Source organism: Quercus robur, chromosome 12 (genome assembly GCF_932294415.1).
Source record: "Quercus robur chromosome 12, dhQueRobu3.1, whole genome shotgun sequence".
NCBI lineage: Eukaryota > Viridiplantae > Streptophyta > Magnoliopsida > Fagales > Fagaceae > Quercus > Quercus robur.
In genome coordinates, this window is record NC_065545.1 from 40,715,198 (window position 1) to 40,859,376 (window position 144,179).

Below are 144,179 nucleotides of genomic sequence, written 5' to 3' on the forward strand. Positions count from 1 at the left end.
ATTTCAACGGGGGTATTGGGTGCCGTGTTGCCTTGGCCTTGGAGGAGGCTTTGTTACTTCCAAATGATATGGATGAGCTGCGGAATATCAGGAAGAACGAGGTTTTCCTCAATGTCAAGAGATATTTGGGCATGGTATGATGCTAATCCCTTTTTTTTTTTTTTTTTTTTACTTATAATTATTATAAATATATATATATATATATATTTTTTATTTGTTATGTTACTGACCCTTTTATTTTAGGCTGTCCAAGCTACTTTCAGGCTTGAGGAGATAACCAACTCCTTCTAGAGCAATTGGACGATGAGAGAAAAAGGCGGGTAGCAGCTGTGCAGTCGCTTAACATTGCTGATCAAAGCAATGTTGACTTGAGGAAAAAGCTAGCTGATGAGGAACATGCTCGGAAGAGTGCTGACTTGGCCTTGGAGAGCGCTTAGAGGTTGGCCGAAGATCAGAGGTAGCGCCTTCGAGAGGCCAATGACCAGCTAGCTTCTTCCAAGGAGCAAATAGCAGCCCTTAAGAAGAAATTGGAAGAAGCCCAGAGGCTCAAGGATTAGGCTGAAAAATCCAAAGCTGAGGTTGAAAAGGTAAAGATAGAGGCCGAGAAGGCTAGGGAAGAGGCTAAACAACATGGCTACGACGTCGGCATAGCCGAGACCGAGGATACCTTTCGAGCAGAGGTCCTTGCTGTCTGTCGGACTTATTGTGCTCAGACTTGGGAGGAAGCACTCAACCGAGCCGGGGTTGAGGCTCCTCTGAGTTGAGAAAGCCAGAAAACATTTACTTCCCTCCAGCCATACGAACCTCGGATCTTGCTTCCATTTAAGGTGAGGCGGCCTTTATAGCTGCTGACCCGGCCGAGGAAGCTCAGCCTCAGGATCCTCTTCCTCCCAATCAGCAGGAGTAGTCAAAGGAGCCTGAAGCTTCAAAAGACACATCCTCGAACAAGGCCGCAGAGGTTCCAAAGGATGGGGCAGCTTCCCAAAGTTTCGAGCAAGCTTTAGCTTCAACTACCATACCTGCGGGAGAAGCCCCCAAGGAAAAAGAGAAAGTGATTCCTTGTGAAGCGGCTGACAAGGCCTCCAAGAACAAGCTCCAGATAAAATTAAGACTATAACTCTTTATTTTTATAGGGTAGTTGCAATTGGTGTAATGAAATTCCCTTTCTTTAAGACAGGTTTTAATGAGATGTACACTTTACTTTTGCCAAATTTATATGGGCTATTATTATTTTATCTTTTATTTATGCAATTTTCATTTTGACTGTTCTTTGTTCGTACATAATCATATGCTATAAAAGAGTGAAGTTGCTGACACGAGGGAAAACACACTTTTACATATTTTAACTGAGAATCTGAGTAGATTATGACTATTAAATTCACAGTACTATCAAGACATACTTTTAATCTATCAATTCTAATAAGTTTCCAACTCTGAGAAAATATCCAAACGTTTAAATAACAGGCAAGTCCAGGGTACCTTAAAATGCTTTAAGTTATGCTCATGGATTTTACCTTGGCTTATAAATTTGGTCATAACTCAGTCTGAGGAACCTGACACAACTTAATTTCTGTTTAATACTTCAATAGATGTCAAAGGGTATTAATTTCCACTAAATTTGTGGTCCAAGGAACCTGACATAACTTAGTTTGTTTAATACTTCAATAGATGTCAAAGGGTATTAATTTCCACTAAGTTTGTGGTCCGAAGAACCTGACATAACTTAGTTTCTATTTAATACTTTAATAGATGTCAAAGTGTATTAATTTCCACTAAGTTTGTGGTCCGAAGAACCTGACATAATTTAGTTTCTGTTTAATACTTCAATAAATGTCAAAGGATATTAATTTCCATTAAGTTTATGGTCCGAGGAACCTGACATAACTTAATTTATGTTTAATACTTCAATGGATGTCAAAGGGTATTAATTTCCACTAAATTTATGGTTCGAGGAACCTGACATAACTTAGTTTCTGTTTAATACTTCAATAGATGGGGAAACACATGACACATAATTGGAATAAATTAAAGAAAAATTAAATAGAACTATTTTTATTAATAATAATACCTCTTTAGATTGTTTACATTCCAAGGATGGAGTACAGTTTTTTCATCTAGTTCCTCCAAATAGTATGCACCTATTCCTGCTACCAAAGTTATTTGATACGTTCCTTCCCAATTGGGCCCTAATTTTCCCCAGGCTGGATTCTTGGTGGTTCCCAAAACTTTCCTCAGTACCAGATCTTCTACGGCCAACGGCCTCAGCTTTACATTGGTATCGTAACCTTGCTTGAGCTTATGCTAGTAGTAGACCAGTTGGACGATTGCATTCTCCTTTCGCTCTTTAATCAAGTCTAGACTTTTTTCCAGCAATCCATCATTACCGTCCGGGGTAAATGCATTTGTTCTCAACGTCGGGAAACCTGTTTCTAGAGGGATTACAGTCTCGGCCTCGTATGTTATTGAAAAGGGGGTTTCCCTGGTTGACCGGCGAGGCGTTGTTCGATACGTCCAAAGGACATGCGGTAATTCCTCCACCCATCTTTCCTTTGTATCATCCAATCTCTTTTTAAGTCCGCTCACTATAACCTTATTGACAGCTTCAACTTGCCCATTTCTTTGCGGATAGGCTGGAGTAGAATATTTATTCTTTATTCCAAGATCACAGCAGTACTTCCTGAAAGCTTTGTTATCAAATTGAAAGCCATTGTCTGAGATAAGGGTATAGGGAACACCGGATCGAGTAACGATGTTCTTCCAGATAAACCTCTTGACATCTACATCTCTGATATTAGCCAAAGGTTCAGCTTCGACCCATTTGATGAAATAGCCTGTGCCGACCAGCAGATACTTTTTATTTTCCAGTACCTTAGGGAAAGGACCTACAATATCCAAGCCCCATTGAGTAAACGGCCAAGGGCTGGAAAGAGGGTTAAGAACTCCTCCAGGCTGATGGATGTTTGGAGAGAATCTCTAACATTGATCACACTTTTTAACATACTCTTGTACCTCCTTTTGCATGCCCGGCCACCAGTACCCTTGAGTAATGGCTCAGTGAGATAAAGATCTTCCTCCTGTATGACTTCCACAAATTCCTTCATGTAGCTTTTCTAAGAGTAATTCTGATGACTCGGGATGTACACAAAGCAGATATGGACCAGAAAAAGAACGTTTATACAACTTCTTGTCCTCAGACAGCCAAAACCGAGGAGCTTTCCTTCGTACATTCTCAGCTTCTGCCTTCTCCTTGGGCAATATATCTTTTTCAAGGAATAATAGTATAGGATCCATCCAAGTCGGTCATACCTTGATTTGATGGACTTGGAGCAAGTCTTTCTCTATTGGGGTAGGGGTGCATAGGTCTTCAACAAGTATTACTCGGGGCAAATCTTGTGTCGAGGAAGTGGCAAGGGTAGCTAAGGAATCCGCATGGGTGTTTCCACCTCTGGGGATGTGTGATAAGTCGAAGAACTCAAACTTTATTTGCATACGCCTAACTTAACCCAAGTACTCTTGCATCCATGCGTCCCGGGCTTCCAATTCCCCTTTTACCTGGCCTACGACCAGTCTTGAATTTGAGAACATCTTTACTGCTTTTCCACCCATTTTCTGGACCATTGCCATTCCCATTAACAAAGCTTCATATTCCGCTTCGTTATTTGTAGCTGAGAACCCCAACCTCAATGATTTTTCAATGGTGATCTTCTTAGGAGATACTAGAACCAGCCTCACTCCTGGTCCCCACTGGTTTGCTGCCCCATTCACATATACTTTCCAGGATGAGGGATATTGTGTGGAGATTAGGCCAACCGATTTTTCATCCATACCATGTTGCTTTACATCTATCTTGTCAGGAAATTCCGCAAACTCGGCTACTAGGTTAGCGAGAACTTGGCATTTTACAGAGGTACGAGGCATATACTTGACGTCAAAAGCTTCTAGAATTGTGCCCCACTTGGCGATTCTCTCGGTATAATCCGCGCTCCGAAGTACTAATTTAAGCAGAAACCGAGTCAGGATAACCACGGTGTGTGCCTAGAAATAATGGGGGAGTTTTCGTGTAGCATGCACTACTGCCAAGATGGCCTTTTCCAGTGGTAAATACCGCACCTCAGCTTCGTGAAGTGACTTACTCACGTAGTAGACTGGTCATTGTATGCCATAATCTAGTCGTATCAAAACAAAACTTACCGCATGAGAGGTTACCGCCAAGTAGGCAAATAGAACCTCATCCATCTTAGGACTGGATATGATGGGCGACCGACATAGATATTCTTTAAGCTGTTGAAAGGCTACAACACACTCCTCAGTCCATTCAAATCCTTTTCACTTATGTAGTAAAAGGAAAAATGGTCTGCACCTATTTGCTGATCTGGATATAAATCAGTTCAAAGCAGCAGTCATCCCGGTCAGTTTCTGGAACTTCCTTGGGATTTCGAGGTGCTCCCAAGCTATTAATGGCCTTAATCTGATCCGAATTTACCTCAATTCCCCTGTGAGTCACCATGTAACCCAAAAACTTTCCCGAATTGACACCAAACGAACACTTGGATGCATTTAGGTGCAATTTATGCTTCCTCAGAACCTCAAAGACGTTTGTGAGGTCTTCCACATGCCCTGATGCTACCTTTCTCTTTACAACCATATCATCAATATAGACTTCATTGCTCCTGCCTAGTTGTGGTTCGAACATTTTAGTCATCATTTGTTGATAAGTAGACCCTGCATTTTTCAAACCGAAGGGCATCACTTTGTAGTGATAGTTTCCAGTGGGAGTAACGAAAGATGTCTTTTCCTGATCGTCCAATGCTAGTGGTATTTGGTGATATCCTTGGAAGGTGTCCAAAAAACTCATCCGAGGATGGCCTACTGTCACGTCCATTAGCTGAACTATCTGAGGCATAGGGAAAGAATCTTTGGGACAAGCCTTATTGAGGTCTGTGAAGTCCACACACACGCGCCATTTCCCAGTTTTCTTTTTCACCACCACCGTGTCAGCTAACCACTGAGGATAGAATACTTCCTTGATAGCCCTTGCCTGTTTGAGCTTTATTACCTCATTTCTGACAATTTCGGCTTGCTCTTTGGACGGACGTTGAGGTGGTTGTCTCTTCGGAGTGATAGAAGGGTTAACATTTAAATGATGACAAATAAAACTTGGGTCTATACCCGGGGCTTCATTCGCGCTCCACGCGAACACATCAACATTTCTTCTAAGGAATTCAACCAGTTGTTCCTTCTCCCGCGGAAGTAGTTGAGCCCTAACCTAAAAGAATTTCTCCTGATCATCGCCAATAACTACCTTCTCTAGATCTTCACATTTCACCTCGTCGGTTGGTCCATTGATGGGCAATGCCAGAGTTTCTGATTGCTATAAGCCATTATCAGCGGTGACCGAGATTTCAGTCTCAGGCCGATGTTGTATGGCCGCTACTAGACATTGTCTGGCTGTGGACTGACTTCCTAAAATTTCCAACACTTGGCCTCTAGATGGATATTTCACCTTTTGGTGAAGAGTGGAGGAGACGGCCCCTAGGGTATGAAGCCAGGGTCTGCTCATAATGGCCGTGTATGGAGAGAAAGCATCTACAACAATGAAGTCCACTTCTACCACATCTGGGCCGGTTTGCACGCGTAATCTGATCTGACCTTTCGGAACGACCATTTTACCTTCAAAACTCACCAAAGGAGAACTGTAGGCTGTCAAGTTTTCAGGTTTTAGATTTAGCCCTTTATATAGGTCGGGATACATTATCTCAGCTCCGCTGCCTTGGTTAATCATCACTCTTTTCACATCGTACCCACCAATTCTAAGTATGACCACTAAAGCATCATCATGGGCTGTATGGTTCCAAGTTTGTTCTCATCTGAAAAACTTAACACAAATGGAGTGCCCATCTTGATTCTCTTCGGCATTGAACTAAACTCCTTGGCTGGGTAACGAGATACCGACATTACTCTGGAGGGACAAGATCTGGTTCTCCCTGGGGCAACAAATATGACATTTATTGTGCTGAGAGGGAGTCTTGAAGAAGAATCTCCCTGAAATTCCGAACCCGTTTGGCTTCCTCGTCCGCTGGAATGATGCAAGAGTTGTTTTAATTTCCCTTCCCGGACCAGCTGATCTAAATGGTCTCACAAGTTTCTATAATCTTCGGCGGTATGCCAATGGTCCTGATGATATTGGCAATAAAGGTTTTGGTTGCGTCTCATAGGATCTCCTGCCATCTTGTTTGGCCATTTAAAGAATGACTCATTTTTAATCTTCTGCAGCACCTGCTGCACTAGCTCTCAAAACACAACATTAACCACCTGGGTGTTGGCAGATCCTGACTGCCCAACAAAATCTTTCCGAGGTTGGTTATTATTGTACCAGTCCAACCTGAAATCCCTCCTCTCCTGAAGGATCACTTTAGCCTTTCCTTTCCCCTGCAGTTGGTCTTCTTCTACCCTACTGTACTTGTCAATCCGATCCATTAGTTGACGTACACTAGTAACAGGCTTACCAGTTAGAGATTTTCTCAAATCATGCTCAGTTGGAAGGCCAGCCTTAAAAGTGCTAATGGCCACATCATCGTACTCTCCTTCTATTTCGTTAAACATCTCCCAGTATCTATCTGAGTAGGCCTTTAGAGTCTCTCCCTCCCGCATGGACATAGATAATAAGGATCCCAAAGGCCAAGAAACCCTGCTACAAGTGATAAAGCGAGCACCAAAGGCCCGAGTGAGTTTCTTAAAGAAGTCAATAGAGTTCGCCTTTAAACCATTGAACCACCTCATTGCCACTGGGCCTAAGCTAGATGGAAAGACCTTACACATTAAGGCCTCATCTTTGGAGTGAACGGCCATCCTTTGACTAAAATGGTTGACATGTTCCACTGGATCTGTTTGACCATTATAAATGGTGAACGTGGGTTGATGGAATCGCCGAGGAAGATTCACACTTTCTATGTTTCGTGTGAAGGGTGATTTAGAAACTTGACTCAGCGCCTTATTCATGGCATTGTTCCCCAGACCTTTGTGAGGCGGGCTCTTATATCTATGTCTATGGTGGTACTCCTCGTCGTAGGAGAAAGTCTCGCTGGGCGGAGTTCTGAATCTTCGTCTATAACTGCACCATTTGTCTCTTCAGATGATAGCTCAGAGCTGGGCGGCGAATGTCTTCGCCGAGCGTGATGCAATTCCCTCTTCAATTCATCGATTTCACATTGCATGTCTTTATCATCCTTTGCATAGGAAACACGGCTCTTCTCTCGAGATTGACTTTTACTGGTATGAGTTGTGTGCACACTTCCCTCACGACCTCCTCTCCGTTTGAGGTTCTTACACGGATTGCTATGCTGAAAACCCCTTGACTCTGCTTGGTGTAGATTAGCGTCTACCTGGTGTGGTCCTGTCGCTGCTTGGTGTGGACCTGCTTCTTCCATCTTGAACGTTGTACTCGAATCTCCTTTAGAATAGATCAAGCTCTCCCCACAGATGGCGCCAATTGTAAGGACTGAATTTGGATTGGACCTAGTGTAGGATTGGGTTTAAGCCCAACAAACCCAAACAATGAATTTATAGAGTATGAGTGAAAGAACTAGTTTTACTCCAAAAGATGGACAATAAAAGTTGCTGAATTAAGATTGTTGAACACAAGTAAATAAGAAAATCTGTCCTCGGCACGGCCTTAGGAGCTTATGTTATAATATCTAGTACTTGAACAAAGCTACAAGAGTTCATCGTATTCTTACAAAGATTTCTTGATTTTTTTCGATCCTTCTCTTTAGGCCACCTTCCCATGCTATATACTACAATTTTGGTGTCATCTCCATCATACATGTGTAGGTTAGATTCGAGAAACTCCTTTTTGTCCCATCCAACACCTCCTAGAACCATCAAATAGTAGCTGTAAGGCTGCTTGGCCACTATTCAAGTATCACCTTCACATTAATGCGGCCAGAAAGTTAGTTGGGAGACATTTAATGTGGAGGTAGCAGCTTTTGAAGATATTTGTTGCCTCCCTTTACTCACCCCTTGTCCAACGTCCAACTTTTAGTTGTGATGCAACTTTGAAGAAGGTCTAGGGTGATAGGACATTCTTACTGACCTCAAATATCCGTTTTCGAGATGAATTTTATCTTTGGATGTATTTCGGACTGTCACATACAATCTTTATTTCTTTTTCTTATACTATTCCCATCATAACCTTATTTAACCATCCTCGGACAGGTTGATATCCTCGGATTGGTCCATAGGCCCAATTCATACAGTTTTAATATTACCTTTATAGATAGTTGGCCCCCACAATTATTATTATTATTATTATCTATGTGATTTGTGATGTATGTGAATGTGTGTATGTATAGTATAAATATAATATAACTTCATATAATTTAATAATTAAGAAATACGAGAGTTTATTATACGTCTGTGTATTATTATCATATTATAATAACTTTTTGTTATAAAGTTAGTGATTCAAATTAGCGATTGTTTAAGTATTTGATTGGTTAAGTAGATACTTAGTGTATTATTAATTTATGTATAGATAAGTGTGGCCGTGTGGGTTAATAATTAATACAGTGTAAATGTGCTGAGTTTTGTCATTTAGTTTAATATATTTTTATAAAAACATTGGTAAATAGATAATGACAACTACATAAAAATAAAAATGTTATACAAATTTAATAAAGTAAAATTGTTAGACCTACCCACATTGACAATAGATAATGACAACAGATAAGGAATTATCATATAACGATTTTAAAATATAAAAATTCACAAAAAAAAAATTGTAAAATGTCATGTATTTGCGAGTGTGTGTGTTTTTTTGGGTTCATAACTTGATATGTTCAAAATTTATTTTAATCTAATTTTCTTAGTGACTCACTGAAAAAAAAATTCTTAGAGTCATCACTGTTTGCAGTGTTTTTGTGTGAATCCCTTCTTTTTTTTTTTTGAGAAAGATGTGAATCCCTTCTTGGTGTTGATAATTTGTTCGCTTAAATTTCATTCTCAATATTGCTTGTGATTATTTAATTAATTGGTGTTAAGGTACTATCGCATAAACTGCAATATTATTAATTTGACCTTAATGACATTAATCTACAGTCTACACTTCAATATATAAATATTATTTTTAATGAAATTGAAGATAATTTCAGTATCCTCCTAATAATTAGTGTTGCCCTAAAACTAATATCCATGATCCATCCAGACACGTGAAAAACACAGGGTGCGGGTGTAGTCTACCATCACGTTTTACATGTCAAGAAGAAAGTCTAGACTTTTTGTGCCAAAAGGCCCAAAACAAGCCATTATGCGATTGTAGACTACTAGACTTTCTTCTTGACATGTAAAACGTTTTTTTTTTTGGCACAAAAAGTACTGTAAAACGAGTGGAACAAACTTAAGGTCAGCAATGGAACTTTCAAGTTTGAAATGGTCCGATGACAGTGAGTCCCCTTGATGAATTTATATTGGTCAGTTGCCAATTGATTCAACAGTTTGTTTCCTTTCCATCGTTAGACTTTGTACGAGGAATATTCTGGAATATTTTTACATTAGACTGTCAGTTTCTCACGGAAACCTTTGTTAAATATGAATTTCATGTTGCTTTGGAAGAAAGGAGAGAAAGAGACATGAAAAAAGAAAAAAGAAAAAAAAATAAGAATCATGTGGGTTAAACTGGATTTCTTTGTGGTTGAGCTTAATATTTATAGCCAAATTTGTGTGGTGCCAAATCTCTGTTAGGTGCAATTGGTGTTGGAAGCAGCAGCACCACAAAACTTTTTTATTTCAAAATTGTTCGATATTGAAATGCAAAAAAAAAAAAAAAAAAAAAAAAAAAAGCTGATGGATATAAAGCCAAAATCCTCTTTTCCATTGTATCGTTACAATGTAAATATATAAATGTTCAGATATAAATATAGAAAAAACATACATCAGGAGCTAGCGTAAAAGACCAGATTTACGCCACCAATTGGTGAATGTTGCATCATATCTTTAATGAGAAAGGGAAAAGCTTGTGTCTTATGGCCAATTTCACTGAACACGTTAGGATATAGACACGTGTTCAAAATTGGATGCATTTCCACATCTCAATGTGTCCCGCACCATTGGACACAAGCCCAACCTAATAAGACACCAACATTGTATCACAATACTTTTTTTTTTGTTGAGAGTCACATTGTATCACAATACTTATTAATTCCTCACATGTAATTTTTGTTTTTAATTCCTCACATGCAATTTATGTTTTTGGTCCCACCGATGTGGCATACTTTTGTTTTGTTTTGTTTTGTTTTTTGTTTTTTGTTTTTGTTTTTTTGTTTTTTGTTTTTGTTTTTGTTTTTTTGTTTTTGTTTTGTTTTGTTTTTTTTTTTTTTTTTTTTTTGTTTTTTTTTTGTTTTTTGTTTTTTGTTTTTGTTTTTTGTTTTTTTTTTGTTTTTTTTTTTGTTTTTTTTTTTGTTTTGTTTTGTTTTTTTTTTTGTTTTTTTTTGTTTTTTTTGCTGAATAGCTTTTACTTTCGATTGAAATACAAGAAAACCAATGGATGGATATAAATATAAGAAGACCCTCGTCCACTTTCACTTCATATATTTTCTGTTTCTTTTGCACCCACAATGTCTATGCCACCTTCTTCCCCTCTAGTATTCTCAGTGAGACATTGCGAGCCAGAATTAATTGTGCCTGCAGCACCAACACCTTATGAGTTAAAGCAACTCTCAGATATAGATGACCAAGAAGGCCTTCGTTTTCAGCTTCCATTTATAATGTTTTACTCAAACAATAATCCATTGATGGTTCATAAAGACCCCATGAAAGTCATCAAAGCAGCTCTAGCTAAAGCACTGGTGTATTATTACCCTTTTGCAGGTAGGCTTAGAGAAGGACGTAACCGGAAACTTATGGTGGATTGCACCGGAGAAGGAATCTTGTTCGTTGAAGCTGATGCGGACATCACACTGGAGCAGCTTGGTGACACAATACAACCACCATGCCCATATATTGATGAGCTTCTACGTGATGTTCCTGGCTCTAATGATATACTTGGATGCCCTTTGCTACTCATTCAGGTATACATATGTTAAAGTCGTCGCTAAATTCCCTCCACTCCTAGTTATAAATCAATACCATAGATTCTGAATTTGAAGGTTAATTTTAATAGGAAAATACTAACGAATGCTTTTAGGGAATTTGTTAATAGTCCATTTTTAAGAAAATTTTAACATCACTTTTATAAGAAATGAAAAATGCTGTCAAAACATTAATTTTTTTTTTTTCTCTTATAAAAACTTTCCTTAATTGAATTGTTAATTAATACTCTTAGCATGACCTTAATAGTCTGCTAGTGAAACCATTAATTGTAGGGGCCTCAAACAAAGTAGTTAATAATGTACTCAATGCCATTTCAGTTTAGTTCGAGGAACTATATCTTTCGTTTCTAGTTAATACTAATGCGTTCCATTTTAGGTTTACCACAATTTACATATAATTTAAAATCTAAATATCTTGATTCTCAAAAAAAAAAAAATCTAAATATCTTATAAACCCAAATATTAACTTAACTTAACCTAATATATTAGCTTAAATAACATGTTTTATGACATTTGTTTTAATTTGTTAACAATTTTTAATTATTTGTTCCGACCGAAATTCCCCAAAATTCCTTGACATAGCCGTATATTTTATCATGTATGCTTCAAAGGGGCCAGTACTGGTATCAGTTTAATAGTTCATAGGGTACATAGTGTCAGTACAACCAATACCAATATGGTGTTGATTACTTTGCACCCAATTCGAACTAATTAATATTCCTTGAATATCATTAGTTAGTTCGTCTCCATTTCTCATAAAATCGATAGTGTTTTTTTTTTTTTTTTAAATTTTTTTTAAAGAATAAAAATTGATAGTTTATTTCACAGGTAACAATTTATTTCTTAAATTACATATTCTTAGGCATTGAATACACCACATATAATAATTAAGAATAAAGACTAGTGTGGACTCTATTTGGAGAACTTATTTATCATTTATACACTTTTTTTTGAGAAACAAATACACATACACATAAGGGAGAGGGAAATGGGTTCTAACACAAAAGCACACCACAACTCCACTCAAAAACCATGGTTTATTTATACACTTTTGAAATATTTTAAAACATATTTATTTTGAAAATTTTATAGACACAACTTTAATAACTTTTCAAATCTTATTATCTACTATATATTAAAAAAAACCCTCATTTTTTTATTTTCTTTATATTAGTTTAAATTAAGAAAAATAATTATGGAAATTATTAACTTTTTATTCCAATCCAAATGTCTGAATGGTGTTCTTTTAAAAAGTAAGATTTTTTAAGGTGAATAAATTCTTAGAGCTATAGAATTTGGCAATCTGAGCCAAGGCTTATGTCTTTTATTGTATTTTTTTTTGGTTCATACCTCTAAATGCTCTTCTATGCTTTCTCTTATCTAACTCACAGCTTTTAAAGATAAAATTAACTATTCGGGGATTGTGCCATGCACGAAAAAGTTTAATATAATATGATTTTTATTGTTAATTTTTTATATTTTAATATAAAATTTTATAATCATGTAAGTTATTTATAGAAATTTATTATGATTTTGTTTGTAAATATTTTTTTTTAACATTATGCATTTATATATTATGACTGTGTCATATATGGAATTATATTGTCTCTTATTTATAGAAAATATGATATACAAATTAAGATTCTAATAGAGGGTTTAAATATAAAATAAAGTTTAATTTTAAATTAAAAATAAATATTAGAATAATGATATATAAAATTGTGAGGTCTAAAAGCTTATGCGGCACAATATTATGATGAATTCAACCAAAGTCAAACATATGAGACATTTATTATGATTGTGTTTGTATATAAAACTATATATTATGGTATTATGCATTTATTATGACTGTGTTTGTTTATAAAATTATGGGTCCGTTTGGATTGAGCTTATTGTAGCAGAATAATTTTTAAATGTGTGAATAGTATCGTGGGATCCATTTTTAATATTTTTAATGCGTGAACAGTACATAAACAGTACGTGAACAGTGAACCCATGTGAGGTTACTGTTCACGTGCAGAAAAAAAAAAAAGAAAAAAAAAAGGCAAAACGTGGAACTAAAAACGCAAGAATAAGCACAATCCAAACGCTCACTATATAGTCTACAATTAAAAAAAAATGATATACCAAGATTCTAATGGAGATTTTAAATACAGAATATTTGAAATTTAAATTAAAAATAAATATTAAAATAATGATATGTAAAATTATAATGCCTAAAAGTTTATGTAGCATTATATTATGAATTCAATCAAAAGTCAAATGTCTTTGACTTTTTAACATATTTTACTCTCATTATAATTTTTTTTGTTGTTGTTGTAAACTTGTTATTGTTGCGAGTAGGATTTTATTTGGAAAAAAAAAACAACTTACCTTTGAATGAATCGGCATTTTTGTTTCTTACTTGTTAATTACTGATGTTAAACGTTAAAAGTTATGTAGTTCAATTTGCACTTATGTGAAGTTAAAAATATAACAAATTTTACCACACAAGTCTTACAAATGAAGGATCATCATGTTGTATATATAGGTATATACAAGGATAGGTTGTAATAATGATATTTGAGTTTGGAGAATATGGTTTCATAAAGTGAAAATTCCAAGTTCTGAAATTTTTTAAGTGAAAATTCAAAAATCAGTATTTTCGATAGGTCGAAACTTTGGCTCGATCGATCGAAAATGATAAGAAAATAATCCTAGAGTTTCTAGATGTCTCAATCGTTGTTCAACTGATCAAAAATAGCACTTTATCAATCGAAAGATCGTGAAACAAGATTTTCTAAAGAATTTTCTGGTGACTGTTCAGAAAGGTTGAAGAGGTTTCAAGCATTGTTAACGGATTTATGAAATATTTTGACTTTCCATACGTACCTTTCGATGAAACATAGCCTTATGGGTATAAATAAAGGCTTATGTTCACTTGAAAAAATAGTAAGTTAGAGAGAAATACAAGAAATCCTGTGGTTATTCTCCAGAATTGCTATCTGTAGAACCCAACATCTTAGTTGTATCCTGAGGACAAATTTGCGATAACCTTTTAGCATAATGTGAGAGGAAAATATTGTCTAAGGAAAATGATATAGTGCCTCCAAATTATCTATTTTGTTTGTCTTTTGTATTAATCTTGTTTTTTCATTATTACTTTGTTTAATATTCCCAACGCATAAATCATAAAAAAAATTCAAACATTCATTTAAGATGTTTTTTAAGTGGCACTAATCATTTTTTTTTTGTTGCATTTAATTTATATGTAAGGTTTTTGCGGTAAAATTTGTAATAGCTAACATTTATTTAATATGTTGTTTAGGGGTCACCTTTTATGGATTTATCCTCTTCTTGGTATCCTAAACTGTCATCTAACGAATTGCAGGTGACCCGTTTGACATGTGGAGGATTCATCTTTGCGGTAGGACTAAACCACACTATCAGTGATTCACTTGGGTTGGTGCAATTCCTCAACACTGTTGCAGAGATGGCAAGTGGTTCATGTATACCATCGAAACAACCTGTATGGCAAAGACATATCTTAAATGCACGAGACCCACCAAGATTTACTTGTATTCATCACGAGTACGAGATGGTGAATAACAACAAATGCACAACAATAATAGAGAACAACGACATGGTCCATTGGTCTTTCTTTTTTGGTCCAAAAGAGATGGGATCGATACGGAAGCATCTTCCTCCACACCTTCAAACATGCACTACCTTTGAGATACTCACTGCTTGTTTATGGAAATGTCGCACGATCGCCCTTGAGTTTGATCCAAATGATGTTGTTCGTTTATCATGCTGTGTCAATTGCGTGGTAAGCAAGGCATGCAATTGCAAGTGCCTAATGGTTATTATGGCAATGCATTTGCATTCCCAACTGTACTTTCCAAGGCTGAATTACTATGTAAAAATCCATTAGGATATGCACTAGACTTGGTCAAAAAGACAAAGGCAGAAATGAGTGAAGAGTACATAAAGTCAGTGGCAGATCTTATGGTGATTAAGGGACGTCCTCCATATATGACAGCTGGGAACTTTTTTGTTGCTGATACAACACAAGTTGGATTTTCAGGGATCGATTTCGGGTGGGGGAAGCCGGTTTATGGCGGCCCTAGCGGGGCCATACAATTTATTAGCTTCTATGCAAGGTTCAAAAACAACAAAGGAGAAAATGGGGTTGTAGTACCAATACGGTTGCCACTGCCTGCAATGGAAAGGTTTCAACTAGAGTTGTTGAAGATAACTCAGGAGCCAGTTGATCAATCCTATGGCATAATGCCAACAAAAATTACGTCCACACTATAAAGCAGTTGTGGGAGAAAGTCCAATGAATTATGTTAGGTTTTAAGTTGTCCTATGTTATAATAAAATGTAGTAAAAGTCGTAATTTAATCAAATTTGAGTTGTATTAATAGAGTGGTGTTAGGGTTGAATCTTCTCAATAAACTACGCAAGTTTGATAAGGTTTGTTAGTGTATAGCTTAAACTAGTTTATCCCATTGGCCTTAGCCCAGTATACTGTACTTGTAGTTTACTCTTATTACTTGTTCTACACACATACCTAACTTATATAAGGCTCTCTATTGTACATTATTATTTACACACATCAATATATAGACTATTCAGTCTTTCTATCACACTTTATATTGTTAGCATGGTATCAGAGCCATTCCTCTGACTTTCTGGTTCCTGTGAACATTTCCGGCGCTCTTCCGCTGCCTTCGCCTTCATCCAGTAGTCACTGTCAGAAGCGAGTCACGACCGTCACGCCCACAGTCCCTGCAACTCTCGGATCTCATCGTTCTGCTCATCCAACTGTCAAAGCAAAGGCATAGAGTGATAGAACAGCCAATCTCGAGCAAAACCCAACCAAGAACGGCTAGAAACCACCTCACACGCACCTCCACGCGCCGGCTGAAGTTTCTGCCTCATGAGCACACACTCAACACGCCGCCACGCGCTGTCCGTATCTTTCATGCGCAGGACACACGGCCTCCACACGCTCCCATGCGCTTGCTCCGTTTCACGTATTGCCACGTCAGCCCTAGGGTGACGTCACACTGCCACGTCAGCACACGTCAGCTGTTGACTTTGACCATACTGTTGACTGTTGATCGTTGATCGTTGACCGTTGACTTTGACCAAGTCAAAATTTTTCAACAGGACCCGTCTTGCTTAGTTTTCGTGTAGATTCTGATTTTGGGCTCCGTTTCTGCATTTGAGGTATCTAAATCTCACTTTTTGGTCATTTTATTCATTATGGCTCAACAAAATGAACGAGATATCATACGTCCTGTCACCATTATGTTGGATGGTCCTACTAGCTATCATGCATGGTCTCAGAATATGACTGTCTTTCTCAAGGGTCGTAAACTGTGGAGATATGTGACTGGTTCAATTCCTAAGCCAATACCAAACCTTAAGTCCAAAGCCACAGCTACTGAAGAGTCTTCCAAGACTGCTGTTGCAACAGATGATTATGAAGAATGCCTAGAGGAATGGGAGAGTATTCAAAGTAACATCTTGTCTTGGTTTATCAATACCTCTATTCCCTCCATTCATAATCTTCTTCCTCATCTTGAAACTGCTGAGGCTGCTTGGAAATTTTTGGCTGATCGTTATAATTGCACTAATGGTTCAAGCTTAGAGTTCCATATTGAATCAAAACTTTATCAACTGCACCAAGAGATAGGTCAATCTATTTCTGATTTTTATTCTTAGACTTCTACTATATGGGAACAACTCTCTGCTGCAGATCCTCCACTGGTGTATTTTAAGGACATTGAGCTCTTTGTCGAATATCGGGATCGTCGTAAATTTATGCACTTCGTGATGGGTTCACGTGAGGATTTTGAGCCTACTTGGGCTTCTCTGCTTAGCCGGTCTCCTACTCCTTCTCTTGATGTTGCAGTAAAGGAGCTCATTTATGAGGAGAATCGTCGGCCTACTTATCACATGTCATCAACTGATCATGTATTGGCTACACCCTCTCCACAGCCTCCCATTGTTGCATTCACTACTCCTCCATGAATAAACTCGGGGCGTCCCACCTCTCAGTCTTCCAAAGGTACTTACTGCAAGTTTTGCCGTGCCAAAGGCCATGACATCTCTGTTTGTCGCAAACTACAGAAATTTGTGCAAGAGCAGAATAAAACTTCTCTTCCTCAGGCAGATGCTGTATGTCCTTCAGATCCATCGGTTCCTACAGGTCCATTTTTGGCTTCCTCACTTACTACGGCTGATATTGAGGCAATTGTTCAACAGGTTTTATCCCGCACTTCCACTGCCCTTTCTGTCACCTCAGGTAAACAACCTTGGTTTTTTGATACTGCATGTTGTAACCATATGACTCCTGATGAATCCCAATTTTCTGATAAGGCACCCTTAGAACATCCAATCACCATTTACATTACTGATGGAACTCCTATGCCTGTTAGTCATAAAGAAACAATCTCTTCTCCTTGTTTATCCCTTAGTGACACTTTTTATATTCCAAAGTTATCCCTCAATTTGCTTTCTGTTGGTCAACTTTGTGAATTAGGCGTAGATCTTCTATTTACTAATCATGGTGTGGATGTGCAGGATCCCCGGACGGGTCAAGTGCTTGGGACAGGCCGTAAGGTTGGTCGCATGTTTGAGGTTCATGACTTGAAAATTCCTTCACAAGTTGTTTCTGCAGCTGCTACCACTGCCACCTCCTCAACTGATTTATGACATGCTCGTCTTGGTCATCCATCCTTATCTCGTCTTCAGTTGTTAGCTTCTCAAGGTCATTTAGGTTCAGTTTAGTTTCAAAAATTTGATTGTACTTCTTTTCATTTTGGTAAACAAACAAAATTGCCCTTTAATAAAAGTGACTCCTTTTCTTTTGTCCCTTTTGATCTTATACATTCTGATATTTGGGATCCTGCACCTGTTCCCACTGAGGGGGGATCTAGATATTTTGTCATATTTGTGGATGATTTTTCTCGATATACTTGGATTCATCTGCTTCACCATAGGTCTAAACTTGTGTCTATTTACCACATTTCATAAAATGATTGAAACATAGTTCAATCGCACCGTTAAAGTCTTTCAATAAGATAATACTCAAGAATATAATGATAAATCTTTTCTATCCTTTTTAGACAGTCATGGTATTCTTCCTCAGCGGTTTTGTCCTTACACCTCTTAACAAAATGGTCGTGTAGAACGAAAACATTGTCACATTCTTGATGTTGTTCACATCCTTCTCATTTCTACCTCTCTTCCTGAGCTCTTTTGGGGTGAGGTTGCACTCACCGTTGTGTACACCATTAATCGTATTCCTTCACCAACTACATACAACAAATCACCATTTGAGCTTCTTTATGGTCAAACTCCTGACTACTCCTCTCTTCGGGTTTTTGGTTGTGCTTGCTTTGTCTCTCTTCCTCCTTATGAATGAACAAAGCTCCAGCCTTGTACTCGTCTCTGTTATTTCCTTGGTTATGGTGTATCTCAAAAGGGGTTTCGTTGTTATGATCCCATTTCTCATCGTCTTCGTGTCTTTGGTCATGTTGAGTTTTGGGAACATTGTCCTTTCACGAGTCTTTAGCAGTTCCCTGCGTCCTCTTCCTCAGAGTCTCTCATTTTTACTGATCTTTTCCTCTCTCTCTATCCTGAACTTGTGGAGGATTCTTCAACATCGGCTACCTCTCTAGACGACTCATCTTCAGTTCTGTCCCCGGCATATGACCCGCCTGTCTTGGATCCTGTGGCACCACCCTCTCCTGAGTCTCCTGTTGGTCCTGAACTTTGTCGTTCCACTCGGGTAAGCATTCCTCCCCCTTATCTCACTGATTATCACTGCTCTTTTACTTTTGCCACCCTTTATAAACTTCACACCTATCATAAGGCCCATACTGACCCTCTTTGGCAGCAAGTTATGAACGAAGAACTAGATGCTCTTCATAAGAATCACACTTGGGATATGGTTGATTTGCCTCCTAGTCAATTTGTAGTAGGTTGTAGATGGGTTTACAAGATCAAGACTAAGGCTGATGGATCTGTTGAACGATACAAGGCTCGTCTAGTTGCCAAGGGCTTTACTCAGGAGTATGTTATTGACTATGAGGAAACATTTGCTCCTGTTGCTCCCTGTCAGATGTCTCATTGCTGTGGCTGCTGTTCGTCGTTGGCCTTTTTATCAAATGGATGTGAAGAATGCTTTCCTCAATGGAGGCCTCCATGAAGAAGTGTACATGCAACCACCCCCTGGCTATCCACACTTAGGCAGTCAAGTTTGTCGCTTTTGCCGTGCTCTTTATGGCCTCAAGCAGGCTCCTCGAGCTTGGTTTGAAAAGTTTAGCTCAGTTATTGCTTAGCAGGGTTTCACTTCGAGTCCTCATGACACTGCTCTCTTTGTCCGAAGATCCTTTGCTGGTATCACTCTTATTCTTCTTTATGTTAATGACATGATTATTACTGGAGATGATTCTGTAGGTATCCGCTCTCTTCAACACTTCCTTAGTCTGTTCCTTTGAGATGAAAGATCTGGGCACTCTCAGTTATTTTCTTGGGCTTGAGGTTACCTCATCCTCTGATGGATACTATCTTTCCCAGGCTAAATATGCTTCTGATCTTCTCTCCAAAGCCGGTATCACTGACAACAAGACTATTTCCACTCCTTTAGAATACAATGCAAAGCTCACACCCTTGGATGGTGAACCTATATTCAATGCTACTTGCTATCGTCAGTTGCTTGGCAGTTTGATCTATCTCATTGTTACTCGTCCGGATATTTCACATGCCGTGGGTATGGTTAGTAAGTTCATGGATGCCTCTCATTCTGTCCACTATGCTGCTGTTCTTCGGATTCTCTGATATGTCAAAGGCACACTTTATCATGGTCTGCATTGCTCTTCTCGATCTTCTCTCGAGCTTCATGCTTATTTAGATGCTAACTGGGCAGGTGATCCGACTGATCGATGCTCTATCACAGGTTTCTGTTTCCTGTTAGGTATTTCTCTTGTCTTGTGGCGTAGTAAGAAGCAGGATGTGGTTTCCCATTCCAGTACTAAGGCTGAGTATCGTGCCCTTGCTGACACCACTTGCGAGCTTGTCTGGCTTCGCTGGCTCTTAGCTGACATGGATGCTCCACAGCCCACTGCCACTCCTCTTTATTGTGACAATCGTAGTGCTATTTACATTGCTCATAATGATGTCTTCCATGAACGCACCAAGCACATTGAGATCGACTGCCACATCACTCACCAGCATCTCAAGAAAGGAAATCTCAAGTTGTTCTCCATCTCCTCTGCTAACCAGCTTGCTGATATCTTCACCAAGACTCACCCGCCTGGTCGTCTTCAAGTTCCATCAGCAGTGTAAATGGTGATTGCAAGGACATTGAATAATGGATTGAGATTTTGTCAAGGCATGATATATCTGGGTATAATGAAGGCTTTATGGTTGGCTGAAAATGGTATATTGTGGGTTGTGCCCAGAAGTATTGTGATTTTAGTCAATTAGATGGTATTCCTGTTGAAATCGGTTAGTGAATGTGTTGCTAAAAAGATTACGGCCTTCATCCTCTCCTAATTTCGATCCTTCAGTGAAAGCCTTGGGAACGAGGAGTTAGAAAGCGTTGAAGTTCAACGCTAGATTAATTGACTTTTCTAACAGAAAGTAGTAGTTTTAATGTCCGTTTACTAATATACGTGAAATAGCCACATGGCCGTTTTTTAGGGAGGGAACCTAACGCACAGTATATAAGGTACTGTATCTAAGTTTTGCCCATGTTTTTAATATGTATGCTAATTTTTATGCCAAGCAGATGTTATTTACTATTCAACCCATAAACTCATATTTTATATTATTTTAAAGTACAAAAATTTGAATTTAAACAGTTATTAGATGACATTATTATTGATCGTTGATCACTTTGTTACTTTTGATGGAAGACTTACACTTATCATCTCATCAAAGCTCAACTACTTTTTATGTATTAATTTAAGGTAGAGATACATGTATAAAAAGAGGAGGCCTTTTTATTTTTATTTTTAAAGATTAATATAGCTATATTAGGTTGAATCAAGCCAAGCCAAACATAGAGTGAAGTATAAACTTTTGGTGTGTGTTTTTTGACTATTGAATTATGAGCTCTTCTACAAATTCATGACAGCATTTTGAAAAATGCTATATTCACAACATTTTCATAACAAATTCTATGTGGCAGGTTGTTATTGGTGAGTTAGAAAAGTAATTTCAGTGGTATGATTAAATTAGAACCAATAACAACTAATTATTAATAATTTATTGTAAAAATATTGTGGACATAACACATTTCTATGCTTTTTGGTGCATACTATAAGTATGGAAATCCATACATACAATATATTTATGGTTTATATTTTGATTGGGTAAGGGGCTGCCTTATTAATTGGAGGTAGGACCTGGATTTTATGTATTTTTCGGTTCTTCCAAATCTCTTTTAAGTTTTATCGGTCCAGCTACATATTCTTACTAAACTTTTTTTTTTTTTTTTGTTAGGGAATTTCTTACCAACTTGTTAGTTCACAAATACGGTGTGTGCACTATAATTACAACATGAAGGGACGACTTTCTCATATTCCTCGAGTGACTTGTGAAGAATCACTTATTTAGTGGAGGTGATCGCTTTGGAAATTTCACTTTCAGTGCCCTTCTCTTGGTTTGGGCCTTTCTTTTCCATGAAGAGGCCTTCAATTTGTTTCCCTTTTCTTTTTTCAATAACTAGAAAGGGAAAAAAGGGGGAGATCATTAGTTCTATATTTATGGCCATGCATCAACCAAGATTAGCATATTCATTTTCATTATTATTATTATTATTATTATTTTAAAGCAAGACACTATAAAGTGTAGTCCAAATTCATGGAATTCAAAATTCCAGTTTCAACTTCCAAAGGCGGTTTTAAGGCTTTGGCTGATATATATATATATCTGTGTGTGTGTGGTGGGCAAAGAAAAGTTTCTGGTTGTGGAGTCCTTGTGTGAATGCATGAGAATGAATGCACTTGCATCATTTGACCATTTCGAAAATAATTATACATTTCATGCAAATAAACATAAAGGAACCACTGGAATATGCCAATGAGATCATATACAGAAATTAAAATTTCGCACTCTGGATATTGGACTTGAAAACCTTGACCTGTTTGGCTGTTTCCTTTTTCGTTCAATCATTTTCACTCTTTTGTTCCTTATTATTCACTTCTAAGCTTCCAATGCATATATAGCATATGTGTAAGGTTGAATTTAATCAACCATCTTGTTGGCTTTACTCCATGCCAAATTTGCTTGTATTTCAACATTTAGTAACCCTGTATTTAGGTGGGTTTTGTTGTAAGGGTAGTGAGTGAGATAGAGTGTTGATTGCTCAAGAGTGTGCAAGAAAACAGAGACTCGCGGCTTGATCTCACGGGTGACTTGCGGCTGCAAGCCGCCAGATGCAGCACACGTGCCAAGCATGCCAGAAGGTGAACAGTCATGCTAGCTGAAGCACTACAAGACAAAACAGGACAACTGGCCATACGGTTATCTCGCGACTGGATCTCGCGACTCAGTTAAGTCGCGAGACCAAGCCGTGAGTCACCCTTGTTTTGAAAAACCTGACGTTTCACATTCTCCTCTCACCCCAGTATAAATGCCCCTTATACCCACATATGAAAGAGAGCTTTCAGAGAGAATTTTGAGAGAGAAACCCTAGAGTAAAACAAGATTGATTCACCTACAATCTATACATTAGAGTCTCTTCAAATTCCTCAACTCTCTTCCTCTCCATTGTCAAACCCTTGAGAGGCATTTTACCAAAACCTTGTTCTCACCATATTCATTACTGTGAGAGGGCTGTTTGGTGTTCTGGGAAGCAGTTAGGAAGGAACCAATCTACATTGGTTGATGCTATGGTCAAGTAGCGAAATTCGGGAAGCTAGAAAAGAAAAAGGTTCGGCGCAACCTCGTTGGAGCAAGAAGCTTGGAGGGCTTAGGTGCACTGGGTAGATTAGGCTTGGAGGGTCTATTGCTGTCCATGTATCCCAACTACATTTTCTAGTGGATTGTTTACCGCTTGGAGGGCGGTGGAGAGGTTTTACGCCGAGGGCTTCGGTTTCCTCTTCGATAACACATCGCGTGTTGTCTTTGTGTTTGCATCTTCCTTTCCTTTTATCTTTGCCTTTTATTATCTGCTGTGGGTTGTGATTTTAATTTGGCTTAGATAGTTTTCCAATTCTATATTATAGCTTGTGTTCATTTTCCGCACACTAGTTGTTTGACATAAAGCTTGAATTGGTTAATTTGTAAATTAGGGATCTAAACGTTCAAGGGTGTTTTTACACTATTTGAACTTTCAATATGTCATCCTACCTTCTGGGAACTCAATCTGAATCCCATTGATACATTGGCCCTATATATTATCGGTGAACTGAATTGTATGTGCCAATATATTTCTTCTATATTGTTAACTTTGTTGACTACACATAATCATGGCTCAAACTTTTTATTGAAGTAGTTTCAATTTTGAATTTTTCTTGCTTAATCATCCAAGTAATTTCCTTCAAAAAAAAAATCTAAATAATGATGTGATACATGCATTGTTGAGTGTTTTGCAATTTCAGTTGTTGCTAGAAACTGGACAGAAGAGTTGGTATTCTCTTGTTCTAAAAGAGCAAACCTTTGCGGCTAATGTTCAGGAACAGTAGTCGCATTACAACCTGAAACGTGTGAAAACCAAAAAAAAAAAAAAAAAAGCCAGAAAAAACAACACAAAACATAGACGTGAGATTCATTGCCATCCAAACGGCCTCTATATGTATATGGGTGCAGTTTTGTATGGTTTTTTTCCAGTACGCAACTGATAGAAACCAATAGTAAGTGGATATATTGCCATCTCATGATGATGACTAAAGACTAATTTGAATTTTGGGTTTCAGTGGCAATTGTGGATATTGCCATCTCGTAAGGATGAGCATTTTCCACACCCAGGATTCCTTTGCTTCATATATAAAAAAGAAGCACGAGTTTGAAACCACATCTCCCCTTCCGATCTCTCTCTCTCCCGGCGTGGCGTTTGAAACCACATCTCTCCTTCTGATCTCTCTCTCTCTCGGCGTGGACAACACTCAGGTCCGACTTCTTCTTGCTTATATTTCTTTCTGGCTATCAGGACTGTAACGACTGAAATTTAAAGACTGAAATTTAATCTACTTAAAATACATACATCATATTCTCTCTCAAAAAAAATACATACATCATAAATATTAGGAAAAGTTAAAGGGATGTTCTTTTTTTAAGTGCCATGTGTAATGAGTTGAATGTTTCCTGAGTACTTTTGCTCAAGTAGTCTTTGATGTCTTCTATCTTTTAATAACAAAATAATACCAATTAGTCTTTAATGTTGTGTTTTCACCTGGGATGCACGGACACGGCGCCAGAGGAGCCGCACCCGCGTCCGATGTGGCAATGTGTGAGGGACGCCACTGACCGCGCGTCAGTGCTGCGTCGGGCCGCGTCCTGCCACTTGTTTTTTTTTTTTCCCCGACTCGCACCGACGCGGCTCAGACTTGGGCCGAATATCGGTGTGTTTCGGCCAAAAAAAGGAAATCGACCGGGAAGAAAAAAAAAAAAAAAAAAAAACTTAAAACCGAAAATACCGGTGGATTTGATACGCCGCTGTCGTCGTCTTCACCGGCTTAACCCCTTTCTTCTTCTTCTTTTTCTTTTTTGCTTCTTCGTCTTCTTCTTCCTTTTTTTTTCGCAGCGTTACTGTTCTATTCTGTTGCCGATTCAGGCCGAAATTCAAAGACTTCTCCGGGCTGTATCAGTCTGTAACTCACTGTTCTTCTTCTTCTTCTTTGCTTCTTCGCCTTCTTCTTCACTGGCCTTAACCCCTTTTTTCTTCTTCCTCTTCTTTAAGTTCTGTTCTGTTTCTTTTTTTCTTTTCTTTTTTGAAGAGTTTTGTTTTTTCTTTTCTTTTTTGAAGAGTTTTGTTTCTTTTGATAATGATAAGAACAACTTTAAAAGCTTAAAAGCTTTATTTTGTTCTTTGTGGCTCTCATGCCTCTCTGACCAAACACGTGAGAGCCACATCTGCTCCTTTTTCTTTTCTTTTTTTCTTTTTTAATAGGAAGCTACACCTATTTTAATGTAATAATATATTTGCTATTGCAATAAAAAATTTATTAGTAATAGGCTATTATTTCATGAATTTTATTACAATAGATATTAAAGAATTGAAAAAAATAATTTGGGTTCAAATTATTGCAACGGTATATTTATTGTAATAGTTAATTTTTTTTTTTTTTTTTTTTTTTACAATAGATTGTAAAATAATTGTGTTAGGTTCTAAAGTTTAGGACTTTATGTATTTTAGAACTCTAATTTGTAATGTTGGCAAACCATGATCAAAACAATGTGTTTAGAAGTGTTTAAAGCTAGCTCAAAGTTGTATGTCAATGTAAAGTTGGAATCGAGTGTAAAGCAGAAAGCAGTGTGGCTTTCGGCCTGGCTCGACCGATCGAAGCTTAGGCTCGACCGATCGAACGTCGGGCAGATTGCTTTTCTGCAGATTCGTCCAACTCAGCCCTATGTGTTTAAAATGTTTTTAGGGTTTCTTATTTGTCCTAAGTATAAAAGGCAAACCCTAGCCACGTTTTAGTGTTGCTCATATTGCGGTTTGTGTAAATCTCTTGTGAGATCTAGAGGAGCTTTCCTTTACACAAACTTAGGGTTTTCAAGGAAGAGATATTCTCTAAACCTTGATGATCAAAACAGTTGTTGCCATTAAAGCTTAAAGAATACACAAGCGGGGGTGCTTGTAACTGGTGGGAATCCAAAGAAAAAAGGAGTCTGTGGATTCAGAACTTGCACCTGGTCGTGTCAGTAAGTTCTACTGGTTGGTAGCATTAGAAAGTCGAGCGAGGGTGCTTGTAAGTCCTTTTGTATGAACTTCGATTCTTTCTGATAGTGGATTCAAGTTTACCTTGAGGATAGCTAGGTCAAATCCTCTCTAGGTTTTTACCGGTTTGGTTTCCTGGGTGATCATATCATTGTCTTATTTATTTTCTGCTGCTATGCATGATATGATATATTTGTGTTAACCTAGACTTGTTAATTTGACTAAGTAACAACTTGGCTAATTACCTAGGTTTAATCAATTGTTTAAGGGGTCTAAAAACAAACAAGTGGTATCAGAGCGGGTTGCTCTTTTGTTTTTTGATCCTTTGATCTTTGAGCTGATCCTTGACCCCTGTTGTCATGAAACACGGACACTCTCTAGTTATTTCTCCTCACTTCGCTGGGAATAATTATGCTTACTGGAAAGTAAGGATGAAAGCCTTCCTGAAATCCATTGATGAGAGGGTGTTGAATTCCGTTGAAGAAGCAGCTTCGTTCAATAGCAAGGCTATGAATGCGATTTTTAATGCTGTTTCTATGGAGGAATATAAGAGAATCTCGAATGTTGAGATCGCTCATACTGCTTGGAATATCCTCCAGACTGTGCATGAAGGCACGAAGGCTGTCAAAATAAATAAATTGTAGCAATTGACTTCTAAATTTGAAAGCATTAGGATGTTTGATGATGAATCTTTTGATGAATTGTACGCTAAACTGAATGATATTGTTAATTCTGCTTTTATCTTGGGTGAAATCTATGATCAACCTAAAATTGTTAGGAAGATTCTTAGATCTTTGACTGAAGACTTTAGACCCAAAGTGACTGCCATTACTGAAAGCAAGGATGTGGACTCCATCCTTGTTGATGAGCTTGTAGGATCTCTTCAATCCTATGAGTTGGATCTACCCAAAAATTCCAAATCCAAATCAATGGCTCTTAAGTCAGTTGATGATGTTGATGGTGGTGGATTTGATGATGAGCTCTCTGCTACAGAGATTGCTTATCTTGCCAAGAATTTTAGAAATTTTCTCAGGAATAACAATAGAAAGGCAAGAGGCACAAACACTACTGAACCTAGAAATTTTAGGAAGTATGATCCCACTAAGGTTAATAACAATGATAAATCTAGAGAGAGAGTAGGTCAAACTTCCAATAATCCTTTGGGCTCTCAATGTTTTGGATGTCAAGGGTATGGACACTTGAAATCTGAATGTCCAACCTATTTGAAGTCTATGGGTAAGGCTATGGCTGTAACCCTTAGTGATGGTGAAGTTTCTGATCATGATTCTGATTGTGATGAGGATGGAAACTTCATTGCTTTCACTGCTACTACTGTAGTTGATGAGAGCATATCTGTTGAAGAGAACCCTTCTGATGGGGAATTCTCTGAAGATGCAGATCTTCAAGAGGCCTATAACAAACTTTGCAAAGTCGCTGCAAAGGATGCTATGAATGTTGAACTTGGCCTAAAGAAAATTGAATCTCTTGAGCTTGAAAAGAAAAATTTGCTTGTTAAATTATTTGATGCTAATGACCTTTTGAACAATGTGAAAACTGAAAACATGCTTTTGCTTACATGCTTTTGCTTGATAAAGTTAAATCTTTAGAACTTGATTTATCTGTTGCTAGATCTGCTAGTTCTAAACTTGATCAAATGCTGAGTGTTCAAAAGTCATCTTCTAACAAAACTGGTTTAGGTTATGTTGATAGCATCTGTGTATCCACTCCCCATTCCACTAAGTTTGTTCCTTCATCTTCTTCTTCTAAACCTTCTGCGAGTGAGATAGTGAGTGAAACTGTCAAACCCCCTGTGAGTGAGGTTGCTAAACCATTAGAAGGTTCATCATCTAGAAAGATTAGGGTTGATCTGAAAGAATATAAGCCTAAGAAGCCTACTCTATCTAAGGACAAGACACATGATAAACCTGCATAGGTATGTCATTTTTGTGGAAAGACTGGACACATACGTCCAAATTGCTACAAGCTGCAAGCTGCAAAGAGAGCAAACAAACCAAAAGTACTTGTGCCTCAAGCACTTGATCCTATGGTACTTATTGGTGATTTGGTAAAGGCTTTAAACCTTTATTCTAATCCTGGAGTTGGAAATCATTCTCAAGTGAATAAGAACTCCAATGCTCGTGGTGCATCTAAAAAGTTTTGGATGCAAAAGACTCGTCCTAACTGAGTCTTCCTGACATGGTCCTTGTGCTTCATTGCTCTACCCTTTGTGACCATTGTTCTTTGGTTTTGTTCTTTTTTGTCTCTAGGACTTGCATAGCATAACATTCATGCATTTCATTCTAGGTGTTTTTATTTTTATTTTTTTTTAATAATAAAAAAAAAAGGGAAAAAGGAAGCACATTTTGTTTTTGCACTATTCTTCTTGGTTTTTGAGAACAAGGTTGGTCAATTTATTTTCACATAACATGTTGTTTGTACCTTGTTTAGCTTTGATGAGCTTATTTATTGCACTCTACTAGTTGAAGATTTGTAGTGCATGTTGTGTGGGAAAGATGTGTTTGGTTTTTGATTACTATGTCTTAATCTTGAAGTCACATGTTTTTAAATGTTGGACTTGAACTTTTAGAGAAAGGCATAAATAACCATCTCATCACTGTTCACTAGCCAATCATGAACACCTTAGTGCATATCATAAGATTTTGTGCTCGAGAAAGTGTAGCACATGCACAAAAAGAACATAAGGTGAAGCCTCGGTAAAAGTGCTTAATTCTTGAAATCTAATTGGTGTGTACTATTAGGCTTGATGCCAAACTCACATAAACTTAAAATTGGAATGTATATTATGAGGCATAAATACAAGAAAATTACATGATTGCAAGCTTATGATCTAGGAGATGTGGGAGTTATATCATGTAACTCTTTAGGTGATAGTATCTTTTAAATTCCTTGTGATGAATTTTGTAGACTTTGTGATTGATTGCTATTCACATATCACCTCACATGTATCTCATGTCTTTGCTAGTCGCACACACTACACGAGTTACTCGCTGCTAAACATTGTACATGTTATTGTGTGTGTTTATGGTCTAACCAACCAAGTTTTTGCAATCACTTTGAATTATGTGTAAACTAAATTTGTGGCTTGAAAATTTGTGAAGAATGCAAAATTTTGTTTTTGGGAATATTGGGCTTAAAATTCTTGTTTGGAAAATCATATCATCTCATACTCATGCATTTTTGGTCTTAAATTTTAATGCTTTGAGTCAAATCTTTTTGTTTTTCAAAAATTGTGTTTTTCCAGAAAAATTTGGTGAGCCTCTACCTGATTCGATCGGTCCATCCTGTTTTTCGACCGATCGAAATTTTAAAAATTTTAATTTTTTTTTAGAGAGGGAGCCTCTGTCTGTTTCGACCGGTCGAGGCTGATTTTCGACCGATCGAAACTCGTGTTTCTGGTTTTTAAAAAAGGCAGAATAGGACTTTTTCAAAGTCACTATTCAAACTTTTTCAAAGTTCCTCTCTCTCTCCGCGTTGGCACTTGGCTCCACCATCAATTTTTGTCGTTTTCCTTCAAGATTCTTGCTGGGTTTTTGTCTTTAGAAGCCGGTAAGACCCTTTTGCCCATCTTTTTCAAGTTTATTTCTTGATTTCATGCATTTTTCATGCATTCTCATTTCTATTTTCGGCACTTTCAAAATTATTGGGGTTTTTGATGATTCAAGCCAATTCTTGTGTAATTGATCAATGGGTTTTTGTGCCATGATGTTATATTGATGTTCCCTATGATTTAATTTGATCAATTTGGTGGTTTTTGAAAAATTGAAAATTCTAGGGTTTTGAATTTGATCCGAATTGGGGATTTTGTCAAATTAGGCTTAAATTGATGAAATTGGCTTCTCCAATTGATGTAATTGGTCATTATTATTGTTATTCTATCATGTGCAATGATCAATTCGTCAATTTTTTTAAAAAAATTGATCAAGTGGTTTCTAATTTTTGGGGTTTTTGTGTTAAAAAAACCTTTATGTCAAGCCGATTTTGTAATTTGAACCTTTTTGACTTGATTCACTGCATTAGCACATGCATCATGACATTTAAACTTGTTCATGCATCATATAGATTTTGATTTTTTTTTTGTTTTTGTGCTAACTTGCAGTCTGCTCTTGGTTTTTGTTTTGTGGTTTTGTTCTTTCGCTCTGTGTTTTGATCCTTATCTTAGCACCATGCCTAGGAAAACTAGAGCTAATAGGACCACTTCCACTTCCTCTGAGTCTCCACCTAGAGTAGAGCTGTTTAAAAATGATAAGTGTAGAGAAGCCTTTGACACCTTGATCTGTAGGCGTAAAATCTGGTCTGAGCGAGCTGTTGTGTTAGATGCGCTTGATCCGGCCATTAGGGCTAATTTTGAGTCTAGGGGTTGGTTGCCTCTCGTACAGATAGATCATCCACCTCCCACCGCCCTGATTAGAGAGTTCTATTCAAATCTCTCTTGCCACATCTATGATTCCAACACCCTTGTTAGGAGTTGGATACGAGGTGTAGAGTTCACCATTACCCCTCGGGTGGTGGCTGATGCTCTAGGGGTGCCGGTAGTTCGGGATGCTGTCTATTGCTATGATGAGTCACCTTCTTTAGATGTAGTCATGTCTTACATCATTGGGTCATCTATCCAGTGGGGTTTTGATCCTCGGATCACATCCGCTGAGCTAACCGAGACTGCCTATCTCCTCTTTAGGATTGCGTGTCATTTTGTGTGGCCTATCTCTCACTTCCACACCATCCCTTTAAAGCGATGTGTGTTTTTGTACGCCTTAGCTTCTGGAGCGTCTATCAGTTTTCCTCACTTGTTCCTTCGTTCTTTGAACGAGGTTCATAGGAGTTCTGCCGTAGGGCATGCGCTGATTCATTCTATTTTCATTCATAGGATTCTGCTCTATTTGGGTTTAGATGGTTTTCCGTCAAGTGAGCCTGTTCATGTGATAGCTCCTATAGGTGCCACCTTTCTTCGTCAGAGGGCTGCTTAGTTGAGGGTTCATCCTTCTCGTCCTAGAGGTGCGTCGTCTAGTAGTGTTCCCCCTCCTCCCTCTTCTATAGGTACAAATGCTGCTGAGCCTTCAGGTACTGCTGCTGATGCTGATGCTGCTGTTCCTCCACCGACTGCTACAGATGATTCAGACATTTGTCGCACGTTGGATCATCTCTTGACCGTTCAGGCAGCTCAAGGACAGATTTTGGTGGACGTGCTTGATGAGATCCGTGCCTTGCGTGCGGAATTGGCGCAGTTTAGACCACCACCCTTTTGATGATGGATATCTTGTGTGCCCTTTGGCATTCCGTCACAAAAAGGGGGAGTACTTGTAGGTTTTTGTTCTTAGGGGGAGACATTTTGTTTTTGGTTGGAGCTTGTGGAGTTTTTAGATTGTATCTAGGTGCTTCATTGTGTACTTAACTTTTTTAGCTCTTTCCTTATTTTTGATGGATATTCATGTTAGAGGGAGTTTTATGTTTTTGTTAGTACTTTATTTGTTTCTTGTTTCAAACTGCTTATTGATTTATATTTATGAGTTATTCATTGATATATGTCTTTATTTGTGTGTTGTTTGAAATCAAGAAGTTATTTTGTTTACTTGTATTATTTCCACACATGCGGTTATGCATTTTGTTTAGTGTTTCAGGAAATATACAGGTTGATTCAATTGAGTTGCTGTCTACACTTGCAACTGATGGATAGTAGTTAGGATTGAATTTTTGTTTATGAGCATTATTTTGTAAAGGGCTTTTCATTTGTAAACTTTGAGCTTATATGTTGTGTTTTGTCATGGATTGCCAAAGGGGGAGTTTGTTAGGTTCTAAAGTTTAGGACTTTATGTATTTTAGAACTCTAATTTGTAATGTTGGCAAACCATGATCAAAACAATGTGTTTAGAAGTGTTTAAAGCTAGCTCAAAGTTGTATGTCAATGTAAAGTTGGAATCGAGTGTAAAGCAGAAAGCAGTGTGGCTTTCGGCCTGGCTCGATCGATCGAAGCTTAGGCTCGACCGATCGAACGTCGGGCAGATTGCTTTTCTGCAGATTCGTCCAACTCAGCCCTATGTGTTTAAAACGTTTTTAGGGTTTCTTATTTGTCCTAAGTATAAAAGGCAAACCCTAGCCACGTTTTAGTGTGGCTCATATTGCGGTTTGTGTAAATCTCTTGTGAGATCTAGAGGAGTTTTCCTTTACACAAACTTAGGGTTTTCAAGGAAGAGACATTCTCTAAACCTTGATGATCAAAACAGTTGCTGCCATTAAAGCTTAAAGAATACACAAGCAGGGGTGCTTGTAGCTAGTGGGAATCCAAAGAAAGAAGGAGTCCGTGGATTCGGAGCTTGCACGTGGTCGTGTCAGTAAGTTCTACTGGTTGGTAGCATTAGGAAGTCGAGCGGGGGTGCTTGTAAGTCCTTTTGTATGAACTTCGATTCTTTCTGATAGTGGATTCAAGTTTACCTTGAGGATAGCTAGGTCAAATCCTCCCTAGGTTTTTACCGGTTTGGTTTCCTGGGTGATCATATCATTGTCTTATTTATTTTCCGCTGCTATGCATGATATGATATATTTGTGTTAACCTAGACTTGTTAATTTGACTAAGTAACAACTTGGCTAATTATCTAGGTTTAATCAATTGTTTAAGGGGTCTAAAAACAAACAAATTGGAATTAGATCATTATAATAATATATTCATTGCAACTTCATGTTTGTCATTGCAATAAATTCTAAAATAATTGATATTTTAGTTATTGCAATGTTAAATTTGTTGCAATAAGCCATCTCTTTGAAATTTCTATTATAATATATCGCAAAATATATAATTGGTATCAAGTTATTACAATGGTTTCTTCAATTTAAGTTATTAAAAAAATTGATTTCTTCAATTTAAGTTATTGCAAAAAAAATTTCTAAATTCAATTTAATATTAAAATCTCTATTGCAACTGAAAATTATAAATTATTCCAACTAATTATTATTAATGTCATAATTTACTATTTTTAAGTTACTATTACAACGAATTTTAATTTTTAGATGTGATATATTTGTCTGTGCAACTTCGTGGATGGAGATCAATTAGTAAGTCTCCAGACATGTAAGCACGTGTACCACCGAAGGTGTATTGCCCGCACCTTGGCTCGAGCCCCTACAAGCCCCATTTGTCGAGGTGTCCTTTCAGATGGAGACGATTGAGTGTGACATCCAGATGATGGGACGAGGATGCTCAGTTTTAGTTTTTTTCTTTGGGTGTGTTACAGTTTTCTATGTAAACTCACTATTATGAATATGCTCATATATATAGTAGCATAAGTTAACTATGTATATGGGTGCAATTTTGTATGGTTTTTCACAGTACGCAACTGATAGAAACCAAAAGTAAGTGGATAAATTGCCATCTCGTGAGGATGACTAAAGACTAATTTGAATTTTGGGTTTCAGTGGCAATTGTGGATATTACAATCTCGTGAGGATGAGCATTTTCCACACCCAGGATTCCTCTGCTTCGTGTATAAAAAAGAAGCACGAGTTTGAAACCACATCTCTCCTTCCGATCTCTCTCTCTCTCGGTGTGGACAACACACAGGTTCGACTTCTTCTTGCTTATATTTCTTTCTGGCTATCAGGGCTGTAACGACTAAAATTTAAAGACTGAAATTTAATCTACTTAAAATACATACATCATATTCTCTCTCAAAAAAAATACATACATCATAAATATTAGGAAAAGTTAAAGGGATGTTCTTTTTTAAAGTGCCATGTGTAATGAGTTGAATGTTTCCTAAGTACTTTTGCTCAAGTAGTTTTTGATGTCTTCTATCTTTTAATAACAAAATAATACCAAGTAGTCTTTAATGTTGTGTTTTCACTTGGGATGCACGGACACGGCGCCAGAGGAGCCGCACCCACGTCTGACGCGGCGATGTGCGAGAGACGCCACTAACCGCGCGTTAGTGCCGCTTTGGTCCGCGTCCTGCCACGTGTTTTTTTTTTTTCCCTGACTCACGTCGACGTGGCTTATACTTGGGCCGAATCAGATCGTATCGGCCGAATATCGGTGTGTTTCGGCCAGAAAAACGAAATCGGACAAGAAGAAAAAAAAAAAAACTTAAAACCAAAAATACCGGTGGATTTGATACGCCGCTGTCGTCGTCTTCACCGGCTTAACCCCTTTCTTCTTCTTCTTTTATTTTTTTGCTTCTTCGTCTTCTTCCTTTTTTTTCGCAGCGTTGCCGTTCTGTTCTGTTGCCGATTCAGGCCGAAATTCAAAGACATCTCCGGGCCGTATCGGTCTGTAACTCACTGTTCTTCTTCTTCTTCACCGGCCTTAACCCCTTTCTTCTTCTTCTTCTTCATTGAGTTCTGTTCTGTTTCTTTTTTTTCTTTTCTTTTTTGAAGAGTTCTGTTTCTTTTGATAATGATAAGAACAACTTTAAAAGCTTAAAAGCTTTATTTTGTTCTTTGTGGCTCCATTGCCTCTCTGACCAAACACGTGAGAGCCACATCTACTCCTTTTTCTTTTCTTTTTTTATTTTTTAATAGGAAGCTACACCTATTTTAATGTAATAATATATTTGCTATTGCAATAAAAAATTTATTAGTAATAGGCTATTATTTCATGAATTTTATTACAATAGATATTAAAGAATTGAAAAAAATAATCTGGGTTCAAATTATTGCAACGGTATATTTATTGTAATAGTTAATTTTTTTTTTTTTTTTTACAATAGATTGTAAAATAATTGGAATTAGATCATTGTACTAATATATTCATTGCAACTTCATGTTTGTCTTTGCAATAAATTGTAAAATAATTGATATTTTAGTTATTGCAATGTTAAATTTGTTGCAATAACCCATCTCTTTGAAATTTCTATTAGAATATATCGCAAAATATATAATTGGTATCAAGTTATTACAATGGTTTTTTCAATTTAAGTTATTAAAAAAAATGATTTCTTCAATTTAATTTATATATTGCAAAAAATATTTCTAAATTCAATTTAGTATTATTGTAATAATATATTCATTGCAACTTCATGTTTGTCATTGCAATAAATTGTAAAATAATTGATATTTTAGTTATTGCAATATATAATTGGTATCAAGTTATTACAATGGTTTCTTCAATTTAAGTTATTAAAAAAAATTGATTTCTTCAATTTAATTTATTGCAAAAAAAATTTCTAAATTCAATTTAGTATTAAAATAATAATATATTCATTGCAACTTCATGTTTGTCATTGCAATAAATTCTAAAATAATTGATATTTTAGTTATTGCAATGTTAAATTTGTTGCAATAACCGATCTCTTTGAAATTTCTATTAGAATATATCGCAAAATTTATAATTGGTATCAAGTTATTACAATGGTTTTTTCAATTTAAATTATTTAAAAAAAATGATTTCTTCAATTTAATTTATTGCAAAAAAAATTTCTAAATTCAATTTAGTATTAAAATCTCTATTGCAACATAAAATTACAAATTATTACAACTAATTATTATTAATGTAATAATTTACTATTTTTAAGTTACTATTGCAACGACTTTTAATTTTTAGATGTGATATATTTGTCTGCGCAACTTCGTGGATGGAGATCAATTAGCAAGTCTCCAACCATGTAAGCATGTGTACCACCGAAGGTGTATTGCCTGCGCCTTGGCTCGACCCCCTACATGCCCAATTTGTCGAGGTGTCCTCTCAGATGGAGGCGATTGAGTGTGACATCGAGATGATGGGACGAGGATGCCCAGTTTTGGTTTTTTTGTTTTTTTTTGGTGTGTTACAGTTTTCTATGTACACTCACTATTATGACTATGCTCCTTTTTCTTTTCTTTTTTTCTTTTTTAATAGGAAGCCACACCTATTTTAATGTAATAATATATTTGCTATTGCAATAAAAAATTTATTAGTAATAGGCTATTGTTTCATGAATTTTGTTACAACAGATATTAAAAAATTGAAAAAAATAGTTTGGGTTCAAATTATTGCAACGGTATATTTATTGTAACAGTTAATTTTTTTTTTTTTTTTTACAGTACTTTGAAAAATAATTGGAATTAGATCATTTTAATAATATATTCATTGCAACTTATTGTTTTTTAATTCAATAAATTATAAAATAATTGATATTTTAGTTATTGCAATGTTAAATTTGTTGCAATAACCCATCTCTTTGAAATTTCTATTAGAATATATCGCAAAATATATAATTGGTATCAAGTTATTAGAATGGATTCTTCAACTTAAGTTATTAAAAAAATTTTATTTCTTCAATTTAATTTATTGCAAAAAAAATTTCTAAATTCAATTTAGTATTAAAATCTCAATTGCAACTGAAAATTATAAATTATTACAACAAATTATTATTAATGTAATAATTTAGTATTTTTAATTTACTATTGCAACGACTTTTAATTTTTAGATGTGACATATTTGTCTGTGCAACTTCGTGGATGGAGATCAATTAACAAATCTCCAACCATGTAAGCACGTGTACAACCGAAGGTGTGTTGCCCGAACCTTGGCTCGAGCCCCTACATGCCCAATTTGTCGAGGTTTCCTCTCGGATGAAGATGATTGAGTGTGACATCCAGATGATGGGACGAGGATGCACAGTTTTGGTTTTTTTGTTTTTTTTTGGTGTGTTACAGTTTTCTATGTACACTCACTATTATGACTATGCTCCTTTTTCTTTTCTTTTTTTCTTTTTTAATAGGAAGCCACACCTATTTTAATGTAATAATATATTTGCTATTGCAATAAAAAATTTATTAGTAATAGGCTATTGTTTAATGAATTTTTATACAATAGATATTAAAGAATTGAAAAAAATACTTTGTGGTCAAATTATTGCAACAGTATATTTATTGTAATAGTTATTATTTATTTTTTTAAAACTTTTTTTTACAGAAAATTGTAAAATAATTGGAATTAGATCATTGTAATAATATATTCATTGCAACTTCATGTTTGTCATTGCAATTAATTGTAAAATAATTGATATTTTAGTTATTGCAATGTTAAATTTGTTGCAATAACCCATTTCTTTGAAATTTCTATTGGAATATATCGCAAAATACATAATTGGTATCAAGTTATTACAATGTTTTCTTCAATTTAAGTTATTAAAAAAATTGATTTCTTCAATTTAATTTATTGCAAAAAAAATTTCTAAATTCAATTTAGTATTAAAATCTCTATTTCAACTGAAAATTATAAATTATTACAACTAATTATTATTAATGTAATAATTTACTATTTTTAAGTTACTATTGAAACGACTTTTAATTTTTAGATGTGATATATTTGTTTGTGCAAATTTGTGGATGGAGATCAATTAGCAAGTCTCTAACCATGTAAGCACGTGTACCACCGAAGGCGTGTTGCTCGCACCTTGGCTCGAGCCCCTACATGCCCAATTTGTCAAGGTGTCCTCTCAGATGGAGACGATTGAGTGTGACATCCAGATGATGGGACGAAGATGTTCAGTTTTTGTTTTTCTTTTTTTTTGGTGTGTTACAGTTTTCTATGTAGACTCACTATTATGACTATGCTCCTTTTTTTTTTTTTTTTTTTTCTTTTTTAATTGTAAGCTACACCTACTTTAATGTAGTAATATATTTGCTATTACAATATAAAAATTTATTAGCAATAGGCCATTAATTCATAAATTTTGTTACAATAGATATTAAAGAATTGAAAAAAATAGTTTGGGTTCAAATTATTGCAACGGTATATTTATTGTAACAGTTAATTTTTTTTTTTTTACAATAGTTTGTAAAATAATTGGAATTAGATCATTTTAATAATATATTCATTGCAACTTCATATTTTTTAATGCAATAAATTTTAAAATAATTGATATTTTAGTTATTGCAATGTTAAATTTGTTGCAATAACCCATCTCTTTGAAATTTCTATTAGAATATATCGCAAAATATATAATTGGTATGAAGTTATTACAAAGGTTTTTTCAATTTATGTTATTAAAAAAAAATGATTTCTTCAATTTAATTTATTGCAAAAAAATTTCTAAATTCAATTTAGTATTAAAATCTCTATTGCAATAGAAAATTATAAATTATTACAACTAATTTTTATTAATGTAATAATTTACTATTTTTAAGTTACTATTGCAAGGACTTTTAATTTTTAGATGAGATATATTTGTCTGCGCAACTTCGTGGATGGAGATCAATTAGCAAGTCTCCAACCATGTAAGCATGTGTACCACCGAAGGTGTGTTGCCCGCACCTTGGCTCGAGCCCCTACATGCCCAATTTGTCGAGGTGTCCTCTCAGATGGAGGCAATTGAGTGTGACATCCAGATGATGGGACGAGGATATTCAGTTTTAGTTTTTTTTTTTTTTGGGTGTGTTACAGTTCTCTACGTAGACTTACTATTATGACTATGCTCCTTTTTCTTTTCTTTTTTTCTTTTTTAATAGGAAGCTACACATATTTTAATGTAATAATATATTTGCTATTGTAATAAAAAATTTCTTCGTAATAGGCAATTATTTCATGAATTTTATTACAATATATATTAAAGAATTGAAAAAAATAATTTGGGTTCAAATTATTGCAATGGTATATTTATTTGTAATAGTTAATTTTTTTTTTTTTTTTACAATAGGTTGTAAAATAATTGGAATTAGATCATTGTAATAATATATTCATTGCAACTTCATGTTTGTCATTGCAATAAATTGTACAATAATTGATATTTTAGTTATTGCAATGTTAAATTTGTTGCAATAACCCATCTCTTTGAAATTTCTATTATAATTTATCGCAAAATATATAATTGGTATCAAGTTATTATAATGGTTTCTTCAATTTAAGTTATTAAAAAAAATTGATTTCTTCAATTTAATTTATTGCAAAAAAAATTTCAAAATTCAATTTAGTATTAAAATAATAATAAATTCATTGCAACTTCATGTTTGTCATTGCAATAAATTGTAAAATAATTGATATTTTAGTTATTGCAATGTTAAATTTGTTGCAATAACCGATCTCTTTGAAATTTCTATTAGAATATATCGCAAAATATATAATTGGTATCAAGTTATTACAATGGTTTCTTCAATTTATGTATTCAAAAAAAATTGATTTCTTCAATTTAATTTATTGCACAAAAATTTCTAAATTCAATTTAGTATTAAAATCTCTATTGCAACTGAAAATTATAAATTATTACAACTAATTATTGTTACTGTAATAATTTACTATTTTTAAGTTACTATTGCAACGACTTTTAATTTTTAGAAGTGATATATTTGTCTTTGCAACTTCATGGATGGAGATCAATTAGCAAGTCTCCAACCATGTAAGCACGTGTAACATCGACGGTGCATTGTCCGCGCCTTGGTTCGAGCCTGTACATACCGCATTTGTCGGGGTGTCCTTTCAGATAGAGACGATTGAGTGTGACATCCAGATGATGGGAAGAGGATGCTCAGTTTTAGTTTTTTTTTTTTGGTGTGTTACAGTTTTCTATGCAGACTCACAATTATGACTATGCTCCTTTTTCTTTTCTTTTTTTTTTCTTTTTTAGTAGGAAGCTACACCTATTTTAATGTAATAATATATTTGCTATTGCAATAAAAAATTTATTAGTAATAGGCTATTATTTCAAGAATTTTATTACAATAGATATTAAAGAAGTGAAAAAAATAATTTTTTGTTCAAATTATTGCAATGGTATATTTATTGTAATAGTTAATTTTTTTTTTTTACAATAGATTGTAAAATAATTGGAATTAGATCATTTTAATTATATATTCATTGCAACTTCATGTTTGTTAATGCAATAAATTGTAAAATAACTGATATTTTAGTTATTGCAATGCTAAATTTGTTGCAATAACCCATTTCTTTGAAATTTCTATTGGAATATCTCGCAAAATACATAATTGGTATCAAGTTATTACAATGGTTTCTTCAATTTATGTTATTAAAAAAATTGATTTCTTCAATTCAATTTATTGTAAAAAAAATTTCTAAATTCAATTTAGTATTAAAATTTCTATTGCAACTGAAAATTATAAATTATTACAACTAATTGTTATTAATGTAATAATTTACTATTTTTAAGTTACTATTGCAACGACGTTTAATTTTTAGATGTGATATATTTGTTTGTGCAATTTCGTGGATGGAGATCAATTAGGAAGTCTCTAACCATGTAAGCACGTGTAACACCGAAGGTGCATTGTCCGCGTCTTGGCTCGAGACCCTACATGCTCCATTTGCCTAGGTGTCCATTCAGATGGAAACGATTGAGTGTGACATCCAGATGATGGGACGAGGACGCTCAGTTTTAGGTTTTTTTTTTTTTTTTGGTGTGTCAAAGTTTTCTATGTAGACTCACTATTATGACTATGCTCCTTTTTCTTCTCTTTTTTTTTTTCTTTTTTAATAGGAAGCTACACCTATTTTAATGTAATAATATATTTGCCATTGCAATAAAAAATTTCTTAGTAATAGGCTATTATTTCATGAATTTTATTACAATAGATATTAAAGAAGTGAAAAAAATAATTTGGGTTCAAATTATTGCAATGGTATATTTATTGTAATAGTTAATTTTTTTTTTTTTTTTTTTTTTTTTTTTTTTTACAATAGATTGCAAAATAATTGGAATTAGATCATTGTAATAATATATTCATTGCAACTTCATGTTTGTCATTGCAATAAATTGTAAAATAATTGTTATTTTAGTTATTGCAATGTTAAATTTGTTGGAATAACCCATCTCTTTGAAATTTCTATTAGAATTTATCGCAAAATATATAATTGGTATCAAGTTATTACAATGGTTTCTTCAATTTAAGTTATTAAAAAAAATTGATTTCTTCAATTTAATTTATTGCAAAAAAATTTTCTAAATTCAATTTAGTATTAAAATCTCTATTTCAACTGAAAATTATAAATTATTACAACTAATTATTATTAATGTAATAATTTACTATTTTTAAGTTACTATTGAAACGACTTTTAATTTTTAGATGTGATATATTTGTCTGTGCAACTTTGTGGATGGAGATCAATTAGCAAGTCTCTAACCATGTAAGGACGTGTACCACCGAGGGTGTGTTGCCCGCACCTTGGCTCGAGCCCCTACATGCCCAATTTGTCGAGGTGTCCTCTCAGATGGAGGCGATTGAGTGTGACATCGAGATGATGGGACGAGGATGTTTAGTTTTTGTTTTATTTTATTTTTTGGTGTGTTACAATTTTCTATGTAGACTCACTATTATGACTATGCTCCTTTTTTTTTTTTCTTTTTTTCTTTTTTAATTGTAAGATACACCTACTTTAATGTCGTAATATATTTGCTATTACAATAAAAAATTTATTAGCAATAGGCTATTAATTCATGAATTTTGTTACAACAGATATTAAAAAATTGAAAAAAATAGTTTGGGTTCAAATTATTGCAACGGTATATTTATTGTAACAGTTAATTTTTTTTTTTTTTTACAGTATTTTGAAAAATAATTGGAATTAGATCATTTTAATAATATATTCATTGCAACTTAATGTTTTTTAATTCAATAAATTATAAAATAATTGATATTTTAGTTATTGCAATGTTAAATTTGTTGCAATAACCCATCTCTTTGAAATTTCTATTAGAATATATCGCAAAATATATAATTGGTATCAAGTTATTAGAATGGATTCTTCAACTTAAGTTATTAAAAAAAAATTATTTCTTCAATTTAATTTATTGCAAAAAAAATTTCTAAATTCAATTTAGTATTAAAATCTCAATTGCAACTGAAAATTATAAATTATTACAACAAATTATTATTAATGTAATAATTTAGTATTTTTAATTTACTATTGCAACGACTTTTAATTTTTAGATGTGACATATTTGTCTGTGCAACTTCGTGGATGGAGATCAATTAGCAAATCTCCAACCATGTAAGCACGTGTACAACCGAAGGTGTGTTGCCCGAACCTTGGCTCGAGCCCCTACATGCCCAATTTGTCGAGGTTTCCTCTCGGATGAAGATGATTGAGTGTGACATCCAGATGATGGGACGAGGATGCCCAGTTTTGGTTTTTTTGTTTTTTTTTGGTGTGTTACAGTTTTCTATGTACACTCACTATTATGACTATGCTCCTTTTTCTTTTCTTTTTTTCTTTTTTAATAGGAAGCCACACCTATTTTAATGTAATAATATATTTGCTATTGCAATAAAAAATTTATTAGTAATAGGCTATTGTTTAATGAATTTTTATACAATAGATATTAAAGAATTGAAAAAAATACTTTGTGGTCAAATTATTGCAACAGTATATTTATTGTAATAGTTATTATTTATTTTTTTTAATTTTTTTTTTACAGAAAATTGTAAAATAATTGGAATTAGATCATTGTAATAATATATTCATTGCAACTTCATGTTTGTCATTGCAATTAATTGTAAAATAATTGATATTTTAGTTATTGCAATGTTAAATTTGTTGCAATAACCCATTTCTTTGAAATTTCTATTGGAATATATCGCAAAATACATAATTGGTATCAAGTTATTACAATGGTTTCTTCAATTTATGTTATTAAAAAAATTGATTTCTTCAATTCAATTTATTGGAAAAAAAATTCTAAATTTAATTTAGTATTAAAATCTCTATTGCAACTAAAAATTATAAATTATTACAACTAATTGTTATTAATGTAATAATTCACTATTTTTAAGTTACTATTGCAACGACTTTTAATTGTTAGATGTGATATATTTGTCTGTGCAACTTCGTGGATGGAGATCAATTAGGAAGTCTCTAACCATGTAAGCATGTGTAACACCGAAGGTGCATTGTCCGTGCCTTGGCTCGAGACCCTACATGCCCCATTTGTCGAGGTGTCCATTCAGATGGAGATGATTGAGTGTGACATCCAGATGATGGGACGAGGATGCTCAGTTTTAGTTTTTTTTTTTTTTTGGTGTGTTAAAGTTTTCTATGTAGACTCACTATTATGACTATGCTCCTTTTTCTTTTCTTTTTTTTTTCTTTTTTAATAGGACGCTACACCTATTTTAATGTAATAATATATTTGCTATTGCAATAAAAAATTTCTTAGTAATAGGCTATTATTTCATGAATTTTATTACAATAGATATTAAAGAAGTGAAAAAAATAATTTGGGTTCAAATTATTGCAATGGTATATTTATTGTAATAGTTAAATTTTTTTTTTTTTTTTTTTACAATAGACTGCAAAATAATTGGAATTAGATTATTGTAATAATATATTCATTGCAACTTCATGTTTGTCATTGCAATAAATTGTAAAATAATTGTTATTTTAGTTATTGCAATGTTAAATTTGTTGGAATAACCCATCTCTTTGAAATTTCTATTAGAATTTATCGCAAAATATATAATTGGTATCAAGTTATTACAATGGTTTCTTCAATTTAAGTTAATAAAAAAAATTGATTTCTTCAATTTAATTTATTGCAAAAAAAATTTCTAAATTCAATTTAGTATTAAAATCTCTATTTCAACTGAAAATTATAAATAATTACAACTAATTATTATTAATGTAAGAATTTACTATTTTTAAGTTACTATTGAAACGACTTTTAATTTTTAGATGTGATATATTTGTCTGTGTAACTTTGTGGATGGAGATCAATTAGCAAGTCTCTAACCATGTAAGCACGTGTACCACCGAAGGTGTGTGGCCTGCACCTTGGCTCGAGCCCCTACATGCCCAATTTGTCGAGGTGTCCTCCCAGATGGAGGCGATTGAGTGTGACGTCGAGATGATGGGACGAGGATGTTTAGTTTTTGTTTTATTTTTATTTTTTGGTGTGTTACAGTTTTCTATGTAGACTCACTATTATGACTATGCTCCTTTTTTTTTTTTTTTTCTTTTTTAATTGTAAGCTACACCTACTTTAATGTAGTAATATATTTGCTATTACAATAAAAAATTTATTAGCAATAGGCTATTCATTCATGAATTTTGTTACAGCAGATATTAAAAAATTGAAAAAAATAGTTTGGGTTCAAATTATTGCAACGGTATATTTATTGTAACAGTTAATTTTTTTATTTTATTTTTTTACAATACTTTGTAAAATAATTGGAATTAGATCATTTTAATAATTTAGTATTTTTGTCGAGGTTTCCTCTCAGATGGAGGCGATTGAGTGTGACATCTAGATGATGGGACGAGGATGTTCAGTTTTAGTTTTTTTTTTTTTTTTTTTTTGGTGTGTTACAGTTTTCTATGTAGACTCACTATTATGACTATGCTCCTTTTTTTTTTTTTTTTTTCTTTTTTAATAGGAAGCTACACCTACTTTAATGTAGTAATATATTTGCAATTGCAATAAAAAATTTATTAGTAATAGGCTATTATTTCATGAATTTTGTTACAATAGATATTAAGAATTGAAAAAAATAATTTGGGTTCAAATTATTGCAACGGTATATTTATTTTAACAGTTAAATTTTTTTTTTTTTTTTTACAATAGTTTGTAAAATAATTGGAATTAGATCATTTTAATAATATATTCGTTGCAACTTCATGTTTTTTAATGCAATAAATTGTAAAATAATTGATATTTTAGTTATTGCAATGTTAAATTTGTTGCAATAAGCCATCTCTTTGAACTTTCTATTATAATATATCGCAAAATATATAATTGGTATCAAGTTATTACAATGGTTTCTTCAATTTAAGTTATTAAAAAAAATTGATTACTTCAATTTAAGTTATTGCAAAAAAAATTTCTAAATTCAATTTAGTATTAAAATCTCTATTTCAACTGAAAATTATAAATTATTACAACTAATTATTATTAATGTAATAATTTACTATTTTTAAGATACTATTGCAACGACTTTTAATTTTTAGATGTGATATATTTGTCTGTGCAACTTCATGGATGGTGATCAATTAGCAAGTCGCTAACCATGTAAGCACGTGTAACACCGAAGGTGCATTGTCCGCGCCTTGGTTCGAGCCCCTACATGCCCCATTTGTCGAGGTGTCCTTTCAGATGGAGACGATTGAGTGCGACATCGAAGAATTTAGTTAAAATTGCTTATATAAAACTTGTTTCATTAGAAACTAGACATTACCTTTTCCTTCATACAATATAAAATGAATTTTGGGTTAGTAGGCTTTTTAAATTTTATTGTTCTTTTTTCATACCATTTGATCAAGGAGTACCATATCAAGATCAAGAACAGAGCAAGCAATTGGAGCAGAAGAAACACGGATCAACATGTATAGCAGAAGTTCAAGAAGTCGTATCTGAAGCTCTTGTCGTTTAGTAGCTGTATTAGTTTTCATTAGTAAAATACGACTTGTAGTTTAGTTTTTACTTTCTTTTATTTGTAATCACACGTGAGTAGGTTAGTTACTTACACGTGAGAGAAGTTGTTAGGATCTGTTAGCTCAGTGCTCTGTTTCTCGTTCTTAGCTGGACTTGCGTTCTTAGCTGGACTTGGTGATGTATATAAAGTCACAAAGTAAATTAATCAAAGTAATTAGTTTTTCCCAATTCATTCTTTTCTCATATGGTATCAGAGCTCCTAGAAAGCTTGAAATTCTAGGGTTTTACAGATTTGGGAATTTCTCTTTCATCGTCCACCATTGTTGCTCTTCTCAAGCTTTTCTCAAGCTTTCTTAAAATCTTCTCAAGCCTTTTCTTTGCTTTAATGGCTGCCACAACAGCTAATACTTCTACCACTGAATCTTCATCTTCTTCACAAGACTCATATAATCTCAATGATCCCCTGTTCTTACATCCAGGAGAAAATCCAGGGGCTGTTCTCACTTCTCAGCCTCTGGTTGGAGAAGAAAACTATTCTACTTGGGCAAGATCAGTGAGAAAGTCTTTGATTGGTAAAAATAAGCTTGGTTTTATAGATGGTTCTATAACCATTTCTTCTCCACTCGTGAATTCACCAACTGCTGTTCAAGCATGGATTCGTGCTGATAATATCGTTGGTACTTGGATCATCAACTCAGTATCACCAAAACTTCAGGGCAGTATCATTTATAGAGATACTGCTTTTGAAATTTGGACTGAGCTTCGAGACACATTCAGTCAAGGAAATGGAACCAAGGTTTTCAACATCCAGAAGCAAATTGCTGAGTTCCATCAAGGAGAACAATCACTCACTGATTATTTCACTCAGCTTAAGGTCTTGTGGGATCAGCTCCAGAATCTTAGTCCATTTCCTCAGTGCACCTGTGGCAAATGCGTGTGCAATGTTAATCAGAGATTGAAGGATCTTCAAATCAAAGAAGCAACAATGAAGTTCCTCATGGGAGTCAATGATGTGTTTTCTCAAGTCAGAACACAAATTTTACTCATGGATCCACTGCCTTCTGTTAATAAGGCTCATTCTTTGTTTATCCAAGAGGAAATGCAAAGATCAGTTACTAACTCTGTTAGAGTTGAATCTACGGTTTTGGCTGCCAAGAGTTCAAGCACAAATCCAAAAGGAAAAGAAAGGCCATTGTGCACTCACTGTGGAAAGTTGGGACACACTGTGGAAAAATGTTATAAACTCCATGGTTTTCCACCTGGCTACAAATTCAAGAACAGAAATATGATGGCTCATCAAGTTTCAGCTGTTGCAAATCAATTCCAGGGCCATAATCAGTTCCAGGGCCATCACTTAGCTTCTAATACTAATCATAATCCTATTACAAATCAGTTTCAAGGGCATTGCTTGGCTCCAACTACTGAATATAATCAATTTGTCACTGCTCAAGCACCTGCATTCACTCCTGATCAGTATCAACAGCTTCTGTCATTGATTGGAGCTCACCAAACTTCAACAATTCAAGAGCCTCACAAAGTTAATGCTGTTTCATTGCCATCCAATACAGTTGCAGGTATTGTTCCTTGTTCACCACATTCAGTCTTTTCTGCTAAGGTTGTGAATAGAAAGGCTTTTGGTGTTGAAACTTGGGTTATAGATACTGGTGCTACAGATCACATAGTTTGTTCAATGCATTTATTGACTTCTTTTACTGTAATTTCACATTCTGTGGTTGAATTACCCAATGGGGAGGCTGCACTTGTGACTCATGTTGGTACAATTAAGCTTTCCTCTCATATCACCCTAACAAATGTCCTTTGTGTGCCTTCATTTTCTTTTAACTTGATATCTGTTAGTGCTTTGACTCAATGTCAACCCTTTTGTCTTGTATTTCTGTCCAACTATTGTTTTATACAGGCCCTTACCTGTTGGAACACGATTGGAATAGGCAGAATGCATGATGGACTCTATCTGTTACAAGCATCTAGCCTTTCTCAAGCTTCCAAGTCTCTTGATGATTTTCTTCTCAAGAATAAGTCTAGTTCTTTCACTGCTTTTTCCTCTTCTGTTTCTCATGCCAATTTGTATTCTCTATGGCATTCTAGGCTAGGACATCCATCTGACATGAAAGTTCATGCTTTAGGTCATCTTTTCCTTTCTTGCAAAATTGTTGTACCAAAAACTGCATTGCATGCCCTTTGGCAAAGCAAAAGAGACTACCCTTTCCTTTTGAAAATAAAAGAGCTATTCATTCATTTGATCTTGTTCACATGGATGTTTGGGGCCCATTTTCCATTCCTACTACTGCTGGCCATAAATACTTTCTTACCATTGTAGATGATACATCAAGAGCCACTTGGGTTTTCCTCATGAAAGCTAAATCTGAAGTTAGGCCTTTGATTGTTTCATTCTACAAAATGATCCATACTCAATTTCAAACCCCTATTAAGTCCATTAGAACTGATAATGCTTTAGAGTTTAACATGTTTGATTTTTACAACTCTAATGGCATTATTCATCAACAAAGCTGTGTCTACACTCCACAACAGAATTCAGTTGTGGAGAGGAAACATCAGCACATTCTTGCAACTGCTAGGGCCCTGCAAATTCAGTCCAACATTCCTCTTGTTTTCTGGGGAGACTGCATCCTCACAGCTGTCTATTTGATCAATAGACTTCCTACTCCTTTTCTGCAAAATAAGTCTCCTTATGAGGTGCTTTTCAATCAAATCCCTTCTTACTCTCACCTCAGGACCTTTGGCTGTCTTTGCTTTGCTACTAATGTCAATCCACATAAACACAAGTTCACCCCTAGAGCTAGGAAGTCAGTTTTCTTAGGATACCCGTTCAACATCAAGGGTTACAAGCTGCTTGATCTTCAATCTCACTCTATTTTCATCTCTAAGGATGTCATCTTTCATGAAAAGGTGTTTCCTTTTACTTCACACACTCCTCTTCCTTCATCTGCCTTAATTCCTTTGCCTAGTATTCCTTCCATCCCTCATGCCTTGCTTGATCCTATATCACCTCTCAGTGTTGATTCCTTTGTTCAGATTCATCATGATCTTGACTCAGATGATCAAGTACTTCCTGATGTTTTTGATCCTGTTGCTACTGATGTTCTTGATCATGCTGTTTCTGTTACTCCAGCTGTGCTTACTGATGCTCCTAGAAGGTCTACTAGGGTGCCTAAACCTCCATCTTACCTTAAGGCTTATCATTGCAACCAAATTTCATCAACCATCATCTTAAATCAGTCCCAGTCAGGCACTTCCCATCCTCTTTCTTTCTATCTTTCTTATGCCAATTTATCTCCTACCTACAAGTCCTTTTGTTGCTCAATTTGTACCAACACAGAGCCTAAGTATTTTTCACAAGCTGCAACTGATCCTAAGTGGCAAGATGCCATGGATGCTGAGATTGCTGCCTTAGAAGCCAATAATACTTGGACTATCACTCCTTTGCCTCATGATAAACATCCTATTGGCTGCAAATGGGTTTATAGGATTAAGTATAAGGCTGATGGGGCTATTGAAAGATACAAAGCAAGGTTGGTTGCAAAGGGGTTTACTCAAAAGGAGGGCTTAGATTACCTTAAAACCTTCAGCCCTGTTGCCAAGATGGTTTCTGTGAAGTGTATACTTGCAGTGGCTGCTGTGAAAGGCTGGTTCCTTAGCCAACTTGATGTAAATAATGCCTTTCTTCATGGTGACTTGCATGAAGAAGTCTACATGGCTCTTCCACCTGGTTTTCACAGCAAGGGGGAGCATGGAGAACAGCTTGTATGCAGATTAAACAAGTCACTTTATGGACTTAAACAGGCCTCCAGACAATGGTTTTCTAAGTTCTCAAACACATTGATTCAACTTGGGTTTACTCAATCTAAGGCTGACTACTCACTCTTCACTAGGCAACAAGGAGATTCATTCATTGCTTTGTTAGTATATGTTGATGACATTCTCATAGCAAGCAATGATAAGGGGCAGGTTGATCAATTTAAGGTGATGTTGAATCAGAAATTCCAGCTAAAGGATTTAGGTGCTTTGAGATATTTTCTTGGTTTGGAAGTAGCTAGGACAAAAAAAGGCATTTCCCTATGTCAAAGGAAGTATGCTCTTGAGATTCTGGAGGATGCAGGGCTTCTTGGGTGCAAACTTGTAAAAGTTCCTATGGATCAAAGTTTGAAGCTCAGCAAACATGATGGTTTATTACTTGATGATCCAGGGCAATATAGAAGATTGGTGGGAAGGTTGCTGTACCTAAGCATCACTAGACCTGACCTCACCTTTGCAGTCCACAAATTAAGCCAATTTATGGCTAAACCAAGAAAACCACACCTTGAGGCAGCACTTAAAGTTTTGCAGTACTTGAAGAATGAACCAGGTAAAGGCATTTTCTTCTCAGCAAATTCTGAGTTGCATGTAAAAGGTTTTACAGATTCTGACTGGGCTTCATGTCCAGATACCAGAAGATCTGTTACTGGATATTGTATATTCATTGGAGACTCATTGGTTTCTTGGAAATCAAAGAAACAATCCACTGTTTCCAGATCATCAGCAGAGGCAGAATATCGGGCTATGGCTGTTTCAACTTGTGAGATAGTTTGGATTCTTTATTTGCTAAAGGATCTTCAGGTTAATCACAGCAGAGAAGCTTTGTTGTTCTATGACAGCCAGGCAGCACTCCATATAGGTTCCAATCCTGTTTTCCATGAACGAACGAAACACATAAAAATTGACTGCCATGTTGTAAGGAATAAAGTGTTGGAGAAAGTTATCAAACTTATCCATGTTAGAACTCAATCCCAATTAGCAGATTTGCTCACTAAGGCTTTAAGCCATAAACAGTTTTCAGAGCTTTTATCCAAGATGGGACTCATCAACATTTATCAACCTACAGTCCATCTTGAGGGGGAGTATCAAGATCAAGAACAGAGCAAGCAATTGGAGTAGAAGAAACACGGATCAACATGTATAGCAGAAGTTCAAGAAGTCATATCTGAAGCTCTTGTCGTTTAGTAGCTGTATTAGTTTTCATTAGTAAAATACGACTTGTAGTTTAGTTTTTACTTTCTTTTATTTGTAATCACACGTGAGTAGGTTAGTTACTTACACGTGAGAGAAGTTTTTAGGATCTGTTAGCTCAGTGCTCTGTTTCTTGTTCTTAGCTGGACTTGGTGATGTATATAAAGTCACAAAGTAAATTAATCAAAGTAATTATTTTTTCCCAATTCATTCTTTTCTCATATACCAATCGGCACTCTAATTTTGAGAGGAAGTGCCAATTGGGCCAGTAAGTGTCAATCGACACTTCCTTTGTCTGGCGCAACCTTACTTCTGTTTGAGTTAATTTGACATTGTTTCAAGTTCCTAAGATTTTGTTTACCATATTTCGTTTTTTGTCTTGTTCTTTGGCCAACTCATAAAATATTGTTCACTTTTTTAGGGTTTGCACACCGTCTGTTTGATATAAAGCTTGCAAAGTATTTTCATTAATAGAAAAAAAAACCTTATGATTTTTGGTGATTTAAGGCTATTGTTAAGTTGGGTTTTATAAGGTGACTAAGAGAGATCTTTGACAGAGCTGGTGAGTTGGTGTACAGAATTAGATGAATTTAATTTTGATAGTGTATAAATTTAAAAACTTATAGTATTGCAGATCTGGCCGGATAACCATCTGCCAGGAGTTCAAGGTGTTCTTTAGTATACTATTTTCCCTCTGTTTATTTGATTCCCCTTGTTGAAGAAAGGAGAGAGAGAGAGACAAAGAGACACAGAGGGGACGGTTAAAATTGGTAATGCAAGTCCAAGATATTTCAGCTTTCTATTTGACATGCTACGGATATTGTGTAATAGTTACATAATAGATTATCTTCTGGGATTTCAAATCCTCTAATATCCTTCTAGAAGAGCAATGGAATGCAAATCTATCAGATTTTGCATTGGCGAGGTTGTGCCCTTCAGAAGGATTAACCTATGTCTCAACAGCAGTGTGATCATACAAACTTAATTGACTACATACCAACTTTGAAAATAAACATAACATCTTTTAAAGAGAAAACTCATATAGGAGTAGGACCTGAATTCTGCCAACAGATTTTTCCAATTCAATGTAATATTAAATTAGGACTTTTTTGGGTTGTTCTACCTACTTGTGAGCCTATCGTTTTCTGATAATATGCATAGCTATGTTAATTTAGTATGAGTATTTCTTTAGTTGATTTCTCAATTTTCATGTAACTGTCACATTAAGTATGATTATTTTCTATACATTGCAGCTCATATTGTAGAAGATTATATATAAACCGATGACACAATAACCAAAATGTGTTTTTTTTATTAAGAAGAAGAAATTTTAATTTTGTCCATTTGAAGTTAAAATTATCATGGGAAGACCGTAGTTTTCCTTTCTGATGTAGTTTGTTGGCAACCACAAAAGCTTGAGCATAACAGTAGCAAATGTTGTCAAATGAAGGGATGTATACTTTGTGCTCACTAAATTTGTTGGCCTATGAAGTCCCCATTTTGTATATCTGACATATTTTTCTTTTCTTGTTATATCACTTCACAAAGGAGAGAATACGGTCAATATGCTCTTCAAAATCATGGGTTATGTTAACTAAATTAGGATTGAGACCGGATATGGTATTGCACCGAATGCAATGCTTTTCAATGATTGAGATAAAAAAGTTCTTAAAAAAATTAAATTAAAAAAAAAAAAAAAAACCTTTCAATTTCAATTATTAGATGAAAAAAAGTTAAAAAGGTAAAAAAGTTCAAAAGTTCAAAAAATTTGCTAGGGAATTAGAGGTATTGCACCTAAATCTCAACCCAATAAATTGTATTTACTTTCAATATTTTTTCTTTGCCTAACATTGAGTTATTTAAAGCTTTTGGAAAATTATACCATACTCCTGGAGTACAATAATGTCTAACATAAATAATGAGTCCCATCTAAATTTTTAATTAGTGAAACCAATTATTATGTGAAAGAATTGATTATAACATTATTGAAATAAAAAAAGTTTATATGCAATCCCCTTAAAAAAAAAAAGGTGTTTTGTTAAGAGAGGGGCTAGTGGTTAAGGGTGATATTGGTTAAGTGGTTAAATGAGTTTAATTGGTCAAGAAGCGTCATCTTTATAAACTGAAGTAATGCTATCTATATACAAAATATATATATATATATATATATATATATATATTTATATAATATTGACAACATATTTCACATCAATTAAATTGGCAAAGTTTTTACTAGTGCTCACTATATGAGAGCCTCTACCAACCCATTTTGTACGTCAGGAAAAAACATCTACAATGACATTGACTTGTTTTGACACAAAAAGTGTGATGTAAAGTGTAAACGACTGGAGCAAAATTAAGCTTAGCAATAAAACTTTCAACTTTCAAGTGGTGGCCAGTTACCAAACACCAATTGGTTCGATATTTTCGACATTAGACGTACTGTCAGTTTCTCAAGAAAACCTTTGTCAAACAGACAGTGATTGATCACTTAAATCTTACATAGAATTTCATACATGAATTTCAAGTTGCTTTGAAAGATATTATTTTTAAACTCTAGACCAAATTTCAAAAGACAAACTACCTTGGAAAACTGAAAAGGGTAACAAAGGAGACAGTTAGTAAAGGCGGGATACTTAAAAGAGTTTTTTGTGGACCTAAGAAACCAGGAGGCCGGGCAGGGTACACGACCTTGGGGGAACCCTCTTCCACCCCCTTTAGGAGTGATAGAGGTCATCCATGCAGTTTCAATGGATACCCTAGCGACTAGGAGGAGAGGGGTACTTACAGTGATCCCGGTGGAGAGCTGTCCGGATGAATAACCCTCCGAGAAGAAGTTGAAACTTACTCAGGAGCCCATTGCCTTTACTGATGACGACCTGGAAGGAACAATCTAGCTACACGACGATACTTTGGTGATCACAGTACAAATAAATGGTTTTATAGTGAAGAGGGTATTGATAGACCAAGGAAGTGGTGCTGAAGTGATGTATCCCGACCTATTCAGGGGGCTTGGCTTGAAGAATGAGGATCTCTCTAAGTACGACATGCCCCTAGAGGGGTTTGATGGTCAGATGGTGATCTTGGAAGGGCAAATTTTGCTCCCCGTAAATATGGAAGGCAAGTAATGGTGACCTTCATAGTGGTCAATTCATTTTCTCTGTATATGACGATTCTTGGAGGGCCATGGATTCATGCGATAGGGGCAATTCCCTCCACCCTACATGTTAAGGTCAAATTTCACACCGAGCACTGTATTGTTATAGTAAGGGGAAACTAGCAAGTGGCCAGGTAATGCTTGGTGGCCGTTGTTAACCGAGAGATTAAACAAAAGGAACCTGCCAAGGAGGTTCACTTATAACAATTACAGGAACCCCAAGAGGGAATAGGGGCTAATTGTGCCGAGGACTTGAAAAGAGTAAGGATACTGCTGGACGAGGATAGGAGATTTCAGATAGAAGTAGGTATGAAGGATGAAGATAGGGTGGAGATGTTGTTATTACTTATACAGAATGTGGATGTATTTGTTTAAATCCCATACAAAGTGCACGGGGTAAACCCCGAGTTAGTTTACAAGCTTAACGTAAATCCATTATTCCCTCCCAAGAAGCAAAAGCCAAGGAGGTCGGCTAAGGAACACATCGAAGCAGTCAAGCAAGAAGTCAAGAGGTTGAAAGAGACATGGGCAATAAAGGAGGTTTTCTTTCCAGAATAGCTTGCGAATATTGTGGTGGTAAAAAAGAAAAAAGGTAAATGGAGGGTTTGTGTAGATTTTACTGATTTGAACTGAGCATGTCCAAAAGACCCTTTCCCTATGCTGAAGATCAATCAACTGGTAGATGCTATGTACGGGCACTCGAGGATGAGTCTTCTAGACGCTTTCCAGGGTTCTCATCAAATTGCCCTAGCTACTGAGGATCAGGAAAAGACAGCGTTTGTTTCTCCTGATACCAATTACCATTATGTCGTGATGTCGTTTGGTCTAAAAAATGTTGGAGCCACTTATCAATGGATGATATAGAGGATGTTCAGGGATATGATTGGGCGTACGGTGGAGGTATATATGATATGATGGTTAAAAGCAAACAGAAGAAGGGGCACAGTGATGATCTTAAAGAAGTGTTTGGAATGCTCTAACGGCATAAGCTGCGCCTCAATGCTGACAAGTGTGCTTTTCGAATGGGGGTTGGCAAGTTCTTTGGGTATATGATCTCTTATCGAGGAATAGAGGTCAATCCCGATCAAATTAAAGCCGTAGAACGCCTCAAGCCGCCGAGTAATCCAAAGGAAGTCTAGGTGCTAACCGGCATGCTAGCCACCCTAAACCAGTTCATTTCCAAGTTTACAGACCAATGCCGTCCATTTTACCAGCTTCTGAAAAAATGAAAGGGATTCCAGTGGAATGAAGAATGTGAAAAGGCTTTTCAAGATTTAAAAGAATATTTGGTACAGGCACCTATGTTGTCAGCCTCAGAGCCCGGTGAGGATTTATTCATGTATCTTTCGGTATCTGAGCATATCGTGAATGTCGTGCTGTTGAGGGATCAAGGTATGCAGCAGCCCATATATTATGTTAGCAAAATTTTGGTCGATGCCGAGACGAGGTATTTGCCCCTAGAGAAGTTAGTGTTAGCATTAGTACATGCTACAAGGAAGCTGCCCCATTATTTTTAAGCTCATACCGTCTATGTATTAACCGAGTATCCCTTGCAGTCATTATTGAAGAGGTTTGATTTCACAGGCAGGATAGCCAAGTGGAGAATTTGGCTGGGCTTTTTTGACGTTAGGTATAAACCTAGGAGTTCGGTGAAGGGTCAGGTTCTCACTGATTTTGCTGCAAAGTTTTCCCTGATGAGGGAGATGGAGATAGTTTGTCATGTAGAGGTTCACCCATGAAAGGTATTTGTGGACGGTGCGTCTAGCGCACTGGGGGCGAGGGCTGGAATTATCATCATTACCCCCGAAGGGATAAGGCTGGAACATTTTTTTAGGTTGGGTTTTAGGGCTTCCAACAACGAAGCTGAGTATGAAGCCTTACTTGCCAGATTGAGAGCTGTTTTGGATCTAGGTGCTCGAGAAGTAGAGGTTTACTAGGATTCTTGATTGGTGGTTAATCAGGTGCAGGGCAATTTTGAAGCTAGGGATCCCCAGATGATAGAGTACTTGCGGTTGGTAAGGCAAATTATGAACTAGTTTTTGAAGGCAAAGATGGTTCAAGTGGCCAGGGGGCAGAACCGGTGTGCTGACTCTCTGGCCACTTTGGAGTCATCACTGATCGAAGAGGTGCCCCAGTTAATCAAAGTGGAGTTGGTGGCGCAACCGAGTATTGAGGCAGGGGTAGGTGTTTCAATAGTGGAAATATCCGAGCCGTGTTGGATAGATCTGATCATTGACTTTCTGGCCAAGGATCAAGTGCCAGACAATGAAAAAGAAGCAGGCAGGGTACACCGGGTGGCTACTCGGTACTAGCTATCGGCAGAACGTAAGCTGTACTGAAGGTCTTTCGGGGGGTTGTACCTTCAATGCTTGCCTCTCAGCAAGGTTGATGAGCTCGTAATCGAACTCCACGAGGGGGTGTGTGGCAATCATGTTAGGGGACGTTCATTGGTTCACCGAGCAATGACCCAAGGGTTTTGGTGGCCACAAATGCATAAGGATGCCGCCAAATATGTACGGAAGTGCGAGTAGTGTCAAAAGCATGCCCCATTGACCCATCAGCTAGCAGGAGGTCTGAATCCTATCAGTAGCCCATGGCCTTTTATGCAGTGGGGGCTACAGGAAACCACAGATTTGTACTAGTAGTTATGGACTACTTCACTAAGTGGGGTGAAGGTTGAGGCATTGGCTAATATCCAGGATGTAGATGTCAAGAAGTTTGTGTGGAGAAACATAGTAACAAGATTTGGAGTACTAGAGTCCTTGGTATTTGATAACGAGTTGCAATTTGATAGTAAAACCTTCCACAAGTTCTGTAATGATCTCAGTATCAAGAATAGGTATTCCACCCCGATGTATCTGCAGAGTAACGGTCAAGCTGAGGCCACTAACAAAGCAATTGTAAACGGGTTAAAGAAAAGATTGGAGGGTACTAAGGGTAGGTGGGCTGAGGAACTGCCCAAAGTTTTGTAGGCATACTAGACGACTCCCAAAAGGTCAACGGGAGAAACTTTGTTTTCTCTAACGTACGAAACGGAAGCAGTCAAACCAGCTAAGGTAAATTTGTACAATGCTCGAGTTTCAGGATTTACCCCCACCAAGAATGATGAGTTAATGGTGAAGCAGCTGGACTTGTTAGAGGAATACCGAAAATCAGCAACCATACTAGCAGAATATCAATAAAAACTTGTCCGGCAGTATAATAGGGATGTGAAGAGGAGGGAGTTTAGCGCTGGAGACTTGGTACTACAGAAAGTAGTAGGAAATACACGAGACGTCAATGCGGGAAAGTTAGCCCTGACCTGGGAAGGGCCATATAGAATTACCGCCATTGCTGGGGCAGGAGCATACTATCTGGAAGACTTAGATGAAAGACCCCTTCTCCGACCATGGAATGTTCACAATTTGAAAATTTTTTACCACTAACCGTTGGTGTGTAGAAACTTAGGGTGAGTATAATGTAATAGGTGAACAATGTTATGTAATATGTAAACTATGTTTATGCATGTAGGTGTATTCATACTTTTGGCTTCATCATTATTAACTTGTTGACTAGTGAAGGACAGAAACTTGTACTTGGTTCGATCCTATTCACCGAACAAGTGGAAACTTGACATTTATTTTCTCTAAGGACAGAAGTTTGTGCTCGGTTTGATCCCAATCACTAAATAGGTGGAAACCTTACGTAAATTTTTGTTAAGTACAAAAACCTGTGCTCGGTTCAAATCTAATTACCAAGTAGGCAAAAACCTAATGTTTATTCTTTTTAAGGACAGAAACCCATTTTTGGTCCAATCCCGGTCACTGAACGGGTAAAGGCTTAGGTTCTATCTTTTCTAAGGACAGAAATGAAAGAGTAATCCTTATCACTAATCAAAGGTAAACTTTAATTTGTTACCCGGCCATTACAAATGAAAGAGTAAGGTATGGCAGAAATAATTTGACAACAACGCAATAATTATTTATAAATGTGGTTAAAATAGATGTCTTGTCACCATTTCAAGGTGAATAATTAAACGAGATAAAATAAACGCAAATTAAAGTTGAACCAATGTTATGTCACCACATCCCGGTGACCATAAGCAAAACCAAACAAAGGAAAAATAAATGACAGAAAAAAACAAAGAGGTATGACAAGGTAAACATCTTCTTCATACTTGGGCAGTAGGGTCAGCAGACTGAGACAGGGTGGCATCCTCGGCAGGCTATGCTAGTGTTTCTTCGGTAGGCTGAGCGGCGGGGAATGGTTGAGCTTGAATATCCTCAACAAGCTGGGCACTGTACAGCGCAACGTTAAGATTACTGGTGACTTTGAGATCAACCAACTCCACATGAGTGTCAATCTTGCACACCAGCTCCTTCATGCTGGGGGTATCCTCTTCGTCGGCATCGGAGGGATTCTAAATGAGGGAAAGAGGCTCCGAGAAGGGGATTTACTCAGGATTCCTTAGTGGGGAATCGTTAGGCACTCTCATGGCTTGCAAAGCAGCCATCCATCCTTCCCTAAACCTATGCCGCCGGGCTTGATAGACAATGGGTTGCATGGAGTTCTCAACGTCCACAAAGCCCTCGTTATACCACTTCTCCTCACAAGCTTCAAGGGCTGCCTTAAGGTTGGCAATCTCATCAGCCTGTGCCAAATTTAAGCTCTCTGCCTCAGCCAATTTAAGTTCCGTTCCCCCTAGCTTCACGTCCATCTCCGTCAGCCTTTTTTTTGCCAATATCCGAGCCTTCTTGGACGCCTGAGCCTCCTTCTCGGTGGCCTTGGCAGCCTTGCCCTTATCCTTTGCGATGGCGACAGCAACATCTTTCAAAGCCTTTTCCCGCTCAGTGTCCTCAGCAGCCTCCTTCAGCTAGTCCTCTATTACATGAACCAATTGTGTGGCCTGGTAGTACAATGACAATGAACATGAGAAAGAAAAGAAATGCAAGTACATTCATGCAAGAGAGATGGAGATGCATTACCGCTGTTGTGTGCCACTGTAGGCAGCTAGAAACTCATTAGTGTTGCTAGAGAAAAAATGCACATCTTCGGGAAGTGCAAGACCATGCGCCAAGCTTCAAGCAACGCGTCCACCTTCACCTTGGGCCTAGGTCCTGACACTGGCCATCACGGGAAGGGGCTCATTCCCGAGCCTGAAGATAGTTTGCCAGCCAGCTTCTGGGCGGGAAGAGGACGCCACATTGAACCCGGCTTACATGGCTGAGCAGGCACTGCCAGCAAGTTCCTTGATGACTATGCCTCCTGATGTACGGGGTGGTGGGGTTTTCAAAGGAGCATCCGAGGCTCTCGACGACTGGTCGGCTGTGTGTTGCCTTTTTCGGGTTCTGGTAGAAGTATGAGGGGGGAATCTGACCCCTACCTTGGGTTTGTTGTTGTTGCACTACTGGACAGGCGCCGAGCAAAAAACGATCGACGATCATTGATCGTTTGACCACCATCTTGTCTTTGCCTTGGTTGGTGTCTACTTTGGAAGAGCTTACTGACTTAGCTGCTGCTTGCTCGGTTGGGTGAACTTAGGCTTAGGGCTGTTCAACAGGTCTATGGACAATACAATTATGGGAAACAGAATTTACTGAATTGTCCCTCACCGGTACTAGTGATTCCACTCTAACTATCCAGGGACCAAAATCCCGAGCTTTACCTACAGTAAGATTGGGAGGAAGAAAATTGGGATGTCATACGTCAATATACAACAGTAAGGGGTTGTCCACCAACAGGGCTTGTCCGAAGGGCTGCCAAGTTAAGTAGACTAGATTACAACTGAGTATGAGATGAAATGCTTGGAGCTGCCCATCTAAATTCACAAATATCTCTTATCGAAGTACAAAATTTAGATCTCTTACGTGCACGACTCTGATGTCCGACTTAAACCTTTTACCATCTGCATCAAAATAAGACGAAAATAGGTTAACACCTGTCTTAACTAAAATAAGGATGAACGAAACACCAAAATTAAAACAGTTAAATATGTAGGGTACCGACCAACATCACACGATGAAATTGGGCAAATGAGCTCCCCAGCGAGCCAGTTGCCGCTCACCCAGACATATTCTCTCGATGAGTTTCTGTTAGAGTCGAGAAGGTATGATATGAGCCGTACCCGTACATCCCTAACCTTTAGGTAGTAGTCAGACTTAATGTTACTGCATAAACTATACATAAAGTTTATGTTGTGGTGATCTAATTGTAACTCGTATATTTGATTTAAGCGGCTAACGCAACTCACTACTCAGTAAAAATTAAGGGGAAGTTGGTCAGGACACAAACCGTAGCACCTAAGGGTACTATGTATAAGGGGGTCCACAAGAAATCTAACTCCCCCTTCCAAAATGGCCATTAGAGGGAAAAACACTACATGAGGGCATCGTTGAAGAGCGATGTCACCCTCATGGCAGTAAGCTACATATAAATCCCCAGGGATATTGTAAACTGCCCTAAAATTAGGCAGAGTCGCTTCAAAGTCAAGAAGGTGTGAGTAACCCATTCCTAATACTAGAGTGAGGAAAAGAAATTGAAGAAAAAGAGAGGGAGTGAGGAAACTTATTGGGGGCTCTAGGAAGTGGTGCTCTTGGTTGGAGAATCTATGCATGGAAGGAGTATGCTCAGCAGAGAGAAAGTTGAAGGAGTGAGGAAGCGAAGAGTAGTTTGAAAAGGCAGGAGGAACTATTCATAGGGTGAAAGCATTTAATGGAAAAGGAAGTAGGAAAACCTTTTTAAATTCATTTTTGTAACTCCCACACGCATGGCCTCAGTTCACCGACCGTCAGGTCATGATTACGGATAGACTTGACAGCCTGACGTAATGCTTCTTTTGAGAGGCATTAATGACTGTCTTGATCATTTAATGGCTGATGATTAGACTTCCCGAGGAGTCTATAGCGCCTTTTGAATCATCCTTGATTCACTCCCAGTAACCAGACACGAATCAAGGGGGGCTATTGTACGAGGTATGGCCTCAGGCCCATTGGGCCTTGGCCCGAGCGTTCTCAAGGACCAAAGCTGAGCCCAAACCTCATAATAAGTCCAGATTGTTTTGGGTATACGATAAACAAGCCCGTGTCCGGCCCATTATGACTTGCTCATAAATGCCTTTGCTCAGAACGGTCCACGGCCCCGGCAATTTAGTATTGCCTTGGGGAGTATCGCTGCCATGCGATCTTTTGGAGGCGGAACTTAATTCCAATGCCACTACCACTGCTTCCAGTGGGGCATATTCCTTGTCAGGAATAATCCTTGGACCCCACACGCATAAGTGAGACCTGAATGTAATCATGAAACCCCCACCCACCTCAAGCTATAAATAGAGGAAGTGAGTGTAGAAAGGGGGTTGACAATTCTGAAGAGAAAATAGGGAGAGAGAGAGAGAGAGAGAGAACTAGTAACACCAAGGGGCAGAGTAACATAGAGAGGGAAGTAAGGGTGTTCGCAAGAGCTAAGGGGTGTCGTAGGGTCACTTGGCGAGGAACTACCCTTAGTAGGAAACACTAAGCCCTCTTTACAAGTAAGTTGTGAGCCCAACTCTAAACCCGGTCCACCAAGTAGAAGTTGGGTACGCACATATGTAAATATAATGGTCACAAAACCAAGGTACAGGAGGCTAATGTAATAAAAGAAGAAAATATATAAAGTCCTCACTACATCCCTCAAAAACTATGAACACTCCCCCTATCAAAAATGTCCTATACTAACTCTCCCCCTAAGTACAAGACTACTCTCAAAACCAAAACTACTTCCCCATTTTGTCACAAATTTCAACAAATCATATTTTTTAAATGGTAGAATCTATAGTTCCATATAGCAACACAATAATAATCCAATGCTAGAATATATATATATATATATATATATATAATTCTTTATATAAACACAATTATAATAAATTTCAGATAATAATTATCAAATTTCATATTTATATAAAAAAATAAAAGTGAAAAAAATCATATTATTCTAAACTTTCTCTTACATTGCTTGGGTTGTCGACTAATTTTAAGTATAGATTTGAGTACCATATATGTCAATTTATCATGACAGATTGGACAAAATTATCCTGTGATTTATTCTTCAAGACAAAAGGTATTTCCATGTAAATTTGGAGTTAGGGGTGACGTTATAGGTACTCTAGGGGGTTCAAATGAGCTTGTTGAACACTTTAATTTACCGCTACAAATATTTTTGTACACTTTGATCATATATCAGCCTAGCCCAAAACCAAACAACAACGCAAATCTCTCTCTCTAGGAGTAAAGAGTGAATGTTTGTGAGTTGTGAGCGTCTCTTTCTTTATTATAAATTTATAATATATATGTTTGTGCATGTGTTTCATATATGTGTTATTATTATTATTATTATTATTATTTATGTGAATTGTGATGTGTCATGTGTGAGTGTGTTGTTTTGGGTTCATAACTTGATATATTCAAAAAAAAAAATTTATTAATTTTTTTTAATCTAGTTTTCTTAATGACTCACTCGAAAAAAAAAAATTTCTTGGAATCGCCACTATTTGCAGTATTTTTGTGTGAATCCCTTCTTGGTGTTGATAATTTGTTCGCATAAATTTCATTCTCAATATTGCTTGTGATTATTTAATTAATTGGTGTTAATAAGGTATTATGGCATAAACTTTACATAGTGATGTATCAACATTTAAACATAAAGTTTAAAAAATCATAAATATTCTGGATATTTTTTACACTTCAATATTATTAATTTGACCTTAATGACATTAATCTACAGTCTACAGACTCTACACCAATATATAATTATTATTTTTAATGAAATTGAGGATAATATTCAGTATTCTCCTAATAATTAGTGTTGCCCTAAAACTAATATCCATGATCCATCCAGACACGTGAAAAGTGTGGGTGTAGTATATGCTTTCCAGGAAGGAGCTATACCATCACGTTTTCAATGTCAAGAAAAACGTCTAGTAGTCTACAATCGCATAATGGCTTGTTTTGGGCCTTTTGGCACAAAAAGTACTGAAAACGAGTGGGGCAAAATTAAGGTCAGCAATAGCACTTTCAAGTTTGAAGTAGTCCACCACCAGCTAGTGTGGCGTAGTGGTTTTCCCCTTCTTGATGGCTGTGCTAGGTTTGGGTTCGAGTCCTTATACCTCACAGGTGTGGGGTTTGGACTTTGGTTTCTAAAAAAAAAATAGAGCACAAGGGTGGAGTCCAAGTCGCGGGCACCATTATATGCTGGTGGTACCCACAGGCGATGTATTTGTGGGGTGTGGTCGGCTGTGATAACACACATGAGCCACCCTTTTCTATTCCTAAAAAAAAAAATAAAAAAAAATAAAAAAAGTTTGAAGTGGTCCGATGATAGTGAATCCCCTTGGTGAATTTAATTATACTAGCATGTAACTCCATGCAAACACATAAATACGTTTTAAATTAAACAAATTTTTTATTATAAAAATATAAATAATTAGTCAAATTAATTTTTTTAAATCATGTAACTCATGCATTCATGCATACATATAGATACATTTAAAATTAAACACAATTTTTATCATAAAATTATAGATAATTAGTCAAATTATTTTTTAAAGTAAACTTAATTAGTCACATACTAAAATTCTTACCTAAATTTAATACTACTTATGATCATTTTTCTAATTTTTAATAAGATAGAACATATGGTGATTTTTGTTATATGGTGATTTTTATTTTTATTTATTTATTTGAGAAACATGTGGTGATTTCTATTGAGTATATGAGATCTTTTTTTTTTTATTTATTTATAGTTCATTAATATTAGATTCTTAGAATTTTGCACTCATTAAGTCACTTGACACAAAAATTAAAAAACTTAAGTAGACACATGGCACAAGCTTAAGTGGATAATTATGATGTAGTTCCCACATAAATTTAGATTAATAACGCACAATTGGATTTTAATTTCAAAATCTAATTCAATTTTCTCTAAACTTTACATATATATATATAGATGACTTATAAATTTTTTTTTTGAAGAGACATTCTGCCATATATATCATTAAGTGAAAGTGGAATCCACATACAAAGCCTCAACTGCTGGTGGAGGGGGGTCCACATAAAAATATTTGAACTTTTTTTAGTTATATGATTGTGTTTTATATGGTTTATTATATTAGACTCTTCGTTTTCTACACTAAATTAACTAATTAATTTAGCACAAAAATTTGAAAATTTAGATTATATGGGACACGTGGCACAAAAAATTAACTCTAATTGAAATTCAATTTTAACACTAAATTAACTCATTTGGTACAGAATTCTAAAATTTAGATTAGATGAGACATATGACGCAAAATTAGACTTTAATTGATTTCCAATTTGAAATTTAATTGAATTTTCTCTCCCCTTTATCTATATTATTATATATATAGATTGGTCGGTTGCCAATTGATTCAACAGTTTCCTTTACAACGTTAGACTTTGTACGAGGAATATTTTGGATATTTTTGCCTGTCAGTTTCTCACGAAAACATTTGTTAAACATGAATTTCATGTTGCTTTGGAAGAAAGGAGAGAAAGAGACATAGAAAAAAAAAAAGCATGTGGGTTAAACTGGATTTCTTTGTGGTTGAGCTTAATATTTATAGCCAAATTTGTGTGGCGCCAAATCTTTCTACTAGTATTTGACGTGTGAAAGAAGTTGCTGCACGTATTATCTATCCTATATCCTAAACAAAAATAAAAATCTCTGTTAGGTGCAATTGGTGTTGGAAGCAGCAGCACCACAAAACTTTTTTATTTCAAAATTGTTCGATATTGAAATGCCAAAAAAAAAAAAAAAAAAACCGATGGATATAAAGGAAAATTCCTCTTTTCCATTGTACGGATCTGAGTGTTTCCAATTTTTTTTTAAAGATAGATATATATAAAATTTTAAATTATTATGTATACATTTTTTTTTTTCAGGTCAAATTATGGATCAAAATTTAATTTTATTAGTATAAAAAAATTTCTAAGTGTTCCCAAAATATTTTTTTAAAGGTAAATAAATATAAAATTTTAAATTATTATATATAAAATTTGATTTTTTTCCAAGTTAGCAGGTGGTCCTGCGACCACCCTAGCCATAAGGTGGCCGTCCAAGCTCAATACTTATTGCTTGTTTGGATTGCACTTATTCACGTTGCGTTTTTCTCCTTCACGTTTTCTCCTTTTTTTTTTCTTTTTTTTTTTAATTACCTGAGGTTGGTTTCACATGGGGGACAAACCTGCCAGTGGGTCCCGTGCACAGTACACGGGACCCATTAGCACTTGGACGGCCACATATTAGTCTGAAATGGCACTGTTTGTGGGTCCCGTGCACTGTTCACGGGACCCACAAACATCTTTTTTTTATCCAAATTTTAATTAAAAATAGGTTCCACGGTACTATTCACACATTTAAAAATTATTTTGCTACAGTGTTTTCAGTTTTCAGTTTTCAGTTTCAGCAAAAATAAATTGTATCCAAACAGACCCTTATTCCTCACATGTAATTTATGTTTTTTGGTCCCAACCATGTGGCATACTTTTGTTTGACGTAAGAGCTTTTGCTTTCACTGTTTTTTTTTTCTCTGCTGAATAGCTTTTACTTTCGATTGTAATACAAGAAAACAAATGGATGGATATAAATATAAGATGACCCTCGTCCACTTTCACTTCATATATTTTCTGTTTCTTTTACTTGTTCCTTTTGCACCCACAAAAAATGTCTATGCCACCTTCTTCCCCTCTAGTATTCTCAGTGAGGCATTGCGAGCCGGAGTTAATTGTGCCTGCAGAACCAACACCTTATGAGTTAAAGCAACTATCAGACATAGATGACCAAGAAGGCCTTCGTTTTCAGATTCCATTTATAATGTTTTACTCAAACAGTAATCCATTGATGGTTCATAAAGACCCCATGAAAGTCATCAAAGCAGCTCTAGCTAAAGCACTAGTGTATTATTACCCTTTTGCAGGTAGGCTTAGGGAAGGACGTAACCGGAAACTTATGGTGGATTGCACCGGAGAAGGAATCTTGTTCGTTGAAGCTGATGCGGACATCACACTGGAGCAGCTTGGTGACACAATACAACCACCATGCCCATATATTGATGAGCTTCTTCGAGATGTTCCTGGCTCTAATGGTATAATTGGATGCCCTTTGCTACTCATTCAGGTATACATATGTTAAAGTCGTCGCTAAATTCCCCCCACTCCAAGTTATAAATTAATAACATAGATTCTGAATTCGAAGGTTAATTTTAATATAGTGGGCTGGTGAAATCATTGTTAGAGCCTAAATCAAAGTTGTTAATACCGTACTCAATGTCATTTTAGTTTAATCCGAAGAACTACCCTGTTTGGTTTACATCTCACCCATATCTCATAATTCATATCTCAATTTTTATAACTCACAATTCATAAACTCATTCTCATAACTCTTAATTCCTGAACTCAACTCCAATTTTTGTTTGACACTTGATATTTCCTTTGTTTTTGGTTTGTAAAAAGTAAAGTATAACTCAGTTGGTGGGGTCCTTGGTATAGTACCCTTCTCTTGAGCAATGAATACCATCCGACTTGATGAGACAATTCATTACATATGGGTTCCATTTTGTATGTGTTATTACTAATGTTATGAATACCGTTTTAGAATTATCCGCTAATATATATATATATATATAATTACAATTATTTTGACATTAACTAATAAACTCAATAGAGAGATTTTTGAAAAGAAATCTTAATCAACTTATCCAAGTAGTTAGATGGTTTTTAAAAAATAGTTAGATGGTTTTAAAAAAATAAATAAATAAATTAGAATAATTGGGTTTTTTTTTTTGTAAATAAACATGGATGTTGGGCATTGTAAAATATGAAGCTTCCAAGAAATTACCAACCCCACGTGATTGTCTTTTCACAATGACTTCCTATTTCTACTTTTTATACCATTTCATCTTTTTTTTACTTATTACTTGGATTATGTGGTCAACTCAATAAAGCAAATAAAACACTACCCCTTACTTTGCTAAAAGTCTGAAACGCCATCTCAAGTTCACTTCTCAAAGATTTTCTCAGCTGGGTTCTAGTGGAGTTTTTGCAAAGACATGGGTTCTAACTTCTAAGAGGAAGCATACAACCATACATAAATGATAAATCTCATTACCGTGAGCTTTTCTTGATTTTTTTTCTCTTTCTTATCTTCTTTTTCCTTTTGTTTTTTTCTCTTGATTTTTTTCTTCTCATCTTCTCATCCTTCCTTTTATTTTTCCCCCTCACCGTGGCTCATAAGATTTTTCCTTGTATTCTTTCAATTTTTTTCACATGAAACTCATTTCGGCCGAATCCATAATTTCGGCCAGTATTTCCCGAAATCACCCGAAACGGTCAGAACACCTCGGAATGACCCGAAATTTGTTCCAAGGTGGAACAAGGGGGTATACCATTCTGTTTTACTTGCTGGAATGGTATTTTCCAACCATTCCAACTGGAACGGAATGGAACAGAATTAATAACAATGATTATTACTATTTTGCCTCTTAACTCAATTTTTTAAAATCTGAAAACTCATAAAACTTGATTAAATATCTCATCACTCATTCTCACTTTTTTGAGTATTGAGAGATGAGAATTGAGATTAAAAATCAAGGTAAACAAGAAAATCACTGGTGGAGCTCACAAATTTTGAGTAATAAGTGATGAAAATTGAAAATTAAGTGATGAAAATGGCTAAATTAAACACCCCTTAAATCTTTCATTTCTAGTTAATACTCCATTTTATTTTTGGGGCACTAATAATATTTTTGTTAATTTTAAATTATTTGTAGGGTTTTTGTAGTAAAATTTGTAATAGCTAACATTTATTTAATATGTTGTTTAAGGGGCACCTTTTCTGGATTTGTCCTCTTCTTGGTATCCTAAACTTTCATATAACGACTTGCAGGTGACCCGTTTGACATGCGGAGGATTCATCTTTGCGGTACGACTAAACCACACTATCAGTGATTCACTTGGATTGGTGCAATTCCTCAACACTGTTGCAGAGATTGCAAGGGGTTCATGTGTACCATCGAAACAACCGGTATGGCAAAGACATATCTTAAATGCACGAGACCCACCAAGAATTACTTGTATACATCACGAGTACGAGATGGTGAATAACAACAAAAGCACAACAATAATAGAGAACAGCAACATGGTCCATTGCTCTTTCTTTTTTGGTCCAAAAGAGATGAGATCGATACGGAAGCATCTTCCGCCACAACTTCAGACATGCTCTACCTTTGAGACACTCTCTGCTTTTTTATGGAAATGCCGCACGATCGCGCTTGAGTTTGATCCAAATGATGTTGTTCGTTTATCATGCTTTATCAATTTGCGTGGTAAGCAACGCATGAAATTGCAAGTGCCTAATGGATATTATGGGAATGCATTTGCATTCCCGACTGTACTTTCCAAGGCTGAATTACTATGTAAAAATCCATTAGGATATGCACTAGAGTTGGTCAAAAAGACAAAGGCAGAAATGAGCGAAGAGTACATAAGGTCAGTGGCGGATCTTATGGTGATCAAAGGACGTCCTCCTTATATAACAGCTGGGAACTTTCTTGTTGCTGATACAACACAAGTTGGGTTTTCAGGGATCGATTTTGGGTGGGGGAAGCCAGTTTATGGGGGTCCTAGCGGGGCCATACCATTTGTTAGCTTCTATGCAAGGTTCAAAAACAACAAAGGTGAAGATGGGGTTGTAGTACCAATACGGTTGCCTCTCCCTGCAATGGAAAGGTTTCAACTAGAGTTGTTGAAGATAACTCAGGAGCCAGTTGATCAATCCTATGGCATAATGCCAACAAAAATTACGTCCATGCTCTAAAGTGACATGAGTATTGTTAGGTTTTAAATTGTTTAGCTAAATTCCGATATCAAAATAAAATGTTTTAAAGGTTGTAATTGTTGGGAAAATGGTTTTTCCCAAGTGTTTGGTGGCTATTTTTAAGCCAAATTAAATGTGAGACTCTCGTGTCCTTTAAGGTGGATCTAAAACAGGATGTGTTCTCCTTCGTATGACAGAGCAGAACATAACCTTTTACTTTAATATTTTTATATTAGAATATAGCTATAATACTTTTTAACAAAATAAAAATATTTAAAAATATTTTTATAATTGTTCCTGTTGGCATGAAATAATCAATTAAGTTGGGAAATGATTAAAAATATAATTAGAAATTAGGAAATTTGGGTTGGATATTTAGAAAAGAAGATGAAAAAATATAAAGAATTAAATAGAAAACTGCACACATATGAGCTTTAAGAAGCATTTTGACATAAGATCTGTTGCAGCTTTAATAAGCTTTTACTCTTTTTTTTTTTTTTCATAAGTAGAAAAAATGAAATATACTAATTAATTAAGAACGTTCTCTATATTTAATATAGCTATTCTCATTAAATTCTCTATATTTTATTTACCCTTTCCCATTAGGCCAAATGTGCTGGCATGTTCTGGAGATGATGCATTAATTAAATCTTTTTTTTAAAGATAATTATAATACGTTGTTAACCTACCGTTCAAACCCTTTTCTCCCAATCCCCTAGGCACTTTGTATATGGAGAGGTGTCAATTCAGCTACAAAACCTTTGGCGATGCATTAATTAAATCCTTTGAGATTACCTCCAAAAGCTAAAAATATTTCTATCACAAACACATAACTATAAATAATAAAGAGTGAAATTATGAACTTAATGCTAAATTAATCGATTTGAAGTTAATGTCTGACATATTAATTAGGAGTATTTCAAATCTTTTCTTTTGTTGAAATCGTATATTGTCCAAATTTTGTAATTTCATATATTTTGTGTGATGTGCTATCTACCGGATAGATCCTACACATGTTGTAGTTAGAAATTCATATACATCGAAATTGTCTGTGCAAGATGGTTATAATGGAAGCGACCATGCATGGGATTGATTTGAATTTGGTTTTTGTAACAAATTGATTTCCTTAATTCGAATAGTTATTGCCCTTTTCTAATCCCAAATCTGTCAGGAGAAAGATTTGAGTTAGCCACATTTAAGAAATTTTAATAAATCATAGAGTGACCACTTTTGGGAGGAAAATTTCATAATAACTAGTGTAGATAGATTAATCTAGCTATACTAAAAAATTTCAAGTTAATTGGATAAAGATAGGTCAAAAAAAAAAAAAAAAAAAAAAGATGGCATACTGTTAATTTAATCTGAAATAATGGAAAACCTAAAACCTTGTGAAATTTGTTATAAGCTTTTGTTGATTGGAATTGATTTAATGTAAGAATTTTTTATATGTATATTACTTATTTGAAAGAATTTTTTATATGTATATTACTTATTTGAATTTTATTATGGCCATATCCTATTCTATAGTACCTAAAAGGATGTTTGCCTTGTTTTATTTTATGGTATTCCCATATTTTATGAATGATTTATATACATATATATATATATAATATTCAAATGATTTGCTTGTTTATTAAGTACACACAGTTGGGAGTTGTATTTGAATTTGACCCAAGCTATAGGAACAGCCGTAGGTTATTCCATTTATACTACATTTGTCTTGAAGTAAAATATTTTTTGTAAAATATTTTCTTATTTTTAGGTGTTTGTTTACATGTAAAATGCGGTCAAATTTATAAAATATTTTCTCTTGACCGTAAAATTATTTGTAAAAAGCTGTAGAACATTTTACCTTTAAAAACTAATTAGTAAAACATTTTATAAAAATACACAGTGGCCCTCCCCCAATCTAGTGATTAGGCCACTTGTCTGGCGGCCAGCGTTAGTGGTTCGATCGTCGGAGCCACCCGTCCAGTCGATCTGGCAATCGAAATCACTAGTTTGACGACCAATACTAGCGGTTTGGTCTCAAACACTGGCTACTTTGGTGGTTGAGCCTCTAATTTTGGTAGTTTGTACTTGAAAAATTTTACACATCACACCAAATAGTTAAAAATATTTTATTGAAGATATTTTCTTTTGAAATAAATAGTGTTAGAATCAATTTAGATTAGAGAATCTAGAGGAGACATGTGGCCATTTAAGTGCCCATGTTTCCTCTAGTGAACCAAAGCATTGATGTAAGCTAAGTCCTTATACAATTGATTTGTTCCCAAGATTAAGGCCCTGTTTGGTAGAGTTGTTAATCAACACATTTTCAGTTTTTAAATAACATTACATGTATTTCCACACCTTTTTTCATCCACACATATTTCAAAAAAATACAAACAATATTACTCAAACTTCTCTACCAAACGTCCCTAAATATATTTGAACCATTCTTTTCCAAACTTGACACCACTTGCAGTGGGTTCCAACTGGCATATGGCAAAACTTGAAATATATGGGGATTTGCCCAGCCGTGCTTGGTGAAACACGTGGGCCTTATTTGTTGGATGGGCTTTGCCTTACTTTCCCCCTTAGGCTTTTATCTGTGATGTGCCTCATTTGGGCCTACACACGTTAGAAAAGAATAATAATGGATTTAAGTGTTAATAGATTTCTACCATTTCAGTCCAAAAAAGTGTTCATAGATATAATTTTGAAGATAATGGCCATGGGTTCTTTGATAATATTTATAGGGATAGATTCCATCGACAATTAATTTTTCATGGGCTTAAATCATAGACTTTAATAAATAATTTGCTACAGGTTTGAACCATAGGCTTCAATAATGGGCTTGAATCCATTTGGTAAATAATTTGCCACGGGCTTTTAACTATGCATAGTGTGACATGATCATTGAGTAATGGGTTTTATAATATTGTGTCATGATCTTTGACTCATGGTTTTTATAATAATGAATTAATGATGTGCCATGATCTTTGAGTCATGAGCTTTGTAATAATAGTGAAAACAAAATAAGGTGAGGTATGAGAATTTGGGTTTTTGCATGGATGGGTTTTTCTTGTGGACCAATTTTATAATGGAATCATATAGCTAGAGCTAGAGTTACGAAATCTCAAATAAAACAAAATAGTAACAGTAATAAACAACTACCATAGAGCTAGAGCTAGAGTTACATGATATCAAATCTAAGATGTTAACGGTATAGTAGACAAGTAAGTTGATGCCAAGTGTCTCTATAATTAAATGGGCTTCAATTTGTGCTAAGTGTCATCCCTTCTCATTTGTAAAATTTTGAATATATATAGTGTAGGAGCAAGAAATTAACCCATAGCTTAATCACTCGCTTAAAATCACAATTAATTTATACTATGGATTCAAATCAATCCACAATGGGAAATTTGAAGAATTAGATAACTCTCTCTCTCTCTCTCTCTTATAAAAATATGTCAAAAGTTTGGTTCACTTAATTTTCTTCTCCAGCATGTGCCTTAGTAGGTGTTGTCCTGATGTAATTGGGCAACCTTTTGTCCCATTAGGCTCTTTTTTTTTTAAGGTTATGATGAATAAAGACTTTTGAGGCTTCTAGTCTTATTATGATAAGTTATTTGTTGCATTAAATGCAATTATGTTAAGTGGTATCTTCTTGATTTATCAAGAAGATACGAAGAGAGAGACCTCGAATACTTCTCGAATACCTTGAAAAGGGTCTTCGATAGCTTGGGGCACGGGTTGAAGTGGGTGATATAGTCCATGGGCTTTTACCTCAGGCAACTCTAGTGGTTCGTTCATGATTGGACTAATAAGAGTCATGAGCCTTGTTAGATCAAATTCCAAGGTTAAGGGTCTTATGGTTGTTCATGATGACCTCTTGTTTTAACTTTGGTTCATGCTTCAAGGTATGCGCGTCAGTAGCAAGGCCCCGTATCTCGAAATGGTATTTTCTAGGCCCATTCCGATCTAAGGCCCAATGCTTACTTGGGTTTTAAGTGCTACTTTCCTACATATAGTACTTCCAATTTATTTAAAAATATTTTAAGTCCATCTAAAATTACTTAATCTAAAACCACTTCTAGCTCATTCTATTTAGGTTTTATTTGAAAATTATTTCCAATCTATTTAAAACCTATATTTTCTTAGTAAAAGTTATTATTAATTCAAGAATATTATGTTTTAGAATTTAATTTTTTGTATCTTATTTTAAAAATGCACGCATGAAATAAATTTATTCATCACAATAACCAAAATTAAGTTAAGAAGTAAAATAATTTTTTTTTTCTAAAATAAAATACACAGGTATGAACAATTTGCATTACTAAAGAATATTCTTACAATGCATTTTTAAGAGTTAACAACATATATAGTGACTATATTTAGTGTCCGTTTGGGAACAACTTATTTAGCTGAAAGTGTAGAAAAAAAGTTAAAAAAAAATAAGTTTAATAATACAGTGGGATTCATGAATAATATCAAAAAGTGTAATAAGACCCATGAATAGTAGCAAAAATAAGCTAAAATCAACAATAAGCTACAACTTTAAGCACTTCCCAAACGCACACTTAGTTTATGTAGGAATTATAAAATGAATCTAATTGCATATTTAGCTCATGTAGGAATTAAGTGAGGTCCAGTGGGATTGGGACATGTGACATGTGGAAAAATTGCCCCTTAACAGAAAATAATGACGTAATTCTCTCAATGCACCCAATAATTTCATGTTATTTGCTTAGAGAATTTGTCTTTCTATTCATTTTCATTTATTTTTTCTTTTATATCATGTCAATTGAGTTTATCTTGAATTATGCATTATTACTATATTTTATTTTGACATCGTTACTATTTAACAAAAACATCATGTAGCCACCCTCAAATCAAGGAGAGAGAAACTTAAGATAGCATTATGAGATCATCCTCTTGCAATACATAAAAACTACACATATAAAATTGATATGTATATAATATGAGAGAGTTTCAACCTATGTCATCTACTTTTGAAGATAGTTTTTTATCTTTAGACCAAGACATCAATCGGTTTTTGGTATAGACAGAGATTGAACCTCAAATCTCTTATTTAAACTAACTGGAAGTCTTATAACACTGCTTCATAAAATATTGTTCCCAAACCTAGAGCTGTAGAGACCAAGTTTCAAAATACAAACAACTACCTTGGAAAAGGGCAACAAAGGAGAGCCACAAAAAGTTGTTCTACCTTTCTATTCCCTTCCAATTTAGAAACCCAAAAACAAGGAAGTAGTGCCATACTCGATTATAGAGATGCCCCCTATATAACGAGATGAAAACAAATGGGTGATAGTGGGTAGGGCTTGTATTTTTGCACTTTTCTGAGCTTTCTTGTGTAGCAAATGAAATGAGACAAGCAATAGAAGGTGGCAAAGGCAGTGCAAAAGGTGCGAATTTCAAAAGGGGACAAAATGGAAACAGCCGCTCCTACAATCTTGATTCCCCTAACGCATAACAGCTGCAAGCAATGATGAGTACCGAGCGTCAAGAAGCGACAATTGACAGCCCCCCCCCCCACTCTCTACCGGCGCTTTTCTTGGAACGAGGCAGAGGCATAACACACACTCTTCCTCGTGTGATTTATGTAACGTCCTTCTTCTTTCAAATTTTTTAAATAAAAGGTAATGATCTTTTTTGATGAACATAAAAGGTAATGATCTTTTACATTATTCTTACTTTCCAGAATATACAATATTATAGATTTTTACAATAAACTCTATTTTGTGTAAATTCCAATGCATTACAACTTAAATAATAATAAGCTTTGCTCAATATTTTATTCTCATCGAAGCATACTCTTATTCTTATGTTTTTAAGATAAAAATACAAACATAAAAAGAGAAAAAATTATTGTGTACTAGTATACTTCTTCCCTTATATATAACAATGAACTCCATAATAGGTGGGATCTACTCCTTTGTAAGAATGATGAAATATGCTTCTAAAGTACATAATAATAATCACAACAAAAAGGGCTTGTCCTTCTTTTTAATTAAGATTGATACAGCTACAATAGGTTGAACAAAGCCGAGCATAGCATAGGATGAAGGATGAACTTCGGGTCTGTGCTTTGACTTTTGAATTATGAGCTCTTCTGAAAATGCGAAGCCATGCTAAGACACAACACTTAATTAATTAATTCTTATAAAAAAAGTAATTAATTATATTAATTAAATATAAATAATTTTTAAAAATTGGGTCCCTACGGTAGATTTTACAACCCAAAAATTTTGTGTTTATTTTAGGTTTTAAAAATAAGTAACAACCATAAATAAAAATTTATATATATATATATATATATAAAAATTAAATAAAAAAAAAGCACATCTAAAATTCATTTAAATGTAACAATAGATAGTCATGAAGTACAATGATACTCAGAAAATTCATTAGCAATTTACAAGATGGCATATCATGTTTCGGGTGTATATATCTAACTTTCTCATAATATGTGAGACCCACACTCTGTTTAGGGTCTCACATGTTGTGAGAGGCAGGGTGTATACACCCAAAACATAATATCCTTTTGCATAGTCTAAATTGAATGCACTAAGATAGATTGATTGAAGCCTAATTGTCTGGAAACCAGATAAGGCATTAAGGGGTATAAACTTCGACCCCTGATTGTACTAGCCAATCATAATTAAATATAAATTGAAGAATGCTAGCTCACATAGGCCTGAGTGATTTCATATGGTAGTGGAAGAGAGATTTATAAATTCCTTTGAGCAGAACTTTATCTCAGCAATAGGCCTAAGGCTTCAACCGGCCTTATTCTTTTGTGGTTAGAAAACTCTTCCAAAAACTTCTTGAAGGTGGAAATTTGACCTCTAACAAATCAAAGTGTTCATTTATAGCTTGCCATTCCACTCCTCATGGGAAGGAGCTTATTTAGGAAGGTAAGCATAAATCCAAAGCTGGATGAACCATGTTGATGGTCATTTTCACTGAGAAATTCACAAGCCTAGTGCAAGTAAGCCTAACTCTCTTTGGACTCGTTATACAAAATCCAAGCCTAAGTGAATCTTTAATGTATTGGTGGCAACTCGTTATTGTACTTAGAACCTATTACAGGCAATGGGACAAGCTATAAGCAAGGTTTTTAGACTCGGACTGTTCATTGAACCGTAAAAGGGAGAGGTTCAAGGTTTTTGAAGTCGAACCGAGGTCGAACCGGGGTCGAACCGTGATGACGTCATAATTAATTTAATAATTAATTAAAGCCTAAATATGGATATTAAATTTATAAAACTAGCAAAATTGACAATATATCTATATATGTGAGGGAAATTTAATGATTTTCAAGTATATATTTAATAATTAAATAAGAAAGTTAATAAAATAAAATAATAACCATGAAAACATTAAAATTTATGATTAATTTTTGAAGTAAAATTGAATATCTTTGAAGGATTTTAGTTATAGTTTTTTTTTTTTTTAAATTCCTTGTAAGAGATTGATAATTTAATTAAGTAGAATAAAATTGTGTTAAGTTGTTTTTATAAAAAAATAAAAAAAAATAAATAAATAAAGCTAAGGGGTTCACGGTTCTTGCCATGGTTCTTATGGTCCAACCCTGGTTTTAGGGGTCCATGGAATTAACAAAAAATCTGATTCTTTATGCTTAAAAAATAGATTTTCATCCCAGTTCCTGGTTTTCACAGTCCAACCTCCCAGTCTAATCCGGGTCTGAAAACCTTGACTATAAGTTGATGGGATAAGCTTCAAAGAGCTTTAGTCTGAAATGAAGCTTAAGGTCCCTCACTAACTACCAACAAGGGGTAGCATAGGCTAAAGAACAAGTGAGTGTGTGATTGGACCACATTAGGAGAGTCCTTCTTAGATTTAGTGTATGGACACATAGTAGGTTGCATGGCTCATTTTCTTTTTGGAGAGTATGCCTTGATCGAGTGGACCATTAAGGCAAAGGGTTTGGGAGCTGTCACTTGGTTTAGGTATAAAAACCAACTTAGGCCCCTTGCAGAGGCCTATGCACCAAACTTTGGGTCTGAAGTTAAGGTACAAGATGGGAAGATGTTAGACACCCTAAGCCTACTTGGTCCATAGACCAACCTCCACTCATTTTGTTACACAACCTAGTTCTATCAAGGAATCCTCTAATGGGATATCCTAAACATGCACACACCATATTCATTGTACTCATCACATAACATGTTAGTCACCATCTCTTTTAAACATTCATCACAAACCCATCATACACTTGTCATCTCATTCATCATGCTCATCATGTTTTTCACATAATGCATGATTATGTCACCAAAACGCTTTGGATTTGAGCGATAAGTGTCAAAGTTTTATCTTTTGATTTTATGAGGAAGCTCATGTCATAGTTCAGCCTTGGCTCTCCAATGAGAGAGAGATGATTTTTTAGGGGTAAATGTTAATTTTTTTTATTAAAAAAATTACTATTTTTTTAATCTAATATATTTGTAAATGATGTGATGTGACATGTTTTAATTGGACAAGTTGTAAATATTGGAGCCTTATTTTGCATTTAACAGCCACCTCAATGACCTCATTACTTGGAAGGAATTAAATTCAAATGCTATGTAACATTAGGGTTATGGATCCAAATTAAAAAAATTTAAGGGGAAAATTAAAATTACCTCAAACTTTAAGAGTGTAGATTTCAATTTAGTGAATTAAGTGACTGTGGAGGTAAATTATGAAGACTAATCCCAAATAGCTTAAATTTTATTTTTTATATATTAAAATGCATTAAATTTGAAGGCACAAGATCTACAAATGTTTACTTATGTAGTAATGTAGCAGAGGAAACTCACACAAGCCTATATTAGTCAGACCTAAAGTTGATTAAGATGATATTTTTAAAGTAAGCCTAACTATGTTGTCTCAACCCAAAAAAATTGAGGCCCAAACCTACTACTCCACATTCACAAGTTAGCTTGTAATAAATGTGGGGAGGGGGAATTTGAACTCAAGTTTTCACCATTGTAAATTTCTTTAAGACCTTTTCCCCTCTTTCCCTGTGTGTGTGTTAAAAATGCTTTATATTTTCAAAAGAAAAAACAGTAGGTTAATCCCACATTGGGAAATGAGTATGAGTTAAAGAGATTTAAAGTCTGTGCTGTGTATCCAAGAATTAGGTCATTTTGGATATACACCACTGTAAGTTTATTTCCTTTTCCCCTTTCCCCGTGTGTGTGTGTTAAAAATACTTAGTGTTCTAAAAAAAAAAAAAAGTTATTTCCATAAAAAAGAACTGGAAAATAATATTGAGTTGTAATGTTTTTTTTTAATGGAAAAATTATTGGAATGGATTATACTTAGAGGTGAGCTCATTGAGTCATTGCATAATAGGAAAATGTTAAATCTATTATAATTTTAGTAAAATTTTTTTAAAAAAATAGATGCAACAATGAATGTCATTGGTATCAATTCATCTCCCTCCTCCAATTATCTAATTATAAAATAAAAAGTAATACATATTAAATAAAAGTCTTAATTACTATTTAGTGGTTAATAGCATTTTTTTAGAGAGTTTCAACCTATGACGTTCGCTTTTAATGATAAATCTTTATTATCAGATCAAGCCATTAATTGGTTTTTTGTATAAATAAAAATTAAATCTCAAGTCTCTTATTCAATCATTAAAATTTTTTTAAATTAAACTAACCGGAACCAACTAGTGGTTAATTACATATCAATAATAAAGTCGGTAAAATTTGTAATATAAATAATACATCGTTATGAAGATTGCTAGAATTACAAGTTACTTTTCTATTAGTAAAAATATTATAAAATAATTTATAACTTAGCATTGCTCCATAGCATTATCTATACACAGAACTAATGATTATTTTCTACGAGATTTTAACAAAAAAAGTAATCGGCTTGGTGCTACCCAACATTTTAGTGGGCCCCCAAAAACCCGCTTAAGACAGACGTCCAAGCACCAACTACAGAAAAGCAGTTTCTCAAAAAAAAAAAAAAAAAAAAAACTACAGAAAAGCATTGTATCACATCTGGACCGTCCCATATAAACAGTAACAATGTAGGACCGACATATCAAACGGTTAAGATTGAGTTGAAGCGCGTCCCGTTAATTCAGAGGAGCCTCCAAAGCACTTCACATCCTCTCTCTCTCTCTCTCAGATAATAAATTCTCCTTCTTCAGCAATTGATAAACGAATAACATTAGTGCCACCAAATTTTTCATAACTTTATTATAATTTTACAATATGACAAGTTGAGAGTGATGAAAATAAAATAATCGGTCCATGTAAGTTTATGATTTTATCAAGTAAAGTTGTGACAAAATTATGATAACGTTGAAAAAAACTTTTGTGGTACCTAGACTTACTCTTAATAAATACACCCTTTAATTTCTCTATAGCACACTCTTCTTTCTTGTCTCACCAACCCCATTGTGCTATCTCATCTTCCTCTTCAATAGCCTTCACCACACTTCATTCCATTAACACCCAAAACACATTCTCTCTCTCTCTCTCTCAAACCTCAGCTTCTTCACTCTCTCTGTACTATGTTGTACAACATGCAAATCCTAGTTTAATTATGGGGGAAATGTTTATTCTGATTGAGAATGCTCCAATTGAAGCTGAAGTAGAATGCTTTGCCTTTGCCTTTGCCTTTGCCTAGCTCCTCCTGACCATTGTGCTTCCCTTCACTAAGGTCTGTCTGTTTATCTTATCTGTCTCCATTTTTCATATTCTTTGATTAATATGTTATGTGGGTCTTTTCATTTTTCTCATTTCTCATATGCTTTTCGATAAACCATATTGATATGTATATTGGGTCTTTCTGCTTTCTCATTTCTCTGTTTCTCTATTGCTCCTTTTGGTTGACTGGCTTGTGGTAGCTACTGGCTACTACTGTTCGGTTTCTGTTTTGATTTTTGAACTCTGAAGTGTTTTTTTCTTTTTAAATTTCAAAAGCCAAAACCAATGCTTTTTTTCCCCTGCTTTTAAAAATGCTAATTTGCTGAAAGTATGGCATTTGGGGAGACCAGAAATGCTCCTTTTCAATTTCTTTTCAGATCCCTATTCATTTTCCATCAATCTTGTTTGTTTTGGTTAAAAATTTATTGTGTAGGATGGTGTTGAAATACAAAAAATTTCAGTAAAAAGAGTGATTGAGTGAGCTTTTTTTTGAACTATAAAATTGACTTTTTTTTCTTTCCCCTTAAAAACTAAAACTTTACCTGCAACTTTTTTGTACGCAACAGTTTGAAATTACAGACATTAAAAAGATTATCAGGCTGACAAATGGTAAAGCACTTTTTCGAATTTCTCAAGATTTGACTGTCAGTCCAAAAAGCTTACACAATCGCTCTTTATAACTGAAAATTTTTGTTCAACATCATTCAAGTAACTCTTTATTCCTAATTCAATAACAATAATTCCAGCCTTTATTCTAAAAAAAAAAAAATTCAATAACAATAAATAAAATTGCCTTTTTTTTTAATACAAGTTTTGACTTGGAATCCACGGCTGGGTTGGATAACGGGGAGGGCCGGGTCGGGTTCGGGCATAAAAAGAATCCATCCTGAATCCGATCCGTTGTCATTCTTAATGTAGATATCATGAGCCTTAATATTTTGCACTACTTTTTTTATAATATGACTTGCTTTAATTTGTGCACAATAAAAATAAAATAATATTCAATGATAAATCTACATGAAAACAATGTTGGTTCGATGATAATACACCATAAAAGTAATTACAAAAAAAAATGGTGATTATTTTTTTTTTTTGAGGTTTTAACATTTAGCATTGCTCTTCCTAATTACTTCCTTTTGTTTTACAATGATTTCAACCAAAACAAATTGAGGTTCTTTTTATTTTTAATGTGTTTTTGGCTGCTTAATAAGGATTAGTGCTGGGACCCACCATTGATTATCTCGAGTTAGCAGATTTAATTTTAATTTTTGAAGGGATATTAGAGCTTGGACTCACAACTAAGCTAATTACACAGACCAGACCAGTCAGCGGGTGCCACGTCATCCAAAGTACAAAGTTAGCAGGAAGTCACCAATTACCACGAGTTTGGTCATATACCCCTGGTTGACTTCTGCTGACGTGGCTTTCTTTCACGTTAATCTGTGACTTCTGCTTAAGTTTGTGATGGAGCTGGGACCTTATTGTAAATCTAGTTTGAACCAAAAAGACAAAAAAATGAAGCAATTATCAATTATTTATTTTTTTTTTTTGAAAAGAGCAATTATCAATTGTTGTCAAAAAAAAAAAAAAATTATCAATTATTATTCCTTAAATTTGTTTTTTTTTTGTATTTTTTATTTTTGGTTAACTTATATTATGTGTGAACTGTGAGTCTGTGAACCAGAATGCATAGTTTACCTCAGGACCACCACTAGTGACTCTACTTATTTGGCTTATTAAAATAAGTTTGTGTAGTGTAGAGAATATTATTTATTTTATCAGAAAAAAAAAGGGTTCAAATTATAATGTTGATGGAACATCTCTCATTATGTTGATAAATATATATATAAATATTTTATTTAAGCGAGATTAACATTAACATAATTAAAGTATATAATGTTGCTTGATTGATGTAATTGTAGGGCTGTGGAGCAGTGGGATTGTCTGCTAAATCATATACTAAAGTTTGGTGTTATTTTTATTTATTTATATATTTCCATTCCAAAAGAAAGAGACAGAAAGATTTGAATAGAACTAAAGATTTATGATGATGATGAGAAGAAGGCTCGCTTGCTGCACTCGTGACAGAGATATAAGCCTCGACTTTGACGAGCAAGAAAGTAAGGCACTCATACCATTTTTATTTTTAATTTAAAATTAATATTTTTATTGTTAATTTTATTAATATTAATGCCTATTAATATAACTTAATTTTCCATGATTGATGCTGATTTGTTTCAGTCATGTGGGGCATTGATAGATGACATACTAAAAAGAAAATTTTCAAATCTTTGCCGTCCCCCAAGATTTTTAGACTTTTTTAAGGTCTAATACATACCTACCACATGGGATGAAAAATTGAAAATTGAAAAAGAAGTAATAGATTATTATAGGAGTATAGGGCTTGGACTTGGTCGTATAGGTAACATGATTTTGACCCAAAAAATTAGTTTTTTTTTTTTTTTTTTTTATCAATTTTTATAAATTCGTTTGTGATAATTTGGAAAAAGAATGAAACTAAACTGTACTGAGAAAGTCTAGAAATTAAAAAAAAAAAAAAAAAAAAAATTAACACTTGCTTATATGACAGATTGTTAATAATAGATTAAAAAATTATATTAATAATGAGTTTAGATAAAAATCAGTAAAAATTAATGTGAAAAAAGTCATCAATCTTTTTTGGTTAAAAAAAAAAGCATAGTTGGATTGAGCTACATTCTTTGTTGGGTGATTGTTGAATGGAAGTGCTGGGGGGTTTGATTTGATGGGACGATGGGCGGTTGTGGGGTCTATAATGTGAAGAAATTGGGATATGTGATAGAAAGCCCACCAGTCCTCTATTTAATTTCTCTGTCAGACATTGATGGTGGTGTACCAATAAAATTTTTAAAAAATTTTTATTCTTGAATTTCTTTCCCATTTGGAGTAAAAGATCAAAATTTTTATGAGCTAGGCTTAGATCGAATGTTTCACGTATTTGGATGTATTTAGATTCAATACAATATGAATATATTTTCAAAATTTGTTTTATGTTCACGTTGTGTCAGATCCAATATAATAAAACATTGGACCCCAACTTTGTTGAATTTTCAAACCTTGTTGAGCTATCTAAATATTGATTTTAATATGATTTGATATAAGTTGGTTATAACAATTATGTGGACAAAATGCCAACAGATACCCCCCAACACACACATATATGTATATAACTTTGAAATCCATTTAAAAAAAAAAATTTATATTGGATGAATTATACTTTTCATCCTTAAAATTTAGAGAAAGTTCGATTTTGATCCTTCAAATTTAAAAAGTTTGAATTTGATATTTAATAGATTTTGGTCTTTTAAATTTAAAAATTTTGAATTTAATATCTAATATTTTTAAAACAAACAAATTTGTCATTATTTTTGGGGTTGGTTCAATTTTGGTTGCTTAAATATGAGGTTAGTTTTGATTTTGGTCCTCTAGATATACTTGGTTTGATTTGATCCTTAAAAATATTGGATGTTTTAGCATCTTGTTATTCTTGTCTCTCATCCAAATAGGAAAATAGATGTAGATCAGTATTCAGTAGATGTAGTGCCCAAGTTATTTCATTTTTGAAATTTTAAGTATCAAAATAGAGTATCAAAAATTTTATTTTTTATTTTTATAAAGTGATGGAGATTTTCAATTTCTTAAAAGATAGATCCGCAGAAGTTGCACGGCTCTCACTATTTATTTTGATTGACAATTGTGGACCCTTTAATAATAATATGGTACTACTACTAGGCTAGCATTTATATATTTAATCTACTAGATGAGACAATGATGTAACTTGGTGTGGTCTCAAAAGTCATTGCCTTGATGGCTTGTTTATTCTCTTTTGTATCGGCTTGAACTGTAGAGATTTCTCTCCTATGGTCCAATTCCTTTCCATTTTGTGCTCTTCTTTTATGTGTGTATTATAAGTACAACTGTGCTACCACTTTCTTAACAAACCCTCCAAAATCAAGTCCTTTTCTGATGGTTTCTGGGAAAGTCCCCTCTAGCTGTGGTCCAATCTTTTATGGCCAGGAAGCTTCTGTTTTCAAATTCACAACTCCTTTTTTCCAGGTTGTCATGTGCTTTTACAAAATCTGAAATTTTGTTGATTTTTGAAGACTTCCTTACCACATTTTGGGGCCTATTCTAAAATTTTGTTGCGAGTTTGGTGACTTTGGTCCTTAGATGATGACAATAATTGATAGTGCCTTTTGAGACTTTTTGTTGTGGACTGAAAGAATGGAAAACTAGTCGATCAATAAGTCCAATGACACAACAAATTTCGCATTTTTTTACATGTGATAGATCGTGATTGGTGTGCAATACAAGTGACATCAATGGTCGTCCCAAATGAAAGTGATGGATAAATACAATTTGCTTCCTCAACAAGTTATGAAAAAAATTACAAAATTTGTTAGGTAATTTAGCATTGTTGCCCATTCTGAAATTACTGTTGAACTAGCTGCTGTTCTTTGTTTGGTGTAAATTTGAACTATGTGTTCTTACATGTATGAAACTTTCATATATATTTATTTGGACGGACTCTCATTTGAAATGACATGAGAGTCGAGAGGGGACTATAACACCTAAAAATTTAAATTGGGGCACATGATCCCAACAGATCTGGGACAGTGAGTCAGAAAAAGATAGAAAACAAAAAAAAATTGACTAATGGCACTTAAAAACTTTCATGTGCTCTGATCTATCTCTTGTCCCATAGGGACACATTTGAATGATAACCTGCCTAACTTTCAAGTGTGAACCTCGTGGGGACTATGTCAGCAATATTTGACTCAAATGGTTTCTAGACAGTTTTTAATACACTAATTATATATTTTATCATTTTCCTAGTCAAAACTTGAATTTGTTAACAATTTGTTTTCCCAAACATTTAGATGTGCCTTCGGATAATGGGGGCATAAACGTGAAAACTAGGGGCAGTATAGATGTTACTTCTTGCAAAGGCTTACGACCTGATTAAACCATCGTTTGCCATGATCTCTGAGTGATAGACACATTTTTAGCCAAAACAATAAGGAAGCGGCACAATGAGAAAATCTAATCAATTTTAGAGTAGTTAAACATTACAAGAATGTAAATATTTTGGAATTGAAATTATGTACTGCCTTACTAGGTGTATTATATATATATATATATGAAAGGATACCCTTTTGGGTTTTTATTTATTATTTAATTTTTTATTATTATTACTAATTCAGTCATTCTGTCAAGGGATACCCCAATGGTTCTAGCAAAAAAAAAAGAAAGAACTTTGGAATCTCAACAGAATCATACTAATGGATCAAGAAAAGGTGTCTAGAAGAATTGAAATTTTTGATCCTGATTTGATTCTTTTAAAAGGACAGGGGACCACAGGGAGGGGGGGATGAACCTCTTAGATGCTCATGTTAATTAATATTCTCAAACTCATACGTGTGATCAAAGATAAATTATATAACTCTTTCAGAATTGACTTATCTAAGTCTAAGTAAATATGTAACCTTTTAGATGCTCACGTTAATTTGGTTTCAAGATTCCTACAAATGAAAATTATCTAGCTTTCAGAATTTCCTTATCTAATTGTTTCTTCTGTGCATCTGCTAAGAGTGTAATCAGTACATTTTTATTCAGTGTTAATTAATCCTTCAGATCAGAGTGTTAAGATTGGTATGCATGTTAATAGTTTATATATGATTATGCCTGCAGTAAACAGAGGATCTCAACAATGTTGTTTAGCTTGGAAATGAACATTTAAGTGTATTTATTGGCATTTATAATTTTTTTTAGTATGCCACCTCTACTAGACCCCATTAAGGTGGGAGATTTATGCATAGGGTACAAACTTGTTAGATGGATGAGCACCATATGAATGTTTATACTAGAGAACAGACAAGCATTTTTTATATTCAGTTCTGAGTGTGTCAACCTTGTTAATTTCAATTTGTTCCTGATTTTTGGGTGATTAATGATTGGTATCTTTCAGGAATAATGACATATAATGGCCTTGAGAGTTGCATTATCAACAATCAATCTTATGAAAATGAAAGCAGAACAAGCAGAGGGGATGGATGTCCAACTGACTCTTTGGACGATGATGACTCAAGCTGTTCTTCTAGCAAAGATGCTTTTGGATCATTTTCTTCAAAATGGTTGACAATGAAGAGGGATGAACATGGTTTGGATGAATGGGAGCTCTCAGAAAGCCCCCAACATTTTTATGTCAAAGACAAACCTACTTATCCCCTTCAATTTTCAGATGTGGAGGTAATGAAAGAAAAATTTGCAAAGCTGTTATTGGGTGAAGATATTACTGGAGGATGCAAGGGCCTTGGCACTGCTTTAGCATTGTCTAATGCCATCACAAACCTAGCAGGTATGAAATATACCATTTTCTTATCAGAAAGAATTAATATGATTTGCGTTTTGCCTTGTTATATATTTCTTTGCACTTGCATTTAGTATTTAATCACAAATGTGGCAAACTTATACTGTATTACAATCTTTTCTGTATCATATGGGGATGCCAAGCTCATGGGATTAGAACTCTAAATATACCAGGGAACTGATATTGGAATTAACTGCATATAATCTTTCATCATTTGAAAACATAATGTTCTCATATGTTTTGCAAGAGAAAGTACCAATGAGCAGAGACAATATGTGAATTTTCACTAAATATTGCAAGAATCAAAGAGCCTTTGAATCAGAAACGAAATTTTGTGAAATGAAATTATAAACTCTTTCGCAGTCAAACTCAAGACTTTTCAATAAAGCTAAAATTTTTGGCCTTCTAATATTTTGTATGTGTTATGTGTTTTTAGCCTATATTGCTGGATAGTTTTCTTTTGATTATTAATTTGGGGACCACAGCCTGTTCCTTAGAAAGTTTCTTCTGTTTTCTTAGTGTGACCCTTGAGAACAATTACTACTGTTTTACACTATTTAAAAATATAAAATTGGATTTTCAGCGACAGTTTTTGGAGAGTTGTGGAAGTTGGAACCGCTTACTGAAGAAAGGAAAAGCAAATGGCGAAGAGAAATGGACTGGTTACTTTCCCCCACCAACTATATGGTTGAGTTGGTTCCTGCTAAGCAAAATGGTGCCAATGGCCGGACCTTGGAGGTACTTTTGATTTCAGTCGGATCTAGATGAACAAAGCAGTATTAATATTGATCTATAGTGTAATTTGGATTTGATTTGATCTGTTCAGATAATGACACCAAAAGCCCGTGCTGACATCCACATGAATCTTCCAGCCCTTCAAAAGTTGGACTCTATGCTTATTGTAGGTGATCTCTTTATTCCCTTCAAAATTTTGGAGAACTTTTTATCCGTTATTTTGGCTCATATTAACCTTATTGATTTTTCATCTGACAGGAGATGCTGGATTCAATGGTGAATACTGAGTTTTGGTATGCAGAAGGAGGTAGCCGAGCAGAAGGAAGGAACAACAGTGCACGTCAAAGCAAGAGATGGTGGCTTCCCTCACCTCAAGTACCAACAAAAGGTCTCTCTGACAGTGAAAGGAAGAAGCTGCTTCATCAGGGTAGAGTGGTACATCAAGTATTCAAGGCTGCTAAATCCATCAATGAAAATATTCTGCTTGAAATGCCTGTGCCAAGCGTTATCAAGGACGCTCTTCCCAAGGTAATTTAGTTCTCTCTCAACTAAAGCATTCTCAACTGCATCCTCTCTGATTTTTTAAGGGGGAACTTTCTCTATGTTCAAGTCCAATCCAGATACATATTTTGCAATTTTTCAAGTCCAATCCAGATACATATTTTGCAATTTTTTCTTTCTTGAAGTGCCTCTCACCAGAGGCCAGTTTTGCTTTCTAAAAGTTACAAGTTTGGAGCTTGAACAATTTGCTAAGTTGTGGCCAATAGTAAAAAATTAAAGTGTAAATTGCAAATTACACCCCTAAAATTTTGGGGGATGTGGTTTTTATACCATGTCGTTTCAGAATTTAGATTTTACCCCATAAAATTTGGGGGTGTAAAATCCAAACACCCTCAAACTTTAGGGAATAAAATCCAAACACCCTCAAAATTTATGGAGTAAAATCCAAATTCTAAAACGTTAGGATGTAAAATCCAAATACCCCCAAACTTTAGGAGGTAAATTCCAAATTCTAAAATTTCAGGGCATAAAATCCAAACACTCCCAAACTTTAGGGTGTAATTTGCAATTTACCCAAAAGAAAAAAGGGACAAGTTTCCAAGTTATGCAAATTTGCTTCCATAATGAACTGAAACTTAGTGAAGATTTTGTCTAGAAGCAGACTAGCCTTAAGTTTGATCCATGCCAAAAGGGATTCATACCAAAGTTGAAGAAGGCAAAAAACTTATTTTTTAGTTTCAGCCAAGTAACTTTGACACATGAAGATGAAGTGGGACTAAGTCTGCATGGTGGTCATTTGAAAACTGTCCAGATATTCTAATGATCATTACTGTTTTGTAAACTTACAGATGAATTTTCAATATTATCAATCTTCATTGCATTGTTATAACTTATTGCTACATTTGTTTTTATGTACTCAAAGTCTGGGAAAGCAAGCCTTGGTGAGGAACTCTGCAAAGTCTTGTCTGCAGAATCAAGCTCAGCTGAGGAGATGCTCAATTCCCTCAATTTGAAATCTGAACACAGTGCTCTTGAGTCCATTAACAAGTTGGAAGCTGCTGTATTTGCATGGAAAGAGAAAATTACAGAACAAGCTAGTGGCAAATCTCCAGTTCGAACATCATGGTCCTTCATAAAGGATTCAATGTCTGAGATGGACAAGATGGAGTTGTTGTTGGACAGAGCAGAAGCCCTTCTACATCAGCTTAAGACCAGATATCCAAACCTTCCTCATACATTTCTTGATGTTACAAAAATTCAATATGGCAAGGTGAGTTATTGAGTACTCATTTGTGGACAATCTCTACACTACTAGGTTCTTGCATACCAGAATTATTTCACTGCTATGAGTCCATTGTTTATATTTATTGGTAGTCTTTATAATGGCAATCAAATTTGTGCTAGCTTCCACTGCAGTTGTCTATTTCATTTTACTTTCTTTTGCTAATTCCCCCGCCTCCCCTCCCCATCCCCCCTAGAAGATTATTTTGACATGATTAAACTGTCTTACCAAAAATGACTTATATAAATATGTTTTGGGTCTTTGTCCTTCTTGTAGGATATTGGGCATTCAATTCTGGAAGCGTATTCCCGTGTTCTTGGAAACTTGGCCTATAGAATACTATGTAGGATGCAAGATATTTTGCAGGAAGATGCTTTGAGCAATCCAAATTCACCTGTGGATACGCATTATTTCCCCAGTATAAATCTCTGTGAAACTTCAGCTGTTGGTCTACATGTAAAGCTCTCACTGACTGATGAGATGAACAAGTTATCTGTACATTGCCACTCCAATTCAAGTGGTACTTCTGATTTGGAATTTTCATATAGTGATGCCAAAACAAGTTCTGTGGCTGCAACACCTAGTCGGAGTAGCGTCTGGTGCATCAGCAGAGAGGCTTGTATGAGTGTCTCCCCAAAAAATTCTCCTTGATAAAAAAAGTACGGTTTTCAATATCTCTTTCTGTAAATGAGATTACTATAAGTTTGATGAGATGAAATTTTCTTTGGCCCCCAAAGAATGTATTGCCAGGAATATTTAGCAAAGTATATATATTGTGTATGGTTATGACTAACCAGGAACCACAATTCTTCGATTGAGCAACACTATTGTCTATTGCAAATATTTTTATATTAACACATTTGCTAGCAAAATCCAAACTGATCTAACTCATTTTGACATGCTTAAGTTGCAACATATATCGGTCAGCTGCATCAAGGCCTTGAACTCTGCCGCAAATCAATCCATGGCATTGCAAAGGGCCTGGAGCTACAAATAGGAGGATAGAAACTAATTTCACTGTGGCAAAATGGTATACGGACAAAGCAATTAAATATTGGGAACTAAGTAACGAGCCCCATTTGTTCAAAGGACCAAAAATAATAGGAACGGTATTGTTGCCATTGAGCCAAGTAAACTGGGCTTGCTTGGTCGTAAAGGGTGTTAGAAATGCTACAAATACAACATTTTTCAAAACATTTTTCACTGTTGCTGAAATGATTGACTGCCAATGGTGGCAAAAAAGAGATGAATCCATGTAGAAAGTTGAATCCACAACTCGACTACTCCACCAAATATATGATTTCTAATTGTTGTGAAAAAGGTTGTGTTTGTGGCATTTATGTATATAAAACAGGGCTGCATGGTTATAATAGTTTTTCTATTACCATACAACTTTTGTCACTGCTTGAAGACAAAGGGCGACTGTGATAAACTTGTGCTCATAAACTTTCTCATATTATAAAGGGTGCTCATGTGGCCAGCCATAAGTGAGAAATCCTAAGCAAGAGAAGCCGCAAAGGCAACGCAAAGGTGCGAAGTTCAAAAATCTTCATTCCCTAACGGCTAACAGCTGCAAGCAATGATGAGTACTAGCGTGAAGAAGCGATAATAGTCAATAGAAGAAGAATAGACAGCCCCCTTGGCCCATGAAAAGTGGAATGAGGCAGAACAAATACTTCCTTTTGTGATGTATTTAACATTTTTCTTCCTTCAAAGTTCAAATAAAAAATGACCAATGATCTTGCTATCCTGATTACAATATCAACATGTTTTAACAATTATAATACTGAAAAATTTAAATCCCAAATAACACTACTTTTAGGTAACGTATGAGTGAAGTCCCACATTAAATCATAAATAGATGAATGAGTGATTGATATAATATGATTGAGCTAATACCCATTAAGTTTAGGCCTTTTGAGTTAAGTGTGTCTCTATATGTTATATTATTTTTTTCATCCAAGCATACTCTTATTTTTATGTTAGTTTTAGCAAGTACAACTTTGCTTGTATTCATTTAATATTAAAATACAGCTATGAAAAGAGTAGCTTTTATTTTTTTTCTTCCTTTTTTTTTTTTTTTTTGAAAAAAATTGGCCAACCATAAGATGAACTTTTGGATTGTGAGAATACAAACAAAAGAGACCAGTTAATTTACAATTAAGAATATTCTTAACCCTTATCAAAAAAAAGAAAAAAAAGAATATTCTTAACCATCTGGTTTTTTTTTTTTTATGATTTAACTATATTTGTAAATTAGAGAATAAACATTATACCTTTCAGCTGCACAGATCAAGTGCTCATTCTTTATGAATACATAAAAGAGAAAAACCAAGCAAGGCACATTTCCATGCCTGTACGTTTGTGTTATATACATAAAAGAGACTGATTAATTTACAATTAAGAATATTCTTAACTATTTGGTTTCTCTATGATTTAACTATACTTTTAAATTAGGGAATGGACATTATACCTTTCAGCTGCACAAATCAAGAGCTCATTCTTTATGAATTCATAAAAGTGAAAAACCAAGCAAGTCACATTTCCATGACTAAGATTTAAAGCATTCTTCAGGATTTTCATTGGCTTCTTGCTTGAATATTGGAAATCAGACCAAGTATTGGTTCTAGCTTCTAGGGGAATATTAAATGAGCTCTTTTTTTTTACTTAAATCAAGTTTCTTCCATAGCACATGACCACTTGAGATACACCAGAAATCAAATCCATAACATTGAAGATCATGTTTTATGGAAAAAACTTGATTTTAAGTAAACTAAAGTCTAGTTCATTTAATATTACCCTAGAAGCTAGAACCAATACTTGGTCTGATGTCCAATATTCAAGCAAGAAGCCACACTCGAGAAACACTAGAAATCAAACCATAACATTGAGAAGCATGAATATCTTGAAAAGGATATCATAGTCCATGTTGTTCTAGCTTTGAGCACTTGAGCGTTTGTTCCTCATTTGTTCAAAACAAATTTTCACTTCATCACAAAGAAATAGAAGCATAATAAGCATATTTGGTTTCTTTATGATTTAACTATACTTGAAAATTAGGAAATGAACATTATACCTTTCTGTAAGGTTGAATTTATTCAACCATCTAATTGGCTTTATTCCGTGCCAAATTTGCTTGTAATTCAGCATTTAGTAACCCTGTATTTAGGTGGGATTGTTGTAAGGGTAGTGAGTGAGATAGTGTGAAGATTGCTCAAGAGTGTGCAAGAAAACAGAGTGTCACGGCTGGGACTCGCGGCTTCAACCCGCCAGAAGATGCACACGTGCCAAGCATGCTGGAAGATGAACAGTCATGCTAGCTGGAGCACTACAGGACAAAACAGGACAACTGGCCATACGGTTAACTCGCGACTGGAACTCACGACTTAGTCAAGTCGCGAGGTCAAGCCGCGAGCCACCCCTGTTTTGGAAAAACCTGACGTTTCGCATTCCACTCCACTTCAGTATAAATACCCTTTTAACCCACGATTGAAAGAGAGCTTCCAGAGAGAATTTTGAGAGAGAAACCCTAAAGAAAAACCAGATTGTTTCACCCACAATCTCTACCTTAGAGTCTCATCAAATTCCCTCACTCTCTTCCTCTCCATTGTCAAATCCTTGAGAGGCCTTTATACCAAACCTGGTTCTCACCATTATCATCTCTGTGAGACAGACGTTTGGAGTTCTGGGAAGCAGTTAGGAAGGAGCCAATATTCATTGGTTGATGCTACGGTGTAGTAGCGGAATCCGGAAAGCTAGAAAAGAAAAAGGTTCGGCACAACCTCGTTGGAGCAAGAAGCTTGGAGGGCTTAGGTGCATTGGGTAGATTAGGCTTGGAGGGTCTATTGCTGTCCTTGTATCCCAACTGTATTTTCTAGTGGATTGATTACCGCTTGGAGGGCGGCGGAGAGGTTTTTCGCCGAGATCTTCGGTTTCCTCTTCGATAACATATCTGGTGTTATCGCTGTGTTTGCATCTTCCTTCCTCTCTATCTCTGCCTTTACATTATCTGCTGTGGTTTATTTTGTTGTGGCTTAGATAGTTGTTTAATCAATTCCATGTTATAGCATATGTTAAGTTTCCGCACACTAGTTGTTTAACATATTGCGTGTGTTGATTAATTTGGTTTTTGGGGGTCTAAACGTTCAAAAGTGTTTTTGTACACGTTTTTGAACTTTCAATTGGTATCAGAGCAGGTACACATCTGTTTGGTTTCATTACCATTGTGTGATCCTTGACTCCCTTTCTTTTTGAGATGGATAGGTCTCAATCCCTTAATGCACCTCCATATTTTGATGGAAGTAATTATGCATTTTGGAAGGTTCGTATGAGAGCCTTTTTATGCTCTATTGATGAATCCGTGTGGGATGCTGTTGAGATGGGTTGGACCAAACCTGAAGCAGCCAAATCCACATGGGATAAGGCAGCACTTACTGCATCTAATGCTAACAGTAAAGCACTAAATGCTATTTTCTGTGGTGTGTCTCCAGATGAATTTCACAGGATTTCTCACATTACTATTGCTAAAGATGCATGGGAGATTCTGGAAACAACGTATGAAGGCACGAAGAAGGTGAAAGATACCAAGTTACAAATGCTGACCACTCGGTTTGAGGAGCTCAAGATGAGTGAGGATGAGTCTTTCGACTCGTTCTATGGGAAGTTAAATGAAGTGGTTGTCAGTAAGTTTAACTTGGGGGAGAAGATGGAGGACTCCAAGGTTGTAAGGAAGATCCTTCGATCATTGCCGGAAAGCTTCCGTGCTAAAGTGACGGCCATTGAAGAGAGCAAGGATCTTGACGACATCAAGGTACAGGAGCTGGTTGGTTCTCTACAGACCTATGAGATGTCGCTGCCAAATCAACGGAAGGGCAAATCCCTTGCTCTAAAGACCACTAATGAGAAGGTGGAAGATCAAGGCACATCGGGAGAAGATATGGTGGACAAGGATGTAGCCTATCTTGTTAAAAATTTCAAGAAGTTTTTGAAATTCAAAAACAATGGGAAATTTGATGATAAGAGAAATTTCCAAAATTCTGGAAGGGAGAAGAGGGATTTCAAAAGGAAAGATGGAAAAGAATCCCAATCCACACAAGGTGTTACTTGTTTTGAATGCAACGGGTATGGACACTTCAAGAAGGAATGTCCTAATTATTTGAAATCAAAAGGCAAGGTGTATGCCACGACCTTGAGTGATTCAGACTCATCCGACTCAGAATCTGAAGAGAGCTGTGATGGAGAAGGGAACTATTCAGCTTTCATGACTATTGCTCATGTTGAGTCTTCGGATGAATTGAATTTGCTTGTTCAAGACCTTGGAGAACATAGTGAGGATGACTCACTAGGAATTGTTGAAGAATCGGAAGCTGAAGAAGAAGAAAGCACAGCTACTCTTCAAGAAAATTACAACTCACTTTTGGAGAAATCTGGTGAATACACAAGGGTGGCCAAGGCTGCTGTGAGAAAGATGAAGAAGGCTGAGGAGGACTACAAAAGTCTCCTAATCCAGTATAGGGAGGCCAAATGCGAGATTGAAACTTTGAATGTTGAGCTCTCCGAAGCTTACACTAAAGTTAGATTTCTTGAAAGTGAGGTTGTTCAAGCAAATGCAAAAATAGAGAGGGTCACCACCAAGAAGCTTGACGATGTTATATCTTCTCAAAAGAGCTTCTCAGACAAATCCGGACTAGGATATAGCGGAGGAAGTAGTTCAACTGGAAATGTCACCAAAGAAGTGAAGTTTGTCAAAGCCAAAGATCCAGTTGCAGCTGACCCTATTGATGTGAAGCTCGAGGTGGAGGAGAAGAAGAATGTGGTGGACCAACGGATGCTGAATCATCGTAATCAGTATGTGGGGAGGTCTGAGTCTCGTGCCAAGTCACGTCCTCGACCACAAAGAGGTCCTAGAGGAATGTATGTGTGCCATTATTGTGGACTTCAAGGGCACACTCGACCGAATTGCCAAAAGCTGAGAGCAAAGAACAGTGCTACTCCTCAAAGGTCAGGAGGACCAAGAATTGATAGGAGAACTTGGGCAGGGAATCAACCTAGAGAGCAAAATGGAGATTCCGGAATGATGGACGTGATGAAGATGATTGGTGCATTCACCAACTGCTTGGAAAGCTTCTCACGAAGGTTTGAAAGCCCTAACTCCCGTACCCAATCCTCTAAGGAAATCACCCCAAACGCAAGTGACGTGTGGGTGAAAAGGGGTACTCATGCATAAGCATTACAACATGTCCATGCATTAATACTTCCTATGCTTTGTGACTATGTTTGTTTGGTATGCTGGTTGGTTTTGATTTCGTTTGTTTGTTTGTCTTCTTGTGAATATCTCTTAATTGTGTTTTATCAATCTTTTTGTTTCTTGAGTCAAAAATCCAAAAATTACATAAAAAATTTGAAAATCAAAAAGCTTGATTGACTTTGTTGAGTTTTGTCTTAAAACTCGTTTTGCCTTGTACCTTTGTGCTAATGGCTTTGTGCATTTTCGAGCATTGCTTGTTTTTCATGCACTCATATCACTATGGGAAAAATCTTGAAATCTATGTGATTGTTGTAAATAGATCTTCAAACTTGTCATGAATGATTAGTGAATGGTTATGTTGATCTTGAAACATGCATAGACTTGTGTCTATATCTCTTCCCATTTTTTATTTTTTTTGCTAAAAAGAGCTCACCAAATGTAAATCTCCAAATGAAAAGAGATATTGAGCTGCAAAAGTCTGTCGCACATTCTAGTATTTGACTAGGAAAAAGGGTAAGCGACCTTATATCAAAAGTGAAATTTCTTTCAAAAAGGCCAAAGGCCTGTTCTTCAAAGAAAAGTGTTGTCTATCCCTCTCACAATGAGAGATGATTGCCTCAAAAGATCAAATGTTATGGCTGAAAGTGGAGTCAAATGAAAGGCTCCAAGTTATGTTATCAAGTTGTGTGGGAAGTCATATATTCATATTTCTATAATTGAGATTGGTCACATGATCTAGTGCTAATTGTGTATGCCTTGGTTGAATTGATCATTGAAGCTTTACATTAGACAAAGGACTATCTCATTGTTGATATCCACACACAACACACAAGTTTATGTTCGATAAATGTCATATTCATTTGTGTGATTGTACTTGATAAAATGTGTTTTCACATGCTCAATCTTTGTTAATTCAAGCACAAAAAGATTTTTGAGTGTTTTAGGTGTTTTTGGAAAGTGTTTTGCTGGAAAAATCTGAAAATTTCAAAAATACAGTTTTGCCCTGTTTTGGCGGCTCAGTCGCGGGTATGTCAAGTCGCGAGCCTCAGCCGCATCTTCGCTGGTCAGTTTTGGCGACTTGTTCGCGAGTGGAAGGTCCAGTCGCGAGATTCACTCAGAGATTTTCGCGGCTTAGCTCGCGACTCACTCGCGGGTAGACCTTCCAGTCGCGAAAAACACTTAGAAAAATTTTTTCAAAATTTTCCTCTTGAGTGTTTTGGCGGCTTGAGCTGGCGACTGTGTGGCGACTTGAACCAGTCGCGAAAATCGCGTGTTTTGCAGAAACAGGAGCAGTTTTTAAACCTCTTTCAGTTTTCCCTCGAACTTTTGTAACTGTTCATCGTCTCTTAAAACTGCTATTTTCTCCCAAAACTCGTCGTGAATCCATTTTTCAAACCCTTTTGGTGCTTCGTTTCTTCTCCAAATCATCAAGAAAAGGTATGGGTTTTGCTTTCTCAAATCTCAGTTTTTTTTCTGCATATTTCTGTTACTGTTTGGACTGGTATTGTGTTCGTTATTCGTATCTCTATGTTTAATGGGTATGGAGTATCCTGTTTTGATATTGTTCTCACCTGTTTTCATGCTGAGCAGTCAATGTGTTTTTCATTGTTCTGATTTTTTGCTGACTATTGAATCTGAGAATCTTTTCTGAAATGGGTTTGGTGTTTATGTGACTTACTCATTACGCTTGCCTGAATATTGATGTGTGGATGTTTGGTTTCTTCATGATTGAAATATTTTCCCCATGCTCATGTCTCTGATGGAGTGTTTTATGTTATCTGTTCAAAATGATTCAAATGATGTTTCCTATTGCATATCATGGTCATGGTAACATGTCTCATTGACAGTTGTGATGTATTTCTTCTTCTTGGTGCACTTTTACCAAGTTTGATGCACGGATTAGTTTGTGTTTCTGTGTATTGTTGGAAGGTTTGGTTGGGTCTGTATTTTTTCAGTCTGGGTTTCTACATTGAAATATTGGTCTTACTGAATCTTGTTGACAATCTTTTGTGGGGTATTGTTGCTTGGTTCTTTCCTGTTGGTCTGTTCTCTTGCAGATGTCTCGTCGATCTTCCAGGGGTAAAGACATTGTTGCTGACGAATCAGCATCCCCAGTTGCTAAAAGAACTCGTCTATCATCTCAAGCATCTCAAGATCCCAATGAGGATAGATTCAGAGTTCCCCTGAACTCACACGCCTACTCAAATGTGTTTGACAAGTCAACAACTATAGTGGAGCGGGTAGTAGAGTTCAACACCTTAGGGACTACATTCATCCCTCGAATCTTTGAGAAACGAGACTGGGCAAACTTGTTCGGAAACTTTGATGATCCAATGGATGAGCTGGTCAAAGAATGCTTCTCCAATGCATCTGATCTTGGACCTGTCCTCGTTTTCTGGGTCAGAGGAACAGAGTTTAGTGTTACCCCAGACTCCATCGCAGATCTTCTCAGCATCACCAGACCTCAGAATGTGAATTTAACTCCCTATGATGAACGAAATCCAGAGGTTGGGGAAATTCTACAAATCCTAGGACACGATCATGAGGTGTCTAGTGCAGGAACTTCCATCAGCACCGCAAAGTTTGCACCTGAGTTGACCACACTGAAATTGATCATGTTCACCAATCTCTACCCACTGTCCAACACTACATTCATCAATCTTGGGAGAGCTATATTTCTGTGTGATCTCATTACCGGAGCCCCCATTGATATCTGTGCTCACATCTACTACAACTTGAGGAAGACCGCATGTCGATCTACAGCTCGAGGAATCATTCCATTTTGCAGTCTCGTCATGAAACTCATCCTTAGTGCTGGCATTACTCCTCCTGCAGATGGTAAAATGTTGACTCGTCAACGTCCCATTTCTTTGTTCACTCTTCAAGCGAGCAGAAGTCACTCCTCCAAATCACCAAGAAGTGCTCACATCTCTCCGGTTCCTTCATTTGCTCCTGACTCAGAGACACCTGCACATACCACATCTGCATCTCGTGATATTCCTGAAGCTTCACCGGCTGGTATTCCGCAAGCACAAACTGCTTCTCATACTGACAGAGTTGGCAGTGTTCTTGAGCATATTCAGAAACGCGTTGATGAGCTTGTGGCACTTCTCTACTCCACAAACAACCATGTCCAAATGCGCCTCGAGACTATGGAGAATCAGCTAGATGAGATTCAACGAAAGTTGGACGAGAGTCTTTAGCTATTCGTGACAAAAAGGGGGAGAGCATTCAGTAAGGGGGAGAAAAGTTCAAAGGGAAGTGTGCATAGTGATAGGGGGAGTACACACACACACATACTTTTGTTTTGTTTTTCGTCTTATCTTCTAAACTTATGGTTCTTTTGGTTTTGATACACTGTGTTTTGGTGTATAACTGTTTCTAACTCTCTTCATATACTCTTGGATAAACTTTTATATATGTTTGATGATGTTATTCAGGTATTTGTTGGTTTGTACCCATATGCTTATGTAAGCTTTCAGGGTTTATGTTTTATGCATAGTTTATAGGCCTTGTGGTATGTACCATGCTTAAGTGCAGCCTTTATGCTATGTTGAAATCAGTACTTTAATCTAAATGTTCTGCATTGTGATTGTTGTACTGTCACTCTTGTGCCCTTGTAGGATTGTTCCTAGATGCATATGCCTTGTGTGCTATGCATTGGTTGAGTGTTGTGCATACAAGTGTCTTGCCTTGTGCTTGTTAACTTGTATGTCCTTGTGTTCATTCCAAGTGTGAATGAGCACTGTGATCACTACTTTGTGGTGTTCACTTGGTTGATCAAGCCATGGTTTGTTCATTAACTCCATCTTATGCTTGATCTCTTTTTGCCTGTTTCATATGCATTTAGAATTTTCTGCTTACAATGATCATGGTGTATTGTTGTGTTTCAGGAGTTTATGTTCATATGATTCAAGTGCTTCACAGCTTCCAGAATTAGGTGTGAGTGAGTTTTGATCAACTGTTCCCAACTCACATGTTAAGTCTAGAGTCTGTTTTAGGGTTTTGTCACGGAATAGCCAAAGGGGGAGATTGTAAGGTTGAATTTATTCAACCATCTAATTGGCTTTATTCCGTGCCAAATTTGCTTGTAATTCAGCATTTAGTAACCCTGTATTTAGGTGGGATTGTTGTAAGGGTAGTGAGTGAGATAGTGTGAAGATTGCTCAAGAGTGTGCAAGAAAACAGAGTGTCGCGGCTGGGACTCGCGGCTGGACTCGCGGCTTCAACCCGCCAGAAGATGCACACGTGCCAAGCATGCTGGAAGATGAACAGTCATGCTAGCTGGAGCACTACAGGACAAAACAGGACAACTGGCCATACGGTTAACTCGCGACTTAGTCAAGTCGCGAGGTCAAGCCGCGAGCCACCCCTGTTTTGGAAAAACCTGACGTTTCGCATTCCACTCCACTTCAGTATAAATACCCTTTTAACCCACGATTGAAAGAGAGCTTCCAGAGAGAATTTTGAGAGAGAAACCCTAAAGAAAAACCAGATTGTTTCACCCACAATCTCTACCTTAGAGTCTCATCAAATTCCCTCACTCTCTTCCTCTCCATTGTCAAATCCTTGAGAGGCCTTTATACCAAACCTGGTTCTCACCATTATCATCTCTGTGAGACAGACGTTTGGAGTTCTGGGAAGCAGTTAGGAATGAGTCAATATTCATTGGTTGATGCTACGGTGTAGTAGCGGAATCCGGAAAGCTAGAAAAGAAAAAGGTTCGGCGCAACCTCGTTGGAGCAAGAAGCTTGGAGGGCTTAGGTGCATTGGGTAGATTAGGCTTGGAGGGTCTATTGCTGTCCTTGTATCCCAACTGTATTTTCTAGTGGATTGATTACCGCTTGGAGGGCGGCGGAGAGGTTTTTCGCCGAGGTCTTCGGTTTCCTCTTCGATAACATATCTGGTGTTATCGCTGTGTTTGCATCTTCCTTCCTCTCTATCTCTGCCTTTACATTATCTGCTGTGGTTTATTTTGTTGTGGCTTAGATAGTTGTTTAATCAATTCCATGTTATAGCATATGTTAAGTTTCCGCACACTAGTTGTTTAACATATTGCGTGTGTTGATTAATTTGGTTTTTGGGGGTCTAAACGTTCAAAAGTGTTTTTGTACACGTTTTTGAACTTTCACTTTCAACTGCACAGATCAAGTGCTCATTTTTTATGAATATATAGAAGTGAAAAATCAAGCAAGTCTGATGCAGGAGACGCAAGAAGATTATTATTTAGTATTATTTATGTTTGCAAGCCAATTGTATTTTTATGTTTTAGGTCCTATTAGTTTATTGGGCTTTTAGTATTTTAATTTAGAAGTAAGGTTATTTTTGTAATAAGGCAATTAGGGTTTCCTACCCAATTAGAATTAGGGTTTAGCAATCTTTTATTAGTAACCTATTGTACTCCTTGAGAGGTAGTTGATATTTTGATGAATAAAAACAATGGCCATTTAGTCTTTTTTTAGTCTAGTGCTGACTCCAGGTCTACCTTAAGTGCTGACTCCTAGTGGTTTCCTTGCTTGGTGTTGACTCTAAGTAAGGCCTAGGTGCTGACTCCTAACTCCTAAGTCATATATATTTTTTTTTCCGTTGTTTCAATTTTGTTCTGGTTGTCCTGCGTCAATTTTGGTATCAGAGCAAACATCGATCTATTTGAAGCATCGTCGTAGTCAATCCAGATCCTGAAAACTATCAGAAAAAAAAAAAAAAAAAAAAAAAAAAAACTCTATTCATCGTATTTTTTTTTCTGCCACCAAAAGGTTACCCAACAAACCCCACGACCAGACCTAGTCAGGTTCTTTCGAGAAGTTTCTTTGCACACCACCACCCATTGGAAAGCCAATGCTACCATCCCTCGTCTGTCAGATCGCACCACAATGAGCCCCACCACCATCCTCTTCTTGATATTGCGCCACCATGACCCTCAATTGCCCAACACCACGCCTCCGCAATCCCCCCATAAACTAGCGATTCCATCTCAAAGGTAACAACCTTTTATTTAATTTATATTAAAAAAAAAAAAAAAAAAAAAAAAAAAAAAAAAAAAAACCAAAACCTTATTTTCTGTTCAAACTCTTCCCGATCATTTTTAATTTGCAACCCCAATGTTTTCCCACTAGGAACAACTTGAACCGACCCATCTGAAATAAAGAACTCAAATTGAAACCCATTAAACTACCTGACCCAGCCTAAACAACAAACTCATTGTACACTGTCACACAAGCCATATCGCCACCAGTAACATAAACAAACCCTTGCTTGACCCATTTGTTAACCAGCCCAAAGCCCACATTTTACAACACCAGTTTTCTTTTAAAAAAAAAAATACAAGACCCAGCCCACAAAATCCAAACTTGTCAACCAGTCCAGTCCCTACAAATATCCATCTAGAGAACATCATAGCAACCCAGGTTCTTGTTCCAACTGCCAACTATTTGTTGAAGCACTATTTTAGAGAATCATGGTAATATTAGAAGCACCTTATTTTGATGGTTGTAATACTTATTCACGAGATTTTGTCTACTAGATGAATGGGATGGAGCAATTCTTTGAGCAAGAAAATTTTGTAGATAACAAAAAGGTTAGGTATGCCAAGTTGAAGTTAAGAGAAGCACAAAGGTTTTGGGAGAATCTTGAATATTTTTGCTATATGAGGTATGAACCTACCATTAATGTGTGGGAAGATATAAAAAAAAAAAGGTTTTGTGATGAGTATTTGTCACCATACTATCGAGCTAAGTATCTACCCCAATCTTAGTGTGGTACTTTTCAAGTTGAAGCAAATACGATGAATCCTCATCCTCATCCCATTTCATGTCCTCAGCGCACTTTTGAACAATCTATCAAGGAATTATCTACCAAGGAATTAAAGGAATTATCTCTAAAGATCATGAAAGATGTTCAAGACAGGATTGCTCAGATGAAGCAAAAGAAGACTCAAACCAATTCAATTGGGAAACCAAGGATACTTGATCACAATGAACTTATTGCTAACCCAATAGAAGACAACATTGATGATGATATCTTGGTCATGGAGAATCCTACAGCAACACCAAAGCCTAATGTTGACACAATCGTACATGCCTCGACAAGTGTTGCTTTAACATGCATGCAAGGAAATAAATCTATTGAAGAGCAACAAGATGAAGAGATGGTGCCTAAAGAGAGTATTATGTTAGAGGGTGCACATGATGTGATATTGGAAGCAAATGAATCTGCTTTTGATCAGCCTTCCATGGTGCATGAAGACAAACAATTTGCTAAAGTGGAGAAAGTGGATAACATAGTGCTTCCAATGATTCAAGATAAGATTATGTTGATTCCACACATTGATTTTGTTATTCCAGAAGAGTTTGGCATGGTGGAATTTAAGGTTTTTCTTTTCTCTATGCTCCCTAAGGTGATTCCAAACTTGAAGCAAGTGTTACTTGTTAGCATCCTAATCCTTCAACGCTTTAGAACTCGAGGTCGAGTTTTCTCCAACCAGAGTAGAATGATGCGAGAGACGCAAGAAGATTATTATTTAGTATTATTTATGTTTGCAAGCCAATTGTATTTTTATGTTTTAGGTCCTATTAGTTTATTGGGCTTTTAGTATTTTAATTTAGAAATAAGGTTATTTTTGTAATAAGGCAAATAGAGTTTCCTAGCCAATTAGAATTAGGGTTTAGCCATCCTTTATAAGCAACCTATTGTACTCCTTGAGAGATAGTTTATATTTTGATGAATGAAAACAATGGCCATTTGGTCCTTCTTTGGTCTGGTGCTGACTTCAGGTCTATCCTAGGTGTTAACTCCTAGTGGTTTCCCCGCTTGGTGCTAACTCCAAGCAAGGCCTAGGTGCTGACTCTTAGGTCATATCTTTTATTTTTCCATTGTTTCAATTTTTTTCTGGTTGTCCTACGTCAAAGTCACATTTCCATTACTAAGATTTAAATCATTCTTCAGGATTTTCATTGGCTTCTTGCTTGAATATTGGACATTAGACCAAGTATTGGTTCTAGCTTCTAGGGGAATATTAAATGAGCTCTTTTTTTACTTAAATCAAGTTTCTTCCATAGCACATGACCACTCGAGATACACCAGAAATCAAATCCATAACATTGAAGATCATGTTTTATGGAAAAAACTCGATTTAAGTAAACTAAAGTCTAGCTCATTTAATATTCCCCTAGAAGCTAGAACCAATACTTGGTCTGATGTCCAATATTCAAGCAAGAAGCCACACTCGAGAAACACCAGAAATCAAACCATAACATTGAGAAGCATGAATATGTTGACAAGGATAGCATAGTTCATGTTGTTCCAGCTTCGAGCACTTGAGCGTTTGTTCCTCATTTGTTCAAAACAAATTTTCACTTCAACACAAAAAAATAGAAACATGATAAGCACCAATATTCATCTTAAGGGTAGACGTCATTTAGAACCAATTGAATCTACTTGAGCTTTCTTTTAACGAGTACCAGGTAGTTAAAGGCATGATAGGACCATTGAAACATTAAAAACACCCAAAGGAACATACAAATTAAAGTTCATCTTCTCAGCTTAAAGTAAGAAAGCATGCAATACACAGGGAAACATTGTCATTGATTTTCTTAGCCCACATAGTAGAACATATAGGAACATGCGAAAAGTCATTAAACAAAAGAATTCAGAATGAACGCTCAAGGAAAATTTACACGTAATATTTAATTTATTTCAGGCCCTTAAAGTTCACTAAGTATCTAGATAATTCACAGCTTTCTCTGTTACCACAAGGCTCAGATAAAAAATTTAACTTGAAGACATAATGTCAAGATAAGAATATTAGCTCTCATCGCAAAATGAAGGACCAAATACAAAATCCTGAGTGCCAAGGAAGGAGTTAAAGAAGACAAGTCATCTTGGTTCTAACAAAACATAATATGGGATTAATTCAAATTCTCTACGTTTAATTAATATGTTGAATGTAGCAGCTAAAAATATATTGAGCATTTGCAACTAATTTTGAACATAACATGTTTGTCTACACAAATATCAATAAACAATATAATCTGAATAATGAAATTTTCTTTAAATAACTTCGCTTACTCTCTCAAGGATAATGAACACTTTAAAAGTTTGAATATCATTTTATAAATTAGACTTTTTATTATCTTTTGCAAAAGATTGAGACTTCTAATTCATTGTATGAAAGTGGGGTAAAGAAATTTAAACCACATAAATTATTGTAACATTTGGAGAGGAAAAGCTCAATACCCTACAGTCAGTACATACAAAATGAAAAAAAAAAAAAAAAAAAAAAAAAAAAAAAAAAAAAAAAAAGAACACCTAATCATACAATTACAACAACAAAATTCAACAGTTTGCAATTCAAAGACCAATAGGATATGACAATGATTAGATTTGTCTATTAAACTATATCCATTCCTTAAAAAATTTAAAATTCTCTTCTTGCTCCTTATTACATGTATAAAATTTGAGTTCTAGTTCTAATGTTAAGGTCATCGTATACAAAAAAGAAGAAGATGTCAATAGATCAATTTAAGTCAAATTTCACATTTAGGAAAAATATTCTATAACATTTGAAGGTTTCCTAATTATACACATTTGAACTTTTGTGAAGGTTCTATAAACAATTTAGAAGAGTTGGACTTCGTTAATGATAAAAAGCTTCCAATATTTGGAAGATCATACGTATCCAAAAATTAGTCAAGTACCCAAAGAATTCAAAAATAGTTAAACACCCCAAGAATTCTAGAGACTTCATTTGGCCAAAAACTACCTTATAATTTATAAGCTACACCTTGTCATACAAATATTAAATGTCAAAAATTTTCAATCTTAAAATGTTGGTAGTTTCTTTTAGGAGTTTTAATTTTTAAAACTAATTTTTCCTAACCGTATTCCTGGGATGAAAAGAAGTCTTGTTATTTCGAAATCTTTGAAACCCATATATTTTGGACCTGTACCGCATAAATGGGTTACTCGTAGAACGTTATTTATAGAATCATAGGAAGTGTATCAAACAACTTAATTTAAATACTCACATTTTCTTAGTCTTAGTTAAAACTTAAAAGGCGACAATAACATTTTGGTCCTTAGTTACGGTCATTGCCAATTTCGTCTCACATTTTGGAAGCACTCAATTTGGTTCATGTTATTTTTAATTTGTAGTCAATTTAGTCTTTATCATCAAATCACAGCTTTTATTGCATCTTCTTGGCAACCAATCTCAAAAACAGTAGATACACATATCAACTTAACAACTAAAAAAATACCCAAATTTGGACCTAGATTAGTTGCAGATTGAAAATAACATTGACTAAATTTACTGCAAGTTGAAAATAACAGGGACCAACTTGATTGCAAGTTCAAAATAATAAATATCAAATTGATTGCAACCAAAATGTAAGGACCAAATTAACAATGACTCCAAAATGTAATGACCAAAATGGTATCTAAAAAAATTCACCTTTCATTTTTGATCCACATGAATTAGAGTTTTTTGAAACTTTTTAATATTTTCATGAAATATCATGATTAAAGATGAACAAGGGACCTAAAATTCTATAACTTTTTTAAATTTAAATTTAAATTTCCTTGCTTGTTGAATCCTAGTGAAACAATTTATCGAAAAATAATAACAAAAAGAAATGTGGGAATTGTTTTTTAAACTTTTTTTTCAAGAGAAATTGTTTTTTAAACTAAGAACTTTAGATTATAATCAAGTTTTCTAACGCAGTATTCAGTATTCACACAAAAAAAAAAAAAAAAAAAAAAAAAAAAAAAAAAAAAAAAACACTCTCTTAAGAAATGTAAACAATTACCCATTCTTTTTTTTTAGAAACAAGCACATACACACATAAAGGAGAGGGAAAGGGATTCTAACACAAAGGTATATCATAACTCCACTCAAAAATTATGGTAACTTTTAAGGGAGAGTGGGGCAAGTTATACTATACACAATACACTCTCTTAAGCAATGTGGGACAATTACCCATTCTTTTTTTTTAAGAAACAAACACACACACACACACAAGGGAGAGGGAAAATGATTCTAACACAAAGGCACACCACGACCCCACCCTCCCTTAAAAGTTACCATGACTTTTGAGTGGAGTTGTGGTGTGTCTTTGTGTTAAAATCTATTTCCCTCTCCCTTGTGTGTGTATGTGTGTTTATTTCTAAAAAAAAAAAAAAAAGAATGGGTAATTGTCTCACATTGTTTAAGAGAGTGTGTTGTCTGTAGTATAACTTACCCTACCCTATCTTAAAAGTTAACGTGGCTTTTGAGTTGAGTTGTGGTGTGCCTTTGTATTATAATTCATTTTTCCTCTCCCTTGTGTATGTTTGTTTCTCCAAAAAAAAAAACCTTTTATGCACTAAATTGAATGCAAGATTTTTAACGAGACAAAGTACATTCAATTATGATAAAAATAAATCACTTAGCGAATTAAGTTAACGCCTTGTACATATAATTTGACTTAAAGCTATTTGACGGTGACACTTACCTCTTGTTTTCACAACCAGAAAGATGAGAAACTTTTACTCTTTTGCTAGAAATTTGTATGCTCACATAAGAGGAAAAAAAAAAAAAAAAAAAAAAAAAAAAAAAAAACTCATTCATAAAATAAAATTAAAAAAGAAGAAGAAGAAGACATCTTTACAAAGAAATGTACTTACCTTAAGCCAAAGTCATGTTTGGATCTCTTTTCGCTCTTAGAATTTGAAGTTTGAGAGCAATTAGACAATTTCATTCATATGGATGGCTCAAGGTGTTGAGTCTTCAGAGCAATCAAACAATTAGACCAAGATTATGCAAATTCAATTATTATCTGCCAAAGCTAAAGGTACTAAGTCATCGGAGAAACGGTGTTAAAAAAAGTTTTGGTCCGTCTATTGGACAACTTGGAAAATTTGGAGGTGCTGAATATATCTCATTGCCTCTGTGTAGTAGTTCAGGACTCTACAAGCTACATTACAGTGTGTCGAGAACTTGATCAAACATCTTTCATTTTTCATGTCAAGTTTTCGACACACTGTAATGGAGCTTGTGGAGTCCTGAACTATTACACAGAGGCAATGAGATATATTGAGCACCTCCAAATTTTTCAAGTTGTCCAATAGACGAACCAAAGCTTCCTTTTACACGATTGTGCTTTGAAAACTCAACACCTTAAGCTTTGACACATAATAATAGCAATTGCATAATCTTGGTAAAAAGGGCAGAACTTTAATTATGAAGAAGTTCTTGCAACAGGTTTGATCGGATCAGGGTGTCGGATTTGTGTCCGAACTGGTTTGGTTCAAGTCTAAGGGTTGACGTGGCTTGATCAAAGTGTGACACGTGGTGTCATGCCGTCATGGATGATGTCATGGAAGGATGAACCACCAATGGAGGCTTATGACTTGAGTTGGACAACTCGTGAGGTGCATGAAGGAACGTGAGAATTTTGAGGGGTGTGGGGAGTGTGTGAGGTATTGTAGTGATCAATTTTCAGGTGTTGTGATCAAGGAAGTTGATTTCATAACATACAGGTCGATACATCCAAAATATATCGTTCTGATGACCTAACCGATATGGTGACCCCCCCGAATCATACCAATTAAATACTAGACCATTTCGGTCAATTTCAAACGTTTTGGCTGATTTTGGACTTTTCGGATGGAAAACCCCTTTCAGATTGATACCAATTTTCTATTGAAAATTTTTAACACTCCCATTGATAGCTACTATTCTTGATCGAGTAGCATTAGCAACACCACAACTGCTCCACAAATGCTTTATGGGATAACTGTTTGTACCTCTTTTGACCTCAACTTTCTCAAATAGTCTAGGCGTAGATAAGTTTTTTTTTTTGGAGGCAGCCTGAGGGAAATATGGAGAAGAAAGAGTGAGATTTATATTCAGAGTTTGGTAAGGGAGTTTGCTAATGGACGGTTGTGATTGTGTGTTAAGTTTTGGTAGGTAGGTGAGCATTAAAAGTTCTGTTTTGAAACGGAATCTTATCTAAGATATTAAATACATGCTTCTACTTTTTACTTAGGTTCACGTTTTTTATGGGCTTTTTTTTTTTTTTACATAGGTTCACGTTTTTTATGAGGAGTGGGGTTTGTGTCCAATGGCAGTTTCATTGGACACGCTAGGATATGGACACGTCTTGAGGGAAATGTGGAGAAGAAAAAGTGAGATTTATATTTAGGGTTTGGTAAGGGAGTTTGCTAATGAACGGTTGTGATTGTGTGTTAAGTTTTAGTAGGTAGGAAAGCGTTAGAAGTTATGTTTTGAAATGGAATCTTATTTAAAATATTTCAATAAAATATTAAATACATGCTTCTACTTTTTACTTAGGTTCACGTTTTTTATGAGCGTTTTATTTTTTTTTTCTACATAGGTTCACGTTTTTTTATGAGAAGTAAGACTCATGTTCAGTGGCTAGTTCCACTAAATACACTAAGATATGGACACGTCTTGAGAGGAATGTGGAGAAGAAAGAGTGAGATTTATATTTAGGGTTTGGTAAGGGAGTTTGCTAGGTTGTGATTGTGTGTGACGTTTTGGTAGGTAGGTGAGCATTAAAAGTTATGTTTTGAAATGGAATCTTATTTAAAATTTTTCAATAAAATATTAAATACATGCTTCTACTTTTTACTTTAGTTCATTTTTTTATGAGCATTTTTTTTTTTCTACATAGGTTCACGTTTTTTTTATGAGGAGTGAGGTTTGTATCCAATGGCCAGTTCCACTGGACATACTAGGATATAAACACGTGTCTAGTAAAACTTGCCACTGGACACAAACCTCACTCCTCATAAAAAATGTGAACCCATGTAAAAAAATAATAATAATAAAAACACTCATAAAATACATAAGCAGAAGCATTTATTTAATATTTATAGATTTTAGGGTACTTCAAAAGCATAAGCATCTATTTAATATTTTATTGAAATATTTTAAATAAGATTCCATTTCAAAACATAACTTGCGAAAGGAAATTGAGAGATTTTTTGAGATATTGAGAATAGTCTAGGGAGAGATTGAATTTGAGAGATTTTTTTGTGAGTAAAATAAGAGAACTGTATTTATAAATTTTAGGGTACTTCAAAAAAAAAAAAAAAAATTGAGATCTAACTTTTATTTCAACGATAAACATTTTTATAGGAAATTGATGGAAGAATCAATTATCAATTCTTAAAAGGAAATTATTTATTCCAACAGTAAAAATTTTTTGTAAGGTCATATTTGTAAGGAAAGAATCATATTTTATCAAAGAACTCTCTTTCCAACGAGTAATTTTTAAGTACTTTCAAAGCAAGGAAAATAATGTTCCATTTTTTCAAATTCATGGTAAGATCGATTATTAAATTCATGATAGTGTCCACTATGAATGTGAGAGGAAATATTTTTTCTCTATACTCCGCAAGTTCCTAAAAATTTTCCCTTTCCAATGGTCATCTTAGTCCCCTTTTTTTTCTTTTTCTTTTATTGGAAATAATCTTGTTTTTCCAAAATATTTAAAGGAAAGGACGAAGGAGTCAACAAAATTTTTTAAAGAAAGTAATCAAAGAATTTACAAATTTTTTGAGTCCTTCAATAAAAAAATGTCCAATGGTTATTTAAAAAAAAAAAAAATCCAAGTTATAGACAAATAGCAATATATATATATATATATAGAGAGAGAGAGAGAGAGAGAGAGAGTTTATCACAATCACTCCAAGTATTAGCGGTAGGTGTGTGATCTTATAGTGTTTATAATGTCTAGTGTTCGATCACTTTCCGCCCCCACCCCTCCACTAAATTATTTTGCTAAAATCATCTCTAGTATGAAGTACAATCTAACCTAACACAGTCTATACCTTGATTCCAACTTTACCCAATGAAAGAAAATATATTTTCACAGGTGACCGAAATCATAGCATTTGCATCCAAGATTATGGTTCTGTCAGGGGGTAAAAAATCAATGCTACATCATATAAAGGTTAATGAGAAGTAAAAACGAAGCTTTATGAAGCAATTTTTTTACAGCATTAGCTTCAAGAAACACGTTTGAGACCCAGAAAAGCATTCCAAAAATGAGATCCTATAAAAAGCTTTAGGAAGAAGATGATAATTAGGGATGATTTGTTACAGCTCCGGTTTGCTCTTACTTCTTTTCATCTTTGCCTTAAACCTTGACTTCGCCATGAGTGTCTGTACTGTATTTGCGAAGTTCCCGACAGCCATTAAAACTAGAAGGATCCCACAAAAAAATACCTGCCAACAACAGCTTTCTTTCTATCAATAAACATTGCTTCGGTACATAGGCAAGAATGCAATATCATTTGGCTAAAGATTTTTTTACAAAAATTACCTGCCATTCAGAAACAACCCCAATGAATGCAGTCTTGAGTAACAGTAGTCCAACATATGCCTCGAAACCCTATATCAAGTCCAAAAACACAAAAATATACAAGCCACAACTAAACTCAGCTCACTGTGCTAGCTTCAACAAATTTTATATAACAAAAATGAAAATTTTTAGCACAAAATAACATTAAGGCCCTGTTTGTTTCAACATTAACATTTTTTGGAAAAAATTTTCCTCATTTTCCGGCGTTTGGGGCAACTAAAAAACTTGATCAAACCAAAATAATTTTCTATTGACCAGGAAAAACACAATTTTTGGGGCTGAAAAAGTTTTACGCCGTTTTTTTTTTTTTTAGTGACATGGAACCTTACCAAGGCACGGGCCCTTTGGACCCACACTTGAGGAGTGAACCACCTATACCCAACCCCACTTGCCAAAATCGTGTATCAAGTAATCCTATGGAATCTCTCAAAAAAAAGAAAAAGAAAAAAGTAATCCTATGGAACTCCTATTGGGGAAAAATGATTTACGCCTTTACAGGAGTGTAAAGTAAAACATTTTCAGCCTCTAGAGAACAGAAACCCCCCTTTCTCATGAAACCAAAACCCCTCCTCTTCAGTGGTGGCTCCAAGAATTTTGTTTAGGGGGGTCATTAAGAAATTTAAATTAAAATTTTTTAATAAAAAGCGAACTTGAATATATCAAGTTATTGACACAAAAAAAAAAAAAAAAAAAAAGTTGAATATTTCCTTCTACAAGTTTTCAAATTTTGAATTGTTATATGATAGTTCATTATGAGTATTTATTGCCAATGTGAGTAGCTATGACCATTTTATTTTGTTAAGTTTGTCTAACATTTTTATTTTTATGTAGTTGTTATTATCTATTAATTTATCATTGTTTTTTATAAAAATAATTTAAACTAAATGAATAAACATAACTCATTGGCTCTATATTAATTATTGACATACACAATCACACTCAATTCATATATAAAATAATACACTATGTGTCTACTTAACCAATTAAATGCTTGAACAATCACTAACTTTACAATTTTTCTTCTTGAATTTTTCTGACTTTATAACAAAAAATTATTATAACATGATAACAATACACATACATGTAATAAACCCTCTCTATTTCTTAATTATTAAATTATATAAAGTTATATTATATTTATACTGTGCACACAAATATCCACACACATCATTATTCACACAAATAAAATTATAACAAAAAGTAATGCACACAATTAATATTAGACACATTCACACACATATAATATAAATTTATAATAAAGAGTGACTTACCGTTCACAAACACTTACTCGTACTCTCAGAGTAGGAAATATTTGTAGTAAAGATGTATAAGATTTAAGTTAGAGTGTGCAAAAATATTTTTAAGAATAAATTAAAATATTAAACTAAAAAAAATTATAAATATATATATATATAACTTTTTTTTTTGGAAGTTTGAGGTTTATCTGAACCCCCTGAACAAAGGTTAGAGCCACCCCTGCTCCTCTTTCAAAAGAACAGAATTCCTAAAACTGACAAAAGTATCTTTGAAATATCCAAAATACCATGAAATCCCCAAAATGATAAAAGAACTCCAAATTTCCCCAAATACCCTGTACAATGTCCTAAATACCCTTGAAATATCTAAAATGACCAAAACCCTATAAAACATCAAAATAACATAAATAACTATAAAATCTCCAAAATGATCAAAATTTCCTCCAAACATCCAAAATGAACAAAACCCTAGAAAACACCAAAATAACATAAATACCTATAAAATCTCCAAAATGATCAAAATGCCCTCCAAACCTCCAAAATGACAAAAATACCCCTTAAAACCTCTAAAATGATTAACCAAAACAAAATAACAAAAATACTTTCAAAACCTCTGAAATGACTGAAATCCCCCCAAACCTAGAAAATGAAAGGGAAAAAAAAAAAACAAAGCTTTGAAACCTTCATAGTAACTAAAATTCCTTCAAAACCTCCAATATGACTAAGATACCTCTAAACCCACTAAAATGATAAATAACTCTCAAAACCATCAAAATGACAAAAATACCTCTCAAATGTGTAAGTTTGGTTGATAGCTTCTATTGCTTTCAACAACAAAAAAAAAATTAATAATTATAATAGTTGATAGCTTCTGTTAATTGTAATAGTAATTTTTTTGTAGCAATCTTATTTTGATTGTTCTTATTTTTTAGGTTGATTTAGTTTTTCTATATTAATATTTTAAAGTGGTGAGTAAATATTTGCCAAACAATAAAAAATGTTTTCCAGAATATTTTCTAGCAAGAAACATTTTACACCGAAACAAAGGGAACCATGCCAAACCCCCCTCTCTTATCTTTACAAAACAAAAATTCAGCCAACCCTTAGTTGACATGACTTCTAGGCTCCCAAAACACATAACGGTGTGACAGATGCAATAGGTTATATTCATCTTTAAATGAATCATTGAAAAAAAAAATGCTCAAAAAAGGGGCCGCAATCCTAAAACATGGGGAATATATAAAGGATGTGCCAAAAGAAAAAAAAAAATATATATATATATATATATATATATATCTATAATTCATGCTAACCAAGGACTCTAGTAAGTAACTGATCAAAAAAAAAAAAAAAAAAGACTAGTTAGTTCGATGTAGAGAATTATACAGTAGCTGAATAATTGAAGCAGCATGCTTCTGTAAATGTTTAACAAGTAATGACCAAGTTTTGCGTACATCACCTGCAAAATGAAAAGTATGGGACACAACAACCACAGTTGGCCATCCACACCGGCCGTTTCTCCCCAGACAACATCCATCCTCTTAGCCTGAAAATAATAGTAAAATAATTATTGGAACCATATGTTCACATATATCTGAAAGAAAGAAATTCCTCATATCATTCTTGTGTCTTGTCATTCTAACAAAGAAGTTTCATAACAGAAAGAACAAAGGGTGGGTATGGAGGGACCTAAGACTAGGGATCAAAATGTGAAAAATGATTCTATATTTAATATAAAACATAGAATGAGTTCATCAAAAAAAAAATGAAACATAGAATGAATAACAAAGGCAAATAAGGGGAAAAAACAATTTGGGGATGGCACCTTTCCCAATGCAATACGAGTATAGAGTCTCTGCCGTTGATATCTATTTTGTAAAAGCATCGCAACCCCTTGCATCATAGCCCATTGTAGGAAAAGTTGAACCCCTCTCTGCACATGATTTAACTGATAATTATTTACAGAACCAATGATATTGTTAGCACATTGTTAAACAAAAGTAACCTGCTTTTGTGTGCAATTTGGTTGCCCTTTAATCTCCCAGGTGAGACTAACCAGGGCCATACCCATAGCACAATAGTGATGATAAATCCACCTGCAAAATCAGTGTATTTGTAAAATACTCAGTGTGCTGTGCAACACAGACAAAACAAAGTGCCATGTCAAGGATGAAGCACTGATGAAGAAACTGAAATACACGCCATTTAATGTGCATTTTAACAAAAATATCATGTTGATAATTATTTTGAGGTAAACATAGAAAGTTTTATTAGAGAAAACAGGTAGAGCCCTAATCATAGGCAGCACACAAGAAAAGCCCCTAACTACAAAGAGACAAGATGAACTCTAAAAGCTCAAGACATTTGCAACACCCAACAGTACAATAGAACAGAGCCAAACTTCCTTCAGCCAAAGCCAAACTCATACAGAGCTTAATCCATCACCTTTTGAGCAAAGGGGCATCTTTGTGCTTGCTTAATTCAATTGACAACCTAGTATTGCTACTTAACAAAACAAACCTTCTTGTTGGAAGATATGATTCACTTTCCAAACCATGAAGACTAAATCAAAGGATTGATTGCTTAGAGTAAATCAAGGATTGGAGCAAAAAAATTTATTTATAGGAAATTCAAATTCAAAATAGACATGTAATAAACTGATAGTTGACCTATTTTCAAATTCTTTTTTTTTTTAAGTAACAAGGTATATGTAGTCCAAGTATACAAGAAGTATACAATAGGGTTGTTAGAATTATGGTTAAATAATTGAATTCATTATTTCCTAATAACTTAAGCTATTAGGAGAATTAGGTATTAAAGTACAAAATCCTGAATTCAATTCCTGTCTTCACTCTACCTCCCATTTAAATTGTTAAAAATCTCACATGTTGGGCCCCACTTATTAAAGGGAAGTATATCCATACATGAGGGGGAGTGTTAGAATTATGATTAAATTCATCGTTTCCTACTAGCTTAAGCTATTGAGAGAATTGGTAATTTAACAATGTACACCAACAATTATATTCTAACTTACAAAGATAATCAAATCTTATAAGTTTGAAAATGAAAATAATCCTGATACTATCATTCATTTAAACATGAATGTGAAAAACAGCAGTTTCAAATCCAAAATGGTAATTTCACACCACTCAAAGCTTCTAGAAATCCTAATTTGCCTAATGCCCTAATGCACCATATGAAGCAATAAGGAATCACCTTTCCTAGAATTTCCTCTATTTTTTAGGGATAAATAATGAACTTTATTGAGACCAAAAACAGTCAACAGGAATTTCTATGTTCTAACATCAACCAAATTGACCTTCCCAACAAGCTAATAAGTCTTACTTCCCTTTGCATCACCCATTGAGCCCCAAAAAGGCTAAAAGACCATAGTCCAAAACTGTAAAGCAAGTGTACAGTGGAGTAAATGATTAAATGTCTCCCCCCATGCTTTTTGCACATACAACACCAATTCTGCACAATAATGTTCTTTTTTCTCAAGTTGTCTATTGTTAAGATTCTCCCCAATGTGACAGTCTACAAAAAGAAGCAACTCTTGCTGAAATTTAAGGCTTCCAAATGCTTTTCCAAGGAAAATCCACCTCTTGATTGGAGTTTAGGCTCTGTAGTAAGATTTGAGCTCAACCTATTTTTGTGCATATGGCTTCCAACAAAGCTTACCTTCTCCACTATCTCACTCTAATATTGAATATATTAAGTCCAAGAAAGACGAAATGGACTCCCAACTCCCAATCATGTATTGTTTGTATAAAATTAAAAACCCAATGAATGCATCCATTGATATACTGCAAATAATTTGCTACTATCACGTGCAATACAAAACAGTTCTAGGAACACCTCCTTGAAAGAAGGATCACCACACTAGACATCCAAGAAAAATTTACTTTTGGTACCATCACCCATCTAAAACTTGATGAATTGCGAAAATTTTGCACAAATCCTTATATATTTTCCTAGGCTAATACCATAAGACCCATTAACAACATTAGTACACCATCCACCCCATAAAGTGCCATACTTCTTCTCTACAACCCTCTTTCACAACGCCTCTCTTTGTGAACCATACCTCCACAACCACTTCCCTAAGAGAGCTCCATTAAATGATTTCAGGTTCCTGATGGCCAAACCTCCACTTTGAAAAGGTTCATAAATTTAATCCCATTTAACTAAATGAAATTTAGACTCTTCATCTAAACCCCTCCATAAAAATCTTGCTACAACCTTTCATTAAATCCAGTCATTTCCATCCCACCTGTCTTTTTTCCATATTTCTAGAATAGCGTTCCAAATGATCTTCACTTTGAATTTAAAACCAAAAGGCCGGCCTAAATATTTCAATGGTAACTTTGACATTTTGCACCCCAAAATAGTAACCAACTGGAACCAACTCTTTCCTAGGTTAACCTTTATACCAGAGACAACTTCAAACCAAGTAAAAACATACCTCAAGCGCAAAATTTTATTCGAGTTAGCTTCACAAAAAACTAATGTCTTTTTTTTTATAAGTAAATAACTTCATTGAAAAAAGAAAACAATACAAAAAAACCAAAGCACAGAGGCAGTTTACTAAGTAACTAGAAAAAACAGCAAAAACTATAAAACAAAGAAAGAACAACTATCTAACAAATCTGTCAAAGAATTAAAAGTAAAAACACCCGAAGCATTTGTGCACTCCAGCAAAGTTTGGAGAAAACAAATCAATGTCTTCTTTTTTCTTTTCTTTTTTTTCTTTTTTTGATAAGTAACGTAAGAAAAATTATTAGAAAAACCAACCAAGTACACTGGGAAGTGTACTATAGTGGCACAAATCAAGAACCCAGATTACAATGATCAATAAGACCAGGGGGAGAAAAACAAGAATAAAAAGGCAAAACTAAACTCCAATCAAGGATAGTATGGAAAAAGGACTTAATGTCAAGAATCGACCGTTCACAATCCTCAAAGCATCTAACATCCACTCCCGCCATAAGAACCAAAACCTCCATAACTCTATATTTCGATGTCTACCAAACTTGCCTACCAAGAAGCCAACAACTCACTAACTTTATATGGCATAACCCAATGTATACCAAACAAACAAAAGACCATAGACCACAACTCATATATTGTCGGACAATGAAGAAGAAGGCGATCCACCGATTCCCCACACCTTTTACACATAAAGCACCACTTTAGCACTGCAATATGCCTTTTGCAAAGAGAATACAAGAAAACATCAATAGATTATTCTCTGAATTGCTGATTGTATAGCCCAATAATAACCTACCTCCTTATGCCTTATTTTTACATTCTACTCAATGCCTCCATGACAATAACAAAAGGTAACCACTAGGATTGCCATTGATGAAGATTGAAAAGCAAACTATAGATATGCAAAAATTCCACAAAACAAAATCCATCTCCTCCATTTTGCTGAACTTCTCAACAAAAAATAAGAAAATTCCAATTTACATGGTCATAGGCTTTCTCCAAAACAAATTTGCAAAGAACTCCAGATCTCCTGACTTTGATCTGCTCTCAAAGCATTCATTAGCTCTAAGAATGAATCATAAATTAGCTTCCCCTTCACATGGGCATTTTGAGAATATTCTCTAACACCAATCTTAGCCAATTAGCCAAAATTTTAACAAGAATTTTATGAACTCCACCCACAAGGCTAACGGGCTGAAAGTCCATCACATCAAGTGTGCCATACTTTTCTGGAATGAGAGCTATAAAAGTTGCAGTAAGACTTTTCTCAAACTAACCCTACTTGTGGAAAGCCTAAAACACTAATAATATCAGATTTAATTATGTTCCAACATGTATGGAGGAAGGAAAAAAAAAAAAAAAGCCACAGGAAAGCCATCTGGCCTGGTGCTTTATTTCCATTCAAGCTCTTGACCACACCACACCTAAAACTTCTTTTGAAAAAAGTCTTTCCAACCATTCGGCACCAACTTCAGTTATAGCTGAAAAGTGTAAACATCCAGCAAAAGGTGCCTAAATTCTAATACCTTCACAACAAAGGATTTCACCATGTCAATACTATGCTTATATCTTCATAGGAGTATTTCTTGCGGAATTTTGATTGAAGGGTGAGTTGTCATTTTAAAGGTTTGACATATGTAAATTGATTCGTACCAAGTTTCTCAATTGATCACTAATTTTCTCATACTGCCAATAAAAAGAGGAGTACAAACTACTTTGCAGGAAGTAGTTTTAACATAGATTTCATTTCCTACAAGTTGCGCATTTCCTTAAAAAATTAATAATTTAATGCACAACTCAAGGGCGAATATGGGAAAGTATGTTCATTTTCCAAAGAATGAAGACTAAATCAAAGAATTAATTTCTTGGAGTAAATCAAGAGACTAAATCAATCACTTATATTGATATGAAATTCAAATTCAAATTCAAATAACAAATGTAATGTATGATAGTTGATCTATTTTCAAATTCTATAAATCCCATTATAAATATGGGTTTCCTTGTAATGTGTTGTCTATGAAGTGAATGAAAGACATAGGCATTTGGGTTTTGGTGTTGTGGACATAGGTCCTAGTGACCAAACAATAATAATATCTTCCATTCTCTTTCTCATCTAAGGCCAAACCACATTAATATCTTCCATTAATCTTTTTTCATCTTCTATTTATTCTCCTTAGTATTTCAAAGTTTGACACTTCTCATTCATAGAAAACCTCCAAATCATCTAAACCTCACCAAACTCTCAGGGCTTTTCTGAATACATGAATTCAAAGGTAGTATCTATTCATTCCAATTCCCAATCTTGCACTGCTGTACAAATCACAAATTCCAACCAAAACAAGTCTGTAGAGTCTCTGACCATCCCTAACATCATATCTAACATACTAATTAAACAACCTCCACCACCACACCCCCCCCCCCCCCCCCCGCGCGCCCCCTCTTTCAACCTTACCTTTTCTCACTCCCTTTCAAAGAATAAACCCCCATGTTGACTTTGACAATGTTAGATATTTTCAAGCCAACAAGAGAGATGGCAATGTCTACCATTCTCAGAATACACATTTCTAGTACCATGTATTATATAATATACAGTCCCTTCATATTTTCAATCAGATTCTAGATTTATTTAAGTCAAACCACATATTTTTCCTTCACATCTCTCCATGCATGCAATACCTAGATTTTTTTTCATTGGTAAGTCATGTATACACCTAATGGGTACAATACCTAGATTAAATCTTCTAGGTCAAGATTTGAACATCCTTTACCAAGAATAACCTGAGATAACCAACACAAACAACATAAAAAGTGCATTTACCAGGTAGATACCCAAAAGTAGCTTGGTAGCAGATATAAAACCTCTCTTTATTTATTTATTTATTATTTTTGATAAATAACTTAATTTTATTGGAAAAACAAGGCCCAAGTATACAAGAAGTAAACTATGAGACCATCACCATCAAACTCTCAAGTTACAATGATAAATGAAATCTGAAAGCTGAAAGAGATGTAAAAGAAATGTAACCCAAAGATGAAATCCAATCAAACAAAGACTTCAAAAAGAAAAAGAAAAAAAAAAACTTCTTTAAATCAAGGATAGTCCTTTCGCGACCCTCAAAACTTCTAGCATTAAAACAAATCCAAAACTCTTTGTAGCGTAGCCCATTGAACTCCAAACAAACCAAATATCATACTCCACAAAACCGACTTTGCCAAGAAGAAAAAAAATCCAAGGCATAGCCCATTGAACTCCAAACAAACCAAATTTCATACTCCACAATTCAGGAGTAGATGGTCCATAGTCTCCCTAGAGTTTTTGCACATATAACACCAATCTATCACAACAATACATCTCTTCCATAGGTTGCCAATAGTAAGAACTTTTTCCACTATAGAAGTCCATGAAAAGAATGCAACTCGAGGTGGAACATTTGATCTCCAAATAATTTTCCATGTAAAAGGCACAGTTGTATTAGGCATCAAAGAAATGTAATAACCTCCCCCTCAAAACCCCTGCCCTTAGCTGGCTTCCAACAAAGTTTATTGTCCACACTTCCTCACTGGATGGGAATAAATTAGATACATAAAAGCTGCCAAAGATTCCAACTCCCAATTCTGCACAGGTCGTGAGAAATGCAAATCCCAATGAAGAACTCCATTACAGAATTGCATAAGGGCCACTATAGAAGAATCTGTGCCACAACTAATTCCATACAGTTCTGGTTAAGTGTATTTTAACAAACGATCTCCTTACCACCAATCATGCCAAAACTTCACTCTAGATCCATCCCCCACCTCATACTGGATATAACTGGAAAAGGTCTCCCACTCCCATCTTATAGATTTCCAAAGACTAACCCCATAAGGGCCTGAAACCACTTCAGTGCACCGACGACAACAACAACAACAACCACCCCCCCCCCCCCCCCCCGGCGGTGCCCCCCAACAAGCACTACTTCACCTCAATCACTCTACCCCATAACAACTCTCTCTCAGTGCCATATCTCCACAACCACTTTCCAAATAAAGCTTCATTAAATTTTCTTAAATTCCTAATAGCCAGCCCCCCATTCTACTCTCTCTCTCTCTCTCTCTCAATGCTGCTTGAACCTCCTTTTCCACTACCAAATCTCCTTAGTTGGTCACTCACATCCTTTAGGTTCATTGTGTATTTCTTTAGCCACTTTTTTAATGCAACTAGCAATTTCATTCCACATCTTATCAACATCTTTTTCTAGATCTCACTTGGCTTTTTGGTCATTTTAATCTCTCTAAATGCTGCTTGAACCTCCTTATTCCACTACCAAATCTCCTTAATCGGTCACTCACATCCTTTAGGTTCATTGTGTATTTCTTTAGATTCTTTTTTAATACAACTAGCAATTTCATTCCATATCTTATCAACATCTTTGTTTAGATCTCACTTGCCTTTTTTGATCATTTTAATCTCTCTAAATGCTGCTTGAACCTCCTTATTCTACCAAATCTCCTTAGTCGGTCACTCACATCCTTTAGGTTCATTGTGTATTTCTTTAGCCACTTTTTTAATTCAACTAGCAATTTCATTCCACATCTTATCATCTTTGTCTAGAACTCACTTACCTTTTTTGATCATTTTAATTTAAACAAATTTTGTTTCTCTCCCTTCAAATCCCACCACCTAATTTATGTGTTTCCAACCATGCATAGACCTTCATAAAGGAACAAGTAGATCCAGATAAACTGAATATTAACTAAAAGGTCATCCAAATATAAGTCATCATGAAAATTAAATTCTGATGCCTTCTAATATAAAATATATAAAATCATTGTTCAAACTGTCAATCCAGTTTGTTCTAATATGTTATGACAAAATCATGCTCATTGTTTAGTTGCAAAAATTCAATGCCATGAAAGATTGTATGCACTTTTACCATGGACGAATATCGCTTCCGTTCACTCTCAAAATGTTTTCTCGCAATGCCAAGCCAGTGTAAAGGAACAAAAGCCAAGCCTGACAAAGTGCATGTTCGATATTAAATAAAAATAAAAATCTTCAAAATCGGGCTTTAAAAACTTAATTAGGGAAATACCTCGTACAGCTGAACGGGAAAAGCTGGCAAGCATCCATCCCAAATCCAAGACCTTAGAATAAGAAGTGCTGCTGGGAAAAAGAGAAACAGAAGGGCAGTTCTATCCTGGTTTATAGAGATAAAAGAGAGTTTTTAGTGGAAGTGAAGCTTCTCTGGTTGATATTCTTTTAGGTTGCATTTGAACATGAAGATTTAAAATCAAGGGACTCAAAGAACAATTGTTAATATTAATAGCTTAATATGAATTAAACAACACTTAATTGAGCTTTCAAGATTTTATTCCAATAAAAGCATGAATGATGTTATGGACTTGAAATTAAATTTTGCAAATAATTATTTCAAATCCACATATTAATGAACTTAAACTCCATCCAAAAATTCCATCAATAGTAAAAATTTTGCTCTTTCATTCTCTATTTAAATCATTTAAATTAAATATTGAAACACAAATTTTAATCTTGAATTCCTTCCATCAATATGAAGCAATAGGTACCCATTCTTTTTACATCTTACAGACGCAGCAGGTTGGTGTTGAACCCACAACCTCACCCTCAACCTTGGTTGTACAAGGGGAGAAGGTATCATGTCGAGCTAGTGCTCGTCAGCTTGAAATTCTTTAATGCAGGACAGGAAAATCTTGATAGTAGTGAGAATCAGTAGAAAAAGCTAAATGTTTGCAGAAGAGGGTGAAAAGAAAACATATGGTAGAGTAGTAAAAGCAAAAGGCAGAATATAGAGATAGAGAAGGAAGCATACTCTGTAACTGTTGTACTCCTCTTTAACCTTTAATTGAATGTCTTTTTGCGAGGCGCGGACATTAATAGGACCCAGAAACATCTTCAAAAATCCCCCTTCACATCAATTCATTCATTTCAATTTTAATAAACAAATATAAATTTGAATTTGAATTTGACTACCATTGGAATATAATATAACCTTGAGTTTTTGGAGGAAGGAAAGAAGCGGCATCTCCGTCAACCATGATACATCTAGCTCTCTGTAAATCTTCTTCGAGCTGCAAAAAACTAAAAATGAATTCAATGAGGAAAGAATGGGAATGGGATCCAATTAAACTTGCAATGAAAGAATAATAATTATTGCCTTGTCTGCTAACTTGGGATCAAGAAGGTTATGGTTGTTATGAGAGAGGAGAGAATGGAGGCGGCGAATGGAAGAGTCGAGGGAAACGACGCGGTTACGGAGGGATTGGTCATCGGCAGAAGCCTTGGAAATGAAAGATGCAGCAGAGTCCTGAAGCTCCTTAGCCTGCTCCACCACTCTTCCTACTTCTTCCTCTATTTTCTTTGCTGATTCTGATTCCCCCATCTCTTCTCTTTGTCAATTCCCTCAACAAGTTTGTTGCAGGCAACTGGTAACCAGAAATCAAATATGCACTATGACAAGTTTCTTAATTTTGAAACTAAAAGTAGATATACAATTTCTTTATTCAAACATGTAAGATATAAGCAAAATCATAAATTTGACCAGACTTACAAATCATCCAGTGCCATTAGTAACATATCATAGGAAAACTTGTGTGCCTAATTGCCAAGCTTGTATCTGAGTACTGTTTACCACAAAGCAAATATATCAAATTATGAGTTTCTTAATTCTGAAACCAATACTACACCTACAACACCTTTGATGACTTAACCTAGCATTTAAGGTTTATTTTAGACATATGGATCAGATTGTAGAGGAGGAAACCAGCAGCAGAAAGAACTTAGCAAAAGCCATTAAGCTGCAGCAAACCACCATCAGAAAGGGTTGGCAATCAGGTAATGACAAGTTAATTTATCCAAATTTTGGGCAGATTATTAAAATATCATTCTAATACCACAAAAACAAACGTGACCAAATAAAAATGGAAGGACCAAAAATATTTCATAAAAATTTATTGTTGCTTTAATCCAGGCACCTCATCCCTACTTTATATCATGGTTATAATAGTAATGTCAAAGCCAATGAGCTACCCTCCAATTATCATATACAAGAGGTAATAATTTCGTGCCGTATTGTTTGATGTGGTGTATTTGGAGTGAGAGGAATGCAAGATGTTTTGAGGGATGCGAACAGTCCTTGCTAGAGATTAAGTCTTTCTTCTGCCAAACTCTCCTTTTTTTGGAGTGTGGCTCTGTCGCATTTTACTTGTTTTTCCATTCCTGTTTTACTTGATCATTGTAATTTTGGTTCTTGATTTTTCTCGGGTTGGCTTCTTTATTAATAAAATTTTTCATTACCTATCAAAAAAAAAAAAAAAATCTACCATCCAAAAAGTTAAAAAGGAATTTTCCATTGCACCCAACTCAATGATCCTTGGAAGAAACCTGCTATATATTTTAACATTTAATTTTTGAAGTCACAGCCACCAGATGCAATTTTTAGTGCCTAGAGTAAAAGTACTACCGACACAACTAGTTGCTGACTTATGACCCAAATCCCTTTTTCTCCATTTCAGTTCGACACAAACAAAGAGAGCATTATCTTCAGCTAAGCATTTCATCAAACACGTAATTTGCATTTCAAACCCACAAACAAAAACAGAAAATAAAGACAAACCCACAAACAAACAAACAAAAAAAATCAAATGAAGAAGAAGAAGAGTTGAGAGAGAGAGAGACAAACCTGAACGGTGTTGGCGCGATTGGAAGAGAGCGTGAGAGATATCCCAAATTCGAGCATTCACATCAACCTTTGTCCACAACCACCACCACCGAGCACAACCACTGAGCACAGCAAATGCCAAAATCCACTAAATAAGGTCAGTTACCAAATTGCAAAATTGAACCGCCGGTGATTGATTCAACGGTCACCGCAGTATTGTGTTCCGATTGCGAATCGGAGATCAGGGATTGAATCGGGAAGCTTCGGAGACAGAAACAGGTGTACACGCAACGTGAGAGAGAGAGAGCGAGAGAGAGAGAGAGAGAGAGATAAAGAATATAATTTTTTTTTAAGTTTTTTTAAGATTAGTTTGGCGATGCTGATGCTGATGCTGATGCTGATGCTTAGCTATATTTTTAACATCAGACATGGTTTGATGCTGATGTTTAGCTATATTTCACACACAAAAAAATAATAATAAGATTTTTTCTTTTTTTCATATTTGTGCTTATACAATAATTTTTATTATTTTATTTAAGAAAGAGAGGTATATAATCCCTATCTATATATTATTATCTTCTTTATATATTAAGCGGATTTAGAAAGTTAGTTATATCTTTAAAAAATGTCAAAAATACTTCTAAGCTAATTAGATAATTCTTATTCTTAAAAAATAAAAAACAAAGTTAAAATTATAATTCAACAAAATAGATCAATGCAAATTGAAAAATTACATTAAACTCAAAATAGATAAATAAAAAGAACATCATCACGTGCGGAGCGCATGTGTTGAGGCTAGTTATCTATATATATATATATATATATATATATATATATATATAACCGAAACTTTTGAAACTTCCACAATTTTCCACATCAGTACAATATTAAAAAAATAAAAAAATATATAAAACCAAAACTTTTGAAGTTTCCACAATTTTCCACATCAGCACAGTATTAAAAAAATAAAAAATAAAAAACCAAAAAGCACAGTATTAAAAAATTAAAAAAAATAATAAAACAAAAAAAAAAGTCATTTCGCACTCCCTTTCACAATGATTTTGACAATGCTCTCCTTTTCCCAAATTCTCTGCCTTTCCCACCATCGACCATCGATCATCTTCCTTCTTCAGGCCATCGATCTCTTCATCAGACCACCGACGACGGCATCGCAACGTCCTTTCCCATTCCCTTTCACGATGCTCTGGCTTTCCCAATCCTCTGCCTTTCCCATCGCATCCCCACCATCGACCATCGATCATCTACCTTCTTCAGACCACCGATCTCTTCATCAGACCACCGACGGCAGCATCGCAATCTAATCCAGCCCATGGCCCAGTAACTATGTCGGTCGGCAATACAACCGACCCAGCCCGTCGAGACCGGCCCAAAAGTATTATCTTATAAACCTATAATATATATATATATATATTTTTTTTTTTTTCTAAATCCGAACTCTATAAATATTAGGACTCTATAACTATATATATAAACCTTTCACGATGCTTTTTTTTTTTCACGGCTGTTCAATTTCTAGGTTTATTGCTATTGACTTTCTCTTCATTCTTTTCCTCCATTCGAATCAGAGTTAAAGGTATGGTATTTGTTTGCCTCTATGATAACCCCAGCCTATTTTTAGTGTGGATTTCTTAACTTTTTTTTTTTTAATTTTAGTTATATGTCTATGGGTTTGAATTTGTTTGTTGGAATTGTAGTTGTGGGGCCCAGTAGTTTGTGGGTTCGGCCCGCTCGCTTATGGGGAGTCCACATACCCCAAACTGAAGGAGGCCAGGGCCCAAGCCCAAAAATATTAAGCCCAAAGGGGCCCGAAGATACGGCCGAGGACAGCTTAGTCCTCGGCAGACCCAAAGTCTCATTGAAGAAAGGGGCATACAAGTAAACTTAAAAGATTAGAAAATATCTCAGGGCAATAGTCCTTAATACCCTTCATTGATATGACATTGCACCTGACAAAATCGGATTCTTAAGCTTTATTAACCATCTCCAACCATTTCGGGATTAGACTGACGGGACAAATATCTGTCCTGGAAAAGTCGATCCTACACGTGGACGAAGGACAACGAACGCAGGCTAGTATAAAAGAAAACGTAAGGTAACAAAGAAGGGATCCCCATCTCACTTCTTGAACAAAGCTTCAGGAATGAGAATGCCCGGGCAATATATGCTCACCACCACGGAAAACCCACCGACGGGTAACCGGAGAAAAACACTAGTGCTCCTCGGACATGATCCGAGGAGTCCAATCCCTCAATTTATACAGCTATTGGGCTTGGATATCCGGATTAAAGCCTTTTCTAGTCTAGGTTTATCTAAGGTCCGGTCTGTACCAACACCCCGTGACCCAACGCCAGCCTTTCAAGCCCACTCTCTACAAATTTTATTGTGGGGGATCCTTCACGCGCGAGCCTAACGTAATCGTTGGGCCGTTTGAGGATCGTGTCCCTACAATTGGCGCCGTCTGTGGGAAGGCTTGCGCGTTGGCACGGGTGACGCATGAGTCAGCTCTTTAGCAAGCAGAGATTCGCGAGTTTTTCCCATCTCCGGCGACGTGCAGTTGTCGCTCTGACATAAGCTTCTGCTAGGGGCTACGCCTTGCACTGCTAACGGCGCGGGCAGCTTTAGGGGCTTCCGGCCTCAAGCCAACTCTCCCCTCCCTGCATAGGGACTAACCTTCGAAAAATAAATAAGTATAGAGAAAAGATTACTTAAAAAGATATCTCACAAGTTTTGGACAGAACCAAGGCCTTGCATGGTCCTCGGACCCAAGCCTATGGGGAAACCAAGTACAAAAAAGATATCTCACAAGTTTTGGACAGAACCAAGGCCTTGCATGGTCCTCGGACCCAAGCCTATGGAGGAAACCAAGTACAAAAAGATATCTCACAAGTTTTGGACAGAACCAAGGCCTTGCATGGTCCTCGGACCCAAGCCTATGGGGAAACCAAGTACAAAAAAGATATCTCACAAGTTTTGGACAGAACCAAGGCCTTGCATGGTCCTCGGACCCAAGCCTATGGGGAAACCAAGTACAAAAAAGATATCTTACAAGTTTTGGATAGAACCAAGGCCTTGCATGGTCCTCGGACCCAAGCCTATGGGGAAACCAAGTACAAAAAAGATATCTCACAAGTTTTGGACAGAACCAAGGTCTTGCATGGTCCTCGGACCCAAGCCTATGGGACCCAAGCCTATGGGGAAACCAAGTACAAAAAAGATATCTCACAAGTTTTGGACAGAACCAAGGCCTTGCATGGTCCTCGGACCCAAGCCTATGGGGAAACCAAGTACAAAAAAGATATCTTACAAGTTTTGGACAGAACCAAGGCCTTGCATGGTCCTCGGACCCAAGCTTATGGGGAAACCAAGTACAAAAAAGATATCTTACAAGTTTTGGACAGAACCAAGGCCTTGCATGGTCCTTGGACCCAAGCCTATGGGGAAACCAAGTACAAAAAAAGATATCTCACAAGTTTTGGACAGAACCAAGGCCTTGCATGGTCCTCGGACCCAAGCCTATGGGGAAACCAAGTACAAAAAAGATATCTTAGAACCAAGGCCTTGCATGGTCCTGGGACCCAAGCCTATGGGGAAACCAAGTACAAAAAAGATATCTCACAAGTTTTGGACAGAACCAAGGCCTTGCATGGTCCTCGGACCCAAGCCTATGGGGAAACCAAGTACAAAAAAGATATCTCACAAGTTTTGGACAGAACCAAGGCCTTGCATGGTCCTCGGACCCAAGCCTATGGGGAAACCAAGTACAAAAAAGATATCTCACAAGTTTTGGACAGAACCAAGGCCTTGCATGGTCCTCGGACCCAAGCCTATGGGGAAACCAAGTACAAAAAAGATATCTCACAAGTTTTGGACAGAACCAAGGCCTTGCATGGTCCTCGGACCCAAGCCTATGGGAAAACCAAGTACAAAAGAGAAATCTTACAAGTTTTGGACAGAACCAAGGCCTTGTATGGTCCTCGGACCCAAGCCTATGGGGAAACCAAGTACAAAAAATAAAAACCATAAGTTTTGGACGGAACCTAGGCCTTGTATGGTCCTCGGACTCAAGCCTATGGGGAAACCAAGTACACAAAAAGCACCATTGGAGTTCCCTGCTTCCCAGTTGACCGCTCGGATGGATTATTTAGAGATCATCAGCCTCGGACGATATTCACGCGCTTATCACAGAATATTCAACTGTTATCCCGGTTAGTTTCCTAAGTTTGATTTACTATAAATCATCGATATAATGCCTGGTAGTATTGGTAAATTGGAGTTAGTTAGATTATGTTTCAAGCTATTTTGCTTTAAATATTCTTGAAGAAACACACACATAGGGCATACCCATTCACGAAGTAGTATTGTCAAAGGAACAGTGTTCAAAACAAGTAAAGAAATTTCCATTCTTACTAAAACAAATAAATAGTACAGCGTACAATGAAAAGGTGGGAATCAGTTTGTGTCAAAGCTCACTACATAACCAAACAGAAAGGAAGATACAAGAGAATATAATAAAGCTGAGGAAGTAGATCGGAGGAGAGGTTGGCTACAGCTCCAAGACCTTGTTCTTCCTCAATGCTTTCACATGCCCACAACTCAAACAGCAAAAGAAACCCAACTTGAGCCTGACACCGCCGAAGGAAAGGTGCAGGGAGTTGGAAGTTGAGGGGCTTTCTCTAAATATTCGCCTGCCGCAAAGCAGAGGCGATGATGGCGGAAAATCTTTCTTCTGACATACCAAAATTCTGGCATGAACAGAACCTGCTTCGGATTTCGACTAAAAGAGGGAGAGATCCCCTTCCCCCTCGGTCGAAATGGAGCGTTCTCCTGATCTTATGCTTCCTGTGCCCATACCTTACTACTTTGAGTCTCATGAGGACACGGTGCTTCTGCGGCGGAGAGAGTTCTTTCTTCCCAACCCTTGCCTTAAACATGTTGTGCTAAGGGAGGAGAGCTCTGGATGTGGGAGTTATGATATGGGAGAAAACTGAAGGATTTGTGCGTATATAAGGCAACTTTCTCTCCCTCCTGTTTACTTGAAAAGATAAGGTGGTGGCAGTCAACTCACGCAGCATCCCAAGGTACGCTACAGACAAAACAGTTCTGGCTCAACTTCCAACATCAACTGCAACCACAAGATTAAAGAAGCCTCGTAAAGGCGCACCTCGATCATTGTGACATCAGAGAGTACTGCGTGGCCAGAGGTTGCAGAAATATCTCTTAATTCATGGGCTAAGTGGATTCGCGGCCCAGGCCCGCTCTGCGTGAGGACCCAGGGACTATGGCCTACGCCAAGGAATAGCCGCTGCCGAGGGCAACCTCTGCTCGGCGCCTCGTGATATATCTGAAGAAAAGGGAGAAATTGAATTCAATAAGTTTTGGACAGAACCAAGGCATTGCATGGTCCTCGGACTCAAGCCTATGGGGAAACCAGGTACTCTAAATAAGTTTTGGACAGAACCAAGGCATTGCATGGTCCTCGGACTCAAGCCTATGGGGAAACCAAGTACTCTAAATAAGTTTTGGACAGAACCAAGGCATTGCATGGTCCTCGGACTTAAGCCTCTGGGGAAACCAAGTACTCTAAACAAGTTTTGGGCATAACCAAGGCATTGCATGGTCCTCGGACTCAAGCCTATGGGAAACCAAGTACTCGGACGGGAAAGTCCTCGGATCAAACACTGAAAAATGTTAAGGCCAGTATGTTAAGATGGCAAAATGACCCTCTATTCAATAGCCTAAGGAAGCTGTTCGTTTTGCGGATGACATGTCCTCGGATGGTTATTCCTTATACCGTATCGAATACTCAGTCCCCACCTCGGCTAATGTTAAGGTAAGTCTCGTTCTTCACTGGTCGGATTGTTACGTCGAATAATAATTTTGTTAAAGTTATTATGACGTCTTTTTATTAGCGATTATTTTGGCCTTAGTTGTCATTGGTTCAAATGCTATACTACTGTGCCGAGCAGAGCTTGCAAATTTATTAAAACATATAAGCAGAACACGCGAAATAGAATAACAGTAACTTTTATTAATATAAAAAAATTATTACAACGTACAAGGAAGGGCTTAAGCAAGCCTATACAAAAAATGAACTGCCGAAGCAGTAATAACATCCGTAATACAGATAAGTAAACCGTCGGGTGTCCTTTAAACTCGCCTTCAAAGTCTCTCTAAAATCTCTGCCTCAGTACTGCTCATATCAGAAGAAGAGCCTTATATAGAAAAGGAGAAGGAGAAGGAAGAAGAATTGGAACACATGGAAGCACTTCAGCAAGCTCTTGTCGCTGAGGAGAGCAAAGGGAAAAGAAGATGGAGGACATGAGCAGGAAGGAGGAGAAGAAGAGGGAAGAGATGAAGAAAATAGAAAGGAGCAAAAGAGGGAGAAGGGGAATCAAAGGATGGCGCCAGTGAACAAAGAGAAGAAGAAGCAAGGGCATTTAGTCCCTGCCTCAATCCTAACTCTTAGCACACTGGAGCCATATTAGGTATGCTCATGAGAGAGCGGGTGGAGATGACAAGGGAGGTTTTCGACTCAGTCACACCGGAAGTGAGATGTGACGAGTCCCTGCTTCGGATTTTGGCTAAAAGAGTGGGGAGGCAAATCTTGAGTCTCCGCCACCCTTGCCCCGACCGAGCCATCTCAAGTTTTGTTAGGACTTGGCGTTTCTGGGGAAGGAAGGGCTTATTCATGGCTGACTGCTATGATGGACATATTATTGGATAGGATATAACCAGAGGAAAGAAGTGAACTTGGGGAAGAGCCTGAGGGGTTCGAATATGAGAGAATCACCTTTTATCTTCTCTCTTTATATAGGGGAGGAAGACAAGGGTACGTAACACGTTCTAATCCCCAAGGAAATCTGCAGATAAATGTACATCCGTTTCGTTCCTCACGCTGTCATTAACCGTTAGATCTGGGAGGTCTCGTAAAAGGAAGACATTAAAGGCGTGCTTCGAATAACCAAACGGCATAAACGCATCACGCGTAAATTGAGGGAAACGTCTTGTAGACCGGCGCATTTCTCGGGGAGGTGAAGAGTCACCAACGTTGGTCAAGGGCTGAATTAAATGAACCGCAATAAAGGCTTGGTATTATCAAAACCCACCTTTCCAACCAAGACGTTGGACAGCAGGGTTTTGAGGGGCTAATGTGGGGCCCAGTAGTTTGTGGGTTCGGCCCGCTCGCTTATGGGGAGTCCACAGACCCCAAACTGAAGGAGGCCAGGGCCCAAGCCCAAAAATATTAAGCCCAAAGGGGCCCGAAGATACGGCCGAGGACAGCTTAGTCCTCGGCAGACCCAAAGTCTCATTGAAGAAAGGGGCATACAAGTAAACTTAAAAGATCAGAAAATATCTCGGGGCAATAGTCCTTAATACCCTTCATTGATATGACATTGCACCTGACAAAATCGGATTCTTAAGCTTTATTGACCATCTCCAACCATTTCGGGATTAGACTGACGGGACAAATATCTGTCCTGGAAAAGTCGACCCTACACGTGGACGAAGGACAACGAACGCAGGCTAGTATAAAAGAAAACGTAAGGTAACAAAGAAGGGATCCCCATCTCACTTCTTGAACAAAGCTTCAGGAATGAGAATGCCCGGGCAATATATGCTCACCACCACGGAAAACCCACCGACGGGTAACCGGAGAAAAACACTAGTGCTCCTCGGACATGATCCGAGGAGTCCAATCCCTCAATTTATACAGCTATTGGGCTTGGATATCCGGATTAAAGCCTTTTCTAGTCTAGGTTTATCTAAGGTCCGGCTTGTACCAACACCCCGTGACCCAACGCCAGCCTTTCAAGCCCACTCTCTACAAATTTTATTGTGGGGGATCCTTCACGCGCGAGCCTAACGTAATCGTTGGGCCGTTTGAGGATCATGTCCCTACAGTAGTTTTTGTGCACACACTTAGATAATCAATTTGAATATATGTTTTTGTGTGGAAACTGAGCTATTGGTCAGTTTGAATTGTTTTTGTGTGGAAACTGAGCTATGGGTTTGAATTTGTTTAGTGGAAACTGAGTGAGGTGCAGTTATCAGCTTGCTTCCTGATAATCTTAACGAAATTGGTGTGGAGTACATTGATAATCTTACGAAATTGGTGTGGAGTACGTTGAGGTTAGTTATTCATTACATTGTTCATACTGAATTATGTCTTCTTCTTTTTTTCTTTTCTTTTCTTTATAGATATGGAGCAGGTTTTTAATAGTTACAGCAAATATTTGGTTGCTGTTTTAAATCTACTTTTATGCTTGGATATATATGTTTCTTTTCATAGATATAAATTAATTTTCTGTAACATTTTCTTCTTTGGTATATTTTGTTGTTAGAAGTATGGCTTTGATTATGTGTGGTTTATATGTAAAATTTGTATATTGACGTCTTGAATTGAGGTTGATTTTGGGTACAGTTGACATCAGACAATTGAGTTCCAATTGACAAATGATTTTTTTTTTTTGGTTCTAGAAGTTTAGAAGTTTAGTGCTCCACATCTCCAAGCCTTTCTACAACGCCACCCTTAGATGCCCTGTTTTTTATTTCTAAGTTTATTGATATTTTTATTTATGATTTCTACAATTGGGTGGATTAGGATTGGTTAAATTGGTTGTGTCGATGATTAATTGATTTGTTATAAATGGTGTTATGTTGATTATGTTTGCTTTCTGGATCTTGCGCTTACAATCTATTTACCAAGTTGTGAAATTTGGCAATTTTGAGCTACACATTTGGGTAAAGGCTGTAAAGCAACATGAAGAGGAAGAAAAAAAAAAAAAGAAAGAAGAAGAAGAAGGGCGGGACGATGTCAAGGTACCGGTACGAAAAATTCCATCTCTTTCTCACCATATCTTCTGTAACTATCTCTTCTTGCCTCTATTTTTCTTTTTCTTTTCCCCACAATCAAATCCTTTGTTATCTCTCTCTTGTAGTAGTGCTCTTTTCTACACTGATCCTTCTCTTGTAGTATTGCTCTTTGTTATCCTTCTCTTGTATTCTCTTCAATTAGTTAAGCCATTCGGTAATGGAAGTTGTGGAGATTTGTGGGTTGGAGTAAATTGGCCTTGGACCACCAAAGAAATATTTCAAAGTTATGGACAGAAAAATAATTTCAGACAGAGTGAGAGGGAGAGAAGAAAAATAAAAAATAAAAAACCAAAAAGCACAGTATTAAAAAATTAAAAAAAATAATAATAAAACAAAAAAAAAAGTCATTTTGCATTCCCTTTCACGATGATTTTGACAATGCTTTCCTTTTCCCAAATTCTCTGCCTTTCCCACCATCGACCATCGATCATCTTCCTTCTTCAGGCCATCGATCTCTTCATTAGACCAACGACGATGGCATCGCAACGTCCTTTCCCATTCCCTTTCACGATGCTCTAGCTTTCCCAATCCTTTGCCTTTCCCATCGCATCCCCACCATCGACCATCGATCATTTACCTTCTTTAGACCATCGATCTCTTCATCAGACCACCGATGACGGCATCGCAATCTAATCCAGCCCATGGCCTAGCAACTATGTCGATCGGCAATACAACCGACCCAGCCCATCGAGACCGGCCCAAAGGTATTATCTTATAAACCTATAATATATATATATATATATATATATATTTTTTTTTTTTTTTTTTTGAATCCGAACTCTATAAATATTAGGACTCTATAACTATATATATAAACCTTTCACGATGCTTTTTTTTTTTTTTCACGGCTGTTCAATTTCTAGGATTATTGCTATTGCCTTTCTCTTCATTCTTTTCCTCCATTCGAATCAGAGTTAAAGGTATGGTATTTGTTTGCCTCTGTGATAACCCCAACCTATTTTTAGTGTGGATTTCTTAACTTTTTTTTTTTTTAATTTTAATTATATGTCTATGGGTTTGAATTTGTTTAGTGGAATTGTAGTTTTTGTGCACACACTTAGATAATCATTTTGAATATATGTTTTTGTGTGGAAACTGAGCTATTGGTCAATTTGAATTGTTTTTGTGTGGAAACTGAGCTATGGGTTTGAATTTGTTTAGTGGAAACTGAGTGAGGTGGAGTTATCAGCTTGCTTCCTGATAATCTTAACGAAATTGGTGTGGAATACGTTGATAATCTTACGAAATTGGTGTGGAGTACGTTGAGGTTAGTTATTCATTACATTGTTCATACTGAATTATGTCTTTTTTTTTTCTTTTTTTCTTTTTCTTTTCTTTACATATATGGAGCAGGTTTTTAATAGTTACAGCAAATATTTGGTTGCTGTTTTAAATCTACTTTTATGCTTGGATATATATGTTTCTTTTCATAGATATAAATTAATTTTCTGTAACATTTTCTTCTTTGGTATATTTTGTTGTTAGAAGTATGGCTTTGATTATGTGTGGTTTATATGTAAAATTTGTATATTGATGTCTTGAATTGAGGTTGATTTTGGGTACAGTTGACATCAGACAATTGAGTTCCAATTGACAAATGATTTTTTTTTTTTTTGGTTCTAGAAGTTTAGAAGTTTAGTGCTCCACATCTCCAAGCCTTTCTACAATGCCACCCTTAGATGCCCTGTTTTTTATTTCTAAGTTTTTTGATATTTTTATTTATGATTTCTACAATTGGGTGGATTAGGATTGGTTAAATTGGTTGTGTCGATGATTAATTGATTTGTTCTAAATGGTGTTATGTTGATTATGTTTGCTTTCTAGATCTTGTGCTTACAATCTATTTACCAAGTTGTGATATTTGGCAATTTTGAGGTTTTTGTGGTGTCTTATGAAACTTTCTGACATTTTTTTTTGTGTGATTTCAATAAAACCTTGGTATTATCAATTATGATATGAAAAACGAAAAGTTCTTTGTTTTCTTGATGATGACTATAAAAAAGCAGTTGGCCAGGATTTGGAATTGGGCAAACTGACCTATTGGTGCTTTGCAAAAAATTCTCATACCACACTTAATGTAGACATGTAGGAAAAATTAAAACAATCACCAGAATGGAATTGACAACTTTGAATGGTTGGTGTAGCAATCAATGAGGCAACTTTTGACTTGATCTAAACTATTTGTATAACTGCTGCATCACATTTATGTTAACAATATCATATTTATGGTCCAATTTTTTGTAATCAGCTGAAAAAGCCAACTGAAAATTTAAAAGCAATATAATGATATGGACTTCCTACACAAACTATCATATTCAAATTATTTTAAGTCTATTTTGTACTAAAATAATCATTTTATATTGGGCTGTTTGGTAAAATTTCCTTGAGAGATTAAGTTGGTTGGGGGTAGATTGATTTGTTCACCCTTTCCCTCTGACCTTTCTAAAAGATTGGAAAGAGTTTCATCCTTATGAAAATCTTTGTGTTGTTTTCACCTGCTTCAGTTAATTCTATATGCCAATAAGTGATAAGGGTTGTATATGAATGCTGATGCATGAGTAGTGATTACTGATTATGGTTTCTGCTTTGCCAATTTTGTTGTAAGGTTATCTCATTTTGCTGTTCTATAAGTTCAAGTATTAGAAAATTTATTTAGTTCAATAGTTTCATAGCATAATAATTTTATGGTTCTCCTTCCAAACTTATGATTAGGCCAGTAAGTTGTTTTGCACAAAGTTCTATATGGGTTTAGCCAAGAAAGAAAAAACAAGGATTCTTCTAGAATCTTTTCCTTGTAGTAGTTCACATAATCTTCTCCTTCGGTTTTTTGATTGTTTAATATGTACTTACAAGTTACTTTTTTCTAATTCCTTAAAAGCTACTACTTGAAATGGCCGGGATGCTTCAACGGTTGTAGATGCAGCGATGAATGTAAGGTCTAAGTCTATCCACCTCTTGGCCCAACTAATTGAGAAAGAGTTGATTAGCTTAATTTACTGTTGTTAATTAATATGGGATTCTTTTATAAGAGACACAAGAGGTATATTATATAATATATATATATATATATATATATATATATATATATATATATATATATATGTTGATGGTTAAATGCAAGTACATTTTAGGTACAAGGAGGGCAGAAAGCCAGGTTCATGATTAAACATTCAAGGTACGAATTATATGATTCATGGGCAGTTTCAACTTCAATTTGATGATGGATTTTCAATTTTAGAATTATTGCATGTGTTGCAAGTCTATATTTAAAGTGAGAAAATTTAATATAGAAAGATTTTTAGAATGATGACTTTTAAATCGTGCATATGGGTCTTTGAGTTTATTTACTTTAGGGCTATGGTTTCTTTTGCTTTACATCTTATTGTGGTAGAAGTCGAACACTTTAGTGGGTTTTCAAACTTGGGCTTCTTCCTCTAGAGGTGGAAGATTCTTTCTTTAATTTTTGGTTATTGGTTCTCGATTTACATTACTTTGCTATTATTATTATTTTCATACATGATGCGTAGAATTGGATCATGGGTGAATTATAATTGAATTCATAGATTGATGGGTTTAGATGTAGAGGGTTTAGATATTTCAAAATTATTGGACGCATTGAATTTTTATGTTCCTATATGTGTTGTGATTTGTTATTTAAAAATAATGTATAGTTTATATCATCAGTTGCCCTTTTTAGTTGGTAGATTTTGGATCAAGCTAAATTGCATGATGTCCTTTCTTCAAAATTCTAGACCTTTACATAAGACTCATTGAGACAAAAGATTTTTGAAGATAGGCCAACCCTATCGTAGCATCACCCGATGTGCTCGACAATTGTCTGAGTGAAGTCAAAAAAAAAAAAAAAAAAAAATAGCTTGGAAATTTTTTTATGTTTATTTTATGAAAATCCTCTATTTTCGTTTGGATTATTTATTGTTTTTTTTTTCATGCCAATACAACATGATATTTGTTTGGTTTACTACAAGGATTTTCGTAATTATTAGAATATGATGAGTCTTATACCTTGAGCCTTGATTTTTTTTTGCTGATTCTTCACACTATAGCGGTAATACTGTTCAATATCCCAACCAAATGACCTAGGTTGTCCACCTATTTTAGACCTTTGTACAGCCCCTTTCAATTTTCAGTTCAAGCCATTAATATCTACACTACTTGCAAGGTCTCTGTCTTTCTCCATGTATATGTGTATGTGTGTAAAGTTTGTCTTTTTTCTCTATTTATATGTGTAAAGTTTGATTGTTTTATAGCTTTTCAATGGGTGATATTTTCATTTTGGTTGGGATTGCTTAGGTGTTTCAAGTTAGAGTGAGTTTTGTAAAGGATGTGCAAAAGCAAGAGGCATGGTGGGAAAGACAACATGAACTTGCGGCTGAGAATTTTGAGGTAAGAATTTCTTCTAATATTTCTTACTCTTCATCTTCTTCTTTCAATTTTTATTTCTTTAAGTTTTAATTTTGTTTATATAGAACTGTTAGTGTTTACATGTATTTTTGTGTGGTTGTCGTTAGAATAAATAGATTATGACTTTGGAAATTTACTTTCTGACTTAAGTGAATTATAAATATTGGGGCCTTGAAACTTATCTATATATAAAATAATAGGTAAAGCAGAGAGAGTGTGAAATTGAATTCCAAATTAGAACTCCAATTTTGTGCCATGTGTCTAGAATATGAAATTGAAGTTGAATTTTGCATCATGTGGCTAAATGTATGTGTGCTCATTCTCATTAAAACCACTTCTATGTATTGGGTCAAGTGAGTTACTGTGCTAATTAAGTTTTTTCTTGATTTTGTAGTCAAACGTGAAAGCCAAAGAGATTAATATTGGTGATAAGAACTTGGTTTGGGTACATTGCATAATTTCCAAAAAGATAGCAAAGCCAGAGTTTGCATCTTTGTTATAAATTGCTTACAAAGTTTGCATCTTTACATTTGCACTGAATTTCGGATTAAAGTGCTTTCTTCTTGGTTCTGACACTGCGTTTTGTTTACTATTCACTTACAAAGTTTGCATCTTTACATTTGTTATAAATTGCTAATATGTGATTAGATGCACATTATGCCTAAAATTCACTATCCTTATATTTGGCTTTTTGTTCAGGTTGGGCACCTATAACAATGAAGAAAGCACTGCTGTGAACCGATAGATGATACTTTTTGCAGGCTGCAAAGGAATTTAGTGATCAATGGAATCTCATGCGAATTGGAGAGGACCCGGCTGTAGATGTCTGGATGGCAGATGTGAGTCACTATGTTTTTAAAATGTTCAGTGAAGGTAAAGGTTATGAACTATGTAAATTTTCCGGAGAGAGATTTACTATTCTATATTTACGCAAGTTTGGTCGCCTTCTTGGAGTGGATCACTCCACCCTATCTTTCTACTGGAATTTTTTATTCAGATTGTTATAATTTAATTCGAAATTTTATTTGAATTTTCCTATTGTTGTTACTATCATATATTATCATTCCAATTGTTCAATTAGAATCTGAAATTGGAGTCCAATTTTACTATACACGTGTACAACGTAATTATTTTTAATTTTGTTGTCATGTGCAGAAGCCAATGAGATGAAATTAATAACACATTAAACACTCATGCTTTGGGAATTGGTAGTACCAATCTAAATCCATTGGACTTGCTTCGTGATAATACAACTATGAAGGATGTATAAAAACACGCACAAACCCATCTCTCTATAAAAAGAGATTGGAGAGAATTTCTGTTATCAGCCATGGAACTTCAGAGGTTTTTTCTTTACATAAATGCCCATCATGTTACAAAATGACCCATCGTAAAAAGTACAAAATAAGTACAACTCTGAGAGTTTTTTATTTATTTATTTTTTAATTTTAAATTTTTTAAGTTGCGAAAATTTCAATCACCAATAAAGATTGAAAATTCAAAAGCGTGAATGGATCTTTTGGATAAACATTGTCACCAAGGTTCATCTTTCTATGTAAAATATATATACTACTAAGTTTTGTTAATGAAATTTTTTGGTTAATAATATGAATTTAGACTTAACTGAGCCTTTTAAACATGAATAAACTCATGATTAATAATATATCCATTTCCGTGTGGTAGCACGGGGCTACATACTAGTTTCATCATAATTTACCACAAATCAATTGATATTGTATGACTTATTATCTATATATCTTTAAAAGAAAAGGTTTGTAAAAGGTTTTATTTATTTATTTATTATTATTTTTTTGCCCTATTTGAAGCTTCTCAATGGGTATCACTAAGACTTAGTAAGAAAACCACAAATATGATAAACCATATGTAAATTTACTTTAAAATTTGATTCACGATTCACACTATTGTTTTCATTACATTCCTATGTGTTATTCTATAGACTCTTACATTTATCATTTTCATTATGTTATGATGTTTAGAAATCATTTATTTTTAGGAGTGACCTTCTTACATCAATTTATAGTGGTAGAAGATGAATTTTGATAAATGTCAGGTTTTGCTGAAGGAGCTTATAGGTATTGATATAAATTTCATGTAAAATTGTGAATGGTGTTAATGCATTCACTTAAAAATGATTGTCTATTCAGTACTATTAGAAATAATTCTTGCTGCTGGCTGGGTCATGTAATTAATTGGACGTGGACATAAAAGAAATCCATTTATGAATGAGGAGGAGGAGGAATACATGTTGCGTACACACCTTTTTTAGGGGTTTAATTCATTCAACTGACTACCTACTATTGTAGTTTACTTTTAATTCTTTTTTCTTCAATCCTTTTATGATATTTGCTGTTGAAAGGTAGAGATAGAGTTATTTTTTGTTTTTGTTTTTTTTGGTTATTTGTTGGCTTATAAATTCTATTCAGTTCTTTTATGTGTTTCTCTACAGTTTTATAGGCTCTCTTTAGTACTGTTAGTGGAAGCAATTAGACTTGCTTGGTGATTTTGTTGAAGGAGCTTACAAGTATTTATATAAATTATTATTATTTAAAAATTTCCATCAATTATTAATATACAATGAATCATTGGATGCTATTAAAAGAGAATTGGATGTCAAATTGTAGAATAAATTGGGGTGGGGTTATTATGAAATTTATTGACATTATGAGTGTTTGGTTTTACATTTTAAATCTTTGATGAATTGGTATAATTTGGTGTTATACTTGATACTAATTTGGCGAAAAATTAAGTAGCTTGAAGAAGTTGAGAAAAGAGAAGAGCCTAAGAAAGGGAGGAAATACATTCTTGAAAAGTATTGGATAAAGCTTGAAGATGTAAGTACAATTGTATATTTATTGGTTTTTTTGTAATACTTATTAAACCGAATGTAAGAGCACATTATGATTATTGTAATATATTACTTTATAATATTTGTATTTATCTCATTTTTAATATTACTTCATAATATTACATGTTTCATCTTATATTAGAGCCAATTTAGCTTTCAATAATTGAAATTTGAGAAATGTTTAAACATGAACATGTTAACATTTGATTTAAAACAATCTCGTGCATCGCACGAGTTAGCGACTAATTATTATTATATTAAAAGGATTCAGAAAATTAGTTATGGTTTCAAAAAATGTCAAAAATACCTCTAATCTAATTAGATAATCTTTATATTTAAAAAATAAAAAAATAGGGTTAAAATTGTAATTCAACAAAAAATTAAAAAAAAAAAAAAAAAAAACTACTAGAGAAACTTTTTTTTCCTAAAAATTAGCACACTCTCTATTTTATATATTTCATGCACGTTTAATACATTTTTTTTCCTAAAAACTAGCACATATTAAACACAGCAGTTTACTTCATTTCAAATCATAAATTTTAGTTTCTTAAAAATCTTTTCATGTGTAACCTAACTAATGGTAGATAAATTTAAATTGAAAAAATTACATTAAACTATAAAATAAAAAAAAAAGAGCCCCATCGCACGTGCAAAACGTGTATGATGAGACTAGTAAAAGTTTATTTTAATGATAAATCCATAAAAATTAGATTGCATTATTGAAGATTACTAGATTATGATAAGATGTTTTCTAATAAATAATAATTATCCCTTATATTAAAATTTGATAGGTTTTTTATTTTTGGAAAAAAGATAGATAATCAGAACTTAAAAAAAATGAAAAAAGTAGACAAAAATTAATGAATTTTGTAGGGAAAAAGTAATGAATAATTTCACTCTAAATTACTTAGATTTGATAAATTTCAAGACTAACAAGCCATAGTGATTTATTGAGTTATTATCTTGAAATATTATATATTTATATTTATATTTATATTTGATAATAATAGAAGCAGAGGTTAATTGTTTAGTTTTACCAGCTGCATTTAAATGGCAGTTTACACTCTTGTTCACGCAAATTTTTCTTTTTAAATCAGTTGTTTTTCCATCCCTATATTTTATGGGTTACAATGAACCCAACCAAAGAAAGCCCAGGATTCATGGGCCCCTGAACGGGACAAAGCCCAAACCAAAACACCAGCCAACAAGGCTCCAATTTCACAAAAGCATGAGGTCCTCCGCATAAAGGGTCAGCAGCTCCAAACTTGTCGCAATTAGGCCCCAAGAAATGCCTACGATGGCCCAAGCCTGAGGAAACTAGCCCAAGTCATACTGCAAAACAAAAACAATTGGGCTCAATATATGACAAATTAGGAACAAATCCAACAGGGTACCCAATGGCCCCAAAGTGTAGCACAAAGAGCCACAAAACATGACTATTCATCATTCCAAAGTCAATACTTAGGGCTGAGTGACCTAATCAGCAGCCCAAGCCTGTAAAGGAGCCCGACCCATTACAATCAGAACCCGAAGGAGGAAAGGTTTGGTAGGAAGTTAGGGAAATTCCAAGAATGTGGTATTCTGCCTCAGACTTTTGGGTATTGTGTTTGCAGGGAATCACATAAGCTCCATAGGAATTAGAGAAATGTTAGAGATATAAACTTTTTTACGAAATTTTTTACAAACGGCTGATATGGTGAGCAGTTATTGGTTAATGAAAAAGTGATTAATGGTGACTGGTGACAACTAATAAGAAGTTGGCCATATCAATAATTTATAAAATTGTTATAAAATTGTTTGTGGTTGTAGCATTATTCTACTGCAAGATTAGGGGTGGAGGGAGGGGAGCTGTGGCCCCCCCTGACTTTTCAAAATCTCTCCTACCTCTTATATTTTCGGTAAAAAAAAATGTAATTTAGATATAAATTTAAATAATGGCCCCCCTAGATTTTTATTAAAAGCATGTAACATATTTATTTAGATAACTAATTTATCATATTTGTTTCCTCTAACTACTCTTGTACCATAAATAACTCATTAATTCAAAGTGTATTAATGTATTTTATGAAAATATGAAAGTTTATCTATTATTAATGCATTGTCTCTTTCTTCTAATTACTCTTATATCATAATAACATATCCTAGAAATATATTAGTACATATTTTTAATAAAAAATTTTCATTTAAAAAAAATTAGAGACATGGACATTTTTTTATTTCCTTTTAAAAGAAACAATAAATGTTTTTTTTTAGAAACAAGAAATAATAAATGTTGATTTGTGGTTTTTTTTTTTTTTTGTTGTTGTTGTTGTTGTTGTTGTTGCTAATATATTGATTTCATATGGTTTCTCAAAAAAAAAAAAAAAAAAAAGATTTCATATGGTTAGGGCCTTAGGATTTATATTTTTTTTAGAAGAAGTTTAAAATCTTTTAGTTTTTAGTATCTTATATATTTACTTTGTTAAATCATATTACAAATATATTTTGTGTGTGAATAGGTTATTCTTTGAATTTAATTTTTTTTATTATATATATTTTGCTTGGTTCCCTCTATTTCTCAAAAAAAAAAAAAAAAAAAAAAAGCTTGGCTCCCCTTGAAAAAATGGTTGGCTCCGCCACTGCGCAAGATGCAGGTCAATTCTATTGTTTAAGCTTTACACCCCTATTGACCATTAAGCTGGCTTCATCACCATTTATTACCCTCAACTACGGGTTTTTCCTTATTAAATTCATCCCACTTGTGCATTCTGCCGCAACTTGCCTCCCATTCTGTCTAAAAGAGGAATTTTCCATTAAAGCATACAGTACTAAGTATATATTGTAGTTTAAGATTACAATTAATTTTGTAACTAAACTTTATCCAATCAATAATAATAAGTATATTTCACTCAAAAAAAGAAGAAGTAATAATAGGTATATCTACACAATAATAGTTCCATAATTAATCATGTTTATTGCTAGAAATCTTATCAATTCTATTATTAATAAGGGTCATTCTACGGTACCCCCTATTTTTTTAAGGGGGTACGGTACCGACACAAATCATGACCATAAATTTGGTGGAGTTTTAATCCCGATGGTTCATTTTATTTTAATGGGTTACAGGTTACTGGTAGAGTAGGTTAGATATATAAACCTAAAATAAAATTTAGATTGTTCCTCTCACGCCGTTCTCTCTATCCTTCTCTAAGTTGCTTGCCGATTGCTTCTTCAGTTCTTTTCAAAAAACCAGATTGCTTCTTCTTGCGTTCTTTTTGTCGTTCTCCTTTAGCACCTCTTCGACTTACTATCCAGTGAAGGTTTCTTGAGATGATCAGAATCTCTTTGATATTGTTAAAGGTAAGGATCAAACGATGAAACCTAGTTTCATTGCCATTGTTCTGTATCCCTTTTTCTTTGTTGGATTTTCAGGGCTACCCATTTGAAAAGGTAGATATATGCAATTATTTCAAAGGATTAATGTCGATTTTTCTATGGGTATGGGGGGGGGGGGGGGGAGGAATCTTTAATCTTCTCCATGATTTGTTATATGAGTTGATTAACAGTATCAATATTCATTTGTTATGTTTTATTTATTTTTTATTATTATTATTATTGTAAACTTTCGCTTATAAGAGTGTGTGGGTTTCTAGTGTTTGTGACTGTTTGTTCTTTTGAAGTAGCATGTGTATGTGGGTATGTGTTGTTTCATTGCTTTGCCAAATTAGACCACTTAGTGAATATCCAAAGTAAGCATTTGTTAGTTAAACTCACGAGCAAGACAGAGCTTTATGGGTTGGTTCTTATAATTTTGATTGTGCTGGTATTTGAAATGAAATTAGGAGCAGAGGTAGTAATATGGAATGGTGGCATTTACTGTGGTTTAACTTGGCCATTCCCAAACATTCATTTGTTGGTTGGATAGTTATTCTTAGTAAGCTTTCAACCAAAGCTAGAATTTTGCAACGGGGTCTTCCAAGTTCCAGTGGATGGTTTGTGTGTTTTCTGCAACTCTGGCATTTGAGTTCAGGGGCCATTTATTTTTTGGTTCTTCTTTTACCAAGAGGGTCTGGGAATTTATAATTAACTTGTTTCTAGTATCTTTTGCTAAGATTGATTGGCAGGATAGTATGAGTTAGGGAGAAATAATCTTAAAGGAAAAGGCTTAAGAACAACCCTTTGAAACTAGCTTTGTGGGCTACTGTTTATCATGTATGGAAGCAAAGAAATTCTATTATATTTTCTAGGAAGGTATACACCGAAGATCAACTTATTTGCATTATAAAGAAGGATGTTCAAGGGAGACTAGAGAGCAAACTTTGCAGTTGTGACTCAATGCTTAATCATATCCTTTCCTATTAATGGGGACTCAAATTTGAAATGCATACTACATTATCAAACTAGTGACTGATCTATCCTATGATGGAGAATTATTGAAATCTTGGTATTGCTGGATATCTTGTGGTGCTCTATTATTGTCGAAGCCTGGAGGATCTATTGTTTCACTACTCAATTGTGACATGTTGCTGTTGTGTTAAAAAGTTGTAATATCTTGATGATGTTAATGTATAAATTTTGTTGTAGATTGAGTTTTAGGAGTGGCCAGTTTTAGCTTGATTTGTTGAGATCATGGCACATTGTTAAAGGGAGTAAGCAGTCATAGCCTACTGTTTTGTTGTAGTGGGTCTATTATAAACTTCTTTTTACAGAGGCCAGTCTTAGTTTTGCTATGGCTTGGTTGTTTTTCCGTGTATTTTGGTTGATTTCTTAGTCAATAAAAAACTCATTAATTCATCAATAAAACTGAAAAAGGAGGTGGTGATGCAAGACAAGGACAAGAGAAGTTGAATGATAAAGAGAAGAAAAAAATATCACAAAAAGGCCAAGGAATTAGAGGTCATATATACTGGTATGTTTCAAATGATGGTATGTGAAAATGAGGAAAATATAAGCTTCCTAATTGAATTGAATGATGGAATTCTTCAAAGAAGCAGTGACGAAGAAAGTGGACTTGGATTTTTGTTTGATGTTCTCGTTGTAGGGTAATTTGTAATTTTTTT

General features: G+C 35.2%; 4 protein-coding genes and 1 long non-coding RNA gene across 10 annotated transcripts; 3 read left to right on the forward strand and 2 right to left on the reverse strand.

Annotated features, from left to right (window-relative positions):
- Positions 1 to 6,291: 6,291 nt before the first annotated feature.
- Positions 6,292 to 6,849, reverse strand: LOC126708513 (uncharacterized). The gene has a single exon (XM_050408301.1). The coding sequence runs from the start codon at positions 6,847 to 6,849 to the stop codon at positions 6,292 to 6,294; it is 558 nt and encodes a 185-aa protein (XP_050264258.1).
- Positions 6,850 to 10,603: 3,754 nt separating this feature from the next.
- On the forward strand, positions 10,604 to 68,490 carry LOC126709776 (methanol O-anthraniloyltransferase-like). 2 transcript variants are annotated; one of them, XM_050410114.1, is made up of 3 exons: positions 10,604 to 11,063; positions 14,455 to 14,590; positions 67,511 to 68,490. In XM_050410114.1, exons 1-3 carry the CDS (start codon positions 10,611 to 10,613, stop codon positions 68,302 to 68,304), a joined length of 1,383 nt encoding a protein of 460 aa, XP_050266071.1. In that variant the 5' UTR covers positions 10,604 to 10,610; the 3' UTR covers positions 68,305 to 68,490. The 2 variants fall into 2 exon arrangements, with proteins under 2 accessions (XP_050266071.1, XP_050266070.1); XM_050410113.1 differs by lacking the exons at positions 10,604 to 11,063; positions 14,455 to 14,590 and adding an exon at positions 65,095 to 65,607 and having other exon boundaries at positions 67,375 to 68,490.
- A 10,179-nt stretch (positions 68,491 to 78,669) lies between these two features.
- On the forward strand, positions 78,670 to 88,741 carry LOC126708685 (rop guanine nucleotide exchange factor 14). Of its 3 annotated transcripts, none has more exons than XM_050408551.1 (8): positions 78,670 to 79,005; positions 81,001 to 81,112; positions 85,000 to 85,389; positions 85,985 to 86,139; positions 86,228 to 86,302; positions 86,395 to 86,664; positions 87,560 to 87,907; positions 88,196 to 88,741. In XM_050408551.1, the coding sequence occupies exons 2-8, from the start codon at positions 81,037 to 81,039 to the stop codon at positions 88,568 to 88,570; spliced, it is 1,689 nt and encodes a 562-aa protein (XP_050264508.1). In that variant the 5' UTR covers positions 78,670 to 79,005; positions 81,001 to 81,036; the 3' UTR covers positions 88,571 to 88,741. The 3 variants fall into 3 exon arrangements, with proteins under 3 accessions (XP_050264508.1, XP_050264506.1, XP_050264507.1); XM_050408549.1 differs by having other exon boundaries at positions 78,671 to 79,005; positions 80,915 to 81,112; XM_050408550.1 differs by lacking the exon at positions 78,670 to 79,005 and adding an exon at positions 79,811 to 79,906 and having other exon boundaries at positions 80,915 to 81,112.
- A 20,272-nt stretch (positions 88,742 to 109,013) lies between these two features.
- On the reverse strand, positions 109,014 to 123,304 carry LOC126710473 (uncharacterized). 3 transcript variants are annotated; one of them, XM_050410945.1, is made up of 13 exons: positions 122,979 to 123,304; positions 122,008 to 122,094; positions 121,848 to 121,920; positions 121,455 to 121,722; positions 121,290 to 121,368; positions 121,110 to 121,204; positions 120,354 to 120,458; positions 120,195 to 120,274; positions 112,796 to 112,886; positions 112,616 to 112,723; positions 112,250 to 112,336; positions 109,496 to 109,564; positions 109,014 to 109,398 (listed from the first exon to the last, which is right to left on the reverse strand). In XM_050410945.1, exons 4-13 carry the CDS (start codon positions 121,677 to 121,679, stop codon positions 109,270 to 109,272), a joined length of 1,068 nt encoding a protein of 355 aa, XP_050266902.1. In that variant the 5' UTR covers positions 121,680 to 121,722; positions 121,848 to 121,920; positions 122,008 to 122,094; positions 122,979 to 123,304; the 3' UTR covers positions 109,014 to 109,269. The 3 variants fall into 3 exon arrangements, with proteins under 3 accessions (XP_050266902.1, XP_050266900.1, XP_050266901.1); XM_050410943.1 differs by lacking the exon at positions 122,008 to 122,094; XM_050410944.1 differs by lacking the exons at positions 121,848 to 121,920; positions 122,008 to 122,094.
- Positions 123,305 to 134,680: 11,376 nt separating this feature from the next.
- LOC126709458 (uncharacterized) lies at positions 134,681 to 136,365 on the forward strand. The gene is made up of 3 exons (XR_007649402.1): positions 134,681 to 134,783; positions 134,984 to 135,027; positions 136,164 to 136,365. It is a non-coding gene; the product is annotated as an uncharacterized LOC126709458 (long non-coding RNA).
- The last annotated feature ends 7,814 nt before the right edge of the window (positions 136,366 to 144,179 follow it).

Coding starts and splice junctions, on each gene's coding strand:
- LOC126708513 (XM_050408301.1), bottom strand. CDS start 6,849: ATGGCCGTTCACTCCAAAGATGAGGCCTTAATGTGTAAGGTCTTTCCA.
- LOC126709776 (XM_050410114.1), top strand. CDS start 10,611: ATGTCTATGCCACCTTCTTCCCCTCTAGTATTCTCAGTGAGACATTGC. Junction 11,064..14,454: donor GCCCTTTGCTACTCATTCAG/GTATACATATGT, acceptor AACGAATTGCAG/GTGACCCGTTTGACATGTGG. Junction 14,591..67,510: donor ATGTATACCATCGAAACAAC/CTGTATGGCAAA, acceptor CATCGAAACAAC/CGGTATGGCAAAGACATATC.
- LOC126708685 (XM_050408551.1), top strand. CDS start 81,037: ATGATGATGATGAGAAGAAGGCTCGCTTGCTGCACTCGTGACAGAGAT. Junction 85,390..85,984: donor TGCCATCACAAACCTAGCAG/GTATGAAATATA, acceptor TTGGATTTTCAG/CGACAGTTTTTGGAGAGTTG. Junction 86,665..87,559: donor TCAAGGACGCTCTTCCCAAG/GTAATTTAGTTC, acceptor ATGTACTCAAAG/TCTGGGAAAGCAAGCCTTGG.
- LOC126710473 (XM_050410944.1), bottom strand. CDS start 121,679: ATGGGGGAATCAGAATCAGCAAAGAAAATAGAGGAAGAAGTAGGAAGA. Junction 112,724..112,795: donor CAAATTGCACACAAAAGCAG/GTTACTTTTGTT, acceptor AATCATGTGCAG/AGAGGGGTTCAACTTTTCCT. Junction 112,337..112,615: donor CTCGTATTGCATTGGGAAAG/GTGCCATCCCCA, acceptor TATTATTTTCAG/GCTAAGAGGATGGATGTTGT.